Source organism: Taurulus bubalis (genome assembly GCF_910589615.1).
Source record: "Taurulus bubalis genome assembly, chromosome: 12".
In the NCBI taxonomy this organism is placed as follows: Eukaryota; Metazoa; Chordata; class Actinopteri; order Perciformes; family Cottidae; genus Taurulus; species Taurulus bubalis.
Genome location: NC_136600.1, coordinates 24,086,614 through 24,230,792, shown reverse-complemented (window position 1 = coordinate 24,230,792; position 144,179 = coordinate 24,086,614). Strand labels below are relative to the sequence as shown.

The 144,179-nt window shown below is 41.4% G+C and overlaps 4 protein-coding genes across 6 annotated transcripts in view; 1 reads left to right on the top strand and 3 right to left on the bottom strand.

Annotated features, from left to right (window-relative positions):
- dnah5 (dynein, axonemal, heavy chain 5) overlaps positions 1 to 57,915 on the top strand; it is a gene marked incomplete at both ends in the record, with an annotated part of 80,131 nt that extends 22,216 nt beyond the window's left edge. For both annotated transcript variants that reach the window (XM_079227092.1, XM_079227091.1), the window contains 57 exons: positions 433 to 580; positions 724 to 816; positions 1,425 to 1,624; positions 1,709 to 1,862; positions 1,975 to 2,138; positions 2,278 to 2,434; positions 2,930 to 3,142; positions 3,279 to 3,503; positions 4,253 to 4,425; positions 5,964 to 6,034; positions 6,386 to 6,493; positions 6,718 to 6,905; positions 7,507 to 7,701; positions 8,293 to 8,427; positions 8,675 to 8,782; positions 9,864 to 10,017; positions 10,229 to 10,375; positions 11,522 to 11,763; positions 12,066 to 12,242; positions 13,836 to 14,040; positions 14,269 to 14,411; positions 15,007 to 15,141; positions 15,397 to 15,519; positions 15,816 to 16,029; positions 16,255 to 16,478; positions 17,419 to 17,617; positions 17,763 to 17,935; positions 18,316 to 18,446; positions 19,353 to 19,506; positions 23,688 to 23,955; positions 24,647 to 24,770; positions 25,025 to 25,132; positions 25,775 to 25,889; positions 26,015 to 26,191; positions 28,257 to 28,460; positions 29,629 to 29,808; positions 31,803 to 31,940; positions 33,514 to 33,649; positions 34,025 to 34,206; positions 34,359 to 34,493; positions 35,457 to 35,612; positions 36,709 to 36,891; positions 38,928 to 39,032; positions 39,304 to 39,442; positions 39,742 to 39,856; positions 41,297 to 41,487; positions 42,135 to 42,256; positions 44,677 to 44,826; positions 45,513 to 45,758; positions 45,989 to 46,208; positions 47,311 to 47,516; positions 47,771 to 47,974; positions 50,406 to 50,621; positions 51,634 to 51,846; positions 53,832 to 53,984; positions 56,614 to 56,845; positions 57,764 to 57,915. In XM_079227092.1, the coding sequence (XP_079083218.1) occupies positions 433 to 580; positions 724 to 816; positions 1,425 to 1,624; positions 1,709 to 1,862; positions 1,975 to 2,138; positions 2,278 to 2,434; positions 2,930 to 3,142; positions 3,279 to 3,503; positions 4,253 to 4,425; positions 5,964 to 6,034; positions 6,386 to 6,493; positions 6,718 to 6,905; positions 7,507 to 7,701; positions 8,293 to 8,427; positions 8,675 to 8,782; positions 9,864 to 10,017; positions 10,229 to 10,375; positions 11,522 to 11,763; positions 12,066 to 12,242; positions 13,836 to 14,040; positions 14,269 to 14,411; positions 15,007 to 15,141; positions 15,397 to 15,519; positions 15,816 to 16,029; positions 16,255 to 16,478; positions 17,419 to 17,617; positions 17,763 to 17,935; positions 18,316 to 18,446; positions 19,353 to 19,506; positions 23,688 to 23,955; positions 24,647 to 24,770; positions 25,025 to 25,132; positions 25,775 to 25,889; positions 26,015 to 26,191; positions 28,257 to 28,460; positions 29,629 to 29,808; positions 31,803 to 31,940; positions 33,514 to 33,649; positions 34,025 to 34,206; positions 34,359 to 34,493; positions 35,457 to 35,612; positions 36,709 to 36,891; positions 38,928 to 39,032; positions 39,304 to 39,442; positions 39,742 to 39,856; positions 41,297 to 41,487; positions 42,135 to 42,256; positions 44,677 to 44,826; positions 45,513 to 45,758; positions 45,989 to 46,208; positions 47,311 to 47,516; positions 47,771 to 47,974; positions 50,406 to 50,621; positions 51,634 to 51,846; positions 53,832 to 53,984; positions 56,614 to 56,845; positions 57,764 to 57,915 (9,523 nt within the window). The remainder of the gene's footprint in view (positions 1 to 432; positions 581 to 723; positions 817 to 1,424; positions 1,625 to 1,708; positions 1,863 to 1,974; positions 2,139 to 2,277; positions 2,435 to 2,929; positions 3,143 to 3,278; positions 3,504 to 4,252; positions 4,426 to 5,963; positions 6,035 to 6,385; positions 6,494 to 6,717; positions 6,906 to 7,506; positions 7,702 to 8,292; positions 8,428 to 8,674; positions 8,783 to 9,863; positions 10,018 to 10,228; positions 10,376 to 11,521; positions 11,764 to 12,065; positions 12,243 to 13,835; positions 14,041 to 14,268; positions 14,412 to 15,006; positions 15,142 to 15,396; positions 15,520 to 15,815; positions 16,030 to 16,254; positions 16,479 to 17,418; positions 17,618 to 17,762; positions 17,936 to 18,315; positions 18,447 to 19,352; positions 19,507 to 23,687; positions 23,956 to 24,646; positions 24,771 to 25,024; positions 25,133 to 25,774; positions 25,890 to 26,014; positions 26,192 to 28,256; positions 28,461 to 29,628; positions 29,809 to 31,802; positions 31,941 to 33,513; positions 33,650 to 34,024; positions 34,207 to 34,358; positions 34,494 to 35,456; positions 35,613 to 36,708; positions 36,892 to 38,927; positions 39,033 to 39,303; positions 39,443 to 39,741; positions 39,857 to 41,296; positions 41,488 to 42,134; positions 42,257 to 44,676; positions 44,827 to 45,512; positions 45,759 to 45,988; positions 46,209 to 47,310; positions 47,517 to 47,770; positions 47,975 to 50,405; positions 50,622 to 51,633; positions 51,847 to 53,831; positions 53,985 to 56,613; positions 56,846 to 57,763) is intronic.
- A 1,963-nt stretch (positions 57,916 to 59,878) lies between these two features.
- adcy2a (adenylate cyclase 2a) lies at positions 59,879 to 107,716 on the bottom strand (the record flags this gene model as incomplete). 2 transcript variants are annotated; one of them, XM_079226888.1, is made up of 25 exons in its annotated part: positions 107,195 to 107,716; positions 104,031 to 104,228; positions 94,149 to 94,310; positions 84,307 to 84,456; positions 81,210 to 81,358; positions 80,881 to 80,992; positions 80,499 to 80,626; positions 79,584 to 79,742; positions 79,303 to 79,435; positions 79,046 to 79,222; positions 78,905 to 78,948; positions 78,632 to 78,712; positions 77,858 to 77,927; positions 77,517 to 77,614; positions 77,273 to 77,357; positions 74,541 to 74,678; positions 73,380 to 73,499; positions 73,088 to 73,272; positions 68,724 to 68,808; positions 66,558 to 66,716; positions 65,429 to 65,575; positions 64,961 to 65,071; positions 64,729 to 64,843; positions 61,722 to 61,846; positions 59,879 to 60,031 (listed from the first exon to the last, which is right to left on the bottom strand). In XM_079226888.1, the coding sequence occupies exons 1-25, from the start codon at positions 107,699 to 107,701 to the stop codon at positions 59,879 to 59,881; spliced, it is 3,591 nt and encodes a 1,196-aa protein (XP_079083014.1). In that variant the 5' UTR covers positions 107,702 to 107,716. The 2 variants fall into 2 exon arrangements, with proteins under 2 accessions (XP_079083014.1, XP_079083015.1); XM_079226889.1 differs by having other exon boundaries at positions 74,529 to 74,678; positions 107,195 to 107,434.
- A 20,706-nt stretch (positions 107,717 to 128,422) lies between these two features.
- Positions 128,423 to 136,200, bottom strand: LOC306744476 (terminal nucleotidyltransferase 4A-like; the record flags this gene model as incomplete). Its single annotated transcript, XM_079227125.1, has 12 exons — positions 128,423 to 128,860; positions 129,360 to 129,497; positions 129,646 to 129,830; positions 130,689 to 130,792; positions 130,897 to 131,023; positions 131,484 to 131,697; positions 131,915 to 132,043; positions 132,119 to 132,226; positions 132,439 to 132,559; positions 133,151 to 133,197; positions 134,883 to 135,006; positions 135,470 to 136,200. 12 exons carry the CDS (start codon positions 136,198 to 136,200, stop codon positions 128,423 to 128,425), a joined length of 2,466 nt encoding a protein of 821 aa, XP_079083251.1.
- Positions 136,201 to 137,610: 1,410 nt separating this feature from the next.
- Positions 137,611 to 144,179, bottom strand: part of ice1 (KIAA0947-like (H. sapiens)) — a gene marked incomplete at its 5' end in the record, with an annotated part of 10,173 nt that continues 3,604 nt past the window's right edge. Inside the window, 8 exons of the mRNA XM_079227368.1 lie at positions 137,611 to 138,340; positions 139,169 to 139,267; positions 139,369 to 139,469; positions 139,650 to 139,840; positions 140,099 to 140,259; positions 140,423 to 140,585; positions 140,863 to 143,373; positions 144,005 to 144,179. The exon at positions 144,005 to 144,179 is cut by the window's right edge and continues 145 nt beyond it. Coding sequence (XP_079083494.1) covers positions 138,126 to 138,340; positions 139,169 to 139,267; positions 139,369 to 139,469; positions 139,650 to 139,840; positions 140,099 to 140,259; positions 140,423 to 140,585; positions 140,863 to 143,373; positions 144,005 to 144,179 — 3,616 coding nt within the window. The 3' untranslated portion in view covers positions 137,611 to 138,125. The remainder of the gene's footprint in view (positions 138,341 to 139,168; positions 139,268 to 139,368; positions 139,470 to 139,649; positions 139,841 to 140,098; positions 140,260 to 140,422; positions 140,586 to 140,862; positions 143,374 to 144,004) is intronic.

Genomic DNA, 144,179 nt, shown 5'->3' with positions numbered 1-144,179 from the left:
TTAATTCCAATACTTGTGTTTATTGTATGTATTTGTTCAGCAAAGTCTTGGGAAAAAAATGTATATCTGCAAAAAAATCACTTTTAAAAGATATTATGATCATAACTATGATCAAGATTTCCCAAAAACCACAATAAACCACAGTAGAACATAGCATTTGGGTGTTCAAAGGAGTTTCAGTCAAAAAACTGTGTCGTTCGGTTAAAAAAATTGAGTTTACGTAAGTATTTAAACTTAACGGTTACTTTAATTATGTTTTACACCAGATGTATCTTTTCACAAGTGTTGCGGTATTGTAGCAATTTAACTGAAGTTAAACAACGACGTGGTTCCGGAGATAATATGTTGTTGTTTTTTGTCTGATAATAGGCGCAGAGGGATTTTCGCACCCTGTTTTTAAAGGGTTTTAATGATCGTATCCTTTAACTGCAGGTGTCGCAAGCTGCCTCGTGCTCTCAAGGAGTGGCAGGCTTTCATGGACCTGAAGAAAACAATCGATGAATTCAACGAGTGCTGCCCCCTGCTGGAGCTCATGACTAACAAGGCGATGATGACGCGCCACTGGAAGAGAATCACTGAGGTTCGTGAATGACCGGCCATCATCAACCCCTACTGCTGTACTTATAATAGCAGTAATAATAATAGCTGCTGTTTTGACATTTGGAATTAATACGGCAATAATTTCCACATTTTGACCAACAAGTCTATCTGATTTGTGCTCAGGTGACTGGGCATACCTTTGAGGTGGAATCTGATACCTTCAAGCTACGCAACATTATGGAGGCTCCTCTGCTCAAGTATAAAGAGGAGATTGAGGTAAGAAGGAATAGTAGGTTACTACCTATGCAGGCCAAGAGAATTGTAAAAGTGCCTTTATTTTTTAATAGCAAACAGTGACTCAAAAGCAACAATTACAGTATTTTAGGAATATTACTAATGTTCTTTTCAGTTTGATGAAATGTATGTAATGCATGTTACAATATGCCGTAATATAATTATCTCAATACAGTGAGAATTAATCTTTGCACCAACTACATTTTTTCTTTAATACTAGCATTGTTTATTTAGTCAAAGTATTTGAAGCTTCAAAATATTGTTGACAATGATGATGATCTAATGGAAGGATGTTTAGTGATAATATCAATATGGATAATGATTATTGATAATTATGTCAAAAAGGTTAATATTATATATATAATATTATGTGATAATATAGAGTATCAGCTTTCTTACTGGAATATTTTGTGCTCATCACCTAAATTTAACCAAAAAGTACACATTTTCTTCTTCTTCCTCCGACGTGTACTGTATATACTAATGTATTAATGCCCTGCGGGGAATTGAAAATGTATTTTCTGATATTTCATTTGCCACTACCATTCGTGTTGCTGCTTTTTTAACACATGTGAGGTGTTTTTCCGCAGGATATCTGTATCAGTGCGGTGAAAGAGCGTGATATTGAGCAGAAGCTGAAGCAGGTGATCGCTGAGTGGGACAATAAGACCTTTACGTTTGCCAACTTTAAAACCCGCGGAGAGCTGCTGCTGAGAGGAGACAGCACATCAGAGATCATTGCAAGCATGGAGGACAGCCTGATGATTTTGGGGTCTCTAATGAGCAACAGGTATGTTTGTGTTGACCCTCATAATCATTAGTATTTTGATGTGTGGTATATGTTAAGCATACATGCATGTCACGTATTTCCCAGGTACAACACTCCATTTAAAGCCCAGATTCAGAAGTGGGTTCAGAATCTCTCCAACACTACTGATATCATAGAAAACTGGATGACCGTCCAGAACCTCTGGATCTACCTGGAGGCTGTGTTTGTGGGTGGAGACATCGCTAAACAGCTGCCGAAGGTAGATTAAGTCACAGTGAATTAGTCATATTTGTCATATATATATTAGCGGATGTAAGTGTGTATTGTTGCAACAAGAGAACACAATCCTGATAATGTGACTCAAACTTCAGGAAGCAAAGCGTTTCTCCAACATCGACAAATCGTGGGTGAAGATCATGATGCGAGCCCATGAGATGCCCAATGTCGTACAGTCATGCGTGGGAGATGAGACCATGGGGCAGCTGCTTCCTCACCTCCTGGAACAGCTGGAGATTTGCCAGAAGTCACTCACAGGGTGGGTACCGAGGACTCACGTTTTAGTAACTCACACACCTCACGACAATATGAAGGTTTGAAGTGTGAGTCTAATGCAAGGTGCTTTGAGGCTATTTATTGCAGGTAACATTTTATTTTTGTCACATGCTGTCAAACAGATATTTGGAGAAGAAGCGCCTGCTGTTTCCTCGTTTCTTCTTCGTCTCTGACCCCGCCCTGCTGGAGATCCTGGGCCAGGCCTCGGACTCACACACCATCCAGGCCCACCTTCTCAACGTCTTCGACAACATCAAATGTGTCCGATTCCACGACAAGGTGAAGTTTTCATGGATCTCCTTAAGAGAGTGATGAGTGGTCAGTGTCTCATCTCCCTGCTTTATACACTTTATACGTATTGTAGCAATGCATAGTGCACTTTATACATATTTCTGTGCAATACTGTTACTATATTTTGTGCTTTATTTTTATTCATAATCTTTTGCCTTAAGTTTATTTTGATTTTTTTTCCCTTTTAAAGTTTATTCCCAGCAAAATAAGCTTTTCATTGTACAGAATAACTGCCTGTTATCTGTGCATATGACAATAAAAATATCTTGTAGAGCAACAGCATCTTTCAACGCCTCTGACAAGGCGTTTTTTTTTTGCAGAACTGAAAAGATTTGTAAAAAAAATGCCATTGACTAATCTGAATTTGGTAGAAAGAAAGCAGATACACATGATGTCCTATTCGGTCCTCTCTCTCTCTCAAAGGAAATATGATAATCAATTTATAATTCTAATGAATCAAACATGCCATTCCTCTCCTCTCAGATATACGATCGCATTCTGGCTGTATCGTCCCGGGAGGGGGAGACCGTGGAGCTGGAGCGTCCCGTCACAGCAGAGGGGAACGTTGAGGTTTGGCTCAACGCTCTGCTCAAGGAGTCCCAGAGGTCTTTGCACTTGGTGATCCGACAGGCTGCCGTGACCATCCAGGACTCTGGCTTCCAGCTCATCGACTTCCTCAACTCCTTCCCTTCTCAGGTATATCATGAATTAGATTTAAAGAATTCATCCACTTATATTTCAACACATGGGCCATAGCATTACTCTGTCATTGTCAGTCAATCTGGGGAAGTATTACAATGTAAATGACCACGTAGCTTTTACCTTGATCTAGGTGGGCTTGCTCGGTATTCAAATGATATGGACCAGGGACTCCGAGGAGGCTCTGACCAACGCTCGGTATGACCGCCGCATTATGCCCAAAACCAACCAGCTCTTCCTGGATCTGCTCAACACACTGATTGACATGACCACCAGAGACCTGGGCGCCATGGAAAGGACCAAGTACGAGACCCTCATCACCATCCATGTCCACCAAAGGGATATATTCGACGACCTGGTCAGTATTTAACTTTTTTTTTTGTATATATAGAGTTATTGCTCTATATACTAAATGCAAACAAGCTCCTCCCCAGTTCATCTAATAGGAATCTCCTGCTCTTCAAAGTGTTTTCATTGGTTGACAAGTGATATTTAGACTTAGAGAAAGGCCAGTCTTTGAAGTACATTTTGTGGCTGGTCTCCAAGGTGAATATAACAGGTGTGCAGTAAAATAAAATAAAAATCCTGATTATTTTGTAATCCCCTCGTACCTTTATGCATTTATTCTACTCTGATTTTCTCAATTTTTTCAAAAATACGTTTTTCTCTCTTCTTCCTCTAACTTACTTCGCTCTCCCATAATAACCGCTCTATCCCATCATCTTTATCCTGCTTATGCCTTTTATCTCTTTGTATTTCATCTCTCGATTCATCACCCTGCTTATTCTGCCGCTGCTTTCCACTGTACTCCTCCATATACTCATTTTATTCACCGGCTAACGTATTTCTTTCTTGGCATCCTTCTCCCCTCAACTTTATCTTCCTTTCGCCTTCTATTCATCTTATTACCTCTCACCTCTGTTCTTTCATCCTCTCCTTACCTGCCTCTCCCATTCTTTCCACCTTTTTAATGTAACCTTCCTGTCACCTCATGCCCACTCATGCGTCCGACCCTTTAACCCCTCTTTCCCTCTTTTTCATGCTTTTATCTCTCACCTCCACTATACTCTTACCCTCATTCCTTACCTTCCTTCCTTCTCCCTCCAGTGCCGGCTCCATGTCAAAAGCCCCAATGACTTTGAGTGGCTGAAGCAGTGCCGTTTCTACTTCAATGAGGACTCGGACAAGATGATCATCAACATCACAGACGTGGGCTTTAGCTACCAGAATGAATTCTTGGGCTGCACTGAAAGGCTCGTCATTACGCCGTTGACTGACAGGTAGATGGTCATCCATGAACACAGCACACACACACGCACACACACACACACTCTCATGAAGCCATCATTCAAATTGTATGCATGTTTATACTGACCAGCAAAGTAATGTAAAATGATCAAACAAATCTCACATTCATGTTTTAAAGGGCATGTGGAGCATGTGGAGACCCTAGATATGCTAGACATGCAAATAGCTCTCAACATGCTAACGACGTTAGCAGCTGCTCACGTGCACTAAAAGCACAGAGTGCCATTCTCTGCTCGGGTAGATATTATTCCACACATCTTTACATTACATTTTATGGATGCGAGAACCTTTAACACTACTTCCATTACTTCCTCTGTGTACAACTAAGTACTCCGTCAACAATGCCTGCAAGGAGAGACTCTCCAAACGTATTACCATCATTACTTTTTCTCAACATGGCATCTGCCAAAACCTGCAAATGCAAATGCACAAACTTGCTTCTGCTTGAGCCTTTCACTTTGGCCTCCCTGTCATCTGAAATGCTCTCAGCAGCAATTTACCGTCATCACTTCCAAAAGAGTTACTTGCCAAAGATAAAATTAAAATTGTTCACTACATCATCAATCTATATTTAATGGAGAGGTAGAGTTACTATGGCTGACTAATGACTGGAGAAACGAGTAAGAGAAACGCAGAGAGAGAGCGGTGTGATTGGGGAGAGAAGAAATTAGAGAGGACGAGTAGGCAATCTTGCACTGTAGTCATCACCTCTGTCAGGGACGGAGGTGATGGCTGACGGAGAGAGGAAGGGAATCAGCCAGTGGGAGGTAGGCAGAATCCCACCAGCAGCCGGTGTCAGACTAATACACTCACAGAAGGACATATGAGAAGAGACAGAGGGAAACAAGATGAGAGTCAAGGAGAAAGAGATGAGAGGAGACAGCAGCAAGGAGGGGGCTACCAGCAGACAGCAGCTCTCCAAAGAAGTGGCATGCAGTCTTTATGGCCAACGGTGGCAAGACCACCCGGATCTTCTCACTGCCTTCTTTTCCCCGCCTGAAATAATACCTGATTCCTTCTCTTTCGTTCGTATGTGCCGTGCCGGTTTCTCTCACTCACTCTCTTTACTCTTCCAAACCGGTTGTAGTGGCAGAGAAGATGAAGGACAGAGAATGTGAAAGAAGAAACCAGTAAAAGGTGGAAGTGCTATCACATGAAAGCAAAAGCGACAATGGTGATTTGAAAAATATCTATTTATTTTTTTAGGACACAGTGAGTTGCAGGTGTAGTTTGACTTTGATTTTCCGTGCAGGGAAAAGGGAGAGAGGCATTTAGCGAGATGGTCAGGTCCCCGTGTCAGTCATCCTCTCTGCTGAAGTTTCCTCGAGCAAGATACTGAATCCCCCAGCAGCCTCAGGGGCAGCCTCATCGAGCTGTGCCCGACATCCAACTGTATTAGTTTCATTGTGTGTGAACATAATGTGAGGGCGAAATGAAAGCTGCTTTGTGAGGAAGCAAACTTTTAACCTTATCATGCCTTTGAACTGCCTTTCTGTCCATGTTTGGTCAGGTGCTACATCACCCTCGCCCAGGCTCTCGGTATGAGTATGGGCGGAGCGCCTGCTGGTCCTGCAGGGACAGGTGAGACCGAGGCCTCAAAGTGTGTCCGTGAAATACTGATTTTATCCAATTAGGAAACTTTCTCAGACAGGACTGCAGACATGTAAGTAAAAGTAAAGTGACACCAAGATTATGAAATGGTGACAAAAATATATTTATTGCATCTATCTCTCTATCTATCTGTGGTCTTGTCGCTTTACAGCAGTGATACCTCACCACAGGGTCCCAAAATATATCGAGAGGGTTTTTATCTAGAGACCATTAGAGAGAGAGTTTAAGATGTTTTGGTTTGAAAATTCCTTTGGTTTTCTTTTTGCGTTAAGATTGTTGCACCTCATATTGAGATGTGTCAAATGTGTTTTTTGTTATTAGGTAAGACGGAGACCACGAAAGACATGGGCCGCTGTCTGGGAAAGTATGTCGTGGTCTTCAACTGTTCTGATCAGATGGACTTCAGAGGTCTGGGAAGAATATTTAAAGGTAAGAGTCACAAGGCAAACCTGTGTTGTTATGCTAATGAAAATAAAGCAGCACGAGAAATGGTTTAGAGATGGAGCCTAAATAAGGCTCAACGTTCTGTGCAAAGTTTGAGGAGTTTGGAATGAGCTACCAGAACCACACAAGAGGCAATTGGCTATATTCCCCATATTTTGAGTATAATTAATCAATATGTGACTGTCAAGTTTCTTGTGTCTGATTTCCAGGTCTGGCTCAGTCTGGGTCTTGGGGCTGTTTTGACGAGTTCAACCGCATCGACCTCCCAGTTTTGTCGGTGGCCGCCCAGCAGATTGCCATCGTTCTCACGTGCAAGAAGGAACGTCGCAAAAACTTTATCTTCACTGACGGAGACCACGTGGAAATGAGCCCCGAGTTTGGCATCTTCCTTACAATGGTCAGTGACACAGCTGTGCCATTATTTAGACATTTTCAGTGATGCGGGCAATGTCAGTTTGTACAATACTAAACAGGTGTCTGATTGGTATTGATAATATTGTTCATTATCATAACCCTTATACAGTAATTACTGTATCTACTTGGTACAGATGTTATCCCAAGGCAAGTCATTAAACATAGAAGAGTGGTATAATTGTCCCATGTGGAGAGAGGGTTCAGAGATTGTGTGTGTGTGTGTGTGTGTGTGTGTGTGTGTGTGTGTGTGTGTGTGTGTGTGTGTGTGAGATCAAAGGCTGGCTCTGGAGAGGAGGGCCTGAGCTGTGTCCATAGGGATTTAACGAGCTGAAGGATAGTGCTATGAACTTTAATAAAGTTCCAGCATTACCTTAAGACTCTTATAACTTAAAATTCCATGTTTTAAATACAAAGAGACGCTGTAGGGTGTGCACATACAGTATATGTTGTAAATTATACAAATTGCATGCAACTGCTCATCTGTCCTATGGGATACACTATGCACTATTGCATTTCCTTATAATTATAATTCAAGTGTTTTATCCAATTTTATTTCAATCCAAAGTCTCTTCCTGTGTAATCAGAACCCAGGTTATGCAGGACGCCAGGAGCTTCCCGAGAACCTGAAGATCAACTTCCGCTCCGTGGCCATGATGGTTCCTGATCGTCAGATCATCATTCGGGTAAAACTGGCCAGTTGTGGCTTCATAGACAACATGGAGCTGGCCCGCAAGTTCTTCACTCTTTACAAGCTGTGTGAGGAGCAACTCTCCAAACAGGTAAAACAATGGATGAGATCTGATTGCAAAAAAAAGATGTTTAACGTCATTACAAAATATATAAGATAAGATAATCCTTTCGTCCCGCAGTGGGGAAATTACAGGATTACAGCAGCATTGCTCACAAGTGAATAAACAAATAATAAAATAGAACAAGTAATATAAATATAAACAAACAGTATACTGTTAGGTCTAAAACACAACATATACAAAACAAAGGACAATTCTCTTTTTGAACATTTTGCTGAATGAAGAGCTCCAGCTTGGGATGATGATCAAATACTTGGACCTATGTGTGCTGAGCCTTCTTTGCTCTATTAGTGCTCAATTTATACGTGTTTAGAAAATAATGCAAGATGTCTAAAGGGCCTAAAGCTTAATGCCTCACATTGTTGTGGCAGCAGTCTTTGATTCAGCTACAATTTAATTCTTGGTTAGTAGTCAAATTACTTGTTGGGCTGTCATCTACATTATAATATGTATTTATTATAAGATTATAGACTTGTAAATGCTTGTTACAGAGGCTTTAAACTGTGACGATGATGATGAGGAGGAAGATTGACATCTAATTGGCTATTTGTGGTTGTCCAGGTTCACTATGACTTTGGCCTACGCAACATCCTGTCGGTGCTGAGAACCCTGGGAGCTGCCAAGCGGGCCAACCCCAGTGACACCGAGTCCACCATCGTCATGAGGGTCCTCAGGGACATGAATTTATCCAAGTTGGTCAGTCTAGAATACAATACAATAGAGCATCTAATAGATAATCTTGATTTTTTTTTAAATTAATTTTGATGCATTTCCATCAGGAGAAAATGTGAGTAAGAAATAATACATTTAATGTATTTAATAGAAACCTAAAGTCAGTAACCGAAGATAATAGCCAGACTGATTTAAGATGAATCATTCTCAGTGTTTTATGTGTGTTTTTTGCTAACTTGTGTCTATTTATACGCACGTTTGTTTTCATTAGATCGATGAGGATGAGCCACTCTTCCTGAGCTTGATTGAGGACCTCTTCCCTGGGATCCAACTTGATAAAGCAGGCTACCCTGAACTAGAGGCTGCCATCGACTTGCAGGTAGGGGCGGGAGTGAGGGATGAGTTTGTCTTGTGTTGGCGAGGGAGAGAGAAACGCAGCAGGATATAGCGATGGATGAAAGAGGGAGAGCGTAGAGAAGGACATCGTAAACAGAGGGTGAGAGAGAGAAATGCAGAAGCTAAGTAAAATCTGACAAAAGACTAATGGACTGTGAGACTGCTGTATCTTTCATGTCACTGTTAAACGCCTCCAGATATATCGCCCAAAGGAATACAAATGGTGTTATTTACCATTTGTCGAGGACCTAACCTTAGTAACAGTGGAAATCACAGTGAAGAGAAAATAGAGACAACGTGAGATCTTTAAATTGCAGCATTGTCGTGCGTTCTACCCTCATCCTTGCAGTAATGTACGCTTGTTGTTGTAATACCTGACGAGGCTGAAGAAAGCACAGAGGGAAGTCAAAAGCATGACTCAAAGACAGGACAGTTCCAATAAAACACAGTCACCCCAATGCGAACAGGTGTGGTCAACAGAGCCAAACACCAGAGGCCTGTACTACAAAGCAGGGTTTGAGGTTAGCGAGCTAACTTCAGAGTTTAAAGAAACGCCCCTTTATGTGAACGGCTAGATTAAGAAACCCCGGGTTGATTTACAGAGTTGGTAATGAGCTCCATACGACAGTTGCTGGGGTTAGTACGGAGCTGCAGATTTTCTAATTTGCAAAACAGGTTAATTGCAGCCACAAGGCAATTTTTTTTGCCAAATATTAGTTATTTTTTTGCACAGATAGAACTTTATTTGCATTGTTCTAACAAAGTGATTGCACATGTTATTTGTTTTTGTCTGATGGAGCAATCCGGTTTACTTGAAAGTGATGGCAATTTTCTTTAATCCATTATTAGAAAAAGCACGTATGGAGGAGTCACAAAAAGTTATTTCAATAAAAATTCAGCATGGGCGATGGGGCACGAACATTTTTCTTCCTCCAAAGTGGGGCGTGACAAAATAAGTTTGAGAACCACTGCCTTACAGTACCATCCAGAACATGTCATAGCCATTTGTATGCTTATTTGCTCAGTGTGGTAAATATGTGTATCCTGTAACTGTGCTCCCTCAGGTCGAGGATGCAGGTCTGATCATTCACCCGCCCTGGAAGCTGAAGGTCATCCAGCTGTTCGAGACGCAGAGGGTCCGACATGGCATGATGGCCCTCGGGCCCAGTGGGGCCGGAAAGACCACTTGCATCCATACGCTGATGAGAGCTATGACGGGTAGGATTTTGTGCATGTGTTCAGCCAAAAAGACACCAACTTATGACACCGTAGTTGAAATGTGTATCTGTGTGTCAGAGGAAAAAGACCAACAAATCAAGAATCATCTTTAGAAAACTCACAAATGTGTTTTTTTGTGAATACATGTGGCATGTTAGATACACTTACTGTTCAAGTGTAGGGTCAAATGTTTCTGTCCATGTCTTCTCAGAGTGTGGTCAGCCTCACAAAGAGATGCGCATGAACCCAAAAGCCATCACGGCACCTCAGATGTTTGGTCGATTGGACGTGGCCACAAATGACTGGACCGACGGCATCTTTTCTACGCTGTGGAGGAAAACTCTGAGAGCAAAGAAAGGTCAGGTCGCTTATAGTGTTTTTATACTTTGAATCGAGCTGAGCTGACATGAATAAAAAATTTAAGCGTTTTCATGTAAGTCATGTAAAACAATTTATCATATTTTGTGTAAATGAGAGAATAACAATTTTTACAAAGGTGTGTGTGTGTGTGCATTTTCATTTTATTTCCTTTTAGACATGCTTCATGATTGACCTGAATATCTTCAGATATCACAGGTGTGCTCCAAGATGAGCACAATCTGTAATACGTGTTTAATTGGCAAATAAGGGAGCTTTGTTTCATGTCATCATCTCTGATAAATTAGCATCAGAGAAAGAGAGAAAACACGAGAGAGATTCCTGCTGGGTTAAGAAATGATTCCTCAAATGATTAATCCACTTATATGTTCCTTTTCTCTGAGAACTTTGGGGGAAACCAGTACGGTTTTACTCTGCAGTGAAATCTCCCGGGACATCCTCACATCCATAGTTCAAAGCGGCACCGACAGATGTGTAATCTTTCCGTTCAGTCTTAATCCTACACACTTCATTAAAATGCATGTGTGCCTGGGTATGAATATACATTATGTGTGTTTGCTTTTTATGTATCAAAATATACATCTGATGTATTCAGTGTTGGTTCTCATGCTTAATGCATGTGTTAGAGCAGGATGCGTTTATGCTTTCTGTTCAAACTGTTCCACGTTGCTTTGATCAGACAGGATTCCAGTATAGAAAAGAAGGCGGTTTAGATTTGTGACGGGACTCCTGAGTCCCGAGTGGAGTATTCTTCAAGGAAATGAAATATCTTGGGAAAACAGACTGTATTCACAATGTGGTTCAGTAGATGCAGCAACAGCATCCCAAGCCTGATCTATTTCAAGGACCTCTGTGTAGAAAAGCAGCTGGTGGCTCATGTGCGTGAAAGCAGTCATATAAGTTATACATTACTTTGACTCGAAACTGAGTCCTTTGGTAAAGTGACGACATCAAACAAACGACAGCAACATCAAAGATCTTTATCGGACAAAACCAGCTTACGTATTTGACGAGTTCCAACGAAACTGGCTCTCAGCAATGTGTGCATTGACCATAGAGATGAAATGAGGAAGAACACTTTATGTAGTAGGAGTATGACTAACAAAAACCCGGTTTTCTATCTCAGGGGAGCACATCTGGATCGTCCTGGATGGACCCGTCGATGCAATCTGGATTGAGAACTTAAATTCAGTTTTAGACGACAACAGAACTCTTACGCTGGCAAATGGAGACCGTATCCCCATGGCACCCAACTGCAAAGTGGTTTTTGAGCCACATAACATCGACAATGCCTCTCCAGCCACCGTCTCACGCAATGGAATGGTGTTCATGAGCTCCTCCGTGCTCAACTGGAGCCCGATACTGGAGGTGAATTGACTAAAAGATTTGATGTGTTTTTCTATCCCTCCACAGAAATTGAAATGTTGGTGGTGCTTATTACGGTATACACAGTATGTACGGGCAAAATAACATCGAGACCTAGATCTGCGGTACCCTCGTGCGGCTTGAGGGTGACGCAAGATCAGTTCCATATCTTGGTTCAGAAGGCTTGACATTGCTGCTGCATCTAGAAATACACCTCACACAACTGTGCTACACAACAGCACGTACACACTGTGTTCTTTGAAGCGTAATATAATCTTCGCTGTCGGTGTGGTTTTTCTCCTCAGGGCTGGTTGAAGAAACGCTTCCCTCAGGAAGCAGAGGTGCTCAGGGAGCTCTTCTCCGCCTCCTTCTCTGAGCTCCACCGCTTCTGTGTGCAGTCGCTGGAGTTCAAGATGGACATGCTTGAGGCCTTTGTCATCATGCAGTGCATCAACATGCTGCAGGGACTCATACCACCAAAGGTAAGATTACAGCTGTTCAGGGATCCCATCCATGGGACAGGGTGCACTCAGACAGGACTTGCTGTGTATTTCAGTGATTAAGAGGTTTTAATTCAAACTGCTGGAGGAAAACATCTATCCATATTGATGGTTGGCAGTTTGAATCATCTGCTGTTCTAAGAAAAGGACCACTGTGTAGGACGCTATTGGATAGTTTTTAGTAGTAGTTATGTAACGGGCTCGGCCGTGTAATTAGGGCCCGTTTTAGAACCCAGAGGTTTTCCTCTCAGTTTGCAGTTTCTAGAGACAATGACGGATGTTAAAAAACCCTTTGGTTCGGTATTTCCCCGTGGCCTACCTGTACTATTGAGCCACGTGATCCACCGGACTGTTTCCTCTAGTAGGAAGGGACGATGAATCGTTTTACACACAGTGCAACCCAAACAATTTTTACATTTGTCTGGATCTGGAAATGAGGCCGGAACGTACTGGATTGTGTTCCCTGGTCAACGGCCATTAAACAGGAGTCCCCATTGAGTAGATTTCTACACTCTTATCAGAGTATATTGTATATATTATATATTGAATATACAGTATATTGGATTTATTTCAACAAGAGTAATTATACACACAGTACAGTACTATGACCAAGTCTTTCCTTCCTTGTGGGTCACCCCCGCAGTACTAAAGAACAGTCAAAAGTATCGCAGTGTAAGAAAGTCTCTGTTTGATTGCTCAAACAGAGTGGTTCAGTCTCAGGGACAGGGTCCAAGAAGAACTGCTGCAGTGCCCGGTATCACAGTATATATAGGCAAGTACGTGGGAAAATCTCTATTGAGACATAGTGGGAGTAAGTGAGTAACAGGTGCGTGTGTGTGGTTACAATATGCTCTGACCTCGGTCACACGCTCAATAGCGTGTTCGTGGTTGCAGCTGCAAAAGCTGCTCAAGGTCAGCTGATAAGCAGCAGCATGCAGTATTTGTCTAACATTCATTCACACATCCATCATTCTACAGTAATAAAAGTGACCTTCATATGCATACAATTATAAATCCCTCATAATAATATCCCTTATTAATTATCATATTTCATGCATTGTAATGTACACATAAACAACTTATCTTACATAGATGTGCAAGTCCAAATGTGACCAACCAAGCTTAAAAAACACTACAATACCATCTGCTATGACCACATTTAGACCTGTGTCTTGTGATGTATAAATGTCATAAAAATGTCAATTTCACTCAAACATGTATAGTTATATTCAATAAAGAAAAATGAAAATAACTTGTATTTTACATAACCCAATCCTCAACAGTTCTATGATCCATTGTAACTCCTTATAGCCAATAAAGTCTTGCTCCTTTTTCAGGCCATTGGCCACCTCATGAGATTACCATGTAGGCATCTATTGTGACCATGTAAAATATATTGTTTGCTTTGTTACCTGCTGAAATGGCTTGAACCCATCAGTGCTGTTCTTTTTGTTTCAGACAATTAAGCTCAGTAAAAAGTGAGATTTGTTTCCACTTTTAATGTGATCCCCTTCTCTTTTTTAAATTAGTTATTTTGAACAAAGTCCTTGATCTAAAGTAGATGTTCCTCTGCAGGAGCAGTGTGGTGAGTTATCCAGAGAGCACTTGGAGCGGCTGTACGTCTTTGCCCTAATGTGGAGCACCGGAGCCCTACTTGAACTGGATGACCGCAGGAAGATGGAGATCTGGCTCAGAGGGAACGACAGTATCTGTCTAAACCTGCCAGACATCCCTCTTGATAGTGACAACACCATGTTTGACTACCATGTCACAGCAGATGGTATGCATGCATTGATAAACAGATGTTATCACCTGCAGATTAGATACCAGCAAATATGGAAGCTGCTCCTTGACAAGCAGAAACATTATGCCTCACGTTGCATTCAATTCTGCAGCAGGTGTACGTTTATCAAATGTTTTTCAATTTGAAGACAACTTGCAAGTGTCTGGGTCATATTTCGTGCTAATGCATATCTTTTCCACGCATGCACATTCATTCTTCTTTCAGGTCAATGGGTCCACTGGAGCACCAGAGTGGAGGAGTATGTGTATCCATCTGAGTTCACCCCGGAGTACAGCTCCATCTTGGTCCCCAATGTGGACAATGTGAAAACGGATTTCCTGATTCAGACCATCGCTAAGCAGGGCAAGGTGAGGTTTGTTAAAAGGAAACTCAAGTTCTGGTATATTTGTTTACTGCCCGTCAAAAAAATGTAACGCTACATTCAATCAAACTCGTTATAAGTGTGAAGGTGACTGAAACCTTGACTCTTCAATTCACACATGACCTAAAAAGGAACTGTGAACAGGAACATTTAGTACAACTTCAGACTTATGGTAATTTATGGCTTATGGTAAGGGTTTTAGAGAGGGTGGCGCCCATTTAATCTCTTCTCTAATCAGTGTGTAACGCTTCATTTAGTCCCGGACACAGCTGTGTAGACACACATGCACACACACAGATCAATAACATGGCAGCGTGGCCAGATGCAGCACAGATCTACAATCTAAATATTTTGGTTCAATTCTCTGCTTGAGCGCCAAATGCTCCAACAGCTGGCACTCTGCAATATTATGCAGTCAAATTCGGAGATCAGGACACAAGAAATATAGTTTTGGTCAACGGTTTACATCTCAAACTCAACTGAATAATGAACTGCCATTCCAGGTTGCAATTTAGTCATGTTAACTTGCATTGTATGTGCATATTGAGATTTTTCATGCATTAAAATATACATTTGCCCAGGCTGTTTTGCTGATTGGAGAACAAGGAACAGCAAAGACTGTTATCCTCAAGGGCTACATGGCAAACTATGATCCTGAGACCCACATGGGGAAGTGTCTCAACTTCTCTTCCGCCACCACACCACTCATGTTCCAGGTAAAGCAGAACTCTGTTTACCTCCCTTATGAAGATGGCTGCTCTATATCTGTGTGAACTTGTTATGGATTATCATGGCCCTGTGCAGTAGCATTGATTGACATTAATAATGTGCAGGCTGGAGGAAGCACAAGTCTTTTGTATGTACTAAACTGCACATTGATCGAGCTGTTACTAAGAATTATGTCAGCATCTTTCCATCTTTTTGCTCTTTTTTTTACCATTTGTTGTCTTTGCTGTCTGTTTCTTTTGTAGAGGACAGTAGAGAGCTATGTGGATAAAAGAATGGGGACCACTTATGGACCTCCTGCTGGGAAGAAAATGTCAATTTTTATAGATGATATCAACATGCCCGTCATCAACGAATGGGGAGACCAGGTGAGGGATCATTTTCACATTCATTATTTGGAAAACAGAAAATATAACTTCACTATTTACCCCAATTAATGGTACATTTCCATTTACGTCCTTTGTTTTGTAGTCCCATAAATGATCAATTAATTTAAAGTCATTTTGATTGATTATATTTTAGACCATTTAATCTTGCACATTTCAGTGACCTAATGTAATGATCCAATAAATTAAACGGACAAAAAATAAAAAGGCGAACATAAACTAATAACAAATAAACCTCCTCTTAATTTAAACTGGCTTTTTTGTGTCCTTCATCCTAGGTGACTAATGAGATTGTCCGGCAGCTGATGGAGCAAAATGGCTTCTTCAATCTGGAGAAACCGGGAGAGTTCACCAATATTGTGGACGTTCAGTTTCTAGCAGCTATGATCCATCCAGGAGGAGGCCGTAACGACATCCCACAGAGGCTGAAGAGGCAGTTCTCTATCTTTAACTGTACGCTGCCCTCCAACGCGTCCATTGACAAGATATTTGGTGAGTGCAGTGGAATCATTATGGATGTATGTATTGAATCAAAACATTTGATTCATGCTAAAGAATGTGATAAGGAAGCTGATAAGGATGATCTTACAGTGCAAAGTTACACAATATCATGACCCATAGAGAATGCACTGTGTCCTATACTGTCCTTTTGATAAAACGATGCGCTAAGGGCACTTTCCCACCTTCAACTACTCCATCGTTGACCTTGTGACACAGGTGTGATTGGCCAGGGCCACTTCTGTGCACGTCGCGGTTTTGTCGAGGAGGTTCAAAGCACCGTACTTCGTTTGGTGTCGCTGACCCGCCGGCTCTGGCAGTTGACCAAGGTCAAGATGCTTCCAACTCCTGCCAAGTTCCACTACATATTCAACCTGAGGGATCTGTCCAGGATCTGGCAAGGCATGCTCAATACCAACGCTGAGGTGGTCAGCTCCGTCCAGGTGAGAGCTTTTTTGATTGATTCTAAAATGTCACATATTTAAGAAAGATGTTTGACATGACTGGGTTTCTACTCGTTGAAACTGATTTCTTTACCATGTATATCCTGTTTTCACAAGAGTGTATGCATATGACAAAGAATCCTTATTTTATTATTTATTTATTAAGTATTTCACTGTATCATCAATCAAAATTTAACAAAGTAGTGCTGCAGTGCTGTAACATTATTTCTCCCAGTAGTCTGTTTTGTGTGCGCGTGCAAACAGAGCTTAGAGTGAAGTTTCGTAGTGTAGTGTGCTGCAGAGTAGCGTATAATAGACTAGAGTAGTGTATAATAGACTAGAGTAGTGTATAATAGACTAGAGTAGTGCAGAGACCCTGACGGAGCACAATCAACCCCTTACCTATGTGCTAGTGCTAATGCATGACTACATATTTACAGTACTGGTGAGGGACAGAAGTGTTTATTGCGAAGGGAAGCAGAGAAAATTCTTGCACTGCAAGCTCAAATCTTGCTGAGGTGGCCAACTTGTGTGGCCTCACTGAATAATAGAATACAATGAAATGCATCTTCTACTGCAGCCTACCAAGAGTCTAGACCAGGAGTGTCAGACATACGGATCCGGCCCGCCAGGTGGTCCAGCTCGGCCTGCTGGATGAAAAAAAAAGCGGCAGGCTTTTGCCAACATTAGCCTAACGAGTCACAAACGCGTCACAAATTATCCAGTGTTTCTCTGCTCAATGATTCCATTAAAGAATAAAATGTTTCCTCCCAATCAAAACTATTTGTCATATTAGCCAGAGTACCTTTTTGTATGGAATGGAGCTGAATTAGCTCATTCAGTAGCTATGCTGCGAGCTTGTGTTGGCTGACAGATTGAAGAGAGACTTTCCTTTTAACTTTACTTAATGAGAGCAATAACACAAAGACCTCATTTCCAGGTGCTGCTGGCATTGTGGAGGCATGAGTGCAGTCGCGTGATAGCTGACAGATTCACCATGCCGGAGGACATAGACTGGTTTGACCAGGCTTTGGCGAAGCTGGTTGAAGAGGAGCTCGTGGAGGAGATCAAGAACATAGCGGATTACGGAGCGGACCGATACTTTGTCGACTTTCTACGAGATGCACCTGAGGCTACAGGTACCATCAATCAAAAAGGCACAGCATTTATTTATTTTTACATTTCAGCAGTGTTGTTGTTCTCTCTTAAGAAAAAAAAATACACAGTAATTATTTATGTTTGTATTGTGATGACTTTTAATGTTTAATTATCTTGTCTTCATAGGAGAGGAGCCAGAAGATTCTGACTTTGATATGCCCAAAGTGTACGAGCCCATGGAATCGTTTGAGAGTTTAAAGGAGCGTCTGAACATGTTCCTGAGCCATTACAATGAGAGCATCAGGGGTACTGGCATGGACATGGTCTTCTTCCAGGATGCGATGATACATCTGGTCAAGGTACTGTTATCATCAGCGTTTGACGTTATAGAATAGGACCAAAAGTACTGTGAAACAGCAAGTATATATCATTTTAATCTGAATGAATGCACGCGTGCCATTGCATGTCTGTGGCCACCCAGCACATGGTTCTCATCGAGCACATCCGAGGGCTTTCAAATGCAAGAAGCTTGAATATTCAGACAATCTAAAAGCGCCAAAAAAATCCTACCAGTTTTGGTTAAGTACAACTTAATTTGTGGAGCTTTTAAATGCCTGACTCACTTGCGATCTCCCTCTCTGTCTCCCTTGCTTGTTATTTTTTTTTCTTCTGGTTCTCGCACTTGCAATTTCCAATATGAATCCTAGTTTCATGTCCATGTTTGGTTTTGTGTGTGTAGGTGTCGAGGATAATACGGACCCCTGGAGGTAATGCCTTGCTGGTGGGTGTCGGGGGTTCAGGCAAACAGAGCCTGACTAGATTGGCCTCCTTCATAGCTGGATACAAGATCTTCCAGATCACTCTCACGCGGTAATGCTCACATACAATAGTTGTTTATGCACACACACCCACACTCACACATGCATCTGCCACATGTAGTTGTTCATGGCCTATGACCTTTGATTTACTTCATCATTTATGACTCGATAATCAAAGCCATGGGTGGATTTTTGCAAACCGAACACGAATGCTTCACCATGTTATCCTGCAATGCAGTTATTTTCTACAGAGTACAAGTACCTTGTAACATGCATCCATTTTATATAAAAAAAATAATGCTGTCAAGTTAGGCCTCTACTATGTATGCATGCACATATCATTTTGTTTTGAATTAGGTTAAACGCTAATAGTTTCAGATATAAAATCTAAATCACCGTATTCTTGATTATCTTGAATATCTTGTTTCAGTTCTGACATTTCATTATTATTTCGTTCATTATTTCTCACTCAGGAGCTGCAATTAGAAAGTATTAGTTACCAGGACAGATGAGATGTATTGTGTAATATCTTGCATCTCTTATATGTTTTCCTCCCACAGTCCCCGTGTGCATTTGTCACTGTCATATTTCCTGTCTGCACTTTTTCCTGACAGATTTTAGTGTTTGCTATTAATATGACTGAGCCGCTGGACTGAGCCGCCCTCTTCAGAGAATTCAGGCACCTTTATTTGATGTCTGTGCTTTTCTTCTTTTTCTAAACACGGACACGTGTGTTTTCCATGCACATCCAGTATACTGATGTCTTATCCTCTTGAACCTGACTTTTTCATTGCCTTTATGTAAACTTTCACATTTAAATACCATCATCCTCACTTCTTTCACTTTTCACCCTTGTCTTCATGCAGTTGATTCCACCCATTATTCTAGCACTTTCACACATTTGCTTATTTCTCATTTTTAAGTGGATATGTATCTAATGCATTCTGTTCTTTGCCAGCTCATACAACACAGCCAACCTGATGGATGACCTGAAGGCTTTGTACAGAACAGCTGGCCAACATGGCAAAGGCATCAGCTTCCTCTTCACTGACAACGAAATCAAAGACGAGTCCTTCCTCGAGTACATGAACAACGTCCTGTCATCTGGAGAGGTCAGCAGCACACACATAGGAAATAAAAAACCCATGTATGCATGTTAATAGTTATATAAACATACATGTAATATGAATATTTAATAAGAAATGCAAAGGCAGAAGCTGAGCCCTCAAAGTAGAGGTCTGCTCTGTAGAAACATGTATAGATAAACTTATTTTCACTGCTATGATTTCAAATAATGCGACTGAAACTGGTTCAACTAAATATTCCCCAGTCATTCCCATACTTTATATAAGTTTTGCTTATCAGTGTAATTTACCACGGATGTCTAGAGTGGATGAAAAACAGATGAAACATATGAATTTATTGTATTGTGATGAATGCATTGCCACGCATGTTTTTACAGCAGTTTTGATAATCAACACAAACACTGTATTGTGACAAAAGCCTCTGTGGGGAAACACAAAGCTGCTGCACTGAATCAGATGCTTACATTGACATCCAGTTCATCCAGAACAAAAGCCTCAATTATACTCCCTTTGTGCTGCTGAAACTGACAGCCGGCATTCACCCTCGAGTGAAACCTACTTTTCATGTCAAGTCAGCGACAGCACAGACCCAGAGAAGAGAAAACACTGTTGTCTGGTTCATGAGCAGTGCTGTTTATCTCAATTCAATCAAATAAAAAAGCAAATATCATTTCCCCTTTCAATCCGATAGCATTTCAATTACTTTGCGATTGATTTGGATGTAATGAATCGAAGCTGTAACTGACAGAAGGGACAGATGCACCTAGTTTTTTTTATTTTTTCTGTGCTGCATCCATATGCATTACAGCTGCAGAACGACCTTTTATCTGCAGCAGTAGGAGGAAGCTTCAAGGCAGGGCATGTGAGCGGAGTGGAGCAGTGAGAATTTGCACTCCTCTCTCAAGGGGCTGTTGCTTCCCTCCGCTTAAAGCCGCTCCAGGCCACAGCAGTCAATATCGTTCCGCACTCAACTCAGGTTCCACCCTGCTCCGCTCACCGCTCACTCCAAAAAAAAAAAAAAAGGAGAAAGAGCTGCTTTGCATTTTTGGGCTGCATATCAGGGTGCCGTTCACAAGCTCTGTTTCAAGGTTAAACTTATACATTCAATTATCCCATTGTACTGATCCAGTGGGAGAAATGGCACACTTTCCTCTGCTCGCTAATTTAATATCCTCTTCTCCTCTTCATCCTACATGTCTCCCTCCACACCTACTCCCCTTTTTGTTCTGCTGCACCTTCCTATTCCCTCTCTTCCTTTTCCTCTTCCTCTAATTGTGTTTCCCCTCTGGTTTGTTTCCTGCTCTGTCTCCACCATTTCCCCTTGTTGCCCTCTCTTCCCTTTTCTCTCTAAGCCTGTACGACATTGTTTTCCTCCACTTCCTTTCCCCTCTATCTCCCTTCCTTTTCTTTTTTTCTTTTACTGTTTATTAATACTCCTTCCCCGTCATCCATATTTCCTCTATACCTCCTCATTAGATGGATCCTTCTCCCGCCCATCTTGAGCATTTTCTTACATTTTCCAAATGAAAGACATATCACGGCTACATTTGTTGTATAGGTATACAAAGTAAAGACCATCTACAGGGGTGATGGTGAATTATTTTTGTTTAGATCTATCTCTCTGTCTCTCATACATGGAAGGAACACAAGTGATGTTAAATGATAAAATAAGCTACCACTACCGAGGAGACATTCACAATTATTCCTATATAGGTTTTACAAGAGATCAGGAGGGAGCATACTGCTGGGGATGAAACTATTCTCTGAAAAAGGAAATATTTTCCCAAAACCAGCACTATCTTACACATCACCATCCTCTTCCCCGTCTGGTTATGTACGCTGTCCCATCCTCCCTCAACTGCAATGATGTGCAGCATAGCCATCACATGATGAGACCAGCACCATTTAAGAAGAGACATTATGCATGTAAAGACTGCACTTTTGGGAGGATCTACTACATGTGATGTGATGTGCAGCCAAAGTAGACACCTTTTAATTATACACTTGACATTATACACTTTCCCCGAGTCCTTTCATTAAAGCGTTGCAAACAGTGTTATCAGTCCTGGTTCGGGAATTGCTGTTTATTAAGTGATTTGTATTTTCCACCTCCTGATCGTTACCCTCGTTTCCCTCCTTTCACCTTTTGTTTACTCCTTATTTACCTCCTTCCTCATCTTCTCTCCATCCAGCCTCCTCATTTTCCATCAGCTGGTTGTCTTTTCTAATCCCCTCCTTGTTTTCTGTGGCTCCCCCTGCCTCATGAGGATAGCATCCCTATCTGGCCTCTGTTCCACCGCCTTCCCCCGCTCCTCTCTTCCCCTTCCTCCACCTCCTTGCCTAAATAACAATTTAAGCAGCAGCTGCTTTACCAGTGGAATAAAACTGGGGAGTTTGCATCCGTGTGATGTTTGTGTCTGTGAGCAAAGTTTGTGCTGCAGAAGTTTTGGGATGACTGTGTGCGAGAGACGGTGACAGAGATGAGAAATAAAAAGGAAGCGTGAGCTTGTTAGTTTGAGGTTGTTGTTTATGTGAGATTAAGCCAGCAGATGGTTGGGGACGTGGTGCTACTAACCACAAAGCCACACGCCCTGCTCGCTCTCTTTTCTGTTACTTGCTCTCTCTCTTGGTAACTCTGGATTTAATGAAAAGGAAAGCAGTGCCACTATCCCCTCCATCAGACCCAGACAAAGTGGGCGTCCTATTCCATAATGAAGATGTTCTTTTTATACCTCAACACCAGGCTAAGGCAATATGTGGAGGATGAAAAGAATAACAAGGAAAATGTTTTTAAAAAAAAGTCTCTCTGTTAAATTAGATGAACTGCTTGAGGGTCAGAGGAAATATAGAGATCCGGATAAAGTAGAGGTTGAGCATGTGGAAATTAAAGCACTATTTCAAGGTGTTAATTCAGAATATGTCACAGTGGGGGAATCTTGCTTTTGAATTCATAAGGAATCAATGCCTAAATATTGCTAAACTACAGATGTCTACCTTGTGCTATGACTGTTTGTATTTTGGAAGCGTATTTTTTCAGTTATGCTCCCAGAAATCTGTGTTTGTCACTAATTGTCTCCATACGCCTCAAGTGCAGATTCAAATCTGGCTAAAAGGTTTTGCATGGGAAATCCCAGATCGGATTAAAAATAACAAGTTGGCATCGTAAACATGACGTCCTTTAGATAGATTGGAGCGCTGACAGAATACATCTGAAGTTGTGTGTCGGCGTAGCTCCGCATTTTGACAATCACGAAAGGCGATGTACTAAAATGGTTAAAGGATTCAAATGCATGTTTCATTTTTTGTTTTTTACAGAAGCATGTACCTCTAAACCTCAGCTGATACCAAACCCACAGACGCAATCAGAGTGTAAGCTTCACTCCGTACAGTGCAGATCTCCTCCATGTGTCTCTGCAACAACCACTGCTGTAATGTTGTATTGAATACATTTAACCCATAATTGGCTAATTCTCTGTCTAGACTGCAAGTGTGACGGATGTGCTTTTCACTCCCACGTCTCACACAACAGAAGCACACTCAGTTGAATCTCTGCAGATTTCTTCGCCGGCTCGGTGCAGGCGCATCTCCGCTCTGTTCAGCTCTGTCTCACAAACCACGAGAAAAACTTTTTATTTTATTTATTGAGGCTCTAGTCTGCATTGTGTGCGTGTAGTTATGTTAGCTGCTAGCTGCTAGCTAGTAGCTAAGAGCCGAACATATCTTCCAAAACAATACAATCAAGCAAACTGTATCCCTACTACTGTATCTCACCTGTGACCCCTAATGGCACACACACACACACACACACACACACACACACACACACACACACACACACACACACACACACACACACACACACACACACACACACCTGTGCCCAATGTGGGGGTTTGCTTATCACGGACGTTGAAACTAAATCCCCACACGCCACATGATTGCCTTTATGCTTGTCAATGTAGTTGTAGTGCTCATAGTTGCTTGTTATTGTATTAGTAGTAGTTGTTTATTGAGTATTAAGTATATTAAGTATTCTTTATTACATATTAAATAATGTGTTTGTGCTTTTGAAGCAGTTGTCTGTGATGTTGTTCTGCAAGAGACCAATATCATTATCTTTTCGCGAAGATACTAAAGATGGACAGATCATGTAATTTAACATTAATGTGTGTGTGTGTGTGTGTGTGTGTGTGTCTCTCTATCCTCAGGTGTCCAATTTATTTGCTCGTGATGAGATCGACGAGATCCTCAGTGATCTCATCCCCGTTATGAAGCGGGAGTTCCCCAGGCGACCGCCGACCAATGAAAACCTGTATAAGTACTTCATGTCACGTGTCCGACATAATCTCCACGTGGTTCTGTGCTTCTCGCCCGTTGGGGAAAAGTTCCGCAACCGGGCGTTAAAGTTCCCTGCACTGATATCTGGCTGCACCATGGACTGGTTCAGCCGGTGGCCAAAGGATGCTCTTGTTGCAGGTACACTTCCCGTATTGTTGTGTGATCTAATGGTATCATTTGTTTCCCATTAATAATACACCCCTTATCTATTTAGAATGTCAGCTGTTATTTTTCTCAATGGAGTAAAATCCGATTACAGCTTGTTCACAGTGTGTCCCACGTGCTTTCTAATAACTAAAATTCAGAACACATACAAACAAATTAATTGGCTTTGTTACACAACTTTCGTCATGCTGCTGGGATTTACTGCTGTTATTTCCTCATCCATCATTTGTCTATTTTTAATGTCTTTCATTAATCTTATAGGCGTTGCTTCAGAATGTTGCTCAGAAATGCCTTCAACTGATGCATAGAACATAATAAAATCACATGTCTTATTTCTTTCAATTTTTTTAAATCTGTTTAACTCATTTTATCCTGGAAAAACAATATCTTCCATCATATTTTCTAGTGATCCCCTGATGTTTTCCTTTTGTTTCTAAATTCTCCATTCCATATTTTATTTCGTCATGCATGTACCAATAATCCATAACGTCCCATTCATTAACACTGTCATTCCTGAATGGAAAACAATCAATTTGAATTTGTTATAGCACGCTCGAAGAAGCAGGAAAGAAACTGATATACAGTATTTACTGTTTCAGTAACCGTTATTCACTCTCCACTTTGCTCTCTCTTATTCTTCCTCCTCAATCTATTTGTCCTTCAGTTTCGGATCACTTCCTGTCCGTCTATGACATTGACTGCTCACCCCAGGTTAAAAGCGAGGTAGTCCAGTGCATGGGCTCTTTCCAGGACGGCGTGGCAGAGAAGTGTGTGGACTACTTCCAGAGGTACAGCATGTAGTTGAACTGGACCAAGGCAGCAAACCACTCTTGGACAAGTTATGTTTGACAGCTGGATAATTAGCGTTAGTAATAGAAATGCAAATGTACCACGACAAAAAATGCAGCAGCTGGAGGTGAACTTTGGACATTGCAGTTCATGCTCAGCTCTAATTTGACAGAATAAAGGTTTTACAAAATGTGGATTTAAGTGTAAAACACATGGCATGAAATGAACATACTGCAATCTAATTTCATTCTAGATACCGACGTTCCACCCACGTCACACCTAAGTCCTACCTGTCCTTCATTCAGGGCTACAAGGCCGTCTATAAGGAGAAGAGGACTGAAGTCCAGACCCTGGCCAACAGGTAACCCGATTTACAGGCTAAATTATCTTAAATTAGATATTTGTTATCCTTGTACTTCCAATGTTAACATCTAAACAAATGGCTTGTTGCCTGTTGTCGACGTCTATTACAATTAGTGAGGATTGGTTTGTGTAAGACTTGTGTTTAAAATCAGAACAGATTGATAAAGTTGTTTATCTTAATCTTCCTCTTAGTCACGATGAGTGGCCAATCATGAGTAGACATCACTATTAGGCGTGATGAATGCATTTCCTGAAAAATAAAGTAGATTATCAAGGGGAACTTAATCTTTAAATCCGACTCCCAGAAGTGATGGATGATCAGGACGTGTCCTCATGAGGTAGACTGTCATCAAAGGGGCCAGTCCAGGACCATCATACTCTTATTTTTTGAGAGTACAGCATTACAAGTCTGCCTCTAAAAGCAGGTGTTGAAGGATGTCATGACATTTAGAATTTTGACCAAGAATAAAAGCTGTATTTCCACCACCTGGTGCCCAGTGAATCAACAATTCTGTCAGAATGTCATGTAGTTCATCTTGAAAGTTTGTGGGTATTTGCAACAAACAGGATAGCAAGGTCCAATATCTGCTGGAAATTGCATGTGGCTGACCTGATTATGTTTAATATTTCTCCTTTTCAGGATGAACACTGGTCTCAAGAAGCTGAAGGAGGCATCCGAGTCTGTAGCAGCACTCAGCAAAGAGCTGGAAGTGAAAGAAAAGGAGCTGCAGGTTGCCAATGACAAGGCTGATATGGTAGGTTTTCTTTGTATTAATGTTCCTCAGAAAAACGAATGAATTAGTAGCTGGCTACATTTTTCACATATGTTAGTTGTGTTGATATGAAAGGAGTATTTGTTTGTTTTTGTACATCCTCCTAGGTGTTGAAGGAGGTGACGGTAAAAGCCCAGGCGGCAGAGCGAGTGAAGGTGGAGGTGCAGAAGGTGAAGGACAAGGCCCAGGCTATTGTAGACAGCATCTCATTTGACAAGGCCATCGCTGAGGAGAAGCTGGAAGCGGCCCGTCCAGCTCTCCAGGAAGCAGAGGCTGCACTGCAGGTATGAGACTTAGGAGTTGAGGAGACTGGAGACAGATCCATAAAACCTAGTTGTGTTTAAATTCTTTTTAAGGCACATGTTCTCCACGAAATAAGAGATACACATGTATATTAGAACATGCTGAGCATAAGTTTGTCTATGAGCTCAATCATCAAGATAATGAAAACTGTCCAGAGTATTGATACGTTCCTACGAATAATATGAATACAATATGTATTTGGTTTTATTTTCATGTTCCTTCCGCTAACCCATGCTCATGACATTCTGTATCCTGTCTTTCCAACCATACATTTGCCCTGAAAGAGGTTTAGAAATTGTCAGTAAACTGTGTTGGAGCAGTTCATTGTGTGAGTTAATGTCACCCCTACCAATATTCTCCTCTCTCTCACACTGCTGTGCTCCAGGGTACCACTTGGAGCACACTGTGACGTGCTGTATGTAGCCGCATGCAGGTTTTCCCTCCGGCCTTCGCACCGTGTGTGTGTGCGTGTGTGCGTGTGTGCATGTGCGTAACAACGGGTGTTGCTAAAGTTAGCACGATGCTCTGGGGGCTGGAGCTGCGTTGTAATTAAAGCGTTCCTCCTGGGTCGATGGTACAGGGCAAATTAATTGTGCTGCTGTGGATGAAAACCTCATATTACCAAGCAGGAAATCCTTAAGAAATCTGGCTGGATTAATGATTATGCATTTTGATCACGTAGACGCGCTATAGAGGATTTAAGTAGAGCTGGAGGCGCACACGACTGTACTGTTGTTGTACAGCTGGACTGCCTCATTCAAGAGGCTTCTTCACTTCTAGTTGAGGTTGAGAGATTGAGGCATTTAATAATGGGGTCAGTTTTAATAACGGTTAATCAGGGACTAATAACCAAACCGCTACGTCTCAAAAAGGTTCACTCAGAATGTCAACATTTAAAGACGACTTTACGTTCATGAGGCAAACGGCGAAGGACCAGCTGCTATCACAACCGATGTGCAGAACAACATCACAGACAACTGCTCTTCAAAAGCAAAAAGATGTTGTTTAATCAGTAAGAAAGAAACTTAATACTCAATAGACAACTACTACTAATACAATAACAAGCAACTATGAGCACTACAACTACATTAACAAGCATGAAGGCAATCATGTGGCGTGTGAGGATTTAGTTTCAACGTCCGTGATAACACAAACCCCGCTGTGTGTGTGTGTGTGTGTGTGTGTGTGTGTGTGTGTGTGTGTGTGTGTGTGTGTGTGTGTGTGTGTGTGTGTGTGTGTGTGGACGGCTAAACACAGACGCAAGCACAATAATTGAGGTAATCTCAACGTAGCGTTAAACAGGATCATTTATCTTCACGACAAACAGTAAAGCTGATTAACTGGATTAACATGGTTCAATTTGCATTGCTTTCATTGTATTTTTATTTTTTATATGTGTCATAAAAAAATAGGAAAATCAGGAAAAGATGTTCCATTTCTTTTATTGGATGAAACAGTTACCAGAAAAAAACACTGTAGGTCCAGTTTTGACTCCAGAATCAATCGTTAAAATATTGATGCTCATTGTTATTTGAGCTTGGAGAGATCACCGCTGTTGCACAACACTAGTAAATACTTTATATTCAGGTTAAAATATGGTGACTAGGTTGCAAGGAGAAAAACAAGTGAGCGATCCAAAGGTTTACATTATTCTGCCAAGTAAAAAAACAAAAAAAACGTATATAGTTACATACAATTGTGTCTCATGTGCTGGTGGGAGATTCACGCCACACGTTGGGCTGATGCACAGAGGAAATGGAGCCGGGAAGCGAGAGCAGAAACAAGGAAAGTGTAAAGAGGAGAAGAGATGAGGCGAGCGGGCATGAGGCCTGATGAAGCAGCCCAACAACTCTCACTGGAGGAGTTTCTCACTCTCCCGCTGCCTCTCTCATCTACATCAGCCCCTTCAAGTACTTCTCTGTCCCTCTCTGCAGAACAGTTGGAGTTTATACTGAGTTTTCAAATTGTATTTTCTCTATATACACTCCCTCTGTTGTATATTCTCTTCTCAAACTGCCTATATGTTTTTGTTCTGTCCCCACTCAGACAATCAAGCCATCGGACATCGCCACCGTACGAACGCTCGGTCGCCCCCCCCACCTCATCATGCGCATCATGGACTGCGTGCTGCTGCTCTTCCAGAGGCGGGTCAACACGGTGAAGATCGACCCCGAGAAGAACTGCAACACGCCGTCCTGGCAGGAGTCCCTGAAGCTCATGACGGCCGGAAACTTCCTGGGCAGCCTGCAGGTACTCTCGCTACTACCAGATTGAAGTGAGGCGCAGGTGCTGCAGAAGGCCGGCGAAAGGCCTTCGTAGCCGACACAGTTATTTACAATGTTGAACATGCATGAAGGTACAATCACGGGACATTAATTACTGAAGGACTAGACTCAGGTGTTCACGGTCTTCCACAAAAAAATAGACAGAAAACACAATTTAATGTTGTTGGACGTTTTATCAAAATTAAAGCAGCCAAAATCCTAGTGTAGTATATCCTGTTTTAAGATGCTACTGTTTATTTATTTTCATTTGTTATACTTGATATTTTATTTAGGCATTTTTACAGTTTAACTAACAAACAAACAACCTTCAAAAGTAAGAAGGAATATAAGGAATTAACCATGCATCTGGCCAAGTGGGCCATAAAGAAAGAAAACAAAAGTTAAGCAGGTAAATAAGTAAAAATAAGAAAACAAAGCAATCCAACAGCCATGCAACAAGATGCTACTGTTTCATTATGCAACAGAATCACTGCCTGCAGCTCAACTAATCAGAGACTTGTATACGTTTTATACTCACTCTTTAATGAATACAATTAGCTGCTGTTGTTGTTATAGTTACCTGTTCTGCTTACTAATTCAACGCTAAGGCGGTAATGATTAAATCAGGATGATTAGTAAAATAGTCACATCAGTGTGTTCTTTAATTTCACTCTTCAAATCTGAAACCACAACATCTACAACCTCCTTAGATTTACTTGCTCTACTTTTACTCCTCTGTCATTGTTCTATTTATATATGTACTCCACACTGTCTTTTATCATCTTTCTCGTCACTCCACTACACCATGTCTTTTATCTACCTTATGCACATTCTATATGTTATCTTTGATCTTTTTGCCTCCTTGTTTCTTTCTTTTTCTCCTCCTGCACAACCCTTTTCTTCTCCTCCTGCGTTGTTCGCCTGCTTTTGAGCTTCATTGCCTTTTACGTCTCATCCATCTTTGCTTTTCTCCTTTCATTTCCTCTTCAACTTTCACCGCCCCCTTTGCGTCCTGTCTCTACCCAATCAGCGGCTCTTATTACGATGCTTTTTTCGCGAGTTGGTTGTGTGGTTAATGTTCATATTCTCTGCGTACTGACTGAAATAAGCCTCTTCCCCCTCCACCACCTCATCTCTTCCCCCCTGCCTTGCAGCAATTCCCTAAGGACTCCATTAATGAGGAAATGGTGGAGCTGCTGCTGCCCTATTTTGACATGCCCGACTACAACATTGAAACAGCCAAGAGGGTGTGTGGCAATGTGGCCGGCCTTGCATCCTGGACAAAAGCTATGGCCTCCTTCTTCTCCATCAACAAGGAGGTTTTGCCCTTGAAGGTAAAAACAATCTAATAGAGCTGTCACTGAGGTCCCTTTGTGCAGCAGAAAGGTGAACCGGTACATCATTAGAATTATAATGTACATGACAGTAAAGATAATACATTAAAGAGAGTTCAATTGAAATGAAGTCTTAATTACAAACACGCAATGTGATGCGCCTGTCATCCTCACCCCGACAAACACGCACCACACACACACACACACACACACACACACACACGTCGACGGTCTGACTCTCTGATGAATAAGGAACTCCGACAGTGAAAGAGAGTGCTTGTTGTTTTTTTTCTGCAGGAAAGCCCCGGGCTACAAAAAAAAAAAAACAGCACAGACTGTCTCTGATATGAAAAGGATTTATTTATATTCCCACATTTTTTTGGCAGCAGCAACAATTTGCTGATGTCTGCAATAGAAGTGCCCCAAACATTTTAGACTGACAGAGAGAGATTAGGGCTTCTATCTATTGATCGTGAGCTTTTCAAAAATATTAATTATAAAATTGGGTGCATCTAGGGAGAGTTTGTACAGTACGAGTTTGGTTGCTGTGTTTGAGGGAAAACATCAGATGAGTGAAGATGAATACTTTGGTCAGTTTAATTAAACATAGACCAACGTAGTGATTTTAAATGAGTAGACTTTGAAAACTAATCTTTTTTACAACTAAATGAAAGAAGATATTCTGATGTCATCTGCAGGAAAGGCTGAGTTTACATCCAAGTGACTGACACGTCTTTTTTTACCCTCAAGCTGCACTCCTTAATTGCTCCTTTGCAGCAGCAGTGTTTTGGTCAGTTTCTATTTCTTTCCCAAGGATCTATTAATTCCACATACAGCAGAAGCGGGCAAGGCAGAATACTCTGTACACAAAATCCTCTAAACCCTGTGATTTCATGCAAATGTCCCAAATCCGTTTGCTAGTTTGTCTTCCTGCCAGTCGTTTGGATGTCCGTTGCATAACGAGCGTTTAAAAGCTCGCAGAATGTAGTTATATTTTTGGACTGTGCTCACTGAAACTAAACTGATGAACATGTCTTCTTTCCCCTCTGTTACTGCTGTTCTTTCCTACCTGATTGTCTTCCCCCCTTGTTACCAGGTCCCACTTATTTTTCCCTCCACCCCCGTCTCTCTATCTTGTCTGCACCTGTATCTCTCAGCTCGCCCCGGGTTTCTCACTTCCTTCTTTCCCTTATCCCCTCTCTCACTGTCGTTGTCTCTTATTCTCTACAGCCTCCCTGCCTCTCCTCTTTTGATCCTCATCGTTTGCTTTAGCATCGAACATTGTCTGGCAAATTGATTTTCTGGCTTCCAGTCTTAGGGGTGGCTTGCCTTTAAGCTGGCCAGCTAGACTGCCAGACAGAGATACAGTTGGACAGACATAGTCCTATCAGATGTCAATTAATATTAAATGAATCCTCCAGGCTGCCACCCAGACAGGTTTCGACACATGTCTTCTCTAAACCTTGCAATGCTTTCTCTTTAGCCCCAGCTCTAGCCGGTAAACATCTTTTCTGCTTTTCATCTGTCTGCCTCAGACTCCCTTTCCTCCTCCCTGGCCCTCCTCATCAGCCCTCCATCGCGGTTCATTTCTAGTTCCTCTCCATCTCCCTCATTTCCTCTGGCAAATCTCTATTCCTGCATCCACAGTTTACCTCTCGAAACTTTGAGCCCCTGCAAATGCGCCTGTGGCACTTCCGTACACTTCTAAAATCTCACTGAAATACTCGAGCCAAAAAAATGTCCAAACCATTTTTTTAATTATTTAATCCCTTTTGTTTTTCAGAGTTATTTTCATGCAAAACGCTGTTCCTTTGCTCTCCAAATAGAGGAATCTGTCCCCTTTCTTCTCCTATAAAACACACACTCCTACCTCCTTTGCTCTCTGGCTTGTCTCCTCTTTTGCCGAAGGTCTCGTCTTCTCTCTTTCTAAACCCTCTTTGACACCCGTAGGCGTTTAATGTGCAAAAAAAAAGTCTCTCTCTTTTGTTTTTTAGGCTAACTTGGCAGTGCAGCAGAATCGTCTGGCCACAGCGAATGTGGACCTTCAGAAGGCTCAGGCTGAGCTTGATGCCAAGCAGGCAGAGCTGGATGTGGTACAGGCGGAGTATGAGAAGGCCATGATGGAGAAACAGGTCAGTGGCTTCACTTACTTCCTCAGAACAAACGCATCAGTTTGCAAAACTAAAATAGGAGCAGTGTGTGCTGAAAAGACCTCGGAAACAACAATCTTGTGATTTAAAGCAGAAGAGTTGAGTGCCTCAAGGTGTGCTGACTCTTCTATAGCTGGAGCTTTCTGCCATTATCTTTTATTTGAAAAATGTCAAATACTTAAAGCACGGGCTCTTTAATTTCAAACATCCGATAACATACAATTATGCATCCAGTGTTTGTGTCTTCCACTGAAGCCTTTCAAATAATGGGGATTTAAAATATCAATCCTGCTTTAAAGAGTTTTAAAAGCACGTGACATTGCACTACTTAGAAAATGGGATCACCAGTTTGGTTCCAGGCTTTTTGAACTTGCTGTTATGTATGATTGTTTGAATTCATGTAGCTGGCACAGCTGTCTTTTATTGTTTCATCAATAATTCCCTGGAACAATAAGATGTCATACTTTATTCAGCTCACTCCTGTCAGTTTACAGCAATTGTATGTGTTTCATGTACAGTATATTTTATGCATAAAAACAAGAGAAAACATTTTTGTCAACGAATGAAAAGAATATAGAAAACATGTCAATTTATTTAAGCTAAATGATATAACATTATAATTCTAATGCAGTATATTTGAAAAGTAAACTGGAATCACAGCGGTGGACTGTCTATCGAAACACCTGCAACACAAACAGAAAATGAGTCAACCTGAGGTCTGGAAGGGCCACTTTCTAGATGAATGTAAGTCACTTCAGCGGTTCTCTGTTGATGGCTGTGTGTGTGGGTTTCGTCATCCGCACTCTCTGCTCTGTAATAAACAACCGCATGTGAATGGAACAGTATGTGCATCAACACTCGCTGATTAGGAAATCTGGACAGCCCAAGTTGACTCCTTATTATAATTCTGTGATTAAAACCCAGAGCTGTTCTCAATCTCCAGGGGCCAAAAGCCAGATTAAAAAGGCTCGCTGCAGAAAGCCTATGCCAGATAAAACGGGCATTATTGCTATTTCGCAAACAACCTCTTAATTGCATGTGAGCAGCTGCATAAAAAAAATATAATTGGCTTAAAGGTGCTGTTTACCTCTTACTCTAAAAAGGACTGTTCAGTTTAGGACCGTCAGATAGGAAATACTGACAAGAAAAAACAAACCTGTCCATCCAACGCATGGGTCCTGAGCCTGTACAAGCCTCACCCAGCATGCATTTGGTGAAAGTCTAGCATCTATCGCTTGTCTAACACACACTACACCTGCTGCAAATTAGAGTTTAAACCCACCCAACCTAGCATGTCTTTGGACTGTTGCAACCTGGAGGAAACCCAAATCATGATAAAGAGAAAAATGCTCAGTTTGGGGATTAGAGAGCATCTCAAATGATTTCAATACTGATATGAACATGCTCTCTATGTCTCTTGAGAGTGGGATACATATGCACAGACAGACTACAGAGAACAAGTGGTTGAATGAGAGTTGGATGGACGGACTGTTGAGGAGACAGTTGGACGGACACATGAACACTGACCTGTTTGTCTGCCCTCCCTTCCCATCAGACCCTGCTGGAAGATGCTGAGCGCTGCAGACACAAGATGCAGACGGCGTCCAGTCTCATCAGCGGCCTCGCTGGTGAGAAGGAGAGATGGACGGAGCAGAGCAAGGAGTTTGGAGCCCAAACCAAACGCCTTGTCGGTGGGTTGCAGAGCAAGATTAATAGCATTAAAGAACACTTTTAAAGAGATGTCTCTGCAGTTTAATTCATTAGACATGCATGTATATAATTTATGTTGGGTGATTAAACTAATAAACAACAAGTCACTCTTGGATTGCTAGCCTAAAGGCATAATGCCATGAATGCATAGTCAGACTTCTAATTACCATCAATGTGAACAAAGTGTTGCAGATTATTTCATTCCCAATGCACTGCTATCCTTGCACAGTTTCTCCACACATGTTCTGATTGTGCTGGCATTAATCTTCCAGACTGTTTAAAAAAAAGATACTTTTTTTCACAAAAAACACATGCACATAACCAGTATTAAAGTTGTTAACGCCGTTGTCTTCTAGGTGACATTCTATTGGCCACAGCGTTCCTGTCCTACTCCGGCCCTTTTAATCAGGAGTTTCGCAATCTTCTCCTGAGCAACTGGCAGCGGGAGTTGAAGCAGCGCTGCATCCCATTCGGCGACAACCTCAATCTGACCGAGCTGCTCATCGATGCTCCCACTGTTAGCGAGTGGAACCTGCAGGTCAGTGATCTGCTTTAGTAACTAGTATTCACACGTTTGGTGCTACTAAATCGGATACTGGAAAGCGAAAGAAAAGTTGAATACCTGAAATAAAAACATAAATTAGCTGGCGTTAATAAACCTGGACCACTCGTTTGTTTTCCATCTTCCAGGGGCTCCCCAGTGATGACCTGTCCACTCAGAATGGCATCATCATCACCAAAGCCGCCCGCTTTCCCCTCCTCATTGACCCCCAGACGCAGGGCAAAATCTGGATCAAGAACAAAGAGGCCAGGAATGAGCTGCAGGTTTGGGATTTTATTTTGACTGTTGGCTACATTATTTTACACAATGAGGGCGTGCTACGTGTTAGTTATTATTACACACATTATACCCCCTGATGACCTGAAGTGGGTCAAGTTATTGATCCCCTGTTTTTTCTTGTATTGCTCTGTTATCTAATCTAGCAATGTAGAATTGTCCAAATGTACTGAAAACAAAACATGGATTCATAAATTACATAATAACTTAATCTGCAACCAATTTACGTCCGTATTTAGATAGATGTCATTACTTTTTGTCCCTCTTTTTCTAAATACCATATGCATTAAATAGTTCATAGTTTTCCCCTTACTCAACTCCTGTGCCAGTTTTTGTCATGCAAGGTTTACATTTTTAGTGGCCTCTAAAATCTTGTTCGATGCTCAATTTCTGCAATGTACTCTTTGCCTTCGAATCCTTTTCACCGCCCAACATGCTTTTTCTCTCGTACGGTGCCTTGAAAAAGTGCTGCAGGATTCTGCAGACGTAACGAGATCATCCAAGGTCACTGGCCCTGTTACGGGCAATCTCTGAACCGAGTGAATGCATTCTGCAATCCTATTATGAGCGTCTTCAAGACACATTTCCCCAAGCAGAGAGGGTTTAAACCCTTTCCACAAGTGACCTGATCAAAAGAACTATATGTATGTTTATACGGTTTTCTATAAATTGCTCATCGTAAAAAGGGATATTATTAGTTTGAGGAGTCCCAGACAAAGGTTGGCCTTTGTATCTTATGAGGAAGGAGGGAGAAGTCGAACATGCGTCTGCTTCACTTGACGAAATCAGATACTTCTAATTCGTCTGTTGGAAACAATATGGCTGCTGCAGAGGTCTCTTGGTAAAGTAATAGTTGGGACATTGCTGTCGTTGACTGATGCAGTAGCTCGATTCAATCTGTTTGTTTTTTTGATCAATATATTTATAGTGGTGTCATATTCTGATCACAGATCACCTCACTGAACCACAAGTACTTCAAGAACCATCTGGAGGACAGTTTGTCTCTTGGGCGCCCCCTTCTGATCGAGGATGTCGGGGAGGAGTTGGATCCTGCACTCGACAACATTCTTGAAAAAAACTTTTTCAAAACGGGCTCCACTTACAAGGTAACTTGGTAGAAATGACTCTCCTGTGTGTCTGAATTGTATTAGCCAAAATGACAGCCCGGATTAAAAATAAAAAAGGGTTGGATGGGAGTTCTAGGTATAACAGGATGTTCAGTTTTATACATGACAAGGAAGCACTCTAAATTTGTCTTTCAGACAATAAATTGGTTTGAACTTTTTATTGCACACATAAATGTTTCTTTTCTGTGTTGCTTGTAAAGATTTGAACGATAATTTCCTCAACTCAATTGAGAAGTCAGTCAAAATGCATTTTGCATGTGAACTGTTCTCATCCAAATAGGCACGGACTTAACTTATGACTTATCACAACAATAATTCATTTGTATGTGTTATTGCGAGCCTTCTCTCTCTCTCTCACACACACACACACACACACAAACTAAATCATACAGAATGTATGAGGTTTGCGAGAAAGAGTGAAAGTCTGCTTCGAGGCATCTTCTCTCTCTCTCTCTCTCATTATCGTCTCTCCTCTCCTGGCTCCAGCTGATGCTGGTTATTCACCAGCTGACACTGCAGCTGCCTCGCTCTATCGCACACATGCATCAAATAGCACACACATAGACGCGCACTCACACACACATATCAAACGTACCATGAAACTACAGGAACACACACTCACACACACCGTATGGTGATTGCAAGTGAGCACGCGTTACATGGAGTCGACACATTGAACCAGAAGTCTCCCGGCTACCTATTGAGAGGCCCGATTAGCGGCGTCTATACGCTCTATTAATATCCTGGTGTGAGGAGGAAGTGAAGGTGTCTGTGGCCGACAGCTCCAGGGACAAACCGGCAGATGGATAATTAGAAGTTATTCTGGCGCGAGTAATTTAATGCGGATCAGAGGCAACACAAGATGCACGTGTACACACTTACACAGACATATACGGCCATTGAAAACACAGCTGTGTGTTCGCTGACACCAGGATACCTTCATCATGTTTGTCAGTGTGCCATTCAAAGACATATTAGTGACTATTATGACAAATGCGTGCTATCTTGCGTATTATTATCTTATTTTGTGCACTTTAACTGTGTGTCTTTCCTTCTCTCTGTGTTCTGCTTGCAGGTGAAAGTTGGCGACAAAGAGGTGGATGTGATGAAGGGCTTCAGGCTGTACGTGACCACCAAGCTGCCTAACCCGGCGTATACCCCAGAGATCAGTGCCCGCACCTCCATCATTGACTTCACCGTCACCATGAGAGGACTGGAGGACCAGCTGCTGGGCAGAGTCATCCTCACAGAGAAACAGGTAGCCTTTATAGCGGCTCTACGTGCAGTTTAATTAGTCGCTTGATGCAAATGACTTATCCTTATTGTTCCTTGATAAGCCCTTAGAGACCATTTACAGTAAGTGCTTGATTCCTACACCTCCCCCTACAGTGTACCTTTATGTTTCCTCTCTATCAGTCTGACAATACAGCTTAGAGGTTATTTGCACCGTTTAAATATTAACCAAGGCAATTATTATGGCCCTGAGAGACAATGTGAAGAAACACACGTCAAAAAGTTTGTACATATGCATCAATACCAGATATACACACAAGGACACGCATGGCTAAAGTGTCAGAGACTCGATTCCTTCAGCTGTGGCAATGTAAATACTTTATCAATGCAGATAAGAAAATAAAAAGATTGGTACTACTATGGGAAGTCCAATGTCCCGCTAATAATGGCTGATCATGAGATGGGGGATTTTGGCTCGATGGGAAAAGTGGCTTGTTATCTGTCTATTAAATATGAATGTAATCCTCATGCGAGCTGAAGTTGCTATCTGGGCTATAAAACCTGTGCCAGCATTTACAATCCCAACACCATTATTTCTGTGACTGGCTTTCCCTTCACGTTACAGCTCCTGTGTGTTCAAAACACCTCATTTAAAGCCAACAATTTACACACTAAATAAAAGATTTGATGACGTTTTAAATCATTTCATTTTCAAGTCATAGTTTCGACCATATTCATCTTTACAGTGTAACTACAGTGGTGACCCTCTCCAGGGATCCAGGAGTTTGATGATTGTACGTTTTAAAATGAAATGCATTAATCTGGTGCAAAGGTTGTGCTTTTTACACAATGTTGAGCCTCAGCAGTGGTACTTTTACCTTTGTACATTTTTAATGCAGGACAAATTATGTTTACACTGTGGAATGAACAATGTGTAACATTTAGGGTGATTCATTTGCAGATATATAACATAATATTCATCACTACACTTTTATTAGTGTATAATGATCTGAAACCAAGAATTATTATGTTTTTGTTGGCTGTTGGCTGAGCTCCTCCACACACAGACACACACACACACACACACACACACACACACACACACACACACACACACACACACACACGCAGACAGATGGAGCGAAGTCAGCAAATAGAGAAGTTGCGATTGAGACGCTGAAGTGAAGATTACTCAAGTTGACAACAACTTTGCTCGTTACTTTAACAACGCCAATAATTTATCAATACACCTGTTCAACAACCATAAACATAAAAACCAAAAAGGAAACAAATTTGGCTCCGTCTACAGTTTTTCACCCGCCGTCAGCAGGTTTACACAAGCACAGCATGCGTGCTCACTCTCAGCTAATGACACAATTTACTAACAAGCTAAAACAAAAGCTTTCTGTCTCTGTCGGCTAACTTTTTAGCTGAATTTGTATTAACTTGTATTAACACTTAAGAGTGATACCTGCAGACAGTGAACCAGCAGAGGACATGAGGACGGAGGACAGGAGGAATTAGTGATGCTGACAATATTGTATTTATTTTATTGACATATTAGATTTGTTTCCAGTGAGATTCCTTTTGACTTTATATAGTGACTTTGCTGCAATAGAAATATATAATATATTTAAAATAAATTCTAATCCTGTTCTATATATGTTTTTAAAAGCAATTATCTAGTCATGAAAAAGAGAGGATTCGCTTGGAAAGGGAGAAGTGGAGCGGAGGGGTATTTAGTTGCTTGTAATCTGCAACGTCACCACTAGATGCCACTAAATCTCACACTCTGCTCCTTTAAGTAAAATATCAGAGTAGCGTACTTCTTCCACCGCTGTGCTCGAGTAGACATTGTAATTATAAACCAATTGGTTGTATAAATATGAATGGGGACATGAAATTGATGACGCAGCAAAAAAGTCAGCGCCACAAAGCATTTTGAAACGAGACGGGGTCCACATTTAAAAACAAATGCCATGGTATTTGCCCAACACCATGCTACAGCTGTGTAAACGATATGTATGTGTGAGTATATATCATCTGTTTTTATGACACCAGGAACTGGAAAAGGAGAGGACGGACCTCTTGGAAGACGTGACCTCTAACAAGAGGAAGATGAAGGAACTAGAGGACAACCTCCTCTACCGACTCACCAGCACACAGGCAAGACGATACTAAGACTGGGACGTACTGGAGAACTATTGGAAGTTATTTCGGCATGTGATAATCATCAGTGTGGATATTGTAACAATGTCAGGAGCAATCAGTTTATCTGATTCCTGGTGTGTGTTTTTTATTTTTCATGATGATATTATATGAAGCAGACTGTTGTTAAAATGCAGTTCTGCTCATCTGGAGTTGGTGATCATGGTAAGTAAGTGTTTCCATTTCCATTTCTCTCCTGACTTACTCTTGTACATATGTCTCTTCGTAGGGTTCACTGGTTGACGACGAGAGTCTGATTATTGTTCTTGGCAACACCAAGCGAACCGCTGAAGACGTCACTCAGAAACTACAGATTGCTGCCGAGACCGAGATCCAGATCAACGCTGCCAGAGAGGAGTACCGACCCGGTAAGTCATGGCAGCTGGCTCAGAGACAGGAGCTGCACTTTTTTGGGGGAGGGGGGGGGGGGGGGGTAAATTTACTCTGGTGGGTGGTGTGCGTTAGCAAATGTTCAGGTTCAGTCACATACAACTGATGCATTTTCAGGATATTAATTCATCTCAAGCAATGACAAGTTCAAAGACATTTTGAGCGATTTCCACATCTTTTTTTGATTTATAGATAGAGGCTGTAAGAACTCGGTTACACATGTGACTCAACAACTGCACTTCTTATGCCATTGCTTTTGCTACTTCTGTGTTTCCAGTGGCCACCAGGGGCAGTATCCTGTACTTCCTGATCACCGAGATGAGTATGGTGAACGTCATGTACCAGACCTCTCTGAGGCAGTTCTTGGGACTTTTTGACCTTTCTCTGGCTCGGTGAGAATATTCATTTGCTGCTCTGTCATGAATTGTTTTGCTCTTCTAGGCGTGAGGTTTACTCAAACACAGCAAGCGATCCTGTGCAACTCTGAGCTTTGTGGCTTAAAATCTAGGAGATGCGTAAAGAGAAGATCACTGACTTCATTCGTTTCTTTGAATTCCAAATCAATATGTCGATGCTACAAAGACTCACCAAAGAGTTTTACCATCAAATCGCTTTCACACAGCGCCAACCAATATTCATTATCATTAGATGCAGAACGGCAGTTATTGTTGCAGAGCAATTTGACTGAATTGCTTCAAATTGAACAGGTTTTCCATTTATTGTATTAATTTTTACTGCATATGAATCAGGGGTTCCTTGAATGTCTGCGTTCCAATGATCTCCTTGATCCGGTGATCTAAATCTTCCTGTCTTTATATCTCCTATTTCACTATTGCACCTTGCTTGGTTTTTAGTTTGTAATTGTCTACAGTGCATATTTGAAATATGAGTATTGTTGTCTTGAAGCCTCTACTGTAGATGCAGCTGCAAAACTAAAGGGTATTATTTTCACATTAAGTTAAATGGACTTGTAGAGCGCGTTTCTAGTCTTCGGACCACTCAAAGCGCTTTAACGCTACATGTTGAAGGTGGAAGCTGCAGACACATCGTTGATGCTACTCAACACTGATACTTTAACTGTGATTTGTTTGTTTGCTGTCCATGCATCGTGCAGTGTTTGGAGTGCCCAAGGCAAACATAAACACAGCATGCCACATTTTTAATTTCTTTAGCCAGCTACCCATTGATTTGCTAGCTTGAATAACTTTTCATCTGACCAAACAACTAATTATGTCAATATTCCCAATCACATAATTCGCTCATACCAAGCACCACAGACATTGGCATCAACCATTAAGTTAACCAGTCTGACCATGCTGTGATCTCTATTCTGCATTTGATTTGTTAGTCAATATTATATTCAACCTTTAACATATCCCCGTAACCGTACGGGCTTGTGGGAGTCTAACAAAGCAATGCATGAGTCCTGAGGCCTCCCTGGTCCGCACATGTTTCTTAGACCACGTCATACAGCACATGCGGAAGCTGCTGAACATTTCAATACCCAGCATGCCTGAATCGGACACTGTTTTGGCATAAAATAAGTAATTCTTCTATTTTTGAACCGAATATGTGGGTCGTTGTTAAGGCCCTGAACCATACAGTTTGAAAAACTTGGGGACCGCTAAGGGAGGCATTTTTGGGGAAAAAAATCATATAAAATAACACAAGTATTATAACTCATTTGGGGTTCATACGACTACTTGAACACGGGGAAGAAGAGGTACAGAAGGTTTAAACCATATGACATTATAGCAGGAGCTCGAAAGGGCAAACAGGATGAAGATGGAATGAAACTATCTAGCTATCTGCTGTGCTATTTTCTGAAACAGGTCCTCCAGAAGCCCCATCACCAGCAAACGCATCGCCAACATCATAGAGTTCATGACCTTTGAGGTGTATAAGTATGCAGCACGGGGCCTGTACGAAGAGCACAAGTTCCTCTTCACTTTGCTGCTGACGCTGAAGATCGACATGCAGAGCAACCGGGTCAAACATGAGGAGTTTCTCACACTCATTAAAGGTGAGAGGAACATGTGGACACTTTGCAGATATTGCTTCTAAAGGTTCTGTTTTCTTATTCACTTAGCTGAAAACCTGAATGGATTCTTAAAGTTTGGTATTTTTGGAGGCTTTTGCATGTGAACTGACTTCTGAGCTCATAAACTACATTGTCAAAAAGTCAAACCGGAGAAAAAATGGATATGATTTGAGCCAAAGAAAGACCGTACAACACGTAGCAGATACTGAGACTGCATTCACATCTCACCACCCAGAGGAAAGCTACAAGTGTTGTTGTACAGCGATGACTCACCTCAAAACAGCCTCCAGGCCCTTTGATGCCGTCAGACGGATCCGTCTTCTGTTTTTTTTTGTTTTTCATTAATTATGTACTAAGCGAAGGTTCTCAAGGTCCACAATTCAAACATATTATGATTGTAGCACTGAATCAGAAATATGGAGTGCTCCTCACCGCATGGTAAAAGCTAGTAGACAGTCGGCTACTTGCATGCAGCTTCGCCATCTGTCTGCTCCGACCTGCTGGACATTGACTCAGAAGGACTTTTGTGTAGATTTTTTAAGGCTGTGTTTTCAGGAAGCAATAATCATTCTGTTTTGCACATGAATATATAATTTTTTTTCTCTTGTGTGTGTATGTGTGGTTTCCAGGAGGTGCATCTTTGGACCTGAAGGCCTGCCCTCAGAAACCAGCTAAATGGATCCTTGACATGACCTGGCTCAACCTTGTAGAGCTCAGCAAACTGTGGCAGTTCTCTGATATACTGGATCAGGTACAACACACACACACACACACACTTGATCAATTTCGGCGTGCCCTGACAGGTGTATGATACCTTTCTTTATCGAAGAGAGTTTTCACGCATAAACAGTGCTCATATGTCATCGGTTCCAGCAGAGTCTCTAGGTGCTTATTAAATATTGTTCACAGCTCTCCTTTGCTCTAGTAAGCATGCCAATATCAGTCTCATAATGTCTTGTGTTATCTCACACACACGCATGCATACACACGCACGCACACACACACTAAACCACGATGGACTGTCACTCACACACCTTTATGGGTGACTGACAGCCTGGTGGCTCCCATGGAGGTAAAAGCTCAGTGCTCTGTGAAATGAGCTTAGTTTGGAAAAAACTACCAGTCAATTACTTTTGGCAAAGCATGCACACACACACACACACACACACACACACACACACACACACACACACACACACACACACACACACACACACACACACACACACACACAGCCTTGCATTCTTTCACATGCACAAATACACTTATGAAAACTGCATTTTTGTGTGGTTTGATGAACAGGGAGAGCTGGAATAACAGTTATTTGTTTAATGAAATCAATCCTACTAAAAGAACAAGGCACGGAAAGAATTGTTATGTCAGACCACCCTGAAAAGAGACACTAAACCATCTGACTCCATCTGTTTTCACACACAAACAAAACTGTTCGACGCACATGGTGCAGATTTACCCGATTTCACACAAACATCATATTTATTCCTTGTTGTTCAAGAAGTTCACTCAAGTCCCGAGACCGGCTCAGGCATTTGTGTGGGACATGAACTCTCTTCCATCAAGAACTAACAGCTTTTAATTGTCTCCTCAGAAAAGCACTGAACCCCTTCTACAAAGTGGAGCTGTTTAGTGGCTTATAGACAAAGACACGCAGCTCTCAGCTGTAAAGTTGCATCAGAATGTAAAGCAGCTTCACTTTCATAAATAAATACTCATTAATAGGTATATAGTATATATATCATGAATATTTTCAATCTCAAAATGAAAAAACGCCTAGACATTTCATTAGAAAAACATGTGTAAAATATTAATTTTCTGTGATATTGTTATCTGCTTTTTACTTTGACTAGAAAAGGCTTCAGGCTATTGTCCCAGTGTGTTTCCCAGTCCATAAGTCTCATTTATAGTCATCTACAGGCATCTATTTACAAAGAAATGTTCAGGCGGAAATAAAAACCTTATACTTTAGTGTGTTCAAACTCGTATAACTCAGTGTCAGCAGCACTTAAAGTGATGCTGACTATTGAGGGAACGAATCTTCAGAGTGTTACCTTTCAAAAGAGACCAAGACCATGCATTTACTCCACATAGTTCAAGTGCAGCTTGCAATTTACTTTGGGTATACCTGGATAGGCGTTTTTTGTCAAATTTTACAGGAATGTTAAGAGGTTAAAGAAGACAGTCTCCTCTTCAAACTGACCCACAGAGAAATACAATGACAATTACATTATTACAAGAAACTCTTTTTTGGAACATGATTTGTTAAACATCATGCAAATAGGAAACCTATTTTATTCGATAAAGCACGATGCTTCTTCTGGAGAAACCTGATTTATTGTCCATGTATCTGATTTTACTGGGTTTTACGCGTCAGAAAGAGACGATATAGCTGTGACATCAGCAGACAGCTGCAAGGAAACACTATTTTTTAAGGTATCGGTTATACAACTAGCAGGTTTGTGTGGTGCATGCACCGTAAACACAATGTCTGACTTCCTGCTTGCACCTAATTTCTCCCAGTAACCTGGTTTCCTCCGTTCATGTTGATACAGTAATTAGCGGTGCATTTGATGTCACAGTAGATTTGCATATGTTGCGCTATCAAGCATTAATATCACTCCTTGAAAGCACATGGTGCCGACAAGGGTTCAATACAAACTGCACCCCTGGTGATTCATGCTCAGCTCATGCTTATAATCATCTGTGTTACATGACGCGTTACATGACGTGTTTGTTGGGAACTGATCATGCACTTTACATATCTAAGACATTAGACAGTTAAGTATGTAAAGTATATTTTGGTTCATAAAATAAGTGATATATATATATATATATATTGGTTGGTTTTAGGCCATGACATGTGTATTTGCAGCCTGTGTTTCCTTGTTTACATTTTTAGAGAAGAAGGGACAAAACATACTTTCAATCAGCACTCAAAGATGCTGTGCAGGGACAGAGATGTGCAGAAAGCCACATGCTCATTGTGGTCCTTCAGCACATTAGGACAATTTAGACAATTTATGGTGTGCATCTAGGAGACTGCACAGTGAATGCACTTCAGTATTTAACAGAAGCGTAGATAGACGGAAGGTTGACCATCAAAAAGGATCCGTCTGTGCGTCCCTGTTTCAGAGCGGCTTACACATTTTCTTTCAGATAAGTCGTAACGAGAAACAGTGGAAGTCATGGTTCGATAAGGAGACCCCGGAGGAAGAGGTGGTGCCGAACTCCTATGACCAGGTTCTCGATTGTTTTAGACGCCTGCTCCTCATACGCTGCTGGTGTCCCGACAGGACCATCGCACAGGTGAGAATAGACATGTATCTCTGTGTGTGTTGTCCAAAATACAATCTGGGACTGTGTGAAATGTAGTTTGAACCATACATTGGTTTCCTCTTTCTTAATGTGGGTGGTTTGAGTCCAATTCTAAAATGTATTTGCAACAGTACGATGCAGTCATACCGTAACTTAAGTTTAAATGAATAAATAACCACGAAGCAAACAGCAGAGTAGCCTAAAGCAGCAGCATCTTAATCAATAGATGGGTCAGGGCTGGGAAATAGCTTAATGAGAGTGGGTTGAGTAGAGAGTAAGAGTCTTGAAAATATCTTATCTCCAGTAATATCTCCCATGGCCAAGTCTTTGCTTGGAGGAAAAAGTGGAATACATTTAGTGAAACGGCTTTCTCTCTGAAGATTACTGAGCCTAAATATCTACAATGGCTAATGGACATTCACTTCTTACTGATAAGTAGTTTTTTGCTCCATTGCAGATGAGCCTGGAGAGGAATTAATTTTTTTGCACTCACAAAAAGTCCAGCAGTAGCTTACTGTTGACTGAAAAACAGTAAGCTAGTAAAGCAAAAACATCCTTTGAACTATTCCATCAGTTCCAGACCTTCCAGAAAGTGAATGCATTCCAATATTTAGATTTTTCTTGGCCTGCATGACTAAATCCAGTAAACAAAGATGTTTATTTTGTGTCTCCTCTAGGCCCGTAAATACATAATGGACGCAATGGGGGAGAAGTACACTGAAGGGGTGATTCTTGACTTGGAGAAGACGTGGGAGGAATCGGACCCGCGGACTCCTCTCATCTGCTTCCTGTCAATGGGCTCGGATCCAACCGACACCATCATTGCGCTGGGGAAGAGGCTGAAGATTGAGACCCGCTATGTCTCCATGGGGCAAGGACAAGAGGTCCACGCTCGCAAGCTTCTGCAGCAGACTATGGCCAATGTGAGTCAGTGGTAGGAGCTTCCTGAACAATAGTTTAATGCAATATTTTGAACTCAACGCCTCTAAATTATGTGTTTCTGGATGGTCCTGAAGCTCTCGGATCCCTTACAGACAGACCAACATTTTCAGAGTTGGTTGCTTAAGATCTTGACGTAAATTATCACTTTGTAGTCCTTGGATTATATATAGAATATGGATTATAACCATTACTCTTATTTGTTTGTCCCCAGGGAGGCTGGGCCTTACTCCAGAACTGCCACCTGGGTCTGGACTTCATGGACGAGCTGATGGACACGGTGACAGAGACGGACTTTGTCCATGACTGCTTCCGCCTCTGGATGACCACAGAGGTCCACAGACACTTCCCCATCACCCTTCTGCAGATGTCCATTAAGTTCACCAACGAACCACCGCAGGGCCTCAAGGCGGGGCTTAAGAGGACCTATGGAGGTGGGGCCAGTTTGATTCCGATTAGTTCAGTTTAGAGTAAAACACAATTAATAAAAGGTCCAGAATTGAGGGTGGTGAGGCTGTACTACGAAAACACATGCACACCCTGTCCTGGATCAACACAATGGTCCAGTCTGCATCAATATTAGGGAAATAAAGTCAAATATCAACAGATTGATCCTTAGTTTATGATTGCAGGGGGATCAGACATGTGTGTCTGTGTGTATGAGATGGAAGAAGTAGCACAATGATACGCATGCAGAATGTTGTGTACATGTATCAACTCATTTGCAGATGCACATACATGAACACATGTAAAGGGATGTGAACATATCCTCGGGGAAGGTCAGCAGTAGAAAGACGATGAGCAACTGGTGCTTAATTCAGTGTCTTCAGCTCTTCAATCCTAACTACAATTAAACATTGCATTTCTTCATCAAATTCTTCACACTTTGTGTAGGCAGCACATTCAGAATATGTTTCCTATGTTACAATTCCCAAAAGGCTGAACCCCGGTTTGGGAGAAAACAAACCTCACACTTTAGATTAAAGTTGGGAATTTCAGCTGAAGTTTTAATTCCCTCTGAGCCTGGCAAGATCTCCCACACGTCATTAGAGCTAACAAAAAAACGTCCAAACGGACGTTGCCTGTCAGAGATCTCCCAAAAGAGAGTTTGCCAGTTTGCATCATTTAGTTAAATGTGCATAAGGTGCTGTATTCTTGTCATATCTGGACTTAGCAATGACTTACAGACATTGCTAAATCATAACGTTTAATTTGTTTTTATAAAAATACACATGCATTTAAAAAACTCCATCTTAAAGCAGAGTTTTTAGTCTTAACATTCCTTTTTATTTTGTCTGTGGTATTTGTTGCTTGTGTATAAACACTAGCGACAACAATGATCATATATATATATATATATATATATATATATATATATATATATATATATATATATATATATATATACTTCCACGTCTGCTATACTGGAGTAGAAGTGACATACTTTCTGGAAGGCTTTGGATTGAAGATCCGAATGCAACGATGATGTTCTGTAGCTTGGTAAAGAAGGCTGCTGATGTGTTTCTCCCTCAACAGGTATAAACCAGGACCTTTTGGATGTCAGTAACATGGTGCAGTGGAAGCCAATGCTGTATGGAGTGGCATTCCTCCACAGCACAGTGCAGGAGAGGAGGAAGTACGGGCCTCTGGGGTGGAACATCCCCTACGAGTTCAACCAGGCCGACTTCAACGCCACTGTCCAGTTTGTTCAGAACCACCTCGATGACATGGACATTAAAAAGGTAGGAGATGACCCTTCCTCTTATCTTGACAGTTTCTGCCGTACACAAAGTGATCTCTTCTCTTGATCGACATTGTCATCTGAAATGAGAGAAATCACATCCGACTATCATGAACATGCCAAATATAAATAATAATCACACTGTTGAAGATGTGCATAACAAGAGAGAGCATGTCCACGCTATTTCAAATGTCCTCAAATCAAATTACGCATTCAACTGTAAGCATCTTATCACGTCGTGTGTTATCTCCTCAGGGTGTGTCGTGGACCACAGTGCGATACATGATCGGAGAGATCCAATACGGTGGCCGTGTGACTGATGACTATGACAAGCGCCTCCTCAACACCTTTGGCAAGGTGTGGTTCAGTGAGGACATGTTCGTACCTGCCTTCAACTTCTACAGAGGCTACAGCATCCCAAAATGCTCCAATGTTGACCAGTATCTGACGTACATTCAGGTAAGGCATTTGTATTACTGAATATGTGGCTGCAAAGTCACTGTCCATCTCTAACAATACTAATAATAATACTTTTGGTAATAATTGAAATGCTCACAAACAGTGAAAAGAGCAACATTGAAGATATGATGTTTCTGCCATGTGTGATTTGTAGATAAAATGCAAGCATGCTCCTTTTACTACAGATTACGTATGATTTATTAATGTGCTTGTGTCCTTAACTGGTGTGTGTGTGTGTGTGTGTGTGTGTGTGTGTGTGTGTGTGTGTGTGTGTGTGTGTGTGTGTGTGTGTGTGTGTCTGGGGGCAGTTCCTGAGCTAGTTATTAAAGTTAGTTTCATTATGATGGATGCTCAGGGCTGCCAGGCTCAGCAAGCTTAGTCCTCTGCACCGCCTCTCAAATAGAGAATGACAAACACAGCCTTGGAGAACACACACATGAACGCACACAGGCACAACATTCAAACACACACACACACACACCGTACACACAAATGCACGCACGTTGACTGGACAATGACAACATGCATGCCCCCAATGCAAAACTCTTAACTGTTTCCGATCAACAAATAAATGAGAACAAAAGAATAATATATGAGAAAAAGAAGATGTAAAATATTGTTCGCGTTAACCTGCCCAGATGAAACTTTCTGTGCGCTAATTGCAGTTTCACGCTATTGCACCATTCTTGATGTGTTGAAGGCGTAAAGTAGGTTTGTTTGAATAGTTTCATAAGGATCCTCATCAGTCCTACTTCAGTACATTATGGTCCATCTTCTTGTCATCATTCAGAGAGACACTAACTACAAGATGTTTGTCTTTGGACCATTTAAAATGATCCTGTTCCTCCTCACTGCCTTTTGATTTGACAGCAGCTCCTTTTTTTGTCACTTTTAAAGTTCAAAAGTCCATAGCAGAAAGCCCTGATTTGAATCCCTACAATCTAGATGTTAACCCAATTAAAATGTCATGGAGTTCTTTAAGTGGGGCCATAATTGTCACATTGTCAATTCATGTTTATGATATGAGACCAGCTGAAAAATTGGTATTGACTGCTACAGAGTCACTAGGTGCACTTATTTCCTCAGTAGAGAAACACTTTACCATAGTGTCAGGTCGTTTGCTGCTTTTTCTGCTTTGTATCAGATAATTATAGTGGAAAAATTACAGAAAGTGAGGCAGATGCAACACAAGGACACAAGTCTAATTTGTTTATGTCTTGCCTGTTATCAAATTGTGAATATGTTTTGCTCATTGACCTGTTTAGGCTTTATGTATCTATAGAAACATAGTCAAAAATAACACTATTGGCTGAGATACAAGTTACTATAGCTTAACAATGGACAATGTGGTAAATAAAGTATACTGTAAAGCAAATTAATTCCAACATGGCCCCCGGTGGTGCCGGGGGAAAAGAAGTCTTCTAGACTGGAAGCAGTGGCCAGCTGCCTCCAATTCCTTGATGGCTTCCAGCTCCAACCCACCAGGAAGCAGAGACACTGAAGGAGAGGCAACACAACACAGTCAACGAGAGAAAGAGAGACACACACAAACCGCAAACAGCTGTTATACGCGCCGCAAACAGCTTTTTCTACTGTTAATAAATTCAGAATATATTTATTTCTCTGACAGTGCTATGTTCTGATTACTAATTACGTTGATTTTGAAAGTGTAGCTGTATGTTGTTGCTATTTAGCCTTTCTGAGGTTATCGTCAAGCTGCTGCTCCGGTGGTGCCACGCCATGTTTTATTGCATGCACTTGAGTCCTTTTCCAACTTTTATTGCTGCTGATATTAATACCAAAACAGGCTAATGTACCATGATGTATCTGGAGAAGCCAAGCATTCAGCACCCCCATACACCCGGATGAAATGATCCTTTGTTTCATAACCACTTTGTTTCATAACCACATTGTTTCATAACCACATTTCTTCGCCAGTGCAACGATTCGAATGAAAGCTCTTTTTTTGGATCATACCGCAAACAGTCCACTCTTCAGGGTCACCCCTACTAGTGGGTCAGATGCGTGCGCAATTGGACTGGGAGGAATATCATGACTCTCGCTCGCACGTGTTGCTCAGTGACGCTGTTCACCGGAGGCTGAAACAGAAGCAGCCGGTGACACTGTGTGTATCAGAGGAGACACTTGGCTGTGTGCAGTTTACCCTGGCCCACACAACAGTGGCTTAGCGCTGAGGAACACTGCAGTGCAGCGCGAGGGAGATATGTTTGGGAAACTGAGGTGTAAAAAAACAAAACAGGTAGCACATAAATATCTATAACGCATCAGAGAATGTTTCACTTAAAAGGCACAAGGGCCCTCTCACAGCAGCATATTTGGCCATTTCTTTCTCAAAACATTTTCCCAAATGCTCCGAGAGCCAAAAGGAGCTCTGGTTCAGTAAACGGTTGCTGTTTTTCCTCTTTTACAGTGTCTGCCGGCCTACGACACTCCAGAGGTGTTCGGCCTCCACCCGAACGCCGACATAACCTACCAGAGTAAGCTGGCCAAGGACGTCCTGGACACCATCCTCAATATTCAGCCTAAAGACAGCTCGTCAGGCGGAGGGGAAACCCGGGAGGCCGTGGTGTCCAGGCTGGCTGACGACATGCTGGAGAAACTGCCTCCTGACTATGTGCCTTTTGAAGTAAGTCTGCATGAATGAACACGTGTGTGTGTGTGTGTGTGTGTGTGTGCGCCGTGAACAGCCCGAGGTGTGTATGCAGGGAGTGAAGCTGTGCGCTCTGCAAAGTGGCCGGTGTGAAGTGATGGAACATTTTGTGTGTTTGAGACGGTGATAGACGGTGAGAAAAGGGGACCCAAAATAGAGGGTGCTGCTGCCTTTTTTGCAAGCTTTGTTTTATTTGTGGTAAAGTGAGGCGAGAATGTGACTTCTCTGAGGCGAGGTGCAAAGAACATCACAGAAAACGTGTCATCCAGCTGCTGGCTGGCTGTCTGTCTACACACAGTATATGAGAGCAGTAAAACTGGATTAAAACTCCCCCAAATGATCTCTAAATGAATCAATTATAACCTGACTTTTCAAAGAAACGATTCACAAATGTAGAGCCCATCTCTCCTGTTCTTTTCTGTTCCTTACAATTAGCAGTCACTATGGAAACCTCACATCCTGTGCTCAGTGTACCTGAGGCATGAAAGCAGTGAGCATGTTTTATGCAGATAAGCAAAGATTAAATCTTACGCAACACAACTTCTTTATTTTAAGGTGCTATGTATTTTAAGGTGGTATGTTGAGCGGAGGCCAACGGAAGTCTGGACACTGTGTGTGTGTGTGTGTGTGTGTGTGTGTCCTCCCTCCATGCATCATGCATAGTTTTTTCATTCTTTTCTTTCCTCTTCTTTTCTTTCTTCTTACCGGTCACTCCCCTGCACACTTTAACTTAAACACCCGTCACTTTAACATACACTTACATGAACGTTATCTGTTTGTCTGAGCACTTTATCTTATACTTGATTTAATATCATTGCACTGTTGCTGTCGTTGATTGTTGTTTGTCTCGTGTCTAATGTATGCACCTTCCGCCTAGACAAATTCCTCGTTTGTGTAAACGTTCCTGGCAAATAAACGGATTCTGATTCTGATAAATCCTTCTGTGAGATCATCAAAGTTTGATCTTATCTGATTCAAACGTCACCAGGTGAGAGAGCGCCTCCAGAAGATGGGTCCTTTCCAGCCCATGAACATCTTCCTGCGCCAGGAGATCGACCGGATGCAGAGGGTCATCGTTCTGGTCAGAAACACCCTGACCGACCTCATGCTGGCCATCGACGGGACCATCATCATGAGCGAAAACCTGCGGGACGCCCTCGATTGCATGTATGACGCGCGCATTCCTGCCCGCTGGAAGAAGGTTGGTGTGAAGAATTGCCTTGAATATAATTCACTTTTGATATATTTATATATTATTATTATTATTATTATTATTATTATTTATTTATTATTTATTTTATAGACTCCTAATAGGACAAGTCATCTTTCAATTCTATTAATGCCCTTTGCATTTAATAAATAATTCCAACAAGCCACTTTAGGGAGTCTGGAGTCATGAATTAATACGTCAACGGTCTTTTTATTACTGTGCAGTTATAATTTCTCTAATATTAATCAAAAGGTTTACTAGCTTGTGTCACACTAGCTATTCAACGTCTAATTTATCCTCAGCCTACAATGATGCACTTTACCTCACCTTCACCACCTTCCTCACCTTCCTCACCTTCACCACCTTCCTTACCTCCACCACTTTCACCACCTTCACCACCTTCCTCACCTCCACCACCTCCACGACCTTCCTCACCTTCACCACCTTCCTCACCACCACCTTCCTCACCTTCACCACCTTCACCACCTTCCTCACCTCCACCACCTTCACCACCTTCCTCACCTCCACCACCTTCACCACCTTCCTCACCACCACCTTCCTCACCTTCACCACCTTCCTCACCTCCACCATCTTCACCACCTTCCTCACCTTCACCACCTTCCTCACCTCCACCACATTCCTCACCTTAACCACCTTCCTCACCTCCACCACATTCCTCACCTTAACCACCTTCCTCACCTCCACCACCTTCCTCACCTCCACCACCTTCCTCACCTCCACCACCTTCCTCACCTTCACCACCTTCCTCACCTTCACCACCTTCACCACCTTCCTCACCTTCACCACCTTCCTCACCTTCACCACATTCCTCACCTTCCTCACCTTCACCACCTTCCTCACCTCCACCACCTTCACCACCTTCACCACCTTCACCACCTTCCTCACCTTCCTCACCTTCACCACCTTCCTCACCTTCCTCACCTTCACCACCTTCCTCACCTCCACCACCTTCCTCACCTCCACCACCTTCCTCACCTCCACCACCTTCCTCACCTTCACCACCTTCCTCACCTTCCTCACCTTCACCACATTCCTCACCTTCCTCACCTTCACCACCTTCCTCACCTCCACCACCTTCACCACCTTCACCACCTTCACCACCTTCCTCACCTTCCTCACCTTCACCACCTTCCTCACCTTCACCACCTTCCTCACCTCCACCACCTTCCTCACCTTCCTCACCTTCCTCACCTTCCTCACCTTCACCACCTTCCTCACCTCCACCACCTTCCTCACCTCAACCACCTTCCTCACCTCCACCACCTTCCTCACCTTCACCACCTTCCTCACCTTCCTCACCTTCACCACCTTCCTCACCTTCCTCACCTTCACCACCTTCCTCACCTTCCTCACCTTCCTCACCTTCACCACCTTCCTCACCTTAACCACCTTCCTCACCTCCACCACCTTCCTCACCTTCCTCACCTTCACCACCTTCCTCACCTTCCTCACCTTCACCACCTTCCTCACCTTCCTCACCTTCCTCACCTCACGGTGATGAATGAAAACAACTCTCATAACAATCCAACAAAATGTCTGCAATTCATATTTGGATAAGGGAAGCGAAATAAAATAACAAAGAAGTATGACTTGGCATAACTTTTGCCGCACCTTATGTTGAAAGCTTTCAAGTCGTGCCTCACAAACATGACATTCACCATTGGAATAATTTAGATTTGAGCAGCTTCCTTGCTGGGATTCTTTCTCCCTGCAGCTCTGTCTGCTGTTGGCCCGCTTGCCTCCACTTGACTTTGTTTTGTTGCATTCGCATCTTTTTTTGTTATGACGCTCTGAATTTGTTCCTTTTCTCTTCGCGCCCACGCGGTGATTCACAATCCTTTTGTCTAGTTTCATACGTCTCCTTGTTGCCTTCTCCTCTCCTCTGTCTGCATGACGGTTCCCTGTGTTTCATTGTCATGTTTTTGTTCATGTTGTTGTTTGTTTTTGTCTTTCAGGCATCGTGGGCCTCCAGCACCCTGGGGTTCTGGTTCACAGAGTTGCTTGAGCGGAACCGGCAGTTCCAGGCTTGGATCTTTGAAGGGCGGCCCAACTGCTTCTGGATGACAGGCTTCTTCAACCCGCAGGGCTTCCTGACAGCAATGAGACAGGTACGCACGGCACCAGGCTTCCTCCCTCCCTTTCTATCCACCGCCACAGAGTAGACCAGATGGCACGCTGAGGGAGAGGCAGGCACACGGCCACACACACACACACACACACACACACACACACACACACACACACACACACACACACACACCTTTGTTTTCTGTTGAATTACAATTCATGGTGCTGATGGGGGATTAATCTGAATGTTTAACCCTACTTAATTGTTCATCTATCTTTATTATTATTGCATATTTTATGTTATAAAATCCAGAAATGTATATTGCATTTTGATATTGGACTATATTAATAAAATTTACTTATGAACACTATAAAAAACAAGTCAAAATTGGATGATCATATGCATTTCAGCACTCTGCCGTTGACAAAAGAGTGATATGTTCACACCGTGTTTTTCCTCTCACTCGAGGCTCAGCTTGCACTTTGGCTTCTTCTCCCACTTTACCTCCTCGCTGTTTTTATTGGAAACGTTTTCTGAGTTGTCCCTGTTGCACCAGGATGTTATTGACTTTCCACTTCAGCGAACGTGACTTTGAATGCAGGAAATGAAAGCTGAGGAACAATATTTTTGTTGAAAATGAGGGTGAGCTGATGATGTATTTCTAGCTTTGTGGTCCCCTCCAACATTCACACACAAATATTTAGCAGCACATTCTTCTTCAAAACAAATAATGATATGGTCAGTATCTTCCTCTTGGGTTCCTCCATGCACGTATATATATCATTGAACCTGGCCCTGCATTAATTTAATAACACAAGGCAAACGTATTAGCATAGACATGCAAAGTTGTGTTTTCAATCTTCAGGCATTAAGAAACATGGTTTAGCACAATGTGTAAATACATTAAACAATGATGCATGCTTAATATTATTAAAGCCCGCTATGAGTAGCAATAAGTCATTTAAATTATCATCCATGAAGGAAATTAAAATTAGATAAGGCGAAAATAATTTTGAAGTAAATCATAATCCATGATAGATCAATTATCAATTGTCTTACCCTGAGTTTGAAATAAAGTTTGATTGAATAAAAAATGCATAGAAACCTAAATCAAATGCTGTTATGAAAAGACGACATTTCAATGGTTTTCTTAATACTACTACTATACAAAATAACTACAGTATGTATCCAGATGAATAGCTATAATAAATATATTTTAAAGGCTAATAGAGCAGCACACTGTACATTTGAGTTACAGAGGCGGCCAGTTTGTTCTTGGTGCCCACGACGATTCTTTCAATATTTGTCCAGTTTGAAGCAAATCTGCCATTTGCAAGTCTATTACTGTCTCCACCAGTTTTCCAGCAGATTGCGTGCTGACTGGTGGCCTCGGGTTATTGATTTCCTTCCGTTTCTGCTGGTGACTCAGATCTGACGTGTGGTTACTGAGGTAGAGACCTGAATGCTGAGGAACGTTTTCAGGGCCAACGAATCAATTTACGCTGCAATTTAAGTAGCAGCAGGAATTGGAAAACATTTTTGCATTATTGTCAGGTTTATCCGACTGAAGTTTATTCATTCCGCCCGGTGGAAAAATCCAGATAAAATATTGTGGATGCAGGTGTCTGTATTTCACTGAACAGGGTTTTGTTGGATTACTGTTAGTTCCCAAAATATAATTTCCTCCCACTGAGCTTGCATGCTGCCTTCTAAGGAGAGACACTCTCACTTTCTGTTGACACAGCATCTCATAAAAACAACTGTCTATGGAGCGCACTTTTCTGTAAGACGATGCTTTTTGTATTGTACCTCTATTACAGCCCAGGTTTTAAATGTGTTGTTTTTTCTGGAGAAACAGTTGCCAAATGTCTGCTCTGTCTTTCATGTGCACTGCTGTATTTTCCCGCCCACATTTTTTAAACAATGTATTTATTGATTTTCAGTCTGCAAGTCACATCAAAACAATACACAGCAAACATTTTCACCCTGTTCCCCCTCCCATAATAAAACATTAACTCCATATATATATATATATATATATATATATATATATATATATATATATATATATATATATATATATATATATATATATACATCTTATACAATATATGTATATATATATATATATATACATCTTATACAATATTTGTCTTTTCCATTGACATGTTTGAGGCCATTTCTTTAACCCACATACCAATTCTTGGGCCATCAACACTTCTCCAATTAAGGGCAATTATACGTTTAGCTTGTAATATACACATATCTATGAATCTGAGCTCTTTGCTTTGTAGAAGTGGTATGATAGGATATACACCAAGAATAAAAAGCTTGGGAGTCAATGGTAATTTCTTTGATAAAATTTGATCAATCATACTAACAACATCTTGCCAGAAGGTTTTCACTTTCCCACATTCCCATATACAGTGAAACAGTGTCCCCCTTGCCTCATCACACTTAATACAGGTATCAGGAATATTATCATTAAACTTATGCAATTTCACAGGAGTTATATAAGTACGCATCAGCCATTTATACTGCAGAGGTTTTAGGTTACTGCTGACTGTCTGCCTCTGTGCCTCTTTACATGCCTCACTCCATTCTTCTAAAGATATTTTTCCCACCCACATTCGCCGCCTTAACCCGTGGGTTTGTCCCGGCGCTTGTAGGAGATCACTCGGGCCAACAAGGGCTGGGCCCTGGACCGCATGGTGCTGTGCAACGAGGTGACCCGGTGGATGAAGGACGACGTCGCCCAGCCCCCCGCGGAGGGCGTGTACGTCTACGGCCTCTACCTGGAGGGAGCCGGCTGGGACCGCCGCAGCTGCAAACTCGTCGACTCCAAAACCAAAGTCCTCTTTGAGATGATGCCTGTGATCAGGATGTACGCTGAGAATAACGGTGAGATTGAGGATGTGTCTGACTCTGCATTTATTAGCTTTTCTTACTGGATCAATCTTTCTAGTCTTAGTCAATCTCGGTGTATCCGTACTTACCCTCCTCAGCATCTGCATCCCACGCGTCATTCAGAACGGATGGATGTAACATTTAAATGTCAAGCAGACTAAGTGCTATTTATTTAGTCTGAGAATAGATAACCAGCAGTATGTGGCTCAGTGTTTGCTCTGGATTAGACCGGGCTACATTCAGGAAGCAGCAGAGAGACCGGGGGCCCCGGTGGACGCCTGCAAGCGAAGCTGCCTGGGAAAGAAATGAATGATCCGATGAGACTCGCGGTGCCGTTTGTTTACTCCCATCTTTTCCCACAAGAAGGCTGCCTGCTGGGTTTGAGTGTGTGCGCCAGTGCAAAGGAGACTGGGGAGGGATGCGTCTGTGGACAAGTGGTTGCAAGAGCATCTTTGAGTATGCAAGCTGAAAACTGCTATATTCAATTGTGAGAGAAAGGAGGGGGGTCTTTCACTGAAAGGCTAACGGCTAACCGGCTATCATGGGGGTCTATGGGAATGGACTCACCCAGCCATTTGAAGAACTGCAGTCTTTGGCTTGATTTCTCAGCGCTGGAGCTTTCCACTTGGCAATAACCACATGTTCTCTTAATCGCACTTATTTGCCTGATTTGAGCAGATTTCGAGTTTATAAAAACAGATGTTCTGTTGAACACAGCTTGGGTATCCCAGTCGCATCTCCTTACAGATTTAAATATTTCCTTTACTTGAAATAATTCCAGTTTTAATTATGACCTTAATTAAGAGATAATTTCGCCAGCTGTTGCTTTGTTTATTATCACTTTTCTTAAAATGTTTTACATTGTCTTCACTAGTAACACGTGAGACTTGTTTGTTGTGTTTTTGATTGCAGGTGTGAAGGATTCCCGCCTCTACTCCTGTCCGATCTACAAGAAGCCAGTGCGGACCGACATGAATTACATTGCAGCTGTCGATCTGAAGACGTCCCTTCCTCCGGACTACTGGATCCTTCGGGGTGTGGCGCTGCTCTGTGACGTCAAATGAGAGCTTCCTCTTGAGAGACACTGAAACGCATCTTGTGTGAGGTTAGACATGATTAACTTTCCGTCAGTCACATTCCCAACGTCCTCAAGTGTGCAGGCTAACAAGCTGTTGCCATGGCTATATATTTCCTTTTCCCTCCACAAAGGTGGACATTGTAACAGTGGGGGCAACCAGTCCCTTACACCCAGTATATTCCACTTTAAAGTCTCAGTATTTTTGGAGTTTGGTCTCCAGCCGCAGTGTTCCTACAATATCATAAATCATTCTTAAATCAGGATGACAGATAATTCGTATTAAAGTATTTTTTTATTTTTGTCACACAGAACAGAAAAATTAAATCGTCATAAAATCGCTCTTTTCGCATTAAGTAGTTTAGTCTGAAATCATCTAATTGTAGTTTTCAGTGTGCCTCTTGGATTATTTCTATAAAAAAAAATGTAAACAGAGATTTCCTTGTCTTTTTAGTCTCTTTAATTGAAAACCGCAGGACTCAGGTTTGGCCCATTATGAGTCGACGTGTTGCGTCTGTCCATCTACTCACCAGGGGGCAAAGCCTCGAGTCATCAACCCAGTATGCAGGGATACTTTCATCATCCAGCTGTTTATTCTAGGGAACATCCCATTACAGTGCCGTCATGTTAATATGCTGGGAGCTGGTCCTTTTTTAACAACCTGGCACATAATAAGATGAGTAGAAGACAGGCAGCACTCGCTTTGCCTCCTTTGTGGTGCGGGGAGTCGATTCCCCCAAGACCCAATGCCAACGAAGAGAGTCCATTCTTATCTTGAAAGCTCCCTGTGTGTTAAATAATCCATTAATGCAGAGGGAATTTGCGTTTGTGTAAATAGACTTTTTTAACGAATATTAATAACACTCGGTAGAACTGAAATACATAGAAATTTTAATGAAGTTTTTACAAAAAACAAAGCATCAGAAAACATTAAAACACTTTTTTGGGAGCATTTTCTTTTGTTACAAAACCACCGTACGCACTCTAAAGCTACCCTGTACACAGACCAGGCTCGGGTTTCCCAAATGAACATCTTCTCACTCAAATCATCTCCATCCCTTTTGGGTCCGGCGTCGTTTGAACGGCAACAAACCCCTGAATCTCCATTTTCAGTCTGCCGAAGAGACCTGACGGTGTCATTGAAGACGGGATGATTAAAGCGCAAGGACAGTTTTGGGAAACTCAACCCAGCATGAATATCACAATATATTCATAGCCTCTTTTTTTTTGTGATGCTTTTCCTTTTATGACCCACCTGTAGAATACATCCAAGACTTCGTGCTTCGAACAAGGTCGATGGAGTTACGTACACACACACACACGTGTGCGTGTCTCCTTGTTGGATCAGCCTCTCCATGCAGGTTTCCCTTGCAACATGTGTCCTTTGCTTTTAATATCAGCTCTTCCATCCGTGGCTTTTCATATCCCTTTTTTAAAAACAAGAAGTCGGGGAAAGCAAAAAAATCCGTTTATCCATTGCACCAGCACGTCAGTTCTGTAATGTTCTGGATGTTTTGGAAACTCTTCAAGAGGCCTGGTGTGAAAATTGAAGTATTTTCTTTGTTTCTCTTCTGCTTCACGTACATTGTTTGACCTCCACAATACACTGTATCCTGGAAAGTGAAGTACAGATTCTGTTTTTGACGTACTAGGCTGAAAAAGGCAAAGTGACTGACTTTCTGGATCCAACATTCAAATATATTTCAGAGGTTATTGCCTTCTTGCTGTACATGCTACACGTAGTTACATAAAGCAAGTAAGTACCTAAATGTATTCTACAGCTGTAGCATGGCTAGCTTGCAATGCAACATTAAAATCAGATGTTCATCCTCCTCGCTCTGTCGATCGGATTCCTTTGTGTGTCCCGCTCTGCTGTGAGAAGAATGTATCTCCATCTGTAGTAAGCGTCTGTTCTTCTTGCCTGCGTACATGTAGCATGTTCTGAAGCAGTCCTACGGCATTACATTCCCTTGGGACAGTGAGCGGGTCATCTCTGCGTGCACAAAGTAGGTCTTGAGCTCTCCTTTGCCCTTGACGTTGATGATGCCTCGGCACGAGCACATGTAGCCCAGCGTCAGAAGGATGCGGCTCGTCTCCTCCGTCACCTGCAGGGAGAAGCAGATTGGTAACGTCCATTTTGCGCATCTTCAACATCTGAATTAAATTCCTGCAGCCCAAAAATACTCAGCTCTTTAAAGGAATGCATGCGCAGAAGCTGATAGAAACATCTGATGACCGTTACCTCATCAGTAGCAAACCTCTATTGTATGCTAGCGGACAAAAGCCGGATGTAAAGTCTCGTCAAAACCCTAAACTTGAAATTAATTTCATACAATCTTGTAAAAATGCATGTGTTAAGTAGAGCGACACTCATAAATCCCTCTACATTTCTTATTGTTGCTTCTGCACATTAAATATTAACAGGCACTGCATTCTCACTGAGGATTATAAGCGATCGCGGGCATTAATCATCATAGCTAATGCATCAAATTAAATGTAACGTGACCATAAAATATAACACAGCAGTGAAACACTATTAACACAGAGGCTTGGAAATATCTATGTGCTAACTTCGACTCACTCGCAATGTCTTAAATATCAACAGGCAATCTTGGAATGGAATTGAAAGCACTACAGTTGTGCTGCAGCAGATGTTTCTAGCAAATGTGAGCCGGCTTTCAGATGTAACAGCCCTCCGAGGACTGAATGATTCCCACAGCCACATGTCACGCAGGTGAAAAACCATTACATCTTATCAGGGCCCAAACAGGGGGGAAATGTAAGATTTGAAGATGTCACATGATGTTGAGATGTCCTCGCTACCAGAAATAGCACAAGGAGAGGGAATAAGAGTTTTATCTTTTAAACATCTGCACTGACCTTTACAATGTATTTATATGAAAATGGAGCGCTGCTTCTGCTTTGAAAGAAACTTGACTTCAAACACAAAGTGATGTTTGACAGTTACACACTTCTAAAATGAGTTTGTTCTTGAATGCGTCTCAGAAAATGGTAAACGCTGGAGTTACTCTGTATTTCTTATTTTCAACAATTCCAATAAAAATGTAAAAACGGTGTTAGAGCAGGGCAGTTGCTAGTATTAGGTGGACTGTATGTGTCTCGGCCCCAAGTGCATGTATTCCTCCTGAAGATGTAAATCACACCTATTATTAACTTGCATTATTGTTGTGAACTATTTTCAGCCGGACGGTGTATGTGGGATTGAGTTGACTCCGCCAACCAGTGATGTTGCAGTTCATATCTGTCTAAAATGTCATCGCTTCATCATTTTATTATTAGACATGTGTGTGAAATTGTCATAGTTACCATATGCATTCTTGAGTTATGGCCCAAAATGTGTTTTGAAGATCAACGGGAACTTTGACCACCAAATTCTAATCAATTCGTCCTTGAGACCAGTTTAAAGTTTGTGCCAAATTTGGAGAAATTCACTCTTGTTCTTGTACAAGTCCTAGTGATCTGGAACTTTGACCACAAAAAATCTGTTCATCCCTGAGGCCAGGCAAAGATTTGAAGACATTTGCCCAAGGCGCTCCTGAGATATCACAAAAAAATGGAACGGACACATTTGAGCCAAATTTCAAGAAGTTCCTCCAGCCGTTCATATCGCATTCACCAGAATGGACCGGACAGACAACCCAAAATCATAATGCGGAACCACAGACTGTATATGTCATGACGACACCCATTGGTTTGTGGACTGCGGTTTTCATGAGATGTATGACAATAAAAACAATTGAGAATATCACCTTGACATATGCATTAATTAATTACCTGTATTTTCCCCAGGACTCCAGTGCTGTCCATTCTGCTGGCTACATTCACTGCGTTCCCCCAGATATCATACTGTGGTTTCTGGGCTCCGATGACTCCAGCTATTACTGGACCGTGGTTAATACCTGACAAAGGAAACCAAGCAATCAGTGAACATTCCAGATGTATCTGTAACATATTTAGTCAGTTACATTTTCAGATTACAGGACGTAATTACATTTAAATGGAATTACAGTTAATGACATTGTATATCTTTCCAATACATGTTTTACGTGTTGAGATCATAATTTTTTTAAGAAGGAAACAATTATTTAGTTTCCAGTTCTGATGTAATACAAGCGCATTGTTAAAATCAGTTGTTTGATCTCACTGATTAATCAGAGTGCAGCCAGAGTGCAGCTCAAAAAGGCCTTCCGAAAAACAAAGCTTTTCACAAGATTTCATCAGAACATGCGATGACGTGGAAGCTAAATGCAGCCTAATCCCCAGCTGTCCCAGCACCTCTGCTCAGCAGGCTCTGGAGCTTTTCACAGCACTCAGACGACACCGCGCTGCTCTTCACTCTGGCTTCCGAGTCAACCTTTCAAATTGCTGGAAATTGCACAATTGCACAATCTGCACAAGTGCGCAGGCACCCGGCCAGTGGTTAGGTCCAGTTCTGGTGGGAGGGGGGGGGGGGCTGATCTCTGATGCGTTTAAGGCTTGCCTGGAAGCAGCGGGGATATACAGTCACACACACGCACACTGCTGAGTTAATGGAGCAATCCATGCTGCGAAATCCACAGACGGGTTGAAGGTATTGAACTCAAACTCTTGGCGCACGCAGGGAGCTGGGACCTGCCCGCAATGCTTTCCTCTTCAATACTCTCTCTCTCACTCTGCTGTTGTGTTGTCACGACTATACCCATGTCTCGCTGCAAAGAGTTTCATATTCTTGTTATATAGACATCTGCTTATGGCTCCGTGTTTGTCAAGATAATTAAATGACCCCCTTAAGCATACTGGTGCTCTAAAAATAGAGAGAAATGGATGCATAAAGCCTAAAAGCTTATCATTTAAAGTAAACACAAAAAAACTCAATGATTACTTTCAATTAAAGAACGAGCCAGAAGGGCTGCTGTTGGGTTCTCCTATCTCATCTGCATGTTGATGTCTAACAGACAACAGCAAACTTTATTTCGAGCGCTTCATATTTCCAGACTCATCGGACAGAAAAACAGTCGGCACAAATGCAACCGAGGGCTGAACGCTATTAAAATGCCTGCAGCTACTTGAATTTATACCAGGCGTGCAGTTAATAATTAAAATGATTGCAGAGTGTCAGGATCCCTCGTCTTCCTGCTGATGCCTCATGCTTGTTATGGCAATGGTGGGGTTTTTATGTTGCAAATGGGCTACAACTGAATTTTGTTGTTGCATAATGACAATAAATGATCCTTGAATGTCTTATTACATGTATCCTCAGTTTTTCCATCTGTCAGCTTATAAAACCTGTTGGTGGTGCAAACCATCACACACAGGCTTTTAGGCATTGTTGGTCTCTGAGGTCAGGAACATTGGCAGGTAAAGTGATGGTGAATTCATAGTTGCAGCCACTTTTGGAAAATGTAACAGAACGGCAGGTGAAATGCAGTTTGTGGGTAAGTACTAAGAGGTTTTTAGTAGCTTAGAGATGTGTGACTCACTCTCACTGCACTTTGGTTGCTATTGTGTGTAACTCACCAACTCTAAGTGTAATGTCATTTAAGGACTGCGCCCTCCACCTCCATCAAATGGAGCCAATGGCATCGGCATGCCAGCATCCAGCTTTTCTCCACAGCCCTCGCAGCAGCAAGTTCCTCCCATCATTTACTACATTCTCCAGTCTTCCCTATAAACCCATTCTTGCCCAGTGGGCTACCATCAACATCACACTGTAAATCCCCAACTTCTTCCCTTCATTGACCACCTCAACTCTTCCCTACGCATCATTCCCTGAGGGCAAACATTTATTTCCCACCGGCTATCAAAACATCACTTGAGGACTCTTATCTCACCAGATGGTTCACACCCTGAACTCAGTCTTCTTGCCAACTGGAATGGGATCACCTTCTTCTCAGACGATCAACCCAAAGGTTTGGGGGGTTTCTAAGGAAGATGGTTTGCCCCCAGTAGCTCGCAAGTGACTGCATAGTCGCTTTCACTTCACCCAAGGAAATGTACCCCATAGTAGCCACGTCAAGCCAATCCTTTTAACGCTAGTACACACCAATACATTCTCCAAGTTAAGGGGCCACTCCAAAGTCACTGCTTCTTGTTGCTGATTCCAGGAGTTCTGAAGTTCACCCTCTTGCATTAATCCATTCGACACGTGTTGGTCCATATAAACTGTTATCTGGTAGCCCGAGCCGGGCCTCCAGCCATCTTTAGATCTCAAAGATCTTCTATGCATAGAGCCTGCATAAAATCCAAGGTGCTTTCCTTTTACTGTTAACTCGCTGTCGGAATCCAATTGCTCACGTTGCTTGAACTTTAGAAGCCACATTATCACTCTCCTTTTTTTAGGGTTTCCTCACATGTTCCCAATACCCCGCCTCATCCCATCACTGTGACCAACACCGTCCTCTTTCCACTTCCAGAGCCTGGAAAGATGGCTTCTCGCTTCTGGTTCCATCAGCAGTTCCACCACGTTCTCTCCTTGCCTGGGACTTCGCCTGCCCTTTACTGTGTTCACTCATTCAGGATTGTAGCCACTACCTCTGCTTCCTTTAATTGCATCCCAGAACACTCAATACAATCATGAGTCGCTGGTACTCCACAGAGTTCAGTATCTCCACTACATCCGCTTAATCTAGTCTCATGTAACTAGTGTTTTCCCACAGCTTCCCCACAACACATTTGGCAAAGTACTAGCTACAATGCAGTTCAAGCCTTGCATATTAATGATGTGTTCTTTTAATAAGTCGTAAAGTTTCATTTTGAGGGTGCGGTCCTTGCTACTGAAATGTTGCTTTCATGTGAAACTCACCGACTCTGAGTTTGAAGTCATTAAAGGAGTGTTTGTTGATAACATCCAGCTTCCCCACCAAGGCGAATGCAAACTCCACCATGGTCCCTATGTGCATGTACTGCCGGTCATGCTCCTGGGAAACAGAGGAAACACAACCAGGTACACCTTCAATTCTAGTTGGGGAAAAAAAGTTGTGAAAGGTGACAACACAAATGATTGTGCATGCTTTTAATGTGTGTGGTGAGCCTACCTGTGATGTGTACTCAGGTCCAGGAGATGCATTGAGCCCAGTAGCAGCCATGTAAGTGCTGCCAATAGTCTTGATCTTCTCCACACCGCTGAATTTCGGTTTTGACAGCAGCTACGCACACAAATACGAACACAATCAACAGAACCACTTTGAAAAATGGGAGATAGTTTATGGTGAAAGTGATGGTTCATGTTTCCATTTTAAAAGATATGCATGTGTATCAATGTGCATGTTATATATTGCAGTGCATGGATTTTCAATAAGCATTACTGTCGGTGAAATCCTCTCCAAAAAGAATTGACCAATTCCGGAGGTTGTAAATTGCACATCATACACACAGTTCATAGTCCAATCACATACACTTAGAAAATCAATGGAACCTAGTGGAAAGGGTATCCTGCTTTGTTTCCAGCGTCCGTGGTGCACGTGCCGGATGTTGTGAAGGTTACAAGTGTGAGGGTCATTTACCTCGTCAAAATCGGCAATGATTTCGTTGAGGAGCCTGAGGCACTCTAATCCTTCTTTGTTGACGTCAGATTCGGTGTAGAACTCTTTAAAGTCTGGGATGGAGGCGAACATGACACACACCAGGTCATAGGACTGGTGATACAGATCCTGCACGACCAAACACAGATATTAGTTTGGACAGCTGCAAAACAATGACATCAAATTGATAAGCCACAGACTTCTTAGCAAAGATGGAAAACAGGTGACAGGATTCTGATATATTGAATGAATACGTGACAGTATTCTTAAATAAAAACATCAGAGGGACCAGAGAGGCAGACACAAGACGGACAAATGAGTATGCAAATCACCCAAATAACAGCTCATGATTCCTGTTCAAGTGCCGGGCATTTGCTGACTCGTCATTCTAATTTATTTGCAGCAGAGGCATCCTTACTATTTAAACTCCCGTGACCTCCAGGATAACGCGTCCTCTAAACTTCCTCAGATGTAAAATTTAATTCCCACAGTTCACATTGATAAGCACTCGGGGGATATAACAGGATTCAGAATGATGAATGACACGGTCTCACTGGCCAGTCAGCAAATTCACTTCAATGCTTTGTCATTGTTATCGGAAATTAATCATCCTTATACTACATGATGAGCTCCAGTTCCATTTAAAAAGTTGTAATATTTAAGTAAGTAGCACATGAATTAATTCATCAATTCTCTAATGCACAGTCTGGTTTTGGATGCTCCCAAATTTGAATTATACATGTTTGTGTCTGTTTGTGTCTGTCTGTCTCTGTGTCTCTCACACACACACACACGCACACACACACACAAAGAGAAAATGCATTTCTTGTAGGTTTTTGAGTGGATTAAAAATCAACATAAATAGCAGCAACGAAATCAAGTATGTACATATTTCAGATATATTGGAAAATATGGAATGCAATATAGATTATATTTGAGTTAAGCTGCTTTGAAATGCAGTGAATGAACGTAATCTTGGCATACAGCCACTGGTACTGCAAGTCCTCTGAAACCACAATACATACTTTATGTACTGCATCCATTTGTCAAAACACAATTTGCAGAAACCTTCACAACTTCAAATGGAAGGTTTTCTTCCATTTCTGCCCACCTCGTTCTTCCAGTTCCGTGCCAGGAAATGTTCTGCAACGTGCGCAGGCAGGACGTTCTCCAGCAAAACCCGGTTGAGGTTCTCCATGGTTTCGATCTCCTCGCACTCCTTCTTGAACTTGTTCTTCCACAGAAAGTCTAACCTACAGTAATATTCATTCTGTTACAAGAGGACACAGAGGTGAAGAGACTGAAGGTCCAGCTTGGTTCCATCAAGTCACAGAGAAAAATACAAACCGCTACAAAAATAACAATTCCGCCAAAGACAGAAAAGAACGGAATACAAATTTGACAGTTGCACACAAATAAAACTTATACAACTTCTGTCAAGATAAACAGCAAGACAGTGATTTATGCATCACAAATGGAAAGATGCAACAACATGATTATTTTACCAGAACTAAAGGAACAAGACAATGCACGGCAAGATGGAGTCAAATGATTGCGGAGAAGAATTACTTTCTCGAGTGGGAATTTTGCAGGAACAATTTCTTAAGTGACATTTCATTTCCTTTCATACTGGGCGAAGCACTTATTCCTGAGCAGTACACAAGTTCTTCTGATTTCATAAAAAGGATGCATCAACCGAGGACAAACATTTTCTGAAGATGATCTGATGGAAAAATGAACAAGCAGAGAAAGTAATATGATTGGATTTTAGAAATGCAATAACTTGTTACAGTCGCAAAGAACAAAAAAAGGGTGGGTGGAGGGTGGAGGGTGGGCAGAGTGTATATGTATCAGAGCAAAACTTTTGAGGCTGAGAAGATATTAATAAATGGCATCTGTTACTTTTGCTGTACAGTCTTTTCATTGAGCTCGGGACGGAGTACTTTGTCTTTGACAAATACCTTTACCATCAGCTCAAACTCAATATGTCTATGTGTGGCTTCATCAAAATACAGTAGCACCATCCTCACATGTTCCTCATTACGTGAGAAAGAAGCCTTGAGCATTTCCAGAAAAAGAAAGTTCCCAATGGAAATCCAAAGTGTGTCAACAGTTGTGGAACGTAACCAATTTAAATCGCACTAAATAATGCATGTAGAACATGCGCTCAGTGTACTACGAGGCCAAATAAGTGGCCATTTTATGCTTTTTTTCTAGGTGTAGTATCAGTTTAGCAGTGGCGCCGGATGCATGTAGTAAAAAGTGGTGCGTTTGCTTTGCCTGTGTATCCACTCATGTCGTCATTATGCTCTTTGTGGACACAATTCAGTCCCCACGGGGAAAGAAAAAGTGTAGCAGCCATGTTGTTTTGTTCCCAGCACACTGTATAAAGCCCAGGGGATGAGCTGCTTTCCATTTAGTGATAAGCTCCGACAGAAAACAGAAATATTACTCTGCACATGTCTTCTCTCACTGACTCACAGAGTGCTGTCAGTGACACAACCATACAAATGTAGTTCACGTGCACACTTGCATGTGCACGCAGTCACACACTCCATGTACTGCGTGGCCTACATGTACTGTGTTATGTAATGTATGTCACTACTAGCTCAGAGTAAGACAGGAAACGTTCTGCGTGATCAAAATGTAAAAGGTCTGACAATGGGTTGGTAACTTCAGACTTGTTGTCAATCATTGGCCAATAGTGTCTGAAGGTGGACTAGACCAACTGGTGTCACGATGCCGCTCTTCCACAGTGTGGCACAGCAGCCAGAAAGCTTTATCCGCTCTATTTATCCTATTTCTTCCCCAAGCTCAGAGGTTATAGAAGGCACACACAGTATGAAGAGAGCTATGAACGGTGGCATCGGAAATCCAATTTCCTCTGCATTCACAGGAATGGGGGTGCAATCCCCAGCTGCGCTGCTTCATGAGAAGCTGGACAGGACATCACAACTCAATTGTGTCCACTGGTAGGAGACCACTAGAGGGTTGGAGAGATCACGGGATCGTGGAATTCCTCAACGCGAAGCATGAGACGGGTGCGTAAAAGATGTAGAATGTGCTTCTACACTTTCACAGGCCAACCGACTAAGTTAGTGGCAACAAAGACTATGGCACACTTATTTAAATTGTTCGAAAATGGGAGAAAACTAAAAGAAAACGCGTACAGAAATAAATACAAAGAGTGAAATGGTGACGTTTCAGAGCCGTCAAGGGGGAAAATGTGCAGACGTCAGATGATTACATCATTCAAACTATTACAGTGTGGACTTACCTGTCTGGCAAGTACAAGCAGAGTGATGAAGAAGATAAAGAGGGAGATAGAGCCCATAGTCTTGAGGTCTTTGAGAACTCCTGGTCTTGAAGGGCAGAGAAAGAAGAAAGATGTGTTTGTGTTTGGAGGGAGAGAGAGAGAGAGACGGCACGAAGAAAACGATAAAAGTGGTGGTAAAAAAAAACAGAGATGAGAGTAATACCATTTAATTAAAAAATTCAAATCACAAGCTGTCGTCCATGCCGTGTGGTCACATGATTGGTTAGCAGACCATTTTATTCCACGCCATCACTCGGTTAAGACTGTCACTTCTGCTTTGCTGTGACAAGAGCTTGTTTACTGTCTGCATTCCAGCGGCTGAGCTTCACTCACAAGGAACGCTTTTCAACAGGCACTAAACATGAGATGCTCCCCATCTGCAAAGATGAGGCACTGTGAATACACATCAAGCTCTTGTGCTTCCACCAGCATAAACCAAAAGATAGGACACCTGTCCAGGGCGGAATGAGGCAACCAACCAAGATACAGTGATGTATTGTCCTGTGTGTGCAAACATACCAATCTGTCTGCAGCTCATGCTCAAACACACTCCCTAATCATACAATTTGACAGCAGTTAAATAAATGAGCACTGCTCTTATTCAAATCCATAATGAAACTGATTATTCTTAGCGAAGTCTGAGTTAAAGCTCTGAATGTGTGATAACACTCCAACAGGACTGTTGCATCCTAATTTCTGCAAAGCACATTTTGCATATTAATGTTAACTGACTCTCATCTAGGGCAGACAACTGAGGACACAGCCTGCAAGTTCTGCTCTTACCTGGTTCATTATCGAATCAATTCTTTACACAGAATTGAGGGCAAAGACTGAAACAGTTTCACCTGAAGATAAATCGGAGATGGAAAGCACAGAAACAGGAAGCATCGTTTATTAACTTTCTGATGAGTTTTACAACCACAGAAATGCACTTTCCCATTTTGTATAGCTGTTGACCAAAGAGTGGCCTCAGTACGTATTATGTTTCTTTCTGCTGCTGTTATGTTACAAAGGTACGACTGTATGCTCGGCTTGACAAATTTGGCATCGAAATATAGCTACTTCATACCGTAATGTCTTGTCATATAATCAAATAGAGTCTTGACATTGCACATTGAACATTCATCATCACACATTACATATCTGTGTATGTCAAAAATACCAAATAAAAATAAGAAGTTATTCATTTAATTGCATATCATTTTGTTAGAGACTGCTACTGCCATCTTGAAGGACAAGTGGCATGGCACTGTTTTTAATTTTGGGTTCTCTTATAACAGTTATGTAATCGGAATCACTCACAAGAGTGCGTTCTCTGCCACTGTGACCAAAACTGTGAGGAATATATTGCCATTATGCTGTTTCAATAGCTTTGGACGGGAAAGTCAATCACCAAAATGACTAAGAACTGTATTTCCTCTGCTGGCAACCACAAAATGTCCCTTAAATTGATGATGCCATGTGATGATGCAGTTTTGAAAATTTTGTTTTGGATATTACATTCAAAATACTTTAATTCGCAAGTAGGGCTTTAGAAAATTAATTATAAGAAATGATCTTAATGTTCTAGCAAGTGTGTGTTGTTGTCAGACTGTCTGAAGACTTTATTCCATTATTCACAGTCTATGGAGCAAGTGTAGTTCAGTCTCTCTTGGCTGAGTGCACAAAAACAATGAGCCGCGCAAAAAAACTAAATCTATTTCCTTTAGAACATAAATATAATACAACAAAAATGAAAGTAACCAAACGATAATTTGGTACACACCATTTTACTTACCATTAAATTGCTTTTCTGAAGATTCTCCAGCAGCCCACCCCTCCATAATATATCAGTGTCAAATCAACAGACTGAACAACAAACCACATTCGGCACGTGGGCATCGGTCACTATATGTAATGTGCGACATATCCATGGACAAGACTTCTCCATTACAATGTCTAAAAGAAACTGGTTTCATTCCTTATTACCTCATTATGCTGTTCATCCTTATTAAGCAGCTGCTTTCATGAGTTGTTTGTAACAGAGCAGGCTGAGAATGAGGATGTGGTGTGGACTAGAACATGGAGATACACTGAGAGGGAGAACAGCTGAACTAGTGTGGGTGAAGAACAGTGGCATGAGGGGAACGTAGCCACTGGAACTAATGACTAAAAACTGCTGTTGGTCCATGCAGCAATCTTAATCCTAGATCAGAGTTGTCCTTGAATATCGGCCATTTAATACGTTTCAGTTGCTCGTTAAGTCTACGCAGACTGACTTTTCTATTTTTCAGACTCATGGGTTTCCTACATATTTCTTGGGTGTTCACCAAGCTGTCAGAATCTAGAGGCTATTACACAGACTTGGTGTAATATATGCAAAATTAGCATCCTCTAACCGTGTGGAGTTCCGACTTCGGTGAACTTTGATCAACGAAGTCACAGCCTCAACCGACCGTGTGACTGCGCCAGGGACTAGTAATAAAGGACACAAACTCGTGCTGCAGCCCACACGTCATCGTTAGCAGGGATTTTGAAGTGTAAGGACCCCGACCAGAGTAACACAGCAATGTTGCCACGCTTTAGTGTCCTGCGGCTGAGCTGCGAATCAGCGATTTAGCGTGCAGAAGTTTTGTTTGGTTGCTAGTTCAACAAGCTACGGTGCAGGACAAGACGCGTTCATGCTAAGTTAAATAAGATAGTTCTCATAACGCTGATGAATGTTTACGGTGTTCATTGGTTATTTGATGATATGTAAAGGCGGTGTAATGCCGTGGTTGACAGCTGCTCTTTGAGAAGATTCTATGGTTCATACAGTCACTGACCGTGTCGCTAGCTAGCTTAGCGACATTCCCACTGATCCGCTGTCGGACCGCCATGTGCATTCATATAAACACGCAGATGGCGAATCTTGAGTATGTGTCATAGAACATGCAGTCAGTTTGATCACAGCTGTATTTATAGAATTATGATCATTAGTTGCTGTGTCTTTTTGGCTTAACAGCTACCGTCGTGCTAACACCAGTTAAGTTCAGCGGCTAGGTGACTCTCAAATGAACAATATAGCCCAGCTGGCGATTGGCTCGGACAGGTGTATGTTTAAAATGATTCATCAAGGAGTACTGTGGTTTCTCTATAGCCTCAATAACTTCTTACTAACGATGCAATACATCTGCAGTCGATTTCTAGAAATAGTCATATCCTATTGTTAAATCTGAAACACAATGGAGACTGTAACTAACGTGGACTTGCATTTGTATTTCCATTATTTCAGCAACACAAACGCTATTATCATTCAGTGCAGACTCTGACATGACATTGACATTGCATTGTCCTTATGGAAAACAACAACAACAAGCTGTAGGCTAAACACTGACTTGATACGTGATTGGACCACAATGCAGTTCAGCTTAGTTGCCTTCATGCAATCAGTAATTGTTTTCTTTTTGGTGTATTCAGTCTAATCAGATGATACTAGATATTTAATTTAAATGTCACGCATTCTGTCATACTAACAGTAAATTCAGATTGTAGTCAGATTGGTTGCGTCCTCCCTAATCAAATGCATAAGAGCAAAAAGTAAGATGCTGTGGTGTAACTAGATAGCGTTGCATTTATGTTGTTAATGTTGCTAATCTTTATCTCCTTTCAGGTTTGCTCACATCCAGAACCTCAACATAAACCTGTAATTTAAATTAGCTGCACTGTACTTTTTTATATATACTTTACTATTCAGTCTGTATATTAATATTCTACTGTTTTACTGCTTATTTATATCTATTTATATTACTTGTTTCTATTTTATTATTCTTTATTCACTTGTGAGCAATGCTGATGTAATCCTGTAATTTCCCCACTGAGGGACTAATAAAGGATTATCTTATTTTATCTTATCTTATGTAGCATAGCACCTACAATACATTGACCACTGTCCATCAGCACTCAGGAAAAAGCTTGAATACAAAACATAAAAGCACCCGCAACTGTCCAGCATTAAGATCCACCAAGCGATCGATGGGTTGCTGATATATCCTGCATGCTCGTGAAGAAGAACTGGAAATACGGAGACGCCAGTTTAAATGGTTCAGGCACCCCCTAGGTGCCTCCACTTAGAGCTATTATTGACTTGACTAACTGGAAAACCTTGAGGTAGATCTTCTTTCTCTCGTTTTTCTTCATATCATGGTTTCCCACTTACTCCGAATCCCACAGGTTTAATATCAGATGGCCATTGTCTCACCATAACATAACTGTTTCTCTTCTCAGCCTACCTCAACGCCCTCTATTCATTCACCCTGACTCTCAACGCTCTCTTGAACCGTATCTGTTTCTCACCGTGCACTTACCTGTCCAGACTTTCAGTCTTGTAGAGAAATCTGCTATATTCATCCAGCAGAGAGGCATGTGTTTGTAGAATGATGACATTGTAGACCACAACAGCTGTCAACATGATAATCATCTTCAGCTCGTAGTTTATCCTCAGGAACACAGAGCAAGATATGAGGCCCAGAATGCAACTGTAAATTAAATACTAGACGGACGGAAAAAGGGACAGAAAGTCAGATTGATATAACTGGAAAAAAACATCAACCAAGGATGAAAACAAATGTGCAGATGATTATTAAAATCTTTACTTACGGGGAGGTAGAAATTGTTTTTGCCCGAAAAGGCAATTAGTTGTCCATTAGGGTGAAACTTTGTTTCATTGGATGAATTGTATACAGGAGCAGGAGGCAGCCCATTTTGTTCTAAAAAAAACTAGAAGAAAGAACACATGGTCAACAGAAATAAAGAGGTTGTCATCTCTTTGGTCTGTGCTGAAAACATTTTTTGTGTTCAAATTCACCACAAAGAAAAAAGAACGCACACGATTCACATGCACATTACAAACACACTCTTCTGTCTGCTTGTTTTGCACGTCAGGCTGGTAAAATACAAACTCTTCTGAATTGTACTTGCAGGAGGAAAATAGAGTCTTGTTAGATAAGAGGTCAGCCATTCAATAATGTCCTTTAAAGTGAGCCTGCAGGATAGGATGAGGATCGGCTGCTACACTGAGCAAGTTAATTTGGCTCATCTGCCCTTAGCGACTGACCCGCGTCAGGCGCAAAACAAGATTTAATCTCTGGAATCGATTTGTGTGAAGGTCTCAACCATGGGTCCTGACACCTGGCTTCATCACGCAACTTCCCCCAAAAGCCTCAGGCTACTATTTCACCTTTAACCGAGCCTTTTTATTTTTTCTTCTACAGAACTTTGCCTCAATCAGATACAAGTGATGGAGTAAAAAAATTGTTATGTATGATATTCTCTTATACACTGCATGCAAATGGTGTAGGCACCATTATGCAGGGAAACCATAATTATTTGAAGAAAGCCAAACAAAAATATATGTTTTTATGTCGTTGATTATGCGGCAAAACAGCCAGCCGTAATAGAGAAAAGAAATGAAAAGCATCCAGATAAACAAAAAATTTAAATGCTAGTGTTTCCACAGCCCCCAACCATGATGTCTGAGACATATTTACTGCTGCGATACAGCATTATTTTGTGTAGTTGCAAGAAAGATTTGAGCTATTTCTACATTAAGTCAGCAGTATTGATAAGTAAGTTTGTTTAATGAATATGATTGTGCAAAAAATCTAAACATCCCTGGTTCCCATCTTGTGTGACAAGGTGTTGCATTAACTTCTCATTACACCGCAGTTACTAATCGTCTCAAGGGTTGTGCTACTTCGATGCTGAAGCCTAATTGGTGTTACTCCTCCCTTACTGCAGCGCCTGCATATAAAAGCTTACCATGTTGAAGACGGCCATTACGAGTATTAGAGCTGTGGTTGTCATGGTGAGAGTGATGCGGGGCCATGGCTTGTTGGCAATAATGACTGATGACCTCAGCAGCCACATCCAAGAACTGGAGGCGCTTTTACTGCAGTGCTGCAGGGACACGGACACATAGCAGCACACAATACATGAGTCGAAAGAACAACAGAGGACTCGGGAGCTGAGATATTAAGGTTCAGGGATACTTTCATACGCACAAAAGAAGCAACAAGGAACACAAGCACGGATTAACTAATTCAAATATGTGTAGAGTATGAGCACACGTGCGCAATAACAAATCAATTATTCGGGAAAAAATAAATAAACAATGCAAGTTGACTCACTGGAGCACCTATTACTGATGAACTGCTACTTGCCTCAGCGGCGCCAATGAACGAGATCAAGAGCCATCCAATTATATAAAGAGGGGTCCTATCAGCTTAATGGTGCATATACTGCAATACATTTCAAACTACATGCAATAACTGCGCTACAAAATGACCACTGCAAGTGATTCCATCATATATATATAAAATGATGTAAGCAGCAAACCTTTTTTTAAACTTGCATTAGAAGCAAAGCAAAGCTTGAAGGGGGTTGTTAACTAGCGTCTGTCTCCTGCTTCACTAATTAAATCATTAGAACTGAGGGCAGCGTTTGTACGTGTCCCAGAGACACACTGTGCACGCCTGCATTTCATTTTAACCCAGCAACACCACCTGACACACACACACACACACACACTAGATAGCATTAGGATTGTAATATGTTTACATGCTGTTTATTACGGAGTTATCATTGACGCAACAATGAAATCTTCCCATGCTTCTGCAAATGGTTACAGTCAATTACTTTTCCTCTTTGCAGCGCTGCCTTCAGCTGAATGTGTTTCATTGCAAGACAATCACAGTGAAAGTACAAATCATTTGCATGGTCATCTCAGAGCAATATCTGAGCGTCACTGGGGCTCAGTTAATGTGACATTTGAATAGCTCAGGAATGTGATTTGCGATGCAATAAAGTAAGGATGGCAGACTGTTATGCACCACCAGGATTACTAGAAATGTAGAGCCAGTGGGGTTTGAACAACAAGGCATTTGCATGAAATTTGACCCTCTAGTCCAGCAGATCAAATAATAATTACTTTATTAATAAAACACTTACAATGGTTGATTTAAGTTGAAGATCTCAAGTTACAGTCACAGAATCAGCTATTCAGTGAATCAAATAGGCATGTTTACCTTTGTAAGGTACCTATCGTCATTAATAATAATACTACTTTGATTTTATATAGCGCTTTTCTGAATACTCAAAGACGCAGTAACAAGGTTTCTGCTAGACATGCTATGTAGGTCACCTTACTTTGTGATTGAGAATGGAAAAACTAAATGCAGCACATTCACAGTGAAGCATGCCGGTGTTGTTTTACTGACTGACGGGTCACACCGTCGGGATGCTATCCAAAATTATATGAGAGGAATACATGTATGAATAGATATTTAGATTTGTCCTACTATTTTCAGCCTATAATTATCAAATTTAGCAGAACCACATGATTGATTTTGAAGTTACAGTCCTCATTCATGACTTTTTATTAAAAAAAAACTCTAAATATGAGTCCCGGACTTTTCAAATGATAGCTGAAATATTTACATGAATATAATATAGCATTTTAAGGAATAAGAAGGAATAATTGCATTGTTAATCCCCTCTTGCAACATGAGACAGGGACACAAGAACAGGATGTGCTCTTGAAACTGAAACACTCGGCTGCAACTGTGCCAAGGAAAACACATGCATATTGATTATAGAGTGTAATGTTCCTGTTCACAAAGGATCCAGGAACTTACATGCTGGTTCTGGTTTATTACACTGTGATGGTTCTCTGTATTTTCCCCTCATAGTAGACAATGAAATGACATGAACCAAAGCAAAAAGACTCAGCAATTCTAAATAAAGTCAACAAAAGACAGCAGGAGGCTCCTCAACATTCACTATTGAGGGTTGCATTTTAGTTTTTGAGCCTCGGGTTCACATCCAGAGGGGAAGAGTTCAGAGCAAAGCAGAAGATGCTCACTTGCAAAGACTAGGCCTGCGGATTGTGACATTGTATTGCACCTTTAAATGTTATACAACTCATTTATTTTTGTATCTTTCCTCCTTCTGCTGTTCTTTCATATATTTCTACTAGACAGTGAACATTTCAGAAGGGAGCTGAAGTGGCGTTTGAAGCCAGAAACTATCTTCCAGTGGCGATATTTATTCTGTTTCAAAAGATGTAAAGGCACTGCTCACGATTCCATTGTTAGAAGTGTTTTAGCAGGACTTAACCCCCATTAAATATATCATAAGACAAACTAAAATGAAGTCAGCCTTTTCTGAATGATTTACAATGCAAACAACTATGCTGTAAAACCCCAGAGGCACAACATCCATTGAGTCTGAAGCATGAACCAAAGCAGTGGCGTGCACAGGTCCTGTTCGTGCACAGGGTCGGGATTCATTTTTGCCCAAAGGTAAAACTGAGGGGTACTTAGGCCAACAATCATGCCACTTAATGGACTGTTAAGGTGACCAGAGAGGCGCTTGGACCACTCAGGAGCCTCTAGAGAGCAGGCTTTTAAAGTTAAAGACAGGTTTTAATAAAAAAAGAACCTTTAGAGGGCACGACTAAAACAATTGTGTTGGCAGTCAATGGATTTACTTACCAGGAAGTGTCCAATAAAACATATGAGGAGGATCAAGGAAAGGATAAAAAAAGCCGTTCCAAAGGATATCCCCAAGATGGTTGTCCTAAAAATGAATAAAAATACAATATCAATGTCATCACGTTCAGCAAGTTCAGTTCACTGCTCAGAAACATAAGCAAAGTGCACATGCACAATAATACATATGCTGTTATCCATAACATTACAGCAACAGTTGTAATACTTTGAAATCGAGCACACGTACTTTGGAAGGACGAGAATCTGCACAATAAAAATGCAGAAAAAGATCAAACAGGCGCAGGTGACGTAGTATTTGAAGGCCGGCAAGGTTGTTGCTCTGTACTGAAAGGATAACAAAAAAAAAGGTCAAGTTTCCACAAAAGGCCTTCAAACTAATATCCAAGCTACTTCAAAAGCAACTCAGCCGTGCACTCAGACATCAGCCGTCTTCCTGTGCTTTACAAGATTGCAGGGTAAGCTAAGTGAAGGCAAAGGAACAAACAGTAACGATGTGCTCGGTAATTCTCTTTGAAACAACTACTCAGATACAGAGGGCTGTGTGGGGCCAATGAACTTGTACTGTACCTCCTTCTCCAAGGACTTGTTGTGAAAGAATAACGATATTCTTTGAATGTCTTCGGATTTGAGCCACTGTCTGTAAGTATAAAGGTATAGTTATCAGAATCAGAACCATTTATTGCCAAGTAAGTTTACACATACAAGGCATTTAATAAACATTTAACGATAAGCATAAAACAGAAGTGCAATAAAAGGGAGCATGAATATTTACAATTGGGTGTACTGACCAGATATATATATATATATATATATATATATATATATATATATATATATATATATATATATATACACACTTTATTCATCCCCAGGGGAACATTTGTTTGAAGCAGCAGCAAGTTACAGAGTAAACATACAAAGATTAAGTATGACCATAGACCAGATAAAAAGGAGAAGACGGGCACTGTTAAAAGTAATGAAGATGTGTGTGTACAAAAAATAATGAAGATTAAAGTTTAGATATGTGTTCAGCATATTGAACCGTGACATGAGGCAGGTATTCAATATAAGAAACAGTGCATGCCATCAGTTGCTTTAATGTGCCATGTTTTACCAGTTCCAGTTTTAAAATACATTTTGCATGTACTGTATTTTATGGAAGTCCATTAGCGCCACTGGAAAAAATAAATCTATAAATCTAAATTATGAGATACTATGTCTAAATTATGAGTTAAATCTGACTTACAGGATCTGATTTTTTTTCATCACAGTGCGGAAAATGGGCTTCCATAGTATTTGTTTGCACAATTATATCAAAATAACTTTTTGTTTTTTTCTTACTTTTGCGAATTTATCCCATCAAAGGTCCTGATCATTCTCTCGTTCAGTTCCTCCTCAAAGCGTTTCTTCTGAGACTTTGTTCTTTAATAGGCAACAAGCAGAAAAGGAGACAGCATATCTTTTAAGTTCACATAATGTTCGTCACACACATCAAAGCCTCGAGCAAGACGTCTCGTCTTATTAAAGATCTTGTCGTCTGTCTCTGCACTGTTTTGGGATGAGGATAATCCTGCCAAAGAAAATTGTGCCGGAGCTGTAAAATGAGCAGCTTGCCTTTCTGATCTCCTCTGGAAGTGATACTGCCCCATCGGCACATCCTAGACGCACAACAAGCGGAGAGAGGTGGGTTACAAGCTGTAGGTGAACTTTCCCATCAACTATATCGCAACACGTGTAAAAAAAAGAAAGACATACAGCTGTGTTGATCTTCCCATTCTCATTGGTCATGCTGTCCCTGTGGTGCAGGTTGGCAAACGGCTTGACGGCTCCCCAGGACTCGAGGTAGCGCGTCATCCTGACGGAGGCCCTCATCTTCGCTCCGTCGGCGGTGTGTCTGGAGCGGTAGTGATGCTGCGGGCTCCGGCGGTCCACCTGGACACAACGTGGAAACGGTGTCCTTATGTTGCATTTCAACGTTCATGTCCCTGGATGTGACGGATGCTGTACAGTACCTTTGGGTTGATGACCAGATGAGTGATGACGCCATGCTCCTTCAGGTAGGGGTCTCTTTCTTGCCCATCCCCGTCTTCCACCTTATAGGCGCCATTCAGGTGCTCCAGTGTCACGGAGGTGATGTGGACCCGCCTGGCAAAGAACAGCTATATCAATAAATGGCTTTCTGGGTATTCTTCTGGTATCTTTCAGCAAGGTTTGACCGTATCCAACCAGACCAAACTGATGCGACGTAAGCTAATGCTAACAAGAGCCTTTGTCTAACTTCCAGTTCACTCACCCAGGTACACCTCCTGCTTCCATGTGATTGGCCAGCGTGACGTCATGTGACCAAACATCATATTGCCATTTCTGAAGTCCAATCACTCCACACAGGACATTCCCAGAATGCACTCCGACGCGCATGTTGATATCGACCCCAGTGGCATCTCGCACTTTCCTATCATGCACAAAAAAGCAAGTCTTATGAATGTGGAGCAACAGAAAATCCTCTCTCTCTCACTCACACACACACACACACACACACACACACACACACACACACACACACACACACACCTTGTTAGAAAAGAGAAGGAATGCCTCTTTCTGACCTTAATGGTGCTGATTGTTTTTATCTCAATTAAACTTTTATACTTGAGGTCTCTCTCCCCTTTGTCTCAGTCTGATGGTTACAGGAAACGGGATCTCACACACACACACACACACACACAGTAGCTAAATTGGCAATCAAGAACAAGTCTAATGCTGACGGTGAGCAAGTGCTTATCACTATTACCGGCAGGTGTTCAATACATGTAAACACTGCGTTTAAAGACATATCTGGAAATCTTGAACAGTCTTTGAAATGCAAGTAGTAAAAAGTAGTACCTAAAATTTCCAGAAGTGTAATGAGACTCTTGAGAGTCTTCAGGTCTTGGCTGAGTTAACAGACACAAGAATCAGCATGAGGCGGGGGTGGGGAGGGGTTTGTACTGTATTTTATTTCTGCATTCAGTTTTCATGTGGGAGTATGATGCATGCTCTGCATCTTCTCCATCATTGATTTATAACGGTCTACCCACCATCAGTACTGCAGAGTTGAGGGATGTTTGTTTGATGCACTAATATATTTGAAGTTCTGGATGTGCTTCCTGTAAGTAAGCGTTGTGTGAGCGTCTTTCTCCAGCAGCGCTGTTACGTAACCGGCACTTACTTGATGGCCTCACACATGTCCAGACCCATTTTCACACTGTTCTTTGCGTGGTTCGGCAGAGACTCCGGCAGGCCGGACACACAGTAGTAACAGTCGCCGAGGATCTTGATCCGCATACATTCATTTTCCTGCATGTAAAGAGGTGGATCACAGCTCAGACACACAGGGTCAAATAAAGGTCCCATTGACAGTTGTATTATTGAATCATAATAATAAACTGATTGTATTACGCTTCATTAAACAGATATCATTCTCTGTGTTTTCTATGATCAGTTTGTTTGGCCTGACGTGTGAAAGATTTATCGTTTCGCCCCAAATTTAAGAAGCAAAAGTATCACTTTGGTAGGAAGTGTTCATAAGTGACAAATAATGAAATGTTTACCTTGGCAATTTGATCAAATTTGCCAAACAGCTCATTCAGCATGTGCACCAGCTCTCCAGGTGAGCAGTCACTGGCCAGCCGTGTGAAGCCCACAATATCAGCATACAGTATACTAGAGATGGGGAAATCAATATACTATTATGTAATGCTTTAATGTCTTCCAGGAAAAGTCATTACTTTGAAAACCATGGATACACATTTGGCCTGCTCTCTATGTAAATATGTACTCTCATAATTATACACACACAGTGTGTCACATGTGTGTCTCACAGAGAACACTACAGTACTGCTTGGTCATATAGGTGGTGTTTCAAATAATGAATACATGCCTGACGTTAGTGTGTCTCTGGACATAGAGGTTGTGAAAATTGTTTGTGTTCTCAATCTGGCCGAAGTTTGGGCCCTTCAGTCTCTGGATGATCTCGGCTTTCATCACACGGGCGATGTGAGCGGGCAGCAGAGACAGCAAGAGACGCTCCTGGAGGCAGTGACACAAGAAGAAGAGGAGGAAGATGACGAAGAGGAGGAGGAGGAGGAGGAGGAAGAAGAAGAAGAAGAAGAAGAAGGGGAAGGGGAAGGGGAGGAAGAAGAGGAAGAGAAGGAGAAGAGGAAGAGGAGGAGGAGGAAGAAGAAGAAGAGGAGGAAGAAGAGGAGGAGGAGAAGAAGAAGAGGAAGAGGAGGAAGATGACGAAGAGGAGGAGGAGGAAGAAGAAGAAGAAGAAGGGGAAGGGGAAGGGGAGGGGGAGGAGGAGGAAGAAGAGGAAGAGGAGGAGGAGGAGGAATAAGAAGAAGAAGAAGAGGAGGAAGAAGAAGAGGAGGAGGAGAAGAGGAAGAGGAGGAGGAAGAGGAAGAAGAGGAAGAAGAAGAAGAAGAGGAAGAAGAGGAGGAAGAGGAAGAAGAGGAGGAGGAAGAAGAAGAAGAGGAAGAAGAAGAAGAGGAAGAAGGAGGAAGAGGAGGAAGAATAAGGATAAAGAAGGAAGAAGAAGAAGAAGATGGAAGAAGAAGAAGAAGAAGGATAAAGAAGGAAGAAGAAGAAGATGAATAAAGAAGGAAGAAGAAGAGGAAGAAGCAGAGGAAGAAGAAGAGGAAGAAGGAGGAAGAAGAAGGATAAAGAAGGAAGAAGAAGGAAGAAGGAGGAAGAAGAAGAAGAAAGAAGAAGAAGAAGAAGAAGAAGAAGAAGAAGAAGAAGAAGAAGAAGAAGAAGAAGAAGAAGAAGAAGAAGAAGGAGGAGGAGGAGGAGGAAGATGGAAGAAGAATATTAGATTTAAAAACAATCAACATCTGCAATATATTACATGGTTTCATATAAGAAAGAGCAAAGTGAAAGTTAATTTGTTTAACCTTCAGATCATTTTCATCGTCAATCACTTATTTTGTCAGAGGCATGACCCAAACTGAACTATATACAAACACAAACAACACAGTTTTGACTTTAGGAACACAAATATTGTATATTTATGTAATTAATTAAAGTATAATCACCATGGACCTTGACAAAAAAAAGACTTAACTTTCAGCAAATTGAAATTTAATTGATTTCAACCCTAATTAAAAACTGAAGGATTCACCTTTGATGACAGGAGACAACAAGCTGTCACCATCTTCCAGCGAGACTCCATGAAAGCTTCAAGGGGGAACATTAATTGGGCACTACATTGTGTCAGGTTGACTACCTATAACTCACATTAATTATCCATGTTTTTAAGGCAATGCTATTTTACTAAAAGCCACCTGAAGACAAACTTAACCGCAATTCACCTCACAACTTTTCATGTATTTCGTGGAAGCTTAATTATGCGTCTCTGAGGTGACTGGAGGTATTACTCTCAGCTAAGCAAATAAAACTCCTCTTCGGTGGAGCGGTTCAACACTGTAGAAAACTCTAGAAAAATTAAACCAATGCCACCTCCAACTTTAACAAGAGTTCATCTCCCTCCTGAGGCGTTGAGGGCTCCACGTGAACCGCAGTTGTGTGGCTGCTAACAAATTTCTGCCTGGGCTCTTGGTTTGTGATGAGTCACATCGTCCCCCTTGGACCACTCGCACTGAAAATGCACTGCGCTGTACCGCAGGGCACTTTGGATAAAAGCATGCAGACGGCCCGAGAGAAGCGTCTCTGCCCAGTTGCCACCATCTGTCGCAGCAGCAGCAGCAGCAGCTCTCCGGGGCTTCTGTGGAGAAGCTCCACCCGAGGCCTTTTCAGCTTCGCTTATGGAGCTGGATTCATCCCAGGGACGAGCAGCTCCACCCCAAGCCTGGGCATGCACACCAACAGCTGGATTCAGCCTCATCTGACTGTACCCAACAGCTATAGTGAGAAGCAAGCTTCATCCCAGGCTCACGTACAGTAGCAGTGAGATTTAATCAACACCTTGGAAGCCGTGCTGCCGAACACCTCGCTTCATCTGGAGTACTGCACTAACCTGCTCCGACTTTACTCACAACATGTGCAGAAAAGCATGGAGGCAGACACACAATACATACATACATGAATAGATTAAAGTATTCAAACTTAAACGCTAAATTTCAAAGGGGTGCAAAAATGGCATAGCGAACTAATATCTTTTTAAAAAGGAATCCACCAGATTCATGTGGAAAGACAGATTGAAAGAGACAACTACCAAGTGTTTCTCAAACAGGAGGTGGAACCCATTTTTTGGTAAATTATTTTCATGGGTTTTGTGAAAATCTTATCTCCAGTGTTATTGTACGTGACCCAACAGCACAATTAACAAAAGTACTTCTGAAGATAGAATAGATTTGCCTGAATCTGCATCAATATTCAATCACTTTCATCCTGCAAAAAAAAAAACATGCACAGAAAAGTACCAATGGGTGCTTGTCCATTGAGTCAATGGAGAGGGACTCGTTTGCTGCAGATGTTCTGATATCTTGTTCATCAACTCCAAAGATTTCAGCCAGCAGCCACAGGATGCTAAAAAGCCTTGACTACAGATATTCCAGCACAGGCTCCAGGGAGCCACCATAATCATCACACTAAGTGAGGTCATTAACAATTACCATATTCTGTCAAACAGCTCCTAACTCCTGACACAAATCCTCTGTGGAGTCCTTCTCTTCTTACACACACGACATAAACGGCTGCATCCTTAAGGTGTAAAGACTCCTTTACATCGATGTAACTAAACAAAAAAAGGTTAAGATGGAAGAAGCTGCAGGGAGAATTTTTTCACAAACCTAAAAAAAAACATTTGTGGCTCTGGATTAAATATCAATGCATTCATGTTTTTATTGATCTATATCTCATTTGTTGCCTCACACAGACATAATCTATTCCTCATTTGTAAACATTGCTATCATTATTGCAATCATCATCGTCATCATCATCATGACCAGCAACGCTCCACATGTACTTAAGCATTCACTGTACGCTCAAAGGTCATTCAGACTTTACGAGCACTTTACCTGTTGTCTCTTCTCAAACTCCAGCTTAATTGGGGACTTGATGCAGTTGCATGTGTCATGATAAGTCTGTTTAAGTGCCAACTCCATCAGATGTTTGTGATACGCCCCCGCCATGTTGCCACACAAGAAAATGATAACATTGGCCACAATCTGTATGGAAACAGAGCACAGACAAAGCTGGTATTAGATAGAATAGCAGACAGAATGAATGTTCAAGTACAATAAATGAATGTCTGACTAGTAATCAGAAGCTGTGAAATAGAATACATTCAACATTACCATCTGCTGGTGTGTGACCAATTGTACATAAATGAAATAATTCAGAAAAGCCATGAGTCCTCAGATGGAAAGGAGCTTTTGTGACATGGAACCAAGGCTTAAGCAAAACCTCTGAAGTCAGAAATGAGGCAAAAAACATTTCCTTAATCCTGGAACACTAACGTCAGGGATTTTTACCCGAGAGGTTGTGGTTACGCTATTTTCATTGTGTTGCTTTGTCTGAGTTGTGTGGGTCCTTGTGTAGCTTCATGCTGCTCACTGACGTTATTGAAGGTGGGCAATCCCCTGTGATCCAATCCCTGTTTTTTTTGTGGAAAATATACCCAACGTTAGTAATAGAGAGTGATAACATTGCAGGTGGACCAAAGAACAAGTTCATAGCTCTATTATTTATATTTTTAATCAGGTTTTATTGACAATTCCCTAATTTTTCACATGATTTTGAGCCTTTTTTTAGGGCCCCCCCCATGATTCCTTATATAGGGTAAAAGAAAAAAATACTTCAATTTGCCTTGTATTGTTGTATTTTAATATATTTTGATGAGAAGGATATTTTTGATGGTTTTACTATTTGCAACGTTAGTTCTAGGGTTAACGGGATAGTTTGGGTGTTTTGAAATGGGGTTGCATGAGGAACTTGGGTCCATAGTCAGTGTGTGAAAGCAATGCACCGCTGTGGACGGGAGTGTATTTCAGCCTAAAAGTATTTCAGCCTAAAAGAAAGACCTAGCTAGAAAACCATATTTTACCAAGTGTATGCTATTTTTTTAAATATGTTCCAAAAACGAACAGAACTGAAACTTATTATATATTGTATTTGTCAAAGGAGTCTGAGGCGCCGAAGATACGTTTCACTTCCAGTGAAGAGAAGGGCTGTTTGACAGCAAGATTAAGTGCTGATGATATTCTAAATTTAGAGCGTGGGCCTTTCTTTTAGGTTGCTAAAATGACATCTTGTCCACAGCAGCATGTCAGTACGACTGGCCCTTTCTCCAAAATTGGGGGCGTGCCGACCCCCCATCTACAGTATATAGGTAATGCACTGAAAATGGATGAGTGCCTCATACAACGGCACTTTAAAAACAGCCAAACTATCCCTCAGGCCCTGGCAACTGAGATCCTGCAGAGATGTCAACACACAATGTATTTAAGGGCAATGTGGCGTTCATTGATTAAAAAAACAACAACATCTTAATACATTTTCTTGTGAATCAGTTATTCAAAGAAAACAGTTTCCACAGCACGTCAGAGATACATACAGTTCTGGCTGAAGTGACAAAGCGGCTGTTAATCATTGTCACGTTTTACTCGTATTTATCGTCATAAGTAGTTTCAGTAATGATCAGTCAACATTTCTGACCCACTGCATCACTCCATTACATCCATTTAAATCTGGCATTAAATGATAAGACACATTTATATATACATTTACTGCCTCATTTATCCCTTTCAGTATTTTTTTAATCACCATATTTATATATTCATTAATTTAATTAAATGGAATTCCATAAAAAAAGGTATATTTGTAGCTTTTAATGAATCTGGTCAATCAACTAGACAGTGATATCTCCATATTTGGGACCAAGAGCTTAATTTGAGCTCAACACTGACATAACATGCAAAACAATGTTAGTATGTTTAGACAACATACACATACAATCACTCAGATATGTCCTTTGATTTGCGTAACTCTGCATTTTCTCCTTAATCAATGCTATTATCAGCGATGTCTCTATTTTTTTTATACATTCAACAATTATTGTCCACTGTGTGCATCGCTTTACAGTTCCACAATCACAGGAGAATCAATGGTGCATTCACGGCACATGCTAACAAACACGTCTCGCTTGTATCCCGTGATTTACGAGGAACGGACACATTGTATTGCCCCGGCATGTTTGGAACTCTTTGAGTCAATATCCCACCAGAACAGCAACACACTGCTGTAAATATGACACATGAGGATAAATGCTTACTCCAACCAAAAGCTCCCCACTATACCCACAGAGCTCAAATTGTGATCTGCGAGAAGTGAAGTGATATATATATATATATATATATATATATATATATATATATATATATATAGATATATAAGTGATATATATTTATATATATATATATATATATATATATATATATATATATATATATATATATTTATATATATACACACACATATTCATCGCCCTCTTTCATAGTCGGTCACAATCTCTCGTTCCCCGTTTCACTCTCACCAATTTCACTTGCAGTCTCAGTCTTTCATTCCAGCTTAATGACGACCTTCTTGTCACACTGACCACTGGAATCTCTCTCTCTCCCTCTCTCTCTCCCTCTCTCTCTCTCTTGTACTCTCTCTCTCTCTCTCCCTCTCTCTCTCTCTTGTACTCTCTCTCTCTCTCTCTTGTACTCTCTCTCTCTCTCACTCTTGATCTTGTTATCTCTCTTGCTCTCTCTCTCTCTTTCTCTTTCTCACTTGCGCTCTCTCTCTCTCCCTCTCCCTCTCCCTCTCCCTCTCCCTCTCCCTCTCCCTCCCTCCCTCTCCCTCTCCCCATCTCTCTCCCCCCTTTCTCCCTCCCTCCCTCTCCCCCCCTCTCTCTCCCCCCTTTCTCCCCTCTCTCTCCTTCCCTCCCCCTCTCCCCTCTCTCTCCCCCCCTCTCTCCCTCTCTCTCTCCCCCTTTCTCTTTCCCTCTCTCTCTCCCTCCCTCCCCCTCTCTCTCTCTTTCCCTCCCTCCCCCTCTCTCTCTCTCCCTCTCCCCTCTCTCTCTCTCCCTCTCTCTCTCTCTCCTTCCCTCCCTCTCCCTCCCTCCCTCTCTCTCTCTCCCTTTCTCCCCTCTCTCTCCCTCCCTCTCTCTCTCCCCCCTCTCTCCCTCTCTCTGTCCCCCTCTCTCCCTTTCTCTTTCCCTCTCCCTCTCTCTCTCTCCCTCTCTCCCTCCCTCTCTCCCTCTCTCTCTCTCTCTCTCCCTCCCTCGCCCCCCTCTCTCTCCCCCTTCTCTCTCCCTCTCTCCCTCTCTCTCTCCTTCTCTCCCTCTCTCTCTCCCTCCCTCTCTCCCCCCTCTCTCCCCCTTCTCCCTCTCTCTCTCCCTCTCTATCTCCCTCCCCCTCTCTCTCTCCCTCTCTCTCTCTCTCTCTCTCCCCCTCTCTCTCCCCCCTCTATCCCCCTTCTCCCTCTCTCTCTCCCTCTCTCACTCCCTCTCTCTCTCCCTCTCTCTCTCTCTCTCTCTCTCTCTCTCTCTCTCTCTCTCCCCCTCTCTCTCCCCCTCTCTCTCTCCCCCTCATCACAGTAATGTGCTAAACAAATTAACACCAGGATGGTTGTAAATTGCATGAAACGATGTGTGCATCAGACTTTTTCCAACAAAAAAAACATCAGTGAATCTTTCTTTTAAAACGATATAACTGTTTAGACTTTATAGTCTTGAGCTGCAAGACGAGTACCTCTCACTGATGATCCGCACATATTCATTTAATAATGGTTGCAAAATGTTTCTCCCAATTATATACTGGCAGAGTCCGTGCGTACGCGGTTTCCTTTTGGCAACAGTGAAGACATCGTTTCATCTTGAATAACAAGACAATGATTACTCATAAGCAAGATTTAACAACATCTATAAAACAACAACATGCATAGAATAGAAAATGTATCTGCTTTGTATGTTCAGACCCTCTGAATGCCGTTCTCAATATACACAAGTTGAATGTATTCCACGCTGCATGTAGCCGTCTCCTTTATATTTGACAAAAGCAAACCTCAGGGGCAGAGGCCATTGTTCATGTTCACATCCATTCACCGTATTTAGGCCAGACGTCCCTTTTGCCGTCCACTGAATTCACCGTCTCCTCTCTGAGCATTTCCAAACACTGAAAGTTATTTTCTCCAAATTAAAAAAAAAGGCCATTATATTCCCAAACCCAGCTTGGTTCATGATTTCATCTTCTATAGAAAAAGCCGAACAAAACCGGATGAACTTTGTGCAAGGGAACAGTGTGCAGAGCGCAGGGCTCACACAAGTGCACTGAATGACTGAAAGCAGACACAAGCAGATGGACTGGGGCTTTTGTAAGTCGCTTTATAAAAAAAGGGTCGTCAGCGGTGCATCAATTGTATGCAATGTTTTATAATCACCCTTTAAATAACCTCATATTTAATTAAAAATCCATTCAGTTACCCATTCATCCTCTCTTCGAGGGTCTGCCAATTAAAGAAAGTAGCACTCGACAACCCAAAAAACATCAAGGGGAAGCAACTCCTCAAAACTTCCATGTGATGTTTGATGTAGATTACTATTTATGGGGGTGGAAGGGTGCTAATCTATCAGCTGTTAGACATCTGTTAGACAAGACACTGACAGGAATCAAGGCAATCTCAAAGGTCAGCTGTGTGGATCATCGGTACATCACTGGTACCCAATTACTGACAACAGAGGGGTGGAGGTGAGGATGGTCTCTAAAGGGCTTTGAACCCTTATAGCGATTCTGGGATTATGTAAATCAGAGAGTCCATTATGGCGGTTATTATACTACCATGCAGGCAAGACAACTATCTAAGATGAGCTGGTGGCAACAGATATGTTTTATTATCCCTTTCACAGAAATCAACAACTGCCTGTGACTCTCTTTCAAAAAGTGTAGCAGGGAACCTTCATCCTGGGTCACATACGATGATCACGTGGTCTCTCATTGCTGTTCCAATTTAAAAAAGAGAAGAAACAAATTAACTCTTACTTTCCCCTCAAACAGGTGGTCCCTGTATTATGCAACAGCTGCCGAGTGTCAATGTGAGCTTAAATGGAGTGTGAGTGTTGTGATAAATTATTGGGGATTTAACACTCAATTAATCACCGAAAATGCAAATGAAGGTTGTTTGGGGTCTGAGAGATGGAAACAGTGGGAGTTTATTTTCTTAGTTTGGATAAAATCTGAATATTTCAAAGTTCTGTATATTAAAAATAAGAGATATTTGTCACTTAATACATGTTTTATGTTTATGAGCATTTACTTGCTGTAAAGCAGGGCTGTGTGGAAATACTAAAAGACTAAGTATATTTCCAGATCCAGTAGTCAGATCATTCTTCCTACTAAGGATAGGACCATATAAGATAATAGTGCGATAAAAAAAAGGGAATTTTGGTGAATTTTTGATTTTCATTTTTTTTTAAAGGGTGCATCAGTGACATAAGCAATTTGGGTGATGATTGTCACATGAAATGGCCATATATTCCCATGCCTACTTTCCTACTTTTAGAAGAAGAAGAAGAAGAAGAAGAAGAAGAAGAAGAAGAACATAGTTGTAACAATACATCACGGTTGTACAGACTCCAATGCAAAAAAAGTGGAATTAGACATTTCTAAATATGACGTGCACATAAATCTGGACCGAACGGGGAGCTTTAACCTTTGCAATAAATGTGCTGGTTCCAGACTCCAATGAGCCGGCTCTGCAAAGTTTAATGGACGTGACAAAGTGGAGACGTCGGTCCGGTTCCTTCTCGCTAAATACCCTCTGGTTCGCATGCGCGCTAGAGCAATGTGCAAGAGTGTGGACATTTAATGGCTGACATTTACAAATCCTTGGCAGGATAGACAGGTGTATTAAAGCTGAAGTAAAGTAAAGTAAAAATCCACCACACCACAGATGAACACATACTGTGTTATTTAGCTGTTTTAACATCGTCTTAATTAAGCAGATAAAGACAATGTTTGCAGCCATTCACATATTCAAAAGACTCTAAATCTGCTTGCTACAAATACAGTTTTAGTTGTACAACGTGAGGCAGGGAATTGTTTCTGAAAAAGCTAAATATAGCACACGTGTGCATCAACAGTTCACTTGAAGTATGTAAGCCTTCACGATGCTAACGCCTCCAAACAACAGATGTTTCAGGGATAGAGCAGATGTTTTTAATATTGTTCTTCACCAAGTACTTCCCAACAGATTACAGTATATGAACCAGGGACCTTAACATTCACAACTCTGTGAGCAACTAATACAAAAATGCATTCAGAGAGACATTTTTTTATGTCAAAATAGTAGGTCTGCAACTCAAATGTAGGGATTTACCCGAGGGATTCTGAGTTTTGGGTCAGACAAAATAAGTGATTTGATTGCAGCTTGGGCTCCGGTTATATGGACACTTTTGGACCTAATTATTTCACTTTTGGACCTAATTATTTTGATATATAAACATCAAGGAGGTAGGGCTGTTAAGAAATTCTTCGTCAACTCATACGATTTAATGGAATAATTGATTGTTTTATTTAGATCTGTACAAAAAACAATACAATAGAACCACTTTAAATCTTGTGTTTGAAAAAAAAAAAAACATTACTATATATATATATATATATATATATATATATATATATGTATATTGTAGGAGTTCAATTATGGAACAACACTAGCATGAATGTAAGAATGGTCAACTCATTTTTGGTTTTCAAAAGGATTGTTTATACAACTATTTTTTAGGTTTACAAGTGTGAATGAAATGTATGTGTATATATTGTTTTCTTCTTCTTTGTATCAAATTAATTATCTGATTTAATTGATAGGAATATATAAGCATTATGCTTCTACCTATACCTTTTCAGTCTTTCTTTTAGTGTATATTACATTGTGGCTTTACTTACTTGTATTGTATGTAATAACTGACTAAATAAAAACACATACAACATGCTGTAGTCCTACAAATCCATCAGCCTCGCCATGGCAAAGGAGACATTGACAACTGGAGAGGCCTTCACATCCTGACACACACGCCTTGGAGCATCTTGTCCCCCAACCTCACCGCTCTTATCTAAAAAGGAACATGGAGCTGCCGACACAAAGGCTGGCGGATTGCCAGAGAAACAATGTGCACACGCTCTCCGTCTGACGCACACAGACAGAAACACACACTGTACACAGGAGCTGCAACCCTGTCTCCTAGAAATTACGTTCCCCCAGATTCTAATACGCATTACCAATTACGTTTGATCAGAAACGAAAAAAAAAATAGAAAAGAGGGGCGGGGTGAGGCTCGTTATTTTCTTCAACTTTAAAACTGGTTTCATTCCGAGTGCTCTGAAGCTCTGACTTCTCTTCTTTTACTAAATGTTCCTTTAGGTTCCAGCCATCTGGAATAATTTACAACGGTATGTCCCCATTCTTCAGGACATGCACGAGGACAGTCTTCATCTTCCTATGAAAGTAATCTTTGAGGCTTTCCTTACACACATCCTGTATTTAAACCAGAGTACACCGTGTCTATTTCCTATACCCCATCATCACAACCACAAATACACACTTGGCCCTGAAGATATTCAACAAACTACAACAAAACCCCATGACTGACACTGACAACAAATAAAAATGGGATGACATGGAGCAGCCAGCCCATGTTTACTGGTGGGCATGTTGTTCCTTGGCAAGGTCACGTCTCGCCCAGCATGCCAGCTCACTGCCAATCGAGCAGCAAGCTGTCTACTTCCAAAAAAAGTATTTGTAGCTTGCCACAAATAGGAATGCCTTCCTAATATGTCTGTCACAACTATTGCGACTAGAAAATACACACTGACAATACAGCACTTTAGCACGATAGCATTAGCACACATTTGTTTCGTCATTCATTAAAAGTCTCAACGTCTCCCACTGGTATCATTACAGTATACTACCAACCATGATTAGCACAACTCAGCCCTTTCAATGCATTGTTTGGCATACCTCTGCAAAAATGATCTGAATAATATATTATCTGTTTTGCTAAAACATATTCTAATGATATACATTGCATAATGAATGCATTACCTCATAATTCAATTTGAGATTAATTTACATCCAACGTACTTTTATGCTTTTACACTGTTTCTGATACTATCCAATATTTCTACAAGGGACATTCTCTTAATGGACTCTTAAAGGCCGATTTTCCACTGGATTCATGCTGGTCTGGTGCACAGGAGGAGTTGGCCGATAGTGACCATGTAGCTGCAGCCCCAGGCTGGCCGGTCTGCCCACGCACCCGTTACAGACCAAAGAAAAGTCGACTAAATACCATCCCATCACGGAAGAGTTCACCGAGGCAATGGAGAAGGTTTGTGAAGGTTTGAGGGTCGGGAATACAGAGGCACATGAAGATACAGGCACAGGAATCACCATCCAGTAATAAAATAGATTAGATTATTTGCACAAGCACATTCTCATTATGTGCATTGGTTTAAATATACGGAGAAAAGGAGGTTTTTTTTTCCAGTTCTCTGAAAGACATTATGGTTTTTGAATACTACAAATGGTCCTTTGGTTTATTCTTGAAGAGGTAATAGTTTCCCTCATGCTCTCTCAAACTGCATTGTTACCCTAAAGCTTGACTGCTGAACACAGGGTATCAATACTTTAGTGCCTGCAACACATTTCAGCAATTTCTAAAGAATTCTATATTGTGTAGAAACAATTTAGAGAAGCGTAATCCACATGGAGGAGGTGGCTGAGATGAGAACTTGGTATTAAAATAATAATAATTATAACGAGACAAAAAAATGCCCTTTGTGGCTCTGAACAGTAAATTGCATTCTTGACTGAAATCTGTGATTATCAGCAAGATGTGGTGTTGATGAGATGGTTGTCAAAGTAATGCTGTTTTCTTCATGCATTCGTTGGAATGAGTCCTAGGTGTATCGGCAATCATTGGCGTCTGCGTTCATGTTTGAATGAGCTCAAATTAATTGAAGTCTGCATTAGCCAGATAATTGGTTTTCTGATATTGTTATTTGTGTCTTTCACTGCCGGAACATGTGCGCTTGAAACAGCAATACTGCTAGAAAAAGGGTGACCTTTTAATAGAGTATTAAAAAAAAAACATTTGAATTTCTATCGTTCACCTGCTATGCTTAATCAGTTTTACTTTAAAAGGTCACATTTGTTTGTTTGCTAAAAATACAGAATGTATGATTATGATTAAAATGACCAGAAACATTTCATGTCTGGAAAGGAAAAACAATTCCATTAAGATTCAATCTGGATAATAAAACACAAACTATTGTAAAGCAGTGTTCCCTGGGAACTAGATGTACATAAAGTCCCCAGAGGACTGAGACGTGATTTTGAGCACAACTGATGAGGGACATATGCAGCACAGTATTTCTCAAGCATTCTCCATATTGTTTTCCTAAAGGTTAATCACTATTGCATTACAATACAGGTCCACTAAATGAGTGAATCAACAAAAACAACTTCTGCGTCTTGGCTAAGTTACCAACTCCAGGACGTTACTGGCCCTGGCACATCATTATATAACCCTTTCATAAAATGGCAAATTGTCAGAACTATAGGCTGGCCATTTCTCCCTGTTATCAGTTCTTATGCTAAGCTAAGCTAGCTCCAGCAACTGTACATATTTACCACACAGACAAGAGGAATATTAATCTAACTCTCAGCAGGGAGCAATTACCATCATAATTAATAGCAATACATTAATTGTGTTGGGTTCAAGCACACAGTCGTGTTTGCATATTTTGAGGAGCGTCTCTGTTCTATTGCATATCAATGTGTCTCGTACTATTGAACCCGTACTATTAAATCGCCTCACCTGCCATACGACTGGTTCCATGTGGTCGGCGGTGGTGGACAGGCAGACGCTCAGCACGATGGTGTGAGAGGCGGACGTCAGGACACTGGCGATGATGGCGTCCCGCATGCAGAAGGGCAGCATGGTGTAAACCACAAACACAATGAACAGGAAGAATGACACCTGTGGAGAGAGAGAGAGAGAGAGAGAGACAGTTAAAACACACCTGCAGAGTCAAGCAGAAAAGAGAGAATGAGAAAGAGAGAGATGGATGCACAAGAAAGGAAAATACAGACAGAAATAAAATATCAGTGTTGACAGTCCTGCAGGGAAAGAAAGAGTATGGCTCCGGTCTGATAACCAGCAACACTGCTTACTAAAGTTAAGTTCATGTATACTGTATGCAGCTACATCAGGAAGCAGAGATATAAAGAGGAAAGGGAAAACAACTCTACACTAACACAGTTCTACAGGGATACTTTCTTAACAGCCGACTGTAAATATAAGCAATTATTTAAAGGATCATCTGTTACCTTCAAGACAATGCTTTATTTGTGTGTTGTTTGAGTTAAAAGTCTGCTCAAATGAGAAATATGTTGAGGAATATGATGGGAAATTGGCGCAACTCATAAAATAATAAATAAAATGGAGTTTGCACTATTTTACACGACATTACATTTCATTTAGCTGATGTTTTTTATCCAAAGCGACTTACAATAAGTGCATTCAACCATGAGTCCAAACTCAGAACAACAAGAATTTTCTTGTACTGGTATACTGTGTAACACTACCTTATAGGTGAGCTTCCTTTGGTGACCTCATTGTTTTTGGCTAATGGCTAAGTGGCCGTTTCTATTTGGAAAATGCAGATGGAGTTGACTTTTAAGTCCTTGTTGCAATTAGGAATAAAGATGCCAATGCTTTAAGCTCACAGAGTCTCAAAATCACATTATGTAATTATGATTCAGAACTATGTCAATATAGAGCTGTGGAGACAGATCAACAAGATCGAGATGTAGACTGTAACCTGGACCTTTATGCAGGAAATGGCAAAAGTTTGAATTCATATAAACAACAATGCATGTGAACACCAGCAGACAGTGAAGCCCTGATGAATAGTCACATGTATGCTGGAGCAAATCTATATAAATCTGTAGTCTGGCATCTCCATTTTCACTTTTATTTAAAGCTGTTTACATGACTGCATAAACCAACAGCGTGCTTAAATAATCCCTCCTGCGTGACAGTGAATATCATTTTGAGTTTCCAGAGGAAATGGTCTGTTTTCTCACTCTATTTTTTATTGTTTAAACCAAGCAGGGATGGTGCAAAAATATTAAAGCCCAGCCAAAATGACACTGTTCTTGCCTTCACGGCACCGGGGTCACGGTCTGGTGCCTGCAGCCGCAAGCAAACTATGGGGTGCGTATGTAGACTGCTGCATGTAAGCAAGGGAGGTTAAAGAGGTGATGCCACAACTTCAACTGATCTGTCCAATAGATAAAGTAAAAAGTCAATATACACTTTAATTCATTGCATCTTCCTGTCTGTTTGATGAGGTCTGAAGAAGAGCCGGAGAGAACAGTTCCTCTTCTTCAAATCCAATCTGCCTGAGCTTTAATCGGCCACAGTCTTATTGGATTCTTACATTGTCGCGGTTCAGTAATGCTAACAACAGGAGTTAAGTGCAACGTTTTTGAAGCTCTTTACCGAGAAGTGGTAGCAGTAGGTTCTCCTTCATAGCATTCGCTTTGCGTCTCATGTTGGGAAAATACTGACTGATTGCTGGGCAGATGTTACCGTGGTTCAGCCTCAATAAGCACCCAATGGGCTGATGGGGAAGCTGTCACATCAAGCCTGGAGAACCGGGCGACGGTGTGTGTCGAGGCCCAACCTGCAGCAGCAAGTGTGTGAATCTCACCCACTTGTTTAGCTGAAGCCAGAGAAGCAACACAGCTGTCTTTAAGGCCACCGTTTAAAGGTCCACCTGTTCCAGTGGTTGAAACGCCCACGCCCACCTTTCTAGGGAAACAGGAAATATATTGAATAGAACTCACCATTATTATTTATAATAATTATTGTGATAATTAAACCTTTAAGCACCCTGGAACCAATTTTGTCTCTAGACCTTTTTTCTTCTTTTCCCCTGTGTTTGAGTCGTCGTAGGAACCCTAAATTAATTCCAATACTTGTGTTTATTGTATGTATTTGTTCAGCAAAGTCTTGGGAAAAAATATATATATCTGCAAAAAAATCACTTTTAAAAGATATTTTGATCATAACTATGAACATCCAGCACGATATGAGCAAGATTTCCCAAACATTTTAAACTGTATTATGGTGCCCTAACAACAGCCCACTTACTAATAAGACATCTTTTTGGAAAGAGTAGGACCTAAAGAATCAGATTCTGCAACAAAAATCATAATAGAACACAGAATTTGAGTGTTCAAAGGAGTTTCAGTCAAAAATCTGTGTCAAAAATGGAGTTTACGTAAATACTTAAACTTAACGGTTACTTTAAAGATAATAGACGCAGGGGGATTTTCGCACCCTGTTTTTAAAGCGCTGTGACGTTATTGCCAAAAATGCTCTAAAAACACAATAAAGTCTTGAAAAAAAAAAAGGGATGCGAGTGCAGAACAGATGACGAATGCAACAGATCATTTAGAACAATAAAAAAAACGTGTTAACCATTCACGATCTGAGATGAAGAATAATAAAGTATTATCTTGCTTCCCAAATTGACAAACGGCATCGGGCTCAGCAACATAATTTGCGTCCATGAAGCCTTTTTCTAAATGAAAGGTCTGAAATCCGATGTCTCCTGAATGGTGAAACTGTAGCGAGGATAATGGAGAGGCTGCAGGGGAGAGACACCTGCTGAGTTCACCTGCATAATTGATACTTGATGCAGTAATAAAACAGCGAGGCGCTTCCTTCAGTGTGGTTAAGACAAGCACATAAGGACCCTCTCTCTGACAATTAAGTGGACAAGGCTTTTTGTGGTCCATCATGGTTCAGTCAACTCTGCTTCTGCCCCATGAATCAATCCTCGATAATGACACTGAGGAGGGTTCATAAAACAAATTATAGAGATGGAGTGTCGGATTACATCAGGCTTTTAGTCTACAGTCTGTGGCAGAGATTAGTTTACAGGCTAGATTTACAATGTGGAGTGGTGGAGTGTGTGTGTGTGTGTGTGTGTGTGTGTGTGTGTGTGTGTGTGTGTGTGTGTGTGTGTGTGTGTGTGTGTGCTATTTAACCCTAAAAAAAGACATATGCTCTCTTCTTTTCTCGCAGTACTAAATCTGAGCAAAAGGACACATTGGTTGATTTATAGAGAAGATCTTGAACTAAACGCAACGCCGTAGATAATAAACATCAAGACAAAGTGCTGGGTTTGATTTCCACAATTTCCACAGTCAGTCTGGGCACGTCGTCCCTGATCCCTGAGATAAATGAAGGTGTTATTTTCCAGTGTTTTAGAATCAAAACTCCAACCTGATGTAAGGACGTGGCTCAATACTCCTCTTCACATGTTATGTTGCACCTCTCCATGTCTCTCTTCACCCCCCTCTTTTCTATAACCCCAATCTAGTAGCCTGTCCTATTTTCACCATCAACCCTCCTCTTTACGATTCCATCCTGGCAGGCTTCTTCCTTTGCCCCAACTCCGCTTTCAGCACCTCCTCTCTCCTGAAGCCTAATGAGGGCTGTATACTCACAAAGAAGTGTGTGTGTGTGCGTCTGAGCTTTTGTGTGTGATGGAGAGACACGGAAAGAAGGAAAGGAGGACATGATGCAGGGTCCAGACATCTCTCAGTGAGGGGTGGAGGCTGGACCGTACAGATAAGCCCATCTCCCCACCGCCAACAAACACACAGGGCTTTGTGGGGAGAGGATAAGCATCCCATTGATTTCAGGTTTGAAAATAGAAAGTGTACTGTGTCCAAAATAACTCTGAGAGAGTGGTGGCGGTGAGCTCAACACAGCTGAGGGAAGACTTGGACCCTCTGATTTTTATTTTACCTGACAGTCTACTGTACTGACTGTGCAGTTTGTAATGCAACCGTCTCGCCGTTTATCAACGTGGATATCAACACAAATACCAGTTGTTTTGACAGCTCACACCTCCTGCCACCGGAGGAAAGTTATGGGCCGACAGAGATGATAATAATACCAGAACGAGCAGGAGCTAAAAACAGATTTTAAAGAATGCCATCATTGATATGAAATGTTTCAGACATGCAAAATAGAGAAACTGGCCTGGTCACAAAACTAGTCATTACCTTAACCATATTTTCTATTTTAAATCATTGCACAAACACTGAAGGGGATTTGAAAGTACACTGACTTGTTCAATTTCATGAGCTGACTGGTGGTCTGCAGAAAACGATGCGTGGGACTTGACTAATGTTGCGGTGATAACCAGTTCAATTTGAAGAACAAAACTTAAATCTTGTGAAATAAGAAAGACGTTTTTCTTTTATTTCGGCGCTCCAAGCGCTACATCCATCCAATTTTGATAGAATGTCAAATGTCTTGCCTTTTATTCGTTTTTCTGTTGGCTTTGCTGAAGTTTATTGCCATATTTTGATCAGATCATTGGCGCTTCTATCGGAAGTATTTGGAGTCTGAATAAATGAATGAAAGTTTAAAATGAACTGTCTTTCAGCTCTGTTTTGGTCTCTATCAACTCCTGAGAGGAACATCTGTCTCTTTAGCTGCTAATATAATCGATTTAATCCACTTTAAAGTTAATCAAAGTTGAGCTCTAAGCAAATTCACTGATTGATTTTGGTACAAAATATATTTTGCAGCGCTACGCTGTCCCATCTCAGCTGTGAACGGAGGAACATCTGGCTGAGTCCTTCCCAAGTCATGTTCTGGAGACGACCCAAGCAAGAAGCCATCGGTGCCTCTGCTTGTTTCGGAGCACGACCCATGCAGGACTCAAAACACTACTGTTTATGGGGAGAGTCCCGCAAACATGACTTTGAGGTTTGTCAACACACACACACACACAGAGGAATGAGGAGAGGAGACACTCAATGCAGACGGAGGAGTGTGTGCACCGTCCACACAAGGTGTAAGCAACATCTTCATCCACTGACTAGCAACCGCATCAATGTATGAATGACATGGGACAAAAGCCATCGTCCTTAATGAGCTAAGGGTTATACATGACAGGTGAGGCAGCATGAAGCCCTTCCTCTAATTCCATTCCCCTGCTTTACCTCCTCTCTACAGCACAGAGAGCATTTCATTATGTGACTTTTCCTCCGCCACCCTCAGTACATTATTTTCTGACGCAGACATCTACAGTAACACCAGGATGGTCGCAGATTCAAAGACTTGGTTATTAATATAATTGGCTGATAAGCCAAGTCCAGCTTTACATGTGGAAGAACATAAACTGCAGGGAGGGCAATGTCCTCACATCTGACTGGAGGTTGAGGTACAAAATGTTTTTCTGGATTTAATTGCCGGATCTCCACATGTCAAAAACCTACTCATACAGTAAATGTGCAAAAATACCCACACTGATTTTAAAATAAGATTAGGGTCCATGCAAATCAAAGCATTTACTGCTTTGGAGTGCAGGGCCGCAACTAAACAAAATGTCAAGATCAATTCTAACGTTATTTTCTCAATGAATCTACTAAATGTCAACATTGTGAGAAATGTCCATCACAATTTCACAGTGACCAAGACAATGTCTTGTTTTTCCCAACAACCCAAACCTCAAATATTTATTTACATATTTACTCAAAGTGACCAAAATCACTCCCTTTTCCGCTAATCGACGACACATAATTGGTTCAGTCTAATCTCAGTAGACTGTCAGCCTGTCAGTGGTGCTGGAAAAATAATTTCTCAGCAGTTTTGAGGATCGCTTAAAGGAAATGGTAGTCAGTAAACATAGAAGAATAAATTGAAAATAGAATATGCAGAATGGAAGGACGCTGTTGGAATTTTTCTTTGCTATCTTTTTTTTTAATGAGCACCTGCACACTCTCTCTCTGCAGCCTGACAGCTGTAGCACAAAGTTATTTTGGCACCGGAAAACTGTTGTTAATAACTGACATCGCTGGTGTCTCTGGCAGTAATGGACTGGCACATCAATGGCATTGTATTTCTGCAAATTCATCGTAGATTAAGATGAAATCTATTATAATAGTTTAATGCAAAGTTTTCATCTTTATTCATGGTACTCTGCTCAACACTAACAAAATGTTCCGCGAGCATGAACATTTCTAGACCACTGGCTTGTCCCCGATATTTGTAGTCAACCTCATTATCAACAGCTCGTCTGACATTTCAAAGACACACAAACATCTAATCAACAATGTGTGTTTAAAAGGAATGACAGCTCACTGGCATATTGGCTTCTATTAGGCTTTGATCAATATAGTTAGTCTGTCAACCTCAATTGAAATATAACGTGGTAATTAAGGAGATATATATCTATATATATCTATATATATAGATATATATAGATATCTATATATATAGATATATATATATATATATATATATATATATATATATATATATATATATATATATATATATACAAACATATATCCTGTGTATACATATATCCACAAACATATCCAAGTAATATACAAGTAAATATATAAACCAATATATCTACATGTATATATATACATATATACATATACACATACATCCATATATATATATGTATATATATATACATATATATACATATACATACATATACACATACACATACATATACACACATATACATACATACATATAAATATACACGCATGCATATAAATATACATGGATACATATATAGGCATACATATATACACACATAAATACATACATACACATATATATATATACACATGCAAATGTAAACACAGACATGTATACACACATACACATATACATACATACATACATACATACATACAGACATGCACAAACATATATATACATACACAAAACACACACACACACATATATACATACAACACAAACATAATTACGTATATACATGCACACACGTATAAACACATGCACATATCATTCAAAACTTTTTAATTACTGACTGCATGCAGAGATGTAACTCGCATTCATATTTACTGATACCGGAAGTAGGCTCTCTGCTAATAAGATTAAAGTATAATAAAGATACTGAATACTGAGGTGGAGCAATATGCAAACCCCCATGAGTCATTTCCTCAATCTATAATATGGCAGCAGGCCCCTTATACACACAGAGAGCCATGCCAGTCAACAATAATGTCGCTCCAGATAAGTGGCTGAGATGCAGCAGTTAGGGAGCAGCGATGACATAATGGCCTGACACTTCTAATAAGCAGAAGAAAGGAATGATTGGCGTGTGAATCAGTGCATATTAAGCTACCTATTTGTGATAGATAAGACCACACTAGACATCTGCCTTGCCAAGTACTGTTGAGTAAGTACATCTTTCAAAAGATGGAGACCTAATGTACTGTACTGATTTCAATGAGCCATGTTGCAGGACGCATACGGCTGGAGTTTGCAAACGCTGCTGCATGTTCGTCTCGCCACATTTAACACCAGATGTAATGTTGGTCCAGAATTGAGCTGTGTAACTGTGGCCTTCTCAATACCAGACAGCAGCGGCATATTGTGAGGACCACAGTCAGCAAGCAGTGCCCTTAAAGCTTGATAAATGCATGGACCAAAAATATGTATTTATATATACAACTTAATTTACAGCAGTTTCACACAACACATCGGCCAGGCTTACTTCTTACCAGCCGACTGCACTTTTTCTGACTCTGATATGTACTTTTTTTCATTGTCACAATGGCCTTGACTTTTGACCTACACAATTAAATCAGTTGAACCTTGAGTACAAGCAGTATGACCAAATTTGAAGAAATTCTCTACGGGCGTTCCTGAGATATTGCCTTCCCCAGAAAGGACAAGACAGACAACCCGAACGCTTAATGTTGCCGGCGTTGAGGCATACAAATAAACCATGGCAAAATGTCAGGAAGCACTCAAGCTTGTGCGTAATAAGTCCAAAATGTAAGCTAGAATGTAGGACAGAAATTACATGAGCGGCTGAACTCTTGCCAAGCTCGATGGGCCCCCGTCTTTAACCATTTTCAATTCTCACTCTCACTCAGACCAGGCTCAAAGATAGTCAAACCTGACGCCTTGTCTCATCAGTGTCAGCCTCAGAGCCCTCCATCACATCCTAAAGGTATCCTCTATCCTGCCTTTGTCATTGGTGTGATAACCTTGGCGATGGAGGACAAGGTTAAGCACTGCCATGCTGAACACCTTGCTCCCAGTGCTGGTCCTGGTGACAGTCTCCGTCCTCAGGTTCTGCTACGACAATGCTTCTGGTGGACTTCCATGGAGGAAGACCCCAAGGGATTCATCGCTTGCTTGCCCAACATGAGAGCACTTGCCAAGCTCCCTCTGGCCTTCTTCGTCCCCTGCAAGTTCCTCATCGTCCATGGTCCCACATCTCTTTGGATTTTGTCGATGGCCTACCTCCCTCTGACGGAAACACAGTCATACTCAGTCATTGATCGGTTTTCCAAGTCTGCTCTGCTCATTCTACTACTCAAGTCACCCAAAAATGCAAAATGTGTTTCGGCTGCATGTTCCTCTCAATGATCTGGTCTCAGCCATAATTCACCTCTCGCTTCTGGAGCGAGTCTTGCCGGCTGCTGGTGGGCACTATCCGTTTATCATCTGGGTTCCACCCTAATCTAATAGTCAGGCCAAGCAAATTAATGAAGTGATGGAGATATCCTTGTATCTCCTCCCGCATTCCCGTCTACGCAACTCCTGTGGATCTAGTACGCCCACAACAACCTCCCCAGTTCAGCCACCGGTCATTCACCTTTCCAATGCTCTTGGGGTTACCAACCACCGGTCCTCTCTGAGGAACTGGAGACCAGCGGCCCCTCAGTTCAGGTATTTGTCCAGTGGTGTTGATGCACCTGGAGGCAGGCCCGCTCCACGCTCATCCGACCGTTACCAAAGGTCCACCAACTGACGTTTTGTGGGCCCATTCTCGGTTTCTTGGCTTATCAATCCTGCAGCCATCTTGCAGCAACTGGCCGAGTGCAACAGGAGATATTGCTACTTTCCCGGCTAGCGTTGAGGCAAAGAGTAGTGATACTTTTCTGAGGGTAAGGTATTGCTACCACTACCTGGTGTAAGGTATTGCTACATGTTGCTGGTATTGCTAACGTTATTTTCATGAGCAAAAGTATTGCTACTTGTTGTTTTGAATTGCTACCTTACACCAAAACTAGTCGTAGACGAGTATTGCTACTGTCCTTGTCCTAATATGCAAGTGTACAACTGGAAGAAAGCGCCCGGTCACCAAGTTGTGCACCAGAGTGCGTGAACAGTTTAGCTTAGCAGCTAACGGCTCAGTTGTCGACTGGCTTCTGTGAGAAGCGAGAAAGCGTTTTCGAATGGTAACTGACACCATGTCTGCCTAATATATAGGAGATATTTGAGTTTCTGATGAGGTCACGCAGAATGTATTCCCATAATGAGACGTTTAACGAATGAACTCACTCACACACACACTCACACACACACCAGGGACAGGTGGTGGAGCGGTTACCTCCCGGGAAAGGTGTACTGAGCACCGGAGCAATTGTTTTGACGAAAAAACAACCAATAGTTCCATTTATTTTCAATCAACGGGATGTTTTAAGAGTGTAATGTCGCTCGAAGAGGAGTACAAGGTTAGTGTCAGGCAAACAGGTGCAACCAATCACATATTTTTTGGGGATATGTGCACCCAAAACTCTGGAGCAATGCACATACTCCTCTACAACGATTGTATTCACTGCGGAATACATTACATACAATTACATTACTGTGTCTTACCTGGTCCCACGGACAGATGATCCCGCCGGAAAACATAAAAAGGTAACCCATGGCAACCAAGCAGGCCCAGATGACCAGGGAGAAAACATGTAGAAGCTTCTTGAAAATGGACTCAATGCAGACAAGTACAAAAACCGCCAGGAAGATAGCCAGCGCCGTGGGCACAGTGATCACAAAGGCCACGTGGTCCTCAATGTTCTGCAAAAAAGACAACATTTAAAATGTTAGAAAATGGGACAGGTAGACAGTTGATTTCAGAGAGAGTGGAAGAGAGATGCACTTCAGCAGAGAAAGGAGGTATACTATGAAAACTATGGTTGCCTGAGAGAGAGATAAGGTAAAAATAAGCACATTCAGAAGACAGACTTCTCGAGGGGGCATGCAACTGCCTAACTGTGTTATAAAAAGACTCTTCTAGTCTTTCCTCTTTAGTGTCCTAAAAATACAAACAACCAAGGCAGACATATGAATCACCAACAGAGAAGCAGTAAGCAGGAAAGAACATATTCTCCACTGAAGGTGTCACTACTAAAACAACCTTCTTTGCTAGACGTAACCTGAGAGAGAAGTCAGGAACAAAATGACCAAAAATGCCCTTTTTGCTCTTTGATTTTTTGGTTCAGCCACATCGAATTTTGACCCTCTAAAGAGCCCCTTCAGTGTAAACCAGTGGTAACGTTGAAGCCACATCCATAATGTATTTGCTGCTGCCTTTCTGAAACACTCTTGGATGTAAAAGTTCTAATAAAAATTTCAGGAGTTTCTTCAAGGTGGATGTAGGAGGATAGCGCAGTGAAATGGGTCGTTTGTAGCGCCTGCCTTTGCCAGGTTTCCATCCCATCATTGCTTTAACAGTCGAGTGACGGGGGATGGAAATGGGTCAGGGTATGAATATGTAGGCAGATGTGTCGCATCCTCACTGGCACATTTTGACATTTTAGGTAAGTGACACATCTGTGACACACACTGAATACACTGAGATCTACCAATCAAAAATGGCCTCACTGCTCAGTGACACTCTATCCCCATCCATCAATACAGCTTTGTTTGGACTAACCCTAATAACCCTAACCCCTAATCCTATTTATTGTTTGAGTTGTGTTTAGAGGTTCTACATGGGGATTATATATTATTGTAGCCCTGATTTTTATGTTTAATTTGATACCTAACATGGTTTTTTTTTTTCGGGGGGGATTTATACCATGATTTTTTTCTTGATTTTCCTGATATAAAAGGGTCCCCTAATTAGGGCACCCTAGGGCTCAACAGTTTACATCAGTGTTGTAAATATTAACAGTCGTGGATTCTGTTAAAATGTATATTAAAATGAAATATTTTGGGGGTTTTTTATACAATGCAGTCATTAACCAATAAAACCAATTCTTACTGTAAATATTAACAGTTGTGGATTCTATTAAAATGGAATATTTTGTTGCTTATTATACATTGCAGTCATTAATCACTAAAACCAATTCTTACTTTCAGAAGCGACTCAACCATCAAATGGTTGTTATGTCCGTCTGTCTCACACTGCTCTTTGCAGTCGTCCTCTTCCTCTCCATCTCTCTCTTTCTCCTTCTTTAGCCCCTCCACCCCTCCTCCCCTCTGTCCCTTTCTCATGCTCACAGTCAATGCACTGGGACAGGAGAGGATGTGTGTGGCTGCATAAAGCCACGGAGAGTTTGTCTCGCCCAGAGCACTGCTCCAAAACAGCACAGGATTTAGGTCAGCCAGCCGAATGGAGGGATGACGGGATACAAATAAAAGGGAGACGGAAATATCAGGAGGTGAGAGATGACAGACACGAGAATGTAGAGAAATAGCGGATGACAGAGGAGAAAAAAACAAACCAGGGAGCAGGAAAAGCCATGCCTAACCAGCACAGGATGTAGGACAGAGAGACGGAGCAGTGGCCTGACAGGAAGTCACTGAGATGCTTGTTTGCTGTGACTTTAAGAATATATTCTTAAAGTCAGATTTCATTTTTTTGCCTTTAAAACAGGGGGATTGCACTCATGTTTCTAACTCTACATTCATATTTAATCCTTTAGCTGTTTCTACTTTCGCACATTACCACAACTTCAACACAAATACTGCTGGCCAGACTTATACAACCAGAGTGAAATGACCAGTTAGGTAATTCATTGGCACGAACAGTCAAAACAATACTGATAAATTAAGATGTAGACAGCAGTATAGCAATAACAGCAGTGTGTGTAGGAGGTTATTAAAAATCGGAAAAGTCATCATAAATCATAAATAAACTGATGTTGCTTCTAATCTTTTAGATGAGGGAGTGTGTTTGTTGACGAATGAAGTGATTCTGATTTGCCTGAATGTGTTGATTGCATGGATCTGCACCTCACCATCTGTTGGTTCTGTGTTATAGTGAATAGAAGCAACTTTTATTTCTGTTTTCATTCAGTTTCAGTGACGTTTCTGTGTCAGTGCTCTCTGTCTCTCTCTGAGTATTTTAGACTAATCCCTTCTGACTCAAATGATGAGAGAGGCAAACATTTTATGATCCTTAATACTGTTATGATGGTATATCTTCTCAAATCAACCATTAGATACATTGTGTAAATATTGCATGATGTTATATATAGAGAGTATATATATATAGATATATATATATATATATATATATATATATATCTATATATATATATATATGCGCACTGCATTGGATTCTTCATATTTTGAAGATGATCGCATCAAAATAGAGACGGATCTCCTTCCTGTAGTTCACTCAGCCATGAGCTCTGACAATAATAAGCCCCTCATTCCTCCTCACTTTTATCTCACCCTTCTCTTCACATTAGTGCTGCGATGAGGACCCCATGCTGTGAGAGCATACACTGTATGTGTCGTGTGTGTGAATCTCTGAGAGAGAGGAGCTTGTGTGTGTGTGTGTGTGTGTGTGGTAACCCTATTTCTTTGCATGCTCATAGAAAATGTGAGAGTCTACAATATGTGTGTGTGTGTGTGTGTGTGTGTGTGTGTGTGTGTGTGTACACCACACGTGCCTGTCCACGATGTTTACACAGCTTAATAGGAAGCTTCCTGCCATCCGCATGTTTGTGTGCTCCGGGTTGTTTGTTTATTTGTACTTTTGAATTTGCTAGATGCATCCGTGTGTGTCATGAAGTAAAAGAGCCGCTTACCAGTCCCGAAGCAAAAAACACAGTGAGCAGAGCCAGGCAGGCTCCCATCACTATGAGCAGCAGGAACACAATCAGAGGATGCTGCTGGCTCATACAGTAGTAGGACTCATACAGCCAATCCGGGGACCTGTTCCTCTTCTCGTGACCTCCCCCTCCTCCTTTATCCCCTTCCCCAGACTCCCCTGCCCGGTCCAGGAGATACCGCTTCCTCCTTATTGCCTCTTGCCACATGGATCTTGGAGCCGAGAAGGAGGAACAGGAGGAGGTGGTCACTGCTGAGGTATTAGTTTCCACCACAGATGAGGAGCAGGTGCTCTGTTCAGCTCTCTTGCTGTTGCTGCTGCTGAGAGAGTTCCTGATCTCCAGCTTATCCTTTGGTTCCTCCACCACCTCCTGTCTCAAGTCCCTCAGGCGGAGACAGCTGAAAGCTGAGGGTGAGTCTGAGTCAGAGGCAGCGTGCGCTGGCCGGAGAGGTGGCAAGAACGCACTGAGGGTAGAGCGCAGCATCCTCCTCCTCGCTCTCCTCCTGCCAACATGTTGGAGCGGGAAATGAAGGGGAGCTCAGAGACTGAGTGCTCTTTAGTGTGAGGGAGAGAGAAGTGGGAGGGAAGTGAAGGGAAAGGGGAGGGAGAGAGGGCTAAGGGGGAGGGGAGGAAGAGAAAGAAGGTGCAGCGGCAGGGAGAAGTCAACAAGTGAGGGAGAGAGAGAGGGAAATAAAAGAAAGAAACCACTGACATTTATACAGTATGCATTATGTAGTATTATGCAATATCATCATTTTGAGAGAAATTGGGAAAACACTAATTGAGCTCAATCCCAGAGGTGATGAGGATTTTCTGGATCAAGCCCCATGCAACCCTGTTCCCTCTCTCCATACAGTCAGACGGAAATTTGCTCGTTAGATTTCTTTTTTTTGAACTGTAAGACATTAATTCATTGCTCGCGAAATTAAATGTCATAACTGAGCAGATGATTCTTAACCTTATTTGTCATTGATTAAGCAACTCATAGAGCAGGGCAAAACAATACAAAATAAAAGTGGATGAAAACACTCACACACGTGACAATGTGCTCAAAAGATGCATACACACACACACACACATGCAATGATGCACTCACACACACACCAGCTGAAGCATGATGGGAGTTGTGCTGGCCAAAGTACAGCTTTTATGAAGATGAATAAATGATGACTCTCCAAATTCCTCTAATCCCCTCTTGACGTGAACTACTGAATTTGAGTGCCGGGTTTAAATTGCACAAAGCAATAAATCCCCATTGTACATATCCATTTTCATAAAGAATATTTCAATGGCTTGTTCGGGTTATCACTTGTGTGAATGAGTTCACGCAGGGCCAGTGCTTTTATTTTGTAAACTTCCTTCATGTAACTAAAGTGTGTGGACAGTCACTTACAAAGTGCCAACCACAGAGAGGCGGAGCATAAGCGTGAACTGTTTTGCTATTGCAAAATACCCAAACACCACCTGTTGTCCCTTCTCAATGAACTACTTCCATATTATTATTATTCCAAAAACATTTTTGGCACTACCTTCAAATTGCTTTGTGTCAAAGCAATACAGAGCTTTGAAGTTGGCCACCCTCAGCTGAAAACAGTGCAACAGACTTGCCTTTGAGGTTCTACAGACACAAAATGTGCCTATTAAACATGCATACTTAATTAAACAGCGATCAGTTAACGATGCCATTCTGCACATCGTGTTTAAGGACTTGTCCTTTGCCACTCGTTAAAAACAATGTATTAGTTATACCAACAACCAGGGGATCCAAAGCAGTGAACTCTTCCTGGATCATTCTTACTTTGATATTTGGCATTTTCCCCCACATTGTCATCCAAGTTCTGATTTATTTTCCAATTTTCTGTGAATATCCAAAGCAAATTGCCACGAAAAAAGAACCTCCGCACCACACAAAGGGAGGAACTCCATCTATACATTATGATGCATTCAGGCAAAATTAGTAGGCAAAGGTCAATTATAGCGTTATCATAGTGTGTTCAAAGGTAATCTGGTAAAAATATAGTTTTGTTTGAAAAATATGTTTTCATAACATAATCAAATAGATATTAGGGAGGGAATTATGAGCTTTTTAACTACCTAACACTAACTCTAAACAGCGTAGAATACATAATTAAAACTACTAATGACAAAAAGAAATTACTCAATAAAAACAATCTTTTAATTCCTAATAATTTGAATAAATGTTTTTTATGCAAAACACAATAGATGACTTTGTTGGACAATGACAACATTTGCAATGTTGATGGTTTACATTGACATTTTTGGGACTAACAATTGGAGCCTTGTGCACCAGCTGCTATAACGAAACAGAACATCAGAAAGTATCTACATCTGCCAATATGGATCATCAATTATCGGCAATTGGTATCAGCAGCAAAAAAAGCATGATCAGAGGATTTCTAGAAGTTATATCTGCTCCTTTCTTCTGTTCCGATCTGTTTTATGATCCGTTTCAGACCCCCAGTAAGTAAAGTAGGACCAATGAAGCCGTTTGCAGAGAAGTAAAACATAAAAATCTGTAAAAAAAACACTAGCCTACAACAAATACACATTCAATTAATGAATTGTTATCTCAGTATATTCTGCTGTAATTGTTTTGTTATCTTTCATACTCTCCATTGTCTCTGGTCTTATCTAAATCTCTTTCTCTGCTCCCACAAAGACAGAATTTCCCCACGGCGATCATTACAGCTTCTTCTCATCTGATGCATTAGTATGGGCATCTATTTGGGAGATTTTATTACCAATTTAGAACTGAAGGCAAACGTCACAGCATGACTCGGTAAATAGCTTTGAAAGCATTAGATTGATTACTTTTAAGTGCAGTTGATGTTGGAGACAGTGGGAGTGATGGTTTCGTTACAAGCAGTGGTTAAAAGAAAAATAGTAATGTACCTTCTTTTCCTGTGCCACATTGTTCCTCATCTCCATCACTCCCTGCATATCTTTATGCCATTTCTTTCATCTCCTTTCACATCATATTTTATCCTCACACATTCTACTTGCCATATTGTCTAAGCTCGAGAAAATAATGGAGAAAATACAATTATATTGTTTACCAAATACCTCGATATTGATACTGAAACTATATTGTAGGCCTGACTATTGGCGCCTTTACAAATTAATAATATAATGAGCCTTTTCATAAATTGCCATCAACAATGTGGGTGCAATGACTAGGCGGGTAAAGGCAAGAAATAGAACAGCTTGAACAATTACATCACTGAACTGAACTGTAATGCAGCCTTTAAATGAAGGAAAAGATGCTTATGCCATATTACCAGGCATTTTGAGCCCTTTGTGAACTCTTTCCGTCAGTCTGCATTTCTACAGACTTTGGGCACATCCCAAAGAGTGAACCCCAAGAGTGAAGACGGATCACAAATTAAACTCAAGTTTTATAATTGATTTGTTTTCTGATCTGGTTAAAATATATGTACATTGTAGGTCTTAACAACAGAAGGACCACAAACAACTTTCTTCATTTATTAGACAGTCTTTTCATGATCTGTTATTTCCCTCAATAACTTTTATTATTTATTTTGTACATAATTTATTGTTATATTATTATTGTCACGTTACATCATTTTAATTTCCCCTCGAAACATTGAGGCTAATAAACTAATTCCAGTGTTCAAAAGAAATTATAGTCATATTCTGGGTTATTTAATAATGACTTCACAATCAGAATTTCAAAACATACAGACGCAAATAATTAATACATAAGATGATACTCAGAAGTCTCTCTCTTCATCAGAAACCGACGTCGCTTCACGTGACGCGACAAAGGAAAGGACGTTTCATTTCTCCTAAAACATATTTCCTCATCTCCTATCTCCTTGTATGGTTTCCTTGCGTCTCTCCATGCATCCCCTGGAGGGACTAAGACACAAGAGGAAAAGACACAAGTGAGGGAAATGAGATTGCAATTAAGAGATTTGGGATGTCCCCTTTGCCTGAGGGAATTACCCACAGTTCATAGCACTGGGACATTAAACACATCCTGACCAGCGGAAAGCCTGGAGCCGTAAAAACAAAAGGGTAAACAGAAGACGGCACATGGGTGTTTAGCCTGGCATATTAAATTCACTTAAAAACATTAACACAAAGGATTTCAGATTATACATAAAAACACATAAATGCTGAGGAACGGCATTCAACCATTCTTTTATTTTTGCTTATTGAAGCTGTAATTATAAAATACGTATCACATTAAATAGGCAGATGCCACGAATACACAGTATGAAATATCATTTAATTAGAATGTCTTTCACCATTATGACCTCACATTTTTCTCTCATGATCACTGCATCATTATTACTCGTGGGGTGAGATAATTAAATACAAATATGTGGTGCTGTTTTTTCACTTTTTCAGAGTCAGGGTCCAAAATAGTCTCCGAGGGAGACGAAGGGCAGTGAGATGAATGCAAACACGTTTGCACATCCGAGAGGTAGTGAAGCAGCTGGCAGATATTGACATATTCGGGGTTAAGTGGAGGTCAAGAAAAAAAGACACAGTCTCACTCCCCATTGAGAGAGTTGTGTGTTTTATGCACACCTATGTATACACATGCACACATATTCCAGTAGCTCTGACAATGATTGCTCCTCTTGACTTGTTATTGTTACCAAAATGCTTCAAGTTGTCAATCAAATCTCTGCAGGGGACTCTACACTTTGAAAAAAAAACCTTCACACAACATGTGTTACAGTTCTAATAGTATGTTTATTACCAAGAAGCTCAGAATGATACTTCCTCTCTTGAGAAAAGCATCCCAATTCAGGAGTTGTTAATGTAAGTGGTGCAGTCAAGATGTCTAAATAAACTGCCTTAACATATCACAGTAAGAGCAGTTATATGTGGTTCTTTAACGATGGCATAAGATGCTGTTGAATAAACAGCTTTAAAGCATGAATTTCCTCAATTGTGGAGCCTTTATTTGAGCTGTCTCTGCAAATGGTAGTGATGGTTGGAATAATATGCAAATCTATATTTGTCAAAACTAGACAGGTAAGACGCTTGTTGGAATTATTTTTTTTTTACAATTTGCATGTTGCTTCTTCCTATAATAATTATTGCATGCTCAATCCCTTCACAGGGCAATTTATGGAAGAATTTGGGCACACCAGTGATTTGTGTTGTTACTGGTTAGGGGTTCAAACACAAGTCTTGTGAAGTCTGATGTCACAAATAAACCAACACTGGTTCCTCAGAGAGCCTTTGCTTAGACAACAAAAAGGCACTTAACAAAGTCTGTCACCAAATTAGTCAGGATGTGCTTCTGCCACAGCAGGAGACAGACAACCTGAAGCGATGGCAGTTAGCCTGTTCTTTTCTAGGCATGTTTTCTAGCTGCTTCTCTGTGTGCTTTTGCAATCAATCAAGGGTCAATTAAAATCAGCTGATTGCTCCCCTTCTTTTGGAAAATATCATATACAACACTAGAGATTCAAAGAATAGCTCATTCACAGAATGGCACCTACACATTAGTTTTCAATATGTATGAATAAACAGCTATCAACATGTTAGAATAAGATCAATTCACACTTTGAGATGTCTGATGAAGAAAGCTACAAATGTTTTGGTTTGTTTTTGCTCATGCAGGAGTGTACAGATGGAGCAATAAAGTGGATCGTGTCATTGATCAACACTTCAACTGCAACAGTTTTCAAAGTGATGAGTAGACATGGCTTCAGCACTTAATATATTGGCACCTGGTAAAATAATTGCTAAATTTAGTTGTACCGACTGATAGTGTTTAAGTACAAGCCAAACTAAATTAGCTACAAAAGTAGCATTCACAACTTAATACTTCTTTATTAACAACTTGCGTTAGCATTACGTTGTGTAAACAGCCACTCACTTTGTCAGCTGAGAACGTTATCAGCATGTGCACCATCCCCGTCCATCACAGAATCAAATAACTATAAACTGCATTTGCCGGCGCTTGGTATAAACCGTGTTTAGAGACCTTTCCACCTCGTCAAAACAAACCTCCACACCTTGGGCTAAGTGAATTGTTACAGTCAAAGAAATTCATTAAAATTGTAAACCGTCTTACCTCTACATAGGGAGACGCACAGGTCGACCGCCGTGGCTTTCTTTCTCTAAAAAGCCATATTGCAACACACGCTAAAGCTTGCGCAGCTAGTAGCTAACGCTAGTAGCTAACGTTAGTTAGTAGCTAACGCTAGTAGCTAACGTTAGTTAGTAGCTAACGCTAGTAGCTAACGCTAGTAGCTAACGTTAGTTAGTAGCTAACACTAGTAGCTAACGCTAGTTAGTAGCTAATTAGTGAATTAGTTAGTTAGCTTAATTAACCTTTGTTTCAAGCTGTAACACCGCAGAGACAATGAGTGGCCCAGATGTCCGATATATATCCATTTAAACTTTTGATACAATACACTGAAGCTTTTGTCTTAAAACCTTGAAGATAAGTAAACGCACAATACGATGCGTAAAATTCAACACACGTCATCTTACTTTTTTGTTCTGGTCGGCAAAACTTTGAACAAAGTCGTTTGTAGTATTAAATAAAGCAGATTTTGCTATTCTTTCCTCTAACCTATGCAGAAATTCCAAACAATTTTATTTTGAATGAAATAAAGATGGATCATTTTCACCTCAATCAAATCAATCTCATTTATGTTCCACAACATACTCGATAGAGCCTTATTGTATTCTCCTCTCTATCGTGTTCTAGTCTCTCAATCTCATTTGGTAAAACCTACATCTTAAAATAGACGTGACTATTTTCAGTCACTATAGTATATCATTTTAACCACTCATTATCCGTGCATAGAAGTCAGTGGGTCTGTTAACTAACTAACTAAGTTGTTGTTTTTTTAAACCATTGTCTTTGGGTAGACATTTAATTGATTACTGTAATTGAACGTGTAATAAAATATCATCAAATTACGAATCGCTGTGAATATACTGCCCCAAGTGTATTTACAGTATGTGCACTACCACCAACACATTACACTTTACATTTGTGCACACATCTACCCATCTACACCGGAGCCACCGCTGCCTTTCAAAGATGTAGCATCCTTCATCAAAGACGGACAATTCTGCAGGCTTCCGGTTGCTCTGCACAGATACACACTTATGACCTTCACGAATGCATTCCTCAGCCCCATATCATATTCATCACAGCTACATTCATAACCCAAAGTCATACCTTGACCTAATCATAACACTGACCTCTTGACTAACCTTTGAAGAATTGAAGACTTCACGAAATGTCATCATTACTTTCCAAAGATGTCCTCACTCCAGTTATAAAGGTATTTTTTTTCATTAAAACATCATTTGCAACAGTGATTAGCCCTAAATGTACCTTAAATGTGCTCAAAACTGAATAGAAACGGGCAATCAATACGTTTCTCAGACTATTCATTTATATGATTTGGCTAAACCTTACATCCCATATACACCTACAGTTCTGATTTCTTTTTTTTGTATTCATCCTTCCCCCATCAGGTTTCCTTGATGAGACAGCAGTGAATGTGTGCAGCTGGAGCCATAAACCTAACAAGGGGCTCATTGACTTTCTTGTTTGACCACAGACAACCAAACTGGTGGTTTCTTGTTATAATCAAACAATGTTTTTGGTGAAAGGCCCCTGGATGAGAGAGGTGAAGAGAAGAGAAGCGTTCCAATTTGCATGTAACATCTCAATTATATCTTGTTTACTATGGGAAAGATATGCATGGCGCAGAGCAGGGGAAAGAAAGAATCAAAGAAGCGTCACATTAGGAGTGGAAATTTATTGCTGCCATATTTTTCCCACTGCTTCTCTTTGAAAATGACTTCAATTTCTAACAGCTTCTCCGTGGCATCAGAAGGGACGGGGCAAGGCCTTGATTCACAGTTCAGAAAGTGTGGCACATTCTACCGTAACCCTGGGGTCCACCTTCTATTCTCTAACTCAGCCCACCCTTCACGACTAATTGGGTGCTCAATTCTCGTCCGATTCTGTCCCTTTGAAAGTTGGATTACTTCATAAAAAATAAAGAGAAAATGTGTGAAATTTGAAAGAACTGATTGGGGGAATGGGTGCGCTTTATTGTCTTTGACACTCTTTGAAATAGGAAGAGGGTGATGTGACAGCATGACGTACCAGATCCACGGTGTGTGTGTGTGTGTGTGTGTGTGTGTGTGTGTGTGTGTGTGTGTGTATGTGTGTGTGTGTGTGGGGGGCGGGGGCTTGACAGAATGAGTACAGCTGGAGTGTGGTCATGAGACTTATCTTCCTCTTCCACTCCCACCATTTTCTTTTTCCCCGCATTGCATTGCACAGAGGGAGGGGCAATCAGCTGCTGCCCTTTACAGTATTATCTCTCTCCTTCTCCTCCTCTATTGTAAAATGGTAGTACATGCTCTGGGTTCAGGCAAAAACATTTTTAGAATTACGTGTGAAATGAAACACAGCTGAGCTAAAAATAAATACTACACTCAAAGTAGAAAGCTTCTTCTTCATCAGAAAAAAGTAAACTGCACCGAGGGACTTCAATAACACACCACTACGTGTCTTTACTTTTGTGTGCCGAGGCTCAGGCCAGTGGCTGCAACAACGATGTATGCTCACATGTGTGTGGCTTTCAAAATTCTTGCAGCAATGGAAAAGCATTGGCCCGAAACCAAACGCCGTTGGGTGTGGCCTCCAGAATCCTTGGGTATGATGGTGCTTTAGATTGTAAAGAAAGACACACACACACACACACATGCTTTGCATGCATATAAATGCTGTGAATGTGTCTAAATGTACGTCATCTAGCTAATAAGAAAAGAAAGGGCTTTAGGACATTGTCTGTGAATGGCTGCTTTTCTGCCCTGGCAGTAATGGTTGGGAGACGGTTGGATCCTTTCTCTAAAGGCATGGAGATGCTTATCAGCGCACACATACAACATACCTCTCGCCCATGCTTGTTACCTTGACAACATGTATTTATAGTATTTGATGTCGTTGCTACATGACCATCTTGGAGTGCAAGAAACGCCAAACAGCTGTAGGAAACCAGGTGTTTAAATTGAAGTCACTGAATACAACTGAAGGTCTACCTAAACGGAGGTGCAGTCGGGAATGGACAAAATGTCACGAGAATCCCATCAGCATTGAAAGCAGATTAAAAAAAGGCTAATTAGACTCATAAGGTAAAAGATATTATGTTAAAAGGCATTACGGTTCTGTTTTTTATGACAACCGTCAATCCTATGAGCCTTTTATAAGGAATATCAAATTGTATTACCTTGAACGCTCAATCAGAGTATTTGATATGTATCTGCCTGCGCCTTCTGGCATGAAAGGAAAGACTCCTCGAGTTGCCGTCTTGTCACATTAACGTGTCCTCTCAAGTGGATCTACTCGCTACTGCACAGGTGAGAACGTAGAACTCAAAAGTCTGGAAAAGTAGCGAGTCAAGGTAAAGACAAAATGTTGTGAGAGAGCGAGTTGTAGGAGAAGAAAGACACACAGGTGCATTTGATTGAGTCGCTAATTAGTCAGAACATATCTGCTCTAATAGCTGGCTTATAGACTGGAGAATACAATGGCCGATATATGCTGGAGAGAAAAAAAAGCAGCTCAATTAAATACACCTGCGTCTTTACACTTCCTGCTCGGTTCCATGTAATTTGCACGCAAACGTTATTTAACACAAAATGTGCTTTTTAACTAGTGAATTAACCAGGAACATGAAATCTTTTTGAGTTATATCAAGTAGAGTATGTTACTCTTTTTGTGTGTTTATTTTAAAGCAGACCTGGCCAGTCCCCTATACAGATTTATTCTAAAGCAATGCTCTTTCACATTATGTCCTCGTTTGAATTGTAAATCTGTTTTAATGTAATGTAATGTTGTAATGTATAATTAATGTAAAGGTTTTAAATAGAGCAGCCATAAATGTGCGATATTTGATAAACATTACCAATTATTCTAAGATCTTTACGCCCCACCTGCTGTGGCTGGATGCCAAGGCTCACAGACGAGGCAATGCATGGCCTGTCACCAGGATTATTCATATGTCTCACATTTGCCAGAAATGTGACAGCTACATGTTGCTGCGTCATATTGCATGATGAAGAGAAAATACAATAGATTAATTAGAAATAGACATACAAGAGATGTTTGAGGAGCACGATGGCAGTATCTGACAATATCACAGTTTTCCTAGAATTTCATTTTAACCCAAATTATCAGCTGCAAACTGATATCAGTTCACCAACACCAGTATTGCAGCAGAATAAAACATTGAATAAGGGTCTTTATGAAACCTCTTTCGTGGGATTTCTACTCGAGTAACGAGCGTGTCGTGAATAACCTCCAAAATGACGCACTTACCCGATTTAAACCCACAAAAGAGCAACCGCTTGGTACAGTAATCTTGCTAAGCCTCTGGGCTTCATTGTCCAGATGTCCTCCGCCAGGAGAATAAACTTGAATGATATATATTAGCGGGCGAGCTCCATTCAGTTGCATCGGGCTCACATCTCTTTGTGCCGGCCTTCATTCTTATCGGCCCTCTGTAGGAGGACACTGCTCAGACAAGCACTATTAAACAAAATAAAGCATTTCTCTGACAGCCCCAAGCTCAGACGCATGAAGTAGTGCCCTGCTTTAAGCTTTCCTCTGCTTTTTCATGGTTGAGTGATGCTCATTGCTGGTATTAATCAATGCAAGAAAGGAGCTTGAGTATGTTGTGTTGCTCATTGCTATCATTTCCAGGAAAAGGTACAGACACTAAATGCATTAATGCATTCAGACGTCAGAATGTTCCATCAAAGTATAGTGGCTTTGTGAGTCATAGTGTGGAACATGGTGCAAGCTGATGGAAGTATAGAGAAAACATATACTGAAGAATATCACATTGTGAAATCAGTAATAAGCAACTATGGTTATTATCTTTTTCTATTTGAAACACATGCCAGGTCGTCAACATGGGAATTAAAGCGAATGTCAGGAGGACTGGAAGTGCCTTTCAGAATAATCAACCACGGTCTCTGCACTTCTCAATTAATATCGCGTCTAATGTACTCAAATTGACTCTTGAATACAGTCTTCGTGGTAAATTGTTACTTACTAGCAGAAACACAGATATCGATCCATTAAAACACTGAAGGCATGCAAGGGAAGTGTATTCATAAGGCACCTTTTATGAAAAAGTCCATTATAAATAAATGAAAAGAAATGTAATGAAAATGGAATTCAACATAAATAAATAAAAGAATGATATAGATGACAAATGCATACCTTTTGCAGTACAGCTGCTTGAAATGTTAGAAAAGTTATATAGTGAGAAATTCAGTGAAAGGCACACTTTAATTTTGGACTTCTGCAGAAGTTGCGGTATGATAACAGCGTGCATCACAGCAACCAAAAGAGTGTGACAACACGCTGACACACACGCACACAGTTTGGCACGTCCTAAAATACTGCTCACAGCTGACTGGCCGGCATGTGGAGCAGAATGTGATAATGAACACGGTGTGTAATTAAAGCCTGGCTGTCAGGGAGAGACGTGACAACCCGGCTGAGAAGCTAGGAGGAAGCTCAGAATTAGCCTCCGTCAGTCATCACGGCCTTAAACCGTCTAATGGAGTTCAAAAGAGTGAAGTCACATTTGTTTGAATTGAACAAGAGCACTATGTATCTTTATCTTTCATTTAACTTGTTTTGTTTTGCAACTTGTAGGTATTTAAGGAGCTAAAAGTTGAATACTAAATGTGTGCATAAATGTTCGTTAGCTAACGTAAAACACGTTCATTGTAATTGCTGCAGAAAGTACGTTTCATTCCGCTCTCTGCGTGACACACTTAAACTAAATTGCAGCTCTTGGACCATAATATTGGTGCATACTGTATATGTGAAGCAAATATACAGTGCTAATGATGTTTTTGCTGCTATCCTCTAGATATTAAAAGCTGTCAATCTCTTATCTTACAGCCAGAAGTTTGATGAGAATTTACATAATATTTATTTTTATCTGTTAATCTGTTGCCTTGCGGTAGGTGAACCGGGGATGAAAATTAAGCAATTAAAAGTCATCCTCTGCTGTCATAAAAACTCCTTTCCAGTGACACTTGAGGTAGATGTGGATCTCTGCCAGGAAAAATTAATCATCCAGTAGTCAATTTACCTGTCACTCTCCAGCAGTATCCCAACCCTGCAGGGCTATATTCAACCCAGTTGTCAAAGTGAAATATTGTCTCAGAACTGCTTCTATTTCACACTATGATGCCTTTAATCTCATCTCAGACATCGCATTTCGATGAGGTTGGAGCTAGTTGTAATAAACCAATCTTGAGTTGCATACTGTATTTCACTGCTGCTGTTTACAATATTCCAGTTGTAATACTTGCTGCTGCAGTGGTATAATGCTGTGTATCCAGTATATGTTCTCTTTATGGCTGCCGTACTATAAAAATGTAATCTGAGGGGAGGATATAGGTCACTTGAGGGCAGGTCAATAAACTGTATACCGAACAATGAGACATTATTAAACAGTCAATTATGTACACAACCAGCAGACACAGAGCAACATTAGAGCACATGTATGTCACCTTTCTGCTCACCTCACCTGTTATAAGTCAAAGACAAGTTTTGTTTTGGTCAATGCTAAATCCTGAGGGAAATCCCTCTGTGCTGCTGTGTTTACCAGCTATTTGCTAATGTGGCGAGCCATGTGAAGTTTTTTGACAGATTTTCATTCTGAAAAAAAAAGCAACTGTAATTATGTTGATTGATAAGAGCGGTGAGACTGAATCAACAATATTGACTACAACTTTAATTGTACCAATATACACTCAAAGACATTTTTATAAGATGTTTATGTTGTTTCGTCTCAAGAACCAGTATATTGAATTCCTCTCAATCTTTTCATTTTATAATCATAAGTTCAAAACTCTTTTCTACGACTGCGAGTGGACATTGACATGTAGACCGTCAATGGAAGTCCGTTCCAGAGCATCGCTTGCAGCTTATTAAAAAAAGATATTGACATCTCCTTGGTAGTACCAGATGTGACCAGCGGGTCACTGCATGACATGAAGGATGAAACATGTCTATTTTTAGCTGCTGATCTGGCGGCTTTATTGTTTTAATAATGAATATGGAGCGCCGTGTTAATTCAGGGTATCAGCCAATTGTTGACAGCTTAAGCTGTCACTTCACAGATGCCAGCTAACATTAGCATGTCTGCCATTGTATGGTTTTGTGCATCCTTGCACTCACTAGGCTGATACAATTACAGTTTTAGGATGTGATTAATTTTCTCATTCCTGGCCCGTGAAAGCTTTATTTATGTAGCACATTTCATTCCAACAAACATGCAATGTGTTTTAAAATATTGACGCTTTACAATGCGTGCACAAACAATGAATAGAGTGAGAATATTAAAATGCATAGTATTATCATTCAGGATACATTGTCAAGTACTAACAAGACATGCAACACAGAGGATCACCAATTCAACACACAGCAAATCAAACAAGGGATAACTATGTTAAAATATAATGGACTAAAGATTATGCTGTTAGACACTAAAAAAATAATAATAACACCGCTTCACCGTTTGCAGGTTTACGCCAACCAGTCAAGTTGCATTCCACATCCAAGTCTGTCAAAAATGTCCTCATTTTATCCTATTGGACATTTGCGGCCAATTGTCCTAATGAGCACATGAATTCACATGCGTTACGGCCAAGTATGTGTCTTGTGTGGCTTCGCAGTGACTTTGACCTTCGACCTTTACCCACCGAAATCAAACAAATTCAAATTTGAAGAAGCCCTAGGAGACTGAGAGGCACGTATGAGCTGACGGGCAGATGGACGGACCCGAACATGACGTCCACCGGCCTCGGCTGAGTCTGGCTCAGAGGCACGCGAGGTAATGAGCCGCAGGCAGCGCGGTAACGAGGGGCTGCTGCAACGGTCTTTAGAGGGAAAGTAGTTTCTTAAAGCTGCAGAAGAGAAGAGGGGCCATTTTTCACAACAAGAAAAAAAGAAAAATATTTTTTGTGTGAAGTACCTGAAGAGAGAGGCTGAATAAAGCTATTTTAACATAGCACGAAATCCATCAGGCCATTCTGAGTCAGAGACGAAAGAAAGGACATCTCAAATGAACACATTGTGAATCCAACTGTGAATAGAGCATAAAATCAAGGAAAGTGACGATATCTAGGCTAAGGGTTTATGGATTTTAACAAACAGAGTGATTTGCTTTGAATTCAGAAACAAATAAGGGAGACGAGACTTATGATAAACGCAACTTTAAAGAAAAATGAGTGAGCATGGTTCGATGAGGACCATATGTAATCCCTTATGTTTGGTCGTATAGGGAGGGAGGGTTGGCTCAGGTGTCGCAAAAACAAATCAATAGTCTGCACTTCACAAACACAAATGCAGGGAACATGTTGTGGTCACAAGTTGTCCCAATCAAATCACTAATTAAAAAAGGATCAGCGTAACCTTTGTGAAATGTCCAATTTGGCGGTTTTTAGAAATCAATGTTGCATAACGTGTCAACATGACCCCCTGTATGTGATATTCATAGATTGATGGACAGACAGAACATTAGAGATAATGTTGTTATCGCAGTCAGATGTCTGTGTCTACAGCACGAGGGTTTGATATTTACTCTGATTATGGAAAATAAAGCATGTTCTTATGTGTGACAGGCATGTTTCTCCTGACGTATGTCATTATTTTACATGAGAACTTACCCGTCTGTACTTGTATCAGAGAACTTTGGAGGTACTTGCTCGTCTATCAGTCATCTCCTCGAAGTATATTTTTATATTAGAATAACGAACGTGCTTCACAGACTGTATTAACACAGATGGGACTAGAAGCACACAGTGGGTAAGAGAGCTTTTGTTTCCATTTCTTGACTTTCTTTGATATATTTTCTTCTTTCTTCTTCATGCTACTGGAAATAAAAAGGCATGTCCGTCATTACCACCTCCATTTTCTTTCTTTTTGTTATGCTTTGTGATCTCATCATCAGTCTCTGGTGGCTCTATGCTGTAAATAGCATAATAGTTGAAGAACTTCTTCCATATATCCTTTGATCAAATGTCTCTGTCTCTCTGAATTTGAGGAAGATACAAAGGGAGAGGAAGACAGGCCGGAGGACCTTGAAGAATAATTGGAGAAAAGACGGGGAAAAGGCCTGTCAGAGTTACATTTTCTTTAAAGAAACAACAACACCAGTGTCCAAAATGTGGCCTTGACTGCTTGGTGGTAACGCCCAGGGGAACCAAACCATGTTTGACATGAGCCAAGCAACAAATGTGCAGTCAAAGACAAAGACAATCCCTGCTAATTGTGGGATTCTGGGGATTTGAAAAGAGATGTAACATAGCTTTATCTTCAAATGCATGAACACATGTCTCATAGACCGGGGTGTGCACTTGCGTAGCACCTTGGCATGCACACACACGTATGTCTTTGGGATCAATATTACAAGCCGACTGCACGCCGCCCAGCAGCAAGCGGCAAACACATTTCTAAATAAATGCTGACACGGCTCCACGTCTGCTCGATGCATACATAAGCTTGTTTCCCCCAATTCCATATCCACTTACCACTATGTGGTGATAACATGTCAATAGTGTGCTTACAGCTTGAAGGAGTCGCCAAACAAAATAAAGTGTATTGTATATTAATTGCGTGTATCTAATAATAATTAGATTAGATTAGATATTCCTTTATTAGTCCTGCAATGGGGACATTTCAGGATTACAACAGCAAACAGGGTAAAGTGCACAAGAGACATAGTAAAAAATCAAAACAAGTAATATAAATAATAAACGGCAAAAACTTTTTTTAAATCTATATATACACATGTATACACACAGACAGAATACATCTAACTATTGTGAACAGTGTATTAATATTGCACAGATTGAAGTGTTATTAGTGGTCAGTTGGTTACATTTTTTAATTTTTCAGAAAAAAATGTGGATGCAGTCTGTAAAATCACAAGATATGATATGATATGAACTTTATTCGTCAGCTGGTGCTGAAATTTGTCTTGCGACCCAGCAGCCGTTGCATGTTTAAACAGAAAACATGAATTACACACATTGACATGACACATTGAAACACAACAAATTTACATACATGGGTACAGATAGTCGAGAGCACATTGTCCACCACTCCGCCTATCTCCGGTTTAGCATCAAAGTCGATTGATGGACAAAAGACTTTTTTAGTCTAACCTTCTTGAAAAGTGGTACCTGAGGGCAATAACCTGTATTCACTATACAAAACATGATTAGTGTTTGAGGTGATGTTTTTTGCCAACCTCAGCATGCTGTTGTCATACGTGGAAGCATACAGCTCCTGAAGTGGTTGTTCAACAATCTTTGAACAAATGTTTAGTTGTTGTAACATTTGTGACTTTAGGGCTACAGACAGACATCCACACCAGGTGGTACTGCAGTACTGAAGAACACTCATAATGACAGAAGTGAAAAACAAAAGAAGAATCCTTCTACTGGCACCAAAAGATCTTAAACGGCGAAGGAAATAGATTCTTTGCTTTGTTTTCTTACACACTGATTCGATCTGATCTTTCCATGAAAGAAGATGGTCTATTGCTACTCCTAGGTATGTGTATGAACATACCTGATCGATCTGTTCACTATGAATAGTAATAGGAGATTTGCATATCTCCAGTGGTGTACCAAAAACAATCTCTTCTGTCTTTTTTGTGTTTATGATAAGAGCGTTGTTATCACTCCATTCAACCACCTCATTTACTCTCTGCTGGTGCAGTCCAGGGTCACTGAAACTATTTAAGAGAGAAATTAAAACTGTGTCGTCAGAGTACTTTAGAATGTACTGATCTGGTCCTTTGCTCCTACCCTCAGACAGACATTCTTCAGGACGACAACTGTCAGTATAAAGAGTGAAGAGTACAGCTGAGCTTACACAACCCTGTGGAGCGCCAACATTTGTAGTTAATGCTGAGGAAAGGGTTCTGTTCACCTTTACTCTCTGTACTCTGTTGGTTAAGAAACATGCATACCAGTGAATCAAATATGGATTCAGTTCTAACTGGACCATCTTTGACACCAATATATCAGACTGTATCGTGTTGAAGGCTGAAGAAAAGTCCAAGAACAACACCCTTGCATAGTTGTCCTTAGACTGATCTAGATGTTTTGTAATCAGGTGGAACAGTGTGGCGACCGCATCCTCTGTACCGCAGCCCTTTTTATAAGCAAACTGACAGGGGTCAAGTGTCTCTTTGGTTAAACTAGCAAGATATTGTAGCAGTATTCTTTCAAGTGATTTCATGATCACTGAAGTGAGGGCTATGGGTCTATAATCCTTATGCTCTTTTGGACATCGGATTTTTGGTAGTGGTTTTATGTAGGAGGTTTTCCAAGACAGAGGGATTGTGTGTGTGTCTACAGAGGTTTGGAATATAGGTTGCCACACTGGAGCCAGCTCAGATGCAAAGTTCTTGAGGAGGAAAGCACTGCACTCATCTGGCCCATTATCTTTCCCTGTATTGGTTTACCGAAACACCCTTGGTGTTCCACTTTACAAAATATCCCATTTAAAAAAATGTTCATGCCAAATTATCAAACTAATTCACTAATTAACCAACTGAGCTCAGAGTAGCCCACTAATTACACTTCAACCTGTTCTCATCCAATAATAAAGAAATTATGACAATTATGTGCAAACCCATTTAAACCCGTCATGGCTTGAGGAACAAACCCAAGGACACTGAGAATAAAACAGCATTGAGTCCTGACATAACACTTTGGGCTTAACTGACACCTCCTTTGTCCAGCTGCCAAAGGAACAATGCTGTTTGCAAACACTGATCACATCCACACGGCTGCGCTCACTGGAGGGCCGTGCGTGGGACTTGAATAGGCGCAGATGCAAATGTTCTATTGTGGAGACAGACAGCCACAAACAGCCTGAAGGTGCAATGATTGACCTTTTCTTAGGAGAACTTTATTTTTCATGCCAGTGGGATTTAGAAGAAAGGTCTTTTAAAGAACTGCGTGCATCTCTTACCTGTCTGAGTACATTCTTTAAAGAGGTTTCTCTGCAATATTACTATTGTCTCTGCAGTATTAGGTCGACTAGATTGTTACTCTGTACTGTCTTTAACTTGAAAAAAGAAAGTAGCACTTTAGCAGCACTTACTTATAGCACTTTGTAGTTTAACTTTGAAGAAATTTTACTTTCTGGATTCTTGATGTTCTGAGTTCGTACTCGTGGTTGAATCTAAGTTGCTTTGGATCAAAGCGTCAGCTAAATGTAACTTGTATACTGTATTGATTGGCATGGAAAAAGTTCTGAAAAGTTGATGTAGTTGGGTTGAAGAGAAGAGTCGACTATACGGTAAAGTGAGCGCCTTGAACAGAGAGGTGTCCTCCCATGCAGAGAAGACATGCATGTAAATACACACAGTGTTGTAACACTAAACATGTTGTGTAGGCAACTGCTGGATTATTCATGTGCACAGCGGCAGGACTGGAGCCTGCAGGTTGAGGATGCACACATCACATGAGCACTTGCGTATCTTTAATTCAGGATCAATGCTTCCCTGCCAGTCTAATCGGGTTATTATACACCAGGAACAAAGTGCCAGCTTTATAACATTATGAACTGTAGCCAACATATCACTTCTTTTTAATCATTAATGTAGATGGGATCCAAGAAAGTGGATGGACACGGAGGCTGGATCTAATTCCCCTAGTGCCTTAGTCAGCTAGTTTGAGTTAAGACTAAAGGGTCCTCGTAACGGACTTTTCCCCCTCTTTTGGTTTTAATTGGAATAAAAATGACAACCGTTCCAGCCACCAACTTTCAGAGGATTTTGTTGAAGCCCTCTTCTCTGTTACGTTCTGCTTCCCTGCACAGATCTGACAATGTGGTGATGGATGAGATGCACCCACACCGAGCAGTGATCCACCAGCGCCCCCATCAGAGAGCGGGAGGAATTACAACACAGATGATGGAGGGCGCTCTCGTCTCAGTGCAAAGAGACAAGCAACTGGAAAGTGTGTCATTAAAAACCAAAAGAGAAAGTTGCTCTCAAACTACAGAACAGCAGCATTATTTATACTTTACATGTCACTAAAAAGATGAAAGCAAAATGTGCTCAAGAGTGGACTTAACACATTGCAAAACACACTGGAAATGGAGTTTTAAAATGTTTATTAAAAAAATAGAAAACTTACATAAAAAAACCAAGGTATACATCTAGATGTCAGTCAATTACACAGAACAACCCATCCTTAACCACGCGTCTGAGCTGGGGATTTGGTTTGTGGCACTATGATGCAACAATGCATCGATCGTCCTCTAGAGGGCTTTGAAGCCGTCACATGTCGGTGTGCAGGGTGTCAACAATAATCACGGACTTCTTAAAAAACACATGACCAGCACCAAATTTTGGTTTTGTTCATGGCTCAAACCAAAACTCCAGTAACTCTGCGACATCCCCGGCTCAAGTCCTTCTGGGTTGCCGTGTGGATTACGTAGCTTTCCACACCTCGTCTTACGAGATGTGGAAACGCTGACTATAAATACGGGCGAGGAAGGACCTCTTGCCTTTTAGAATTATGACCTTTTGAATTAAAAAAATAAACGTGACATGATGTTAACAATCATTGACTGCGGTAGGAGTCGACTCCCGGGAACATACAACTGGAAGCAGGTTGTACAAATAAAAGCCAAGTAAACCTGGCAGTGCTTATAGAAACAAATGGAACAGAAAGATGACTACGTACAGGAAAGAAAGGGCAAATTTGGTCATTTAAGAAGGCAGTTAACCTGTTGCTTTAACAGAATCAAAACGGAGATATAAGGCAGAAAATGCACTTCGCTGGTAATAAGTAGCACCAACTATTGTTGAAATGACACGAGTAAACACTGCTAAAAAAGGTGCATTTCTCCAGTACAGCCTCAGTCTATGAGAAGGAAATACAGCCAAATAAAATGTTAACTACTGTAAAAGAAATAACAAATAAAGTGATATGAGGAGTGGTGATAAAACACTTTGATAGGTGATCATAATGCAATGGTAAATCATGTCATTTTTGGCACATTTCTCATGTTGCTTTGCCATAGCTCTCCCTTCTGCTGGAAAGCTGCACACACACACATATATACGTACACACTCACACTCAAGGCCCTTAAATCCATATATTGCACAGATCAATGTTGTCGACAATAATAAAAATATAAAGCGCAAACTTATAGTGGGGACAACCACTAAAATAAAACCAAAATGTGACAAATTAAATTAAAAGCAATTATTGCACATGGAACGCAACATACATAACATAAGGTGGCAATGTTTACAATACAAAAACAAAACATAATAGTGCCAATGTGAACAAATGAAAAGCCCTCGGGTGACAAAAACAAGAGAACAAATGACCAACACACACAGACAGACACACACACACACACACACGAGAGAGAGAAACATTTGGTACATTCAGACGAGTCATCACAGATTAAGCACTTGAGACCAGGTCCGTTTTGTGCCGTCACACCAAAAACATCAAGTCAGCGTCGCGCTGCATAGGTAGAAAGGTAGTGCTTCGCTCCAGAGTACAATTAGTGGAGGATAGTCCAAGCTGCAAGAACTCAGAGTCTTAGCCGTAGCATTCAGAAGACCAGATGAGCCCAAAAAAAAAAAAAAAAAAAAGGCCCAATAAGAGTCAAAACTTCAAGAGAGACCAGGTTAGATAATAAAGTCAGTACTATGGCACATGATGCTGCTTTTCAAACCTTTTTCAGCCAACCGGCCAGAGTCCTTAGCTGCTGCAACGCGACACCGGGAGAAGAGCGAGACCCAGTGTGGGAATCAGTAATCCAACTCAAAGTCCGTGCTGGTGTGCATGACATTTAGAGGAAGGGCCTCGGACCATCGTCAGACCGATGGACCAACACGAGCACAGTTAAGACTTCCGGCCTCTTCCGGCCTTCCTTCACCTGCAGGAGCCTCGCAGCAGCACAAGAGCCGAGATCAATCATCCGACACCTTTCAGTCGACTTGTGAGTTCCAGGACAAAGTAGGTGTGTGTTTGAGAGCCTCCGACAACAAAACAAAAACCGCTTCACAGCTCCTCGACTCATGACGGGTCCAGTGAGGCCGTTAAAAAAAAAAAAAACATTGCCAGTCATATACGTCGTTCACCTGCTCTGGTTCAGAGCGGGAAGAGTGTCCCTCTTCCTGCGCCGCCAGGTGGTACGGTTGTACTGCTGCTGGCTCCTGAACCCCGGCGCCGTGTTCTGGCCCTGGGGAACAAACCGCCGTTGGGGACTGAAGTTACAGTGAGAGGCGTCCGGACATCGGAGGCCTCCGCCTTGGTTGTGCTTTAAGCCGACTTTGTGCGGCTCGAGCGAGCCGTGGGAACTGGAGCGCATGGAGTACGTGTGGTGGCCTCCCATCTGAGGGTGGTGGAGCTGGTGGGGCGGGCTGGGCAGGGGGCTCGTGGAGGTGGGGTGCTGGGAGATGTGGGCAGCTTGCGTCATGTGACGATGCACGACGCCGATCGTGGGATTCTCGTGGTAGAACTGGCAATCGGCGAGAGAGGACATGGTAAGGGTTTCTGGGAGGGGCATCTGGACCTAAACATTCAAAAGAAGTACAACATGCAGTGACAATGCTAAGAGCAAGTTTTTCTGATGTACAATAATAACAGGGTTCATACACATTTTGACCAATGGATTTCCATGACCAAACATGTTGTGTTTGTGTAAACATTAAAAAGTGAGTAAATGTAGTATTTAAACTAACAATGAGAACACAAAGCATACAGTAAACCTTAAATGACTCAAATGAATGAGACAATAGTTTGATTAAAAGAATAAACATTTATATAGATGCCTGTATGTATGTCTGCTTATATTTTGAGAGTCTTTCTTTAAAAGCATATTAACTATTTCAAAACATGAAAATATGAATATAACACATTTCCATGATTTTTTTCAAAGACTTTTCCAGGCCTGGAAATAACCCATTTTAAAATTCCATGACTTTTCCAGGTTTTCCATGACTGTAAGAAGCCTGTAATATGTTTTACATTGTTTAAATCGAAGCAGGGGGCAACAAAGACATGACACCAACCTGCGGCGTGGTGTGGATGAAGCCTGCAGGATGAGTGGCCCTCAGGTCAGTAGCCATCTGCAGCACTGAGTGGACCGAGGCCAGGGTCAGGGGGTGGAGCTGGATAGCAGCATTACTGCTCGGAGGAGAATCTGACTCCTGGAAGAAGACGACGTTTTAAAAAGTTGCACAGCCACACACGAGAAAACTGATGGGAGTTGCTATAATCACGTCAATATGATAAAGAGTAGTTGTGAACCACTGATCTAGTAAATATTTCAATAGACAAAACATCCTTTGGCCTTACTATGTCGCTTCCAGAGGAGGAGGAGAGCGAGCACGCGGAGGATGACGACGAGCGGTGTTGAGGGCTGGGGAGGAAGACTGGAGAGGGCGAGGGGGAGTCAGCACTGAGGGGCGAGGAAGCGTCTCTCTGATCCTCCATAGAAACCAGCCTCAGCCGGGACAGGTCCCGCTCACAGGTCTCTACATCTAGGACCAAACAGAACAGTCAGATTCACTCGTCTGGTGCAGAACAAACAACTGAACGCTTGAGGTGGTGGTTATATATTTATTATGTCACTTCCGGAGGAAAAAAAATAAGGATTTTACGGCGGCAGATATTTGATACCATAATATTTAACAAGCTACTTTACTAAAGCAATCTCATAATTCCCCTGTATAAAGGCCATGTTTATATTATTATACCATGTATATATTATATTCTTCTGATTAATAGGTTAAAACTGTTGCATTTAAATCTGATTAATCATTGTACAAGTTTACCTACACTTCACACACTTAGCACTCCCCTAATGTTTGTTTTATTTACACCTCACACACATACTTTGCACTTCTACTGTTTACGTTTGATTGCCTAAATTAATACTGTTTTTTTTTCCCTTTCACCCAGCGCTCTCGCTTGCTTTATATATATATATATATATATATATATATATATATAGAGCTGGGGTGAAAAAACAAAAATAATATTAAAATAAGATATAAAAACAAGGGATGAGAGAGATAGAGATATATACACATACATACATACATACACATTTCATCCCTGTTGTTTTTATATCTTATTTTTGTCTGTAAATTGCTGCTACGTCGACACCAAATTTCCCCTCGGGGATTAATAAAGTATATATTCATTCATTTATTCTGACAAATTGACAGCATGTGATCAATTATGACTAACAATGCTTATAAATCAAAAACAGAATTAAAATGCAACAATGTATACATTTTTCCCCTCCCTCTTTTTGATGAGCCCACACAGACAGCGGTGTGCAAGCCCCTAAATGTCACAAAGTAGATGCGATACCAAGGTTCCCAAAAGGTTACCGTGGTTCTCCATCTTGGCGTGCTGCTTGGCGCCCCACTTCTTAATGGTCCAGTCCCTGTAGGCCAACACCTCCGGGCTGACTTTGATGATGCGTCCTAAAGTACTGCAACACAGATGGGAGGCGTGGTCCATAATGCCATCAGAACCAGTGCTCAGAGCATGCAAAAAAAAAGTTAAATAAATGATGTAATGAACGGAGACACCAACCTGTCGTAGTCTTTGTTGGGGTAAGCGCGAGCGAGAGGAGACACTCCATGACTCAGCACCATGTAGGCAAAGTCAAACACCTGCTTGACTTGCAAAACGCCATACGAACTCCTGCCAACATCGTTTCCTGTGACAATAAAAAAGAAAACATATGGCGATTACTTTGGAGAATACAATATATGGACAACAATCTGTTTAAACGCCAGTGAAACGTAAAAACAGCACGAGTCAGCTCGGCACAAGAGATCCTATCCTCTTCCAAGGCAGGGCCTGTCAGTCAAATCAAGATTAATCGGGTGTCATTTTACTCAAATGTAACATTACTTGACACAATGAGTCTCCAACCAGAACTCAAACAGCCTCATCTGCTTCTTTTCTCCACTTCGTTTAGTCTTCAGTTCATTGAACAATAGTTATTTGCCCTTTTAAAACCACCATCTGTCATCTTCCCCCCCTATGTAAATGCACTAATGCTAAACGATAAATGTTTGCTACGTCATTGACGTCACAGCCATAACCTTTACATGGATGTGCATCTCAAATCATGCCCCTCGCCATTAAGTCATCAGGTCAAATCCCAAGCTGACCTGGCTGTATTGGGTCTTCTATGCAGAGCATGGATGGCCTGTTCTCACTCCCTATGGCTTTGAGCGTTTCCTCCTTGGACAGGTAAGCGCCTCCATTCTTCACCCGGATGCCGGTCTTCATGTAGTTGAAGTCGCGGCCGTACAGCTCAAAGAACTCGATCAGCAGGATGCCCAGGTTGATGTTGGAGCGCCGCGTGTCGATGCGAGGGTGCAACTGATGAGCGGAAAACAAGCGCCACTCGTTACCGACGGATCAAGTCTGATGCATCACGCGCACACAGAAAAGCTACCAGTACGAAATAATGACATTTCAGCACCACATATAATTACTTTTGCTAGTTTCATCAGTTGATTTGACAAACAAAATTGTAATAATAGACAAATGGTAGTGTTTTAAATAATCCACAGAGCATTTTTTGTCGATGTCGCACCTGCAAGAAGCTGATAGCCATTAGAATAAGGCTGTAAGAGCTGATCCCTCCAGTGAAGACTTCATTCAGATCCCTCTGCAGCAGGAACTGCTTCAGGACGAAGATCAGAGGAGGCAGAACCGTGTACTTCTACGAGAGAGAAAGACGGACCATGAGACACACACACACACACACACTGAACAGGTCAAGTGTTAAAAGCTTTACCTTCAGATAGCTTTTGATGAACTGGGCTGCTTTAACAGCCGTCTCCACATTGAAGCTGATGTCCACTTTCACCTCCGTTTCATGGTCCGTAAGCTTGATGATTGGCACCTGGGGAGAGGTCAAAGAGTCAATTGGAATCAATCAAAAAAAAGGTAGGGGACCCAAATCAACTTTTCATGATTCATAGTTAGCTACTTGACACAAGCTCCTGTGTTAAGGCATTACTTAGGACCAAACATTAGCTTTCAACCCGCCTGTGTGGGTTCTAAAAGTTAAAAAAATATATTAATGCAAGTAAAAAGACTCTCCTGGTGACTTACAGTAGCTTTGTCGAGGACCTTGATGGGATATGGCCCGGCCACGTTGCGTTTCCTCAGGGCCTGCTCCAGTTCCTGCAGTGGGGGATGGTCCCAGTTTCCAAACACCACCAGGTCAATGTCACTGAGAACAGAAACAAAGTACTTTGTACCTTAACGAGTGTATTCCTTACAGGGTTTCATGAACGCAGTGACTCAAAGGTCACGGAAAGCACAACATGAACAGCCTAGTTTTACGTTGTGTCATTATGTCAGGCTTTTGAGGAAAGGCTGTGCAATCACAAGCGAACAAAAGATTTTTTTTTTTTTTTTTTTTTTTAAAAAGGCACCGACTATGTACTTTCAATAATTAATATAGGAAAACAATGTTTAGGAAATAGTTTCTTGATGTGTACATCGCAAAGACATGGTCCTCATTCATAATCAAAATTGTTGATCATGGAGTTTACCTCCAAATGAATGAGTCTTAAGTGAATAAACTGGGCCTTTTTACACCCCAATTTAAATGACTGCTGATTAAAATGTTAAAATATTAACTTCCTGCTCATTTGCACAACTAATGTGAAATCAATGTTTCCCAGTATTGCTCAGCTCTATACCACAGCTGTGAGGAACACACTTTATACAAAAAAAAATCTGAATTTCCAGCAATGTGGTTGTATTTTTAGGAGCAAACTTGCATTTTAAATGTGACGATTCAAAACTGGGTCAATACCTTGACGGAAGATAAAGTCCTGTGCTGAAGCTGCCAAATATCTCCACCTGCAGGGTACAAGACAAATAAACACAAGCCTGATTTGAGTCCTAAAACATTATGGTGACCATTACCAACTTAGTACATAGTCAATAGTTTGACCATTGTGTGCGTTGGCAGGTTAGCTATACAGCTCAATGCACGTGTACTGCCTGGTGTTTGTGCTTCCTCATGCCAAAGCAAAGCGGTTAGGAGAGAATAAAACACATTTTAATACAATCGATCCATAATAATACTATTAAAAGTTCTACAATTCCTCACTTATAAGCAGTAAGCGAATAGTTTGAGTAGATGTCTATGGACTTTCTAAATATCAGTAACTTCAGAAATAGTAGATTAAATACTGCATGTGGCTGCAAGAGGCAACACATGTCATACTGAAAATGGACTTTGTCATGGTCAACAACCCACTTTCTATTTAGGGACCAAAGCCCACGACAAACATTACACATTTGTAGAACCGCTGCTTGGAAAAGTAACACAAATTGGTCTTTAGAGAAAAGTGTGCTATGATTAGCGCAAAATGTTTATCATTTTAAACAAACAAAAAAAAGGCATTTCTTACAAAGTAAACTCCGTCTAACATTCTGTTGGCAACATACAATGGAAAATAATTCACTAATGTTACTTTAAGTGACGTGAAGAATGAGAACGTCTGGTTGGCTGTGTTTAGAGGTGCAGTGTAAACTCGGCTGTGGCCAAAGAGGAAACATTTAAACCACCAGACACAATAATCAGGATTTAAAAACAAGCTTTAAAAACCTGGAAATCAAAAGACAAAATGTTAAATGGCGACTCCAGAAATTTTTAAAGCATTGTTATATTTGAAATGGATTTATAAACTATGATCCTTGGCTATTTTAATGTGTTGACAGAAGGGAGAACAATTTACCCCCCCAAAAAAGTTACCATTTTAAAAATCAGGTACATCTGTTTGAAATAAATCAATACAATGGCCCTCGAATGAGTTCCATTCTTGGTCTGATTAGACAGGTGTGGGAAAAGTCCCTATTTATACTTAATATGTTTAGGTTTACTCTGCAACTTTGCTTGCTGCTGCAACAAACAAATTTCCCCCTGGGGATGAATAAAGTATACATATATCTATTCAACAGCAATATTCTGTCTCCCTCTCAACAGAAAGCAGTCCACTACTAATACAGCACCTCCAAGAGTTAAGTCAATCATCTATTTCAGTGGTTTTAAACCACTGTGCTGTGAGAGATCGCCATGTGTGCCGTGGGAAAATGTCCAATTTCACTTAGCCTGCAATATAGTGGCTGGCCTAGTAAGGAAATACTCTTCCATGCCAGTAGGTAGCGCAATAATTATCTACCCTATATGCTGTATTAGGCTACTATGTGACATTTTGTAACTTTAAAAAAATGTTATTGTAGAAAATGTGCAGCGTCTCAAAAAAGGTTGGAAACCACTGATCTATTTTACTGTTGCTATAAAGAACTCGTGAATTTAAGCACCATGAATGCAACTTTGGTGAAGGAGGTTTAGAGCTCAAGACTTGATGCAGCATTTTGTTAATCAGAAGAAGAAGAAAGATTAGACACAGCTCACATAATCCACTAGAAGAAGAAGAGTAATCTCAAGACAGGCCTCAGTCCTACCTACTGTGCAGCCCAGAGGAGCGTACGGCTCCCACAGCTTGAGCTACTGTCCCAAGCCCAGCGACACTCACCCGCGCTGTGGGCCACATGTCCTTGATGACGCTTTCTATTCTGTTCACGACCGCTCTCCTCATGGCCTCCTCCTCTGGGCGCGGCGACATGAAGTTGAAAAAGTCCACGATTTCTTCATGGAGACTGTAAAAGACGGGACACCTGGGGTCATGGACTGAGTACATAGTTGCTGGATGCATGAGAGATAAATGAATAAAGCAGCATGGACTAGGCCTGGGCCTACTGCTGGTAACACACAGGGAAATGAATCATTGATTTGGGCCTCAAATACATCCATGCACACAGTAACTTAAGTTGACTTATTTAGCAAACTACTTAGATTGGTAGGGGAAAAAGAAGAAGTCAAGTAGATGGGTCAATTACAGCCGTAGTTTCAGGTATGTAGTCACAATTATGTTGTACAACATACAGAGAATAACTGAATATTTGTCATGCATATTCAACATTTGGCCTTGCAACATATGGATGACAAATATTCACAGTGAGCATTAAACCACTGCTCATTTAGTTGGGTGACCTGGTGGAAGAACCCCAAAAAGTCCCATTGAACACCCCTGTTTAAAAGCACCATCTTCTATACTCTCACCCATTAATGCCAGGGCTGTACCGCCTGGACTTCCACAGGCTACAGGAGGAGTCTCCGTGGTGGCCATTGCAGCCGGGGGACAGCAGCGGGTTGAGGCCGTGGAACGTGTTGGCTCTGCTCAGGTGCCTCCTGCGGCCGGACGACTGGGACTGGGAGTGGTGGTGGGACTGGTGGTGCTTGCTGGTCCCATGCTGGTGGGCTTTCGTCCCGGCGGGGGTGTGGCCGCCGGGCTGTTGCATGCTGCGACAGTGTTGCTGAGCGGCGTGGAGCGGCGGCGGCGGCGGCGGAGGAAGAGGAGGACACTGCCGCTGCTGCCTGAGGTTGCTCTCGTTCAGCTCGTGCTCGCCGTAGTGGAGGAACCGGCTGGCCTCCTCTGCGACGTTCAAATTATCGATTTGCAGCGAGGAGCCCGAGGGCGAGGAGCTCTCGGCCTCCGAGTCCAGCGAGGAGGAGGACGGCGACAGCGAGCCTTTCCTCCGGACATTCACCCTCTCGCCGCCGCCGTCTCGCTTCGACAGTTTCCCAAACACACACCCCGGCGCCGACGCAACATTTTTGCAATACTCGCCGTTGGACTCCGTTGAGTTTTGCGCCGCAAAGTTGCGGTGGAGGTGGTTGTCGGTGCCCGGGTGGTTGGCTCTGAATCCCTGAGAGGTCTCCCAAATGTGCATCCACAGGGAATTGGCAGGTCCCTTCTGCTCCGGCTGGATCCAAGCGGTCCTGGGATCCATTTGGACTTGGAGTTGAGAGTCGAGGAATCTCCTTCGCGGGGAAAATGGGAGAGCAATTGGAGCAAATTGAAGACTTTGCGCGCAAGAAAACGAGTTGATCCTACCGCGTTGATTTACTTGTCATCGTTGCAATGCTTCATGTCCTGAAACTGATTCGTTTTTTTTATTTTTTTCAACTCCACTCCCAATGTAAACCAGCCAATATGGCGCACCCAGCAGCACGGATCAGCGTCTACGCATGTGTGAGGGATTTAAATCTTTTGAACACACCCCTCGAGACAGAGAGGTGCGTAAAGTCCCCATATTTAGGCCAAACAAACCGGAAGCTAAACTATTTTTTTTTTTTTAAAAGAACATATCACACGTCCCGCACACACACCAAAGACACGATTCCAAATGAGTACAAATATAATTATATTTTGTATAATATATTATTGCTTTTTTTTAAATTCATCATCATATGAGTTTGGAAGCCCATTTCCACAAATAACATAAAACAATTATAATTATGACTTTCTATTTCATAATTTCGACTTTCTATCTCGTAATTTCGTCTTTTTATCTCATAATTATGACTTTTGGGCTTCTATGTTATGAGGCCCGTTAAAAAAAATTAAATAATTAAGAAGCATTTCAAAATGATACTTTTCCCCCTCTGCAATATCAATAACATGTATTAATCATCTATTTATTTGATTGATGATATGTTTTTGAAAGGAAGTGCAACTCTCCCAGTTTGAAGATGTATTTAAGCGTCTTTGGGTAATTAAAAAAGCGCTTTATAAGATTTAAAGTATTATTATTATTATTTTTTATTCTTGTTTTCTATTATTATTTTTAAAGCTATAATAATGTCCTTTCCATGTCTTTTAACATTTCAATAACATATCAAAATACATGTTTTCTTGACATTTTTTGTCTTTGTTTTTAAGTCTTATGTCTATTTCCGTGAAGGTACATCGACAGTAATAAAAAAAGTCAAATTCCTTGTATGTCCACACACTTACTTGGCCACACACTTACTTGGCGCTGTTTCTTAATACTTCAAAGTGTACGGCTCTAATGTGGGGTTGAGCTTTTATTTTGAAGGATGGCTGGCCCCGGAAATTGTTGCTCTTAAGTGATTCAACACTTTTCACAAACCAGACCGGGCTGGATGGCTAAAACGTGATAGTTGAAGTAATTGGGCTGGATCCTTATTTGCTGCCTTTATCACCAATTTCCTATGTGAATGTTACTGCTCTGGTTACAAGGGGAAAAGGTATAAACAGACTCCTCATCCCCTTATAACCAGTTTCATGGCTTTAGCATGTATTGCAGTGAGACAGGTGAGAAGATAATGCACCAACACAGACACCATTTCTTTCAATATTTAGAAATTTTTATTTGAAAAAGTTAAATAACCTCTGAAATGTTAAGCTGTACAAAGCATTTACTGTATGAATGAAAAATAAGATTGCCACAAACAGCAATACCTCGTATTTACAAACACACAAATGAAGAAACATATACAACAGCGCCACGATTAAACCGGAACACATGGGCCGACATATTTTACAGTACTTTAGAACATTACCTGAGAACAGCAGGGAGTCGTGCCAGTACCTTTATTACACGGTGTGGACAGCTAAAATGTCTCCAACAATAAAAGAAGTCGAACAAATTTGCTACAAAAGTACATTTAAATAATGTATTATTATAAAGTAGAAGTGCACGTAACAAAAAAACAAAACTAAAACGTTTGACTGTCTGAAACCGTCTTCTGCACATTTCAACTCCAGACTTAATGAACCTCCAGGCACTGTGTATAAAACTCATTTGTAATGTTCCCAAACAGTAAACAGCTCTGTCATTGGCTGCAAGTCGGTAAGTTAAAATAGTTTATTTCGCCCGTCTTTGATATCGGAACAGACTCGCATGCATGTTCATGTGGATGAGTGCGGCGAGTGCGTCTTTCTCAGCTCGTAACCTTGTCTGCAGACCGAAGCTAACTGGGTAATGCAGCTGGTGACTGCAGGAGGGACGCTCCCAGACGTTTCTCCCCTCCATTCCGCCATGGCTTCCAGGGCTTGGTTGGGGTTGCAGGGAGACAGGTCGTAGATGCAGTAGATGGCGGCTAACTGGACCTCCCATGGCACACCTGGGGGGACATGATGCGATTAGACTCCTTAAGGAAATACATCTGCTGGATGTCAGAGCATGAATATATATGAATATATATATATATATATATATATATATATATATATATATATACATATATTTATTTATTTTTATTATAAATTATATATATATATATATATATATTATTTATAACAAAAAACAAACAAACAAAAAATATATATATTATTTATAACAAACAAAAAATATATATATATATATATATATATATATATATATATATATATTAAAAAAATATATTTTATATATATATATATATATATATATATATATATATATATATATATATATATATATTGTTTTTAATATATTAAAAAATATATATATTACATATATATTATATTAAGTCTTTTTTAATATATATATATCTATATTTTAAATCTTTCTATATATATATATATTTATCTAAAGAAAACAATATATATATATTTTAAGTCTTTTTTAATATATATATATATTTTTTTAAATCTCTATATGTATATAAAAAAAAATAATATATATATATATATATATATATATATATATATATATATATACATATATATATATATATATATATATATATATATATATTTTTTTTTTTTTTTTTATTTAAATTTTTCAACAATTTAATATGTATATACAAAATAAATATAAACACTTGAATATACTAGAAAATGCCAGGTTGAGAAATAAATACTGGAATTTGCTTAAATACACAGGTAAGTAGTTGTGTGCATGGAAAAGATAATCTGATCTGCATTCCAAATATCTAACGATAAAGCAAGGAATTTCTCATATTTCATACCTTCAGCCTGTCCATGTCTTCCGAACGAGTTCATGACGTTGGCGACCGTTTCCACCGAGGAAACACACCTCTCTTTGAGTCCCAGGCGACAGAGGTATCCTATTAAAAAGAACAAAAAGATAGTTAAATCATTGACGGCCCCTTGGTGATCTTTAAATTACACATCTTTTCAGGTTGATTAAATGATCAAAACAACTGACCTATGAGCCGCAGGATGGTGGCGACGCTCATATCAGAGACGGGGACTTGTTGCCCTCTGGGCTGGGACACCCAAGTGTTCATCAATGGCCACAACTCCTTGCTGTCAAGGCAAACAGAACAGATCAACACAGGAGACAGACACAGATACACATGCTTTCAAAAAGAAGTCATTTCTCTAACCAAGCTTCACAAAGATTACTTACAGAAGAGTCTGTTTGGAAGAATTCAAAATTACATCACGAGGCACCGCAGCTTCAAGTTAGAAAAAAAAATAGCATACCCCAATATGTTCTCGTAGGTCCACTTCCACTTCTTGTGTGAACAAAGGAGTTGCAGCGTGAAGATATTCTGCCACGCCTCAGTACCGACGTCATGCCCGTAGCGATGGTGTGTCGTGAAGGACAGGCTCGACCCGGACCGGATATCCGAGAGTGTTCTGGAGATCAGCGTGTCAATGTCACAGGGAGGACTCTGCAGCAAGATGGAGACAAATCATTTAGAAGGAGTCCTCTGAAAGCGTTTGAGGGGGGGTGCAAATGGGAAAGAACTCTGAACTACAGTCACACAGGTAAAAAATCAAACCGTATCCATATATATAGCAGAATAATGACCGCAAAGTGTCTAAAATTCTCCAATAGGAGACTGAAGATGTAACTCAAAACAAGCTAAAGTCGAGTACAGAAACACAGCATGACAAAATGAAGAGCCCCATCTCTACAAATCCTTCACCTTCTCCCAGTCAAGGAACGCTGAAAGGCAGCTGCGGACGCTTTCTTGTGCCTTCAGCTTGGTGACGGTGTGTATGGCCTGGCACAGAGAGCTACTGTGTGAGAGAACATTGGGCCATGTCGTCACCATGAACAACACCAGCGTAGCAGAGTCTGGGAATTCTGCAGTAGGGCACACAATGAGAAAGCAAAAGAAAGCATCAACCAAATGTACGCTGAGGTGAAAAAATAAAGACGGTCTTCACAGTGGAGCGAAAAGACTTAACTTGTATCGAGAGTGTGTGTGTGTGTGTGTGTGTGTGTGTGTGAGGCCCAAACTGCTCACCTTCAGTGAGAAGGCTGTAGGCCAGGATGTGAGCCTTCTCCCAGTCTCTCTTCTGTCGACAGATGCCCGTGTACACTCTGCAGAGGGCCTGCATGTAGTTTCTGCTTAGATCTCTTTTCTCCGCTTTCAGCTTTTTCAGGATGGGCAACATCATATAATCTGCCTCAAGCTGAAAAGAGTAAAACACAAAACATGCACAGTTCATTTCACGTGGACACAGACTTGTTTCGTACATATACTCTTTTCCTTCCAAAATTACTGTGTATATGCAGTTTTTTTTTGCTAAAAGTAGTCGACATGTGCCCCCAAAAAAGATAATTTCTCTAAAGAACATACCGTTACTTATACTGGAAAAGCAATGCAAAGCAACCAGAGGTTCAGCCGATGAACGTCAAGAGTCAAAGTTCCAAAACACAAGCCCAGTAAACCACTGCACTCACCGAGCCGATGCGGCAAATCTCAGAGATAACCTCCTTCTCCTCGTCTCTCAGGACGGGCTTTTTGGGCAGGTTGCCGACATACAGGTGGCTCTGGATCACGGGCAGCAGATCGAACGCCTGGCTTTCAATCTGCTTGAAATATTTCTCTATAAGGTTTTGCTCAGCAGGCTCTGCGACCTTCGTTGCCGGAGGAGGGGTCGTCTCGTCTTTGAGCGGCGTGGCGCTCGGAGTGTGGGGCGAGGTGGTCTCCTCGCCGCTGTTTGAGGAGGCGGAGGAAGCCGCCTGCTTGCGACTGACGGTGGGCGAGCAGTTATCTAGCCGGAGACATTTGCTGCTTTTAGGTTGAGGCAGATACGGGGCCGGCCTCTTCGCTCCTCTCGTCTCCGTCTTGGTGAAGGCCGTCGAAGTGGAGTTGAAGCAAGACACCTGGCTGTCGGTCGACGTCGGGGACGTCCCGCTCTCCGACGGACAGATGCCGAGACCGACGTTGCCCCTGAGGATGCTCAGGGTCCGGCCGTGGGCCGAGAGCTCGGGGTACATGGTGTCCAGGATCCTCATGGAGTTTTCCTGCGATGGACTGGAGGACGACGACGGGGAAGAATTCATTGCCGTCAACGGCAGGCGACCCGGGACGGGCACGGCGTGTTTCGGAGTGGCGGAGCCGAACTGGAGCGGCGACGACGGGACTCCGTTCGGACGGAGTGGACTGTTTAAAGACGAGGAACTCAGGCGCTGGCTTGTGGGGGTCAGGTGGGCTTGGACAGAAGTGGTCGGCGAAGCCAGTCGATCCATGGGCGAGGGAAAGGAGAGCTTCCCAATAGCCTGCCTCGGATTGATTGATTTGCCCGCCTTCGGAGGCGTGGTCAGGGGGGTTAAGAGACGAGGAAGAGGGGGGCCCATTTCAGAGCGAACTTGGCCGATGCACTCTGATGGCCGAGCTGCGCTTGAACGTGCCACGGGGCTCGGTTTCCCCGCTCTAATCACACGAGGGCTCTGTCTTCCAGGCACTTTTATGCACGACTCCAAACATTCACTCTGTCCATTCGTGGCAGCGGCGACGCTCCTTAATGAGGTGGTGGACCTGACAGAGCGCAGGTTATATTTCGCCACTTTATGGTCCCTTGCGTCTACGCCGTTCTGAAGCAGCTCTTTTCCGACGGCCTTTTCGATGACAAGGTCTTCCTCCAAAGCCTGCAGTTCCAAAGAGGGCAACAGACATGTAGGACTCAGCTGCCTGCATGCCGAGTGTATGTTTTCTTTCAGAGATTCGTAGTTGACGGTCTCTGGGGAGTCGGAGAGGGGAGGCCCGCCGTCTGCTAGCGTTTCGCTGTTCAATGTCTCCGCGTCGACGTCCTTTTTTGACGGAGTTTCAACATTCGCTTGAGCAGATTCACAGTCGGCATGGGGCTCAGCATCCTCCATCTTCAACAGCGGAACCTCGCTGGGAGACGGAGGACCGTTATCACCACTTGACGCTGAGGGAGAAGCTGCTACGCCGACCACTCTAACGGCTCGTGCTTTCTTACCAACTTCCCCCGCAAGAGGTTCTGAGGATGCATCACCATGTCCATTTGAGGCTCTAACAATGCCGTCGCCGCTGCTTGACAAACAGAGGCTATCGTCTGGTACCTCCGTGTCCTTGTTCAGACAGATTTCGCTCTCCTGGGGTTCAACGACGGTGGCACCTGGACCGTCCTGTCCTCTGGGACTGCCACAATAGTCCTGAAGACTTTCCCCCACTCCTGAACCGTTCTCTGTATTTGTAGCCTCCGTGTCCGTCACAGAGTCCGTGAACGTTGAGGAAGAAACTAACGGCACATTTCCCGTTTCTTCAGGGAGTGCAGTTGCATCGCTCCTTCTGGGGGACCCTCCACCATCGGGAGTGACTGCTTCAGCACCAGTAACATCGCTGGGGCTTGCCTCAACTTCCATCTCCGTAATCGTCTCCGACCGATCCTCCTTTGGCTCTTCGGGAGAATTTTCCCTTTGAGATGTGCTCTCGCTACTGAGACTTAACCTGCAGGGCAGATCTTGACTTTCCAAAAGTGTAATGTCTGCAGAGGAGGAGGAAGAAGACGATGCCGACACCAGCTGCACAGTTGCCGGGTCCTGCTCAATCGGCATGTGTTCTTCAAGATGCAGTTCCTCCCCAGCTGTGCCACTTGTGTCCTTCATTTCCGTAACGGCGCTCAACTCATTTTGTGCCGAGCCTTCGGAGTCATTTTCATTGGGAACGTGTTCCACTGCCGGTGCTGTGACCTCTGGTGCTGTGACCTCTGGTGCTGTGACCTCTGGTGCTGTGACCTCTGGTGTTGTGACCTCTGGTGCTGTGACCTCTGCTAAGTCCACTGTCTCCTGCGTTGGCGGTGCGGAAGAGTTCGGACCGTTGCTCGTCACTGATGGGGTGATGAGGAGGGACTCTTCTCGGGCGTGAAGAACACCGCCATCAGAGGTCTTGGGAGGGTTTTCCTTTTCGCAATCATTTGTCTCCATAGATTCCATCTCTGTGTCCTACAAGACGACAGAAAGGAAGAAAAAGAACATGAATGTAATTTGTCATAAGATACAACCATACATGGCACGTTGAGAGGCACCAGGCTGATCAGAAGTGCTTAAAAGACCACTTTGGAATTATATTTAACTTAAATAGATAAATGTCTTCAAAAATATGTGAGCAATTATTTTTAGATTAAAAATGCCGATGTTAGAAAATAAAAAATGAATTAAACCATCCTCAATACCAATGTCTTTTTTAAGACTTCTGACAATACCAATTAAGTCCTTATTTTAATATTAATAAATTAAATGCCTTTTAGATCCCCAGAAACCAGGTCCATCTTCTGTGACTGCAGAAGTGAGATTGCTCATTAATTGTAGTTGTACTAACGATTCTTGCATTGTGAATGAATTATATAAAGAGACTGCAACACAGCACCTTGCACGAACCACCATTCATCTATATATCATAAATATGAAGCCCGTCTTTGCGCACAACTAGTATTACCCGGGGACCCCACGTCTGCTTCACAAAAATTATCACATGGTTGGTAATTTGCGGACACTTTCAGGTAATACTATTCCCGTGCAACGCTTTTGTCGGAAACAATCAAAGCATGTGCATGTAATATTTATGATTTCTTACCGAATCTGGCAGAGGCGATATGCAGGGGAGCATTGGTTTGAACAATGCCAGTATCTCCCCAACAGATTCGGCGGAGCTGTCCAGGTCAGCGGACGACTCCTCGGTTTTACTTTCCTTGGACAACCGCGTGCTCTCTTTGGGAGTGTCCGTTTCCTTCCGCCCATTCAGAAAGGGT